Below are 105,908 nucleotides of genomic sequence, written 5' to 3' on the forward strand. Positions count from 1 at the left end.
ACTTCTGACACTGAAGAGGAACTTCTTGGATGTCGTATCAAAAGAGCAGACAATTTTAAGTGATGTTAGGCAGTAGACGCAGCAGCAGAAACACAGCTCCGAACAACTTCCTGCAACAGTCGATGCTGGGGAGACCAGGCAGAGTGATGCGCTTCCTGTCTGAGGTCTGCAGTGGTGGGTTTCCTGAGCTGCAGGCAGAAATGTTTGAAGCACATGCAGCACGTAAACCCAGGAAGGTCGGGTCAGGTCGAGAGCGGCTGAAAGAGCCATGTGGTCGGATAACGTTCGAGGGTTAGACAGACGTGGGACCTCATCGCCACTGATAGATACTGGACTGAAGAAGACGCCAGAGCCTCACTGACCAAATCTTTATTTATAAATCAACATATTTACACAGGCCTGGCAGGGACAGAAGCACTGACATGCTTTGAGAAGGGTTTGACTTGGGGTGCGGGGTCCAGTCGGAGCTTCAGAAGCCGCGGCGTCTCATATGAGGTGGAGGCTTGTCCTCCCAGTCTTCATGGACCAAGACCTGCCAGGGTTTTCCGTCTCAGCGAGCATTTCTAAAATGAAAGGCCCTTTCTTCACACGAGGCATGAAGCTTTGTCCTCCCCGAGCGGACGGAGGGCACGGCTCTCCTCTGGCCCCACTGCCGTCTCCCGTTCACATTTCTGCAGCGAAGGAGAGAAGCAAGATGAGAGAAGGAAGCGAGGGCTGTCACCTAGAGTCTGGCACCACGGCCATTAAAGCAGGAGGAAAAGGGTCATTTTTCAATTGGCCAGCTGTTACAAGTCAGGGAGGGCAAGTCACCGTCGCTGGGCCAGTGTGGGGCGTTCCATCCTCCGAGTCAGGGAACAGCCTTGGCCCAGCCACAGCCGTCAGAGCAGTTGAGCTGAATATAGGAGCCATGGCTCCTGCATCACTGGAACATGGGGGCGAGGCTAATATTTGGTTGGAAGGACCACAGCAGGACATCACCAGCCTCCTCTGCTGCCGGGACACCAGCTGATCTACACTCATAAGTCGCCACTGCATGGCCCCAGGGCCGAACATGGCTACTATTGTTTCTGACTGTGATGTAGTCAGATGACATCATGTTTCTCAAACTACAATCTCTGATGCTAATGTTTCCCATCACGTGGTTCGTCCTTGCCCCAAAATATTTGGGATCACATGACTTGCGGTTCATAGACTGCACATTTGTTCGGAGGCTGTCTTGGAGTTGTCAGGGTCCAACACGGAATACTGCGCCCCACCGTGTCAACACAGTTGCTTGATGAGTTTGTGCTTCGATGACTGGGAACTAGACTCCACCAAACTACGAACTAAGCAAGATGGATCTTAATCTCAGTTCTCCATGCTGACGCTTCTGTCAATTGAGCATTGTCGTTTCATTCTACCAGAAAATTAAATAAATAAATAAAATATAAATATCAGCAAACAACTAGAAATATTAAAACATGAATATGTCGTTTAAGCAACTTGTGCTTCTTCAGACCTTCCAAAGAAAACATAATATAGTCCAGCAATGTTTGGACTACGAGTCGCTACTTTTCTCTCGTGGTCTGAACCCTGCTGCTCCTACATTGACGCGGCTAACATATGGATGTTTCCAGGCTAAAGATGCGGCCTGATCACATCAGAGCGATGACATCACAGGCGTGTCATTGACCCTAAAGCTCCGCTCACAGAACGAAGACAAGAAGCAGCAGCTGAGAGCGGCTGTGGAGTCAGAACTGAATGGATTTAACTCCCTAAAGGTCCCAAAGCTGCTGCCGTACTCTGGTCACAGACTGTTATTATTATGTCATGGGGTCCTGCATGCTCCTCCACTCTCTCAAGCCTACACAGCACTAAGCTTCACCTCCATCGCCAGCAGAGCATCTTTGGAGAGATGGAGAGCAGATTAGCGCGCAACACTGTTTGTGTCAGGCGAGCTGATAGCAGCGGCTGCATTTGTTGTTCTCTGTGGTTTGGGCGCGAAGCATGCGGTCTCGAGACATGGCTGATAACAGCATCATGACGCTCGCCATGATCATTAAAGGCCGCGGAGATAGTCCACCCGAGTTCCCTGGCGGAGATAAAGCAGCGGGGAGAGGCAGGTGCGGGCAGAAGACAGACAGCAGGCATGGTTCCCCTGCATACACACCAGCAAGTTCCCGGTCCAACATGTCAATGAAGCTCTCCAGCTCTCTGGTGTCGCCCAGCTTGGCTGCAACAAGAATGACAGACGGCGTCAGGAGAGCAGAGAGGAAAGCCAAGCAGGAGACGTGGACAGGAGTGTGGACACAGAGAATTAGGACGCAGCTTCCTCACACGTCCCGCTGAGTTCCTCTGGCCACGCAACTTTCCCATCTGAGAGCTCCTCACTCACTGGTTTTAGCTGGAAAAATCCACTTTCTCTGGACATATCTAAAAGATCACAGGCCACCACAACCGTGGTCCTGAGGGAAATTGAATTTCTACATGGGAGTGAACCACATCCTGGACACCTGCTCTGAAGCCACCTGCAGCTCCTGCAACAGCTTGACCGCAGTTAACCAGACTGAACGCAGCTCAAACTGCACTCATGTCAAAGTGTTCTTTACATTTGGCTGCAGCGACTCCTGAACAAGTTGACTCTCGATTTAGTTTCATTTTAAACAATAGAATCTTGAGATTCAGAACATTTTAGACTGGTTTTGTATATGGGTAACTTTTTTAGTGTTGTCAAAGTGTTTTCTGTTGTCTGTTGTTTTTGTTGGATGTATGTCATTATTTGTTAGTCACATATTGATTTTATTGTTTTTTATCTCTTTTTTTTAATCTTCAAAACATGAAGAAGATTAATAAATCAGACAAAAAACTCTACTTTCATGATGGTTGAATTTATGGATTGAGAATTATTAGACAAACTTTAAAAAAGGAACCACTGATTCAAATGACTATTTAGAGGATTTTCATCAGTAATATTTTTCATATTTCAAACAGGTGGGTCTAGAAATTTAGGTCTAGAAATAGATGATTCTGAACACAAAATGAGAAGGGAATGAGTCATGTGTTTCAAAATGATTCAAAAGCATAAACATCACAAAAAAACATTTATGGGGAGGAAAGTTGAGAAAAAAAGGTGGATGCTTGTTTTCATTGTTTTTTCTCTCCACCTGTGGCTGTTACTGTACATTTATAAGCACCATATTGAAACGTGGTTTCATTTCTATTCTTACAGCAGTGATGTACTTTGCCATGTTTTTCTGAGAAAAAATTGTTGTTGATTAACGGTGCATCTGAGAACAAGTTGTTGGGTTTTTAATGGAGCAAAATTTGTTTATATTTTAAATGTGCCACTTTTCACTTTTTTTTAGCTTCACAAAGCAGGAAGTTCCAGACCACATTTGTGGGTCAATGTGTGTGAGAAAACAAGCTGATTAGCCTCAGCATGTCAACGTGTGATGCTCTGGCAGCGGAACTTCCACAGCCTCCCCCTTAGCTCTCAAGCGAACAACAAGAACGGGAGTGGCTGCTGATAAAGCGGCTCCAGAGTCACAGCGACTGTGTGAAAACAAAAGAGGCTGCGCCCGAATGTGGCGGCCTGGTGTGTCACATGATCAGCTGATAGTGAGGAACTGCACCTCTGGAGGCCTGCGCCAGGCCGGCCGTGTGGAGCTCCTCCTCGCTGGCATTCAGGCTGCTGCCCATGGAAGCTCCGCTGCCTGGCAGGAGGAGAGGATAAACATCAGACGGCAGCTAAGCAAATGCACAGCAATAGTAATGACAATCCAGCACAGACAGCTCAGACAGGCGCATCATATTAAAGCAGTAAAATGGAGCTACAGGGTGATGCGGCTCCCAGGCCAGACACCATCAAAGCAAGTCGTTGGCTCCAACACTAGGGGGCCAGAACACTTCCAATAGTGATGCCGTGTGGGAAAAGAGAACATGCTTCCTTCTTTCATGTTTGAACTATTTGAAACTGTAAAGGACTTCAAGGACTAGCGTCCTCCTGGTTCCAACCCCGCTGAAACCCGTGATGCAAGTCCGACACCAGTCGTCCGCAACTGCATCCTGACCTTTTGCCAGCAGCGCTGCGAGAACCACCGTCCTCCCTATTTGTCTTCTTACTGTAATCGGAATCCTCCAGGCCGCAGTCGTCGCCCGGCGCTGCTCGGCTCTTGGCCTCCTTCAGCACGTGCTGGTACACATGTGCTTTGCCTCGTGTGGGGACCTTCAGCTCCTCCACCACATCCTGGAACTCTTGCAGCAGCTCGCTCAACTCCAGCTCCAAGTCTGTGGAAAAAGTGACTCGGCTTTAGAGCGCTGCACCAGTGGAAAGAAGGAGTCGCTGTCTACGGCTCGCCGTCCAGTTCAGGAGGACCAACCGCACTGAGCTTCAGCTTCACTCATCTGATCAGACGGTCAGTTCGTGCAAGTTCAACACAAATGGGAGCAAACCACATCATTACATACAAACTATAGTTTGGCTGAGGGAACAAAGTTGTGTTTTTTTTTAAGTCATGGTGATTCATCCAGTTTCCAAAATTGATGAGTGAAAGGTTTGTATATATATATATATATATATATATATAATCTGTTATTTTTACTATGAAAAAAGTCAGTTGTAGCTTAATTTCCTAAGCTCTTCATCGTTTGTCACCTCTTAGCAGTTTGATCCAAACTCAGTATTGTTCTAAGGTGCGGCAGTCGAAGAATGAAACTAAAATATGAGCTTTTTTAAGATGAGGTTAAAACGTACTTCACAGTTGATGTTCACGCCTCAGTCAGTTCAAACATTTCCTGTTATGTTTCATCGACATCAAACAAAAGAGTAGCAATAATGAGGAAGGAAATATCGCGACGTGGCAAGTAACATCACGCTTCATATCATCCAGCTGAGCTCACCTGCTGTGGCGGCTGAAGACATGCTGATGTGTGGAACTCCTCTGACTTCAGCGTTGACTCTGAAGCTCACGCTCCTCAGCGCAGGAAAGTTTATTATGAATCCCATCCTGCTGTAGCTGGTGGGAGGAGCCCACCAATGAGGTGGCAGCCGGGCCTCACGTTTGCTGTAAATGGAAAGAAAGAGGCGGAAATGTGAAGATGCAGCAGACGGACTGAGTGAGTCGTTGCGTAACTCAGACTTTTCCCATCATTACAAAAACAGGAAAATGAGTTTTGCCTCCATCTACATTAGTGACGTGAGAAGAGAGGAGCACATTCCAGTGGCAACACGCCGAGCCAGCAACAAGTTTCCAGCAGACTCAGAGCTCTGGTTCTTTTCTCACACAAATCAAGATCATGCATTTATTCAGGTGTTTTGCTGAGGGAGGCCTGAGCTGGAGGGGTGTCGTCCTTTACATATTCATGTGGCAAAGCAGGAGTCCAGCTGCTGAATTACAGAATATGCAAACAATGGCTTTTATTTTTAACCAACAGAGCGAGTAGGGCGAACCAGCAGGTGGCATGGCAGTGGTCCCTCTGCAGCCTAGGGGGCGCTGGCAGTCGGGGATGAGCTGCCCTAATACTGGGACCTCGCTGTTTCTACTGTTTACACTCCACAGTTTCACTGTTTTCAGATACTCAGATACAAGAAAACTGCACACCTTTTGTAACAAAACAACAGCAAACAACAGGAACATTGGAGCAGAATGAGATGTTAAAGGTCGGTGGGAGCTTTGTGTCTGGACCTAAGTCATTAGATACATTCACACCTGTCTGACCATCAAACTCAAGAGCCATTTGTCCCCGACACGGACTGAGCGATGCTGCGCTCCTCTGCAGCTGTGGCCTGAAGGAAAGATCTGGCTCCCTCACGCCCAGCAAGAACTGCAGACATTATTTGAGGTGATAAACCATGGACAACGCCAGACACATATTGCTATAAGAGAGAAAACATCCCAAAGCAGAAAAAACATTCATGTCTGAAGAGAATTCCTGTCAGCAGTTTGGGGGCCCGTTTATCCAGAAACATTTTGATGAAATGAAAAGCAGTGTTTGTCATGTAGCTCTGTGTTTGCTCATGAAAATGTTTGCACAACCCTCACTTGAACTTTTCTCAACATTTTTCTGAACTCTTTTTTATTAATTTATTAAAGGATGACGCTTGAAAGTTTGAAGGAAGTGAAGCCACTGTGGGTACACAGCAGCCACAGGTCCTGGAGCTTGTTCAAGGTCCAGCATCAGCAGGTATTTAGGAGGACGCTGCCTTCAGCACACAGACTGAGAAGCCGCGTGGTGAAGTCCAGAGCAACTAGCCAGCAGCGAGTTTTCATGTGGGATTGCATGCTAGTGAAAGTTCATCTTCAGGACCAAGAGTTGGGTTGAGGAACTGAAAAGAACAAACTGGATTCTGACACCAGAGGAAGAAGAACCCTGCTGCTGTAGTCCAAGTTCTGCTTCTCCTGCTTATGCTCCACTTGAATTGAACTGGGTTTTTCATAACTTAAGCAGATAAACAATATTGCTGGCCTCACTTATGAAAATATTGAAAAAATAATGAATAAAAACAATCCTAAAGAGGTGAGGGAAGAAATGAGAATGAAATGATGACATGGATTTGGTTAAATGTATAGAACAAAACAAAATTATAATTATATTGAATATTATTAGGTGGCAAGTCCGACAAAAATGAAGGCAAAAATCTGAATTGTGTTTAATCAGGCAAACAAATTTCGTTTGGAGCTTTGACATTACTGAGGAGCTTGAACTGTCGCCGTGCATTATGGGACTTGTCCTATGACTAATGGGTGCGGCTTCAACAGACGAACCATTAATAATTGACACTATGAAACTGATGACACTGACAGATAACAAACAGCTGATAAATCCCCCCAAAATTAATTCAAATTCAACACTGAAAAAATAAAGAACCAAAAAAAGCATCTATGAAGGTACTACAAAGCTACAGTCAGCTGTACTGGATTATGCAATGCAAACAGAAAGAAAATAAATCTGTTAAAACTGCAGAAAGTCAAAGGAAGACGATGCAAGTGACAGCCAAGCAAGTCTCCCTGCAGGAGCCCTTCTGATCCGTCGCCACTTCTCAGAGGTTGTTTTATTCGTGCAGCTGTCAAGGCTCGCCTCCACGTAACAGAGAGCCAAGTCCGTGCTGAGACGCCGACGTGGGAACCTGAGGCCTGGCGGAGCACGGAGTTGCGAGGCCCAGCCTGTGTTTTTTCAGGGGCTGCGGTGGGAAACGTGCACGGAGAGGAGACTAATCTGAGCCGGGAACCTGAGGCCGTCATCACATGAATGATTCAAGTAAACAGCCTACAGGTGTAGGTACAAATGAACGCGGTAAGCACTCTGGACGTTGACGCGTGACGCCTGTCCCACATCGTTCAGAGGCAGCAAACAAGGGCCATGTGCTGAGTCATCCTTTCATCACGCCGGTCCCGCGCTCCTCCTGTGTCAGAGAGACGGGCAGGTGAGGGCCGTGGAGGGGAGGAGCTTGGGAGGAATTAGGTTGCCGCTGCTCTCCCAGGTTCTCATTCACTGCAGGGACACTGGGCTGCCAGCTGCGGGGGGCCACTGGCCATGGGACAAGATGGAGCGGGCTCCAGCTCTCCAGGTCAGTAAGTCCAGAGAATGTTTCACCCTGCCAGCACCAGGAGGGCTTGCTGGTCTAAACCTGCTGTGAAGTCTGTTGTTCTGCGCGCACGCCACCAGCTAGGATGGGAGCAGTGCCTCTTTATCGTCCTCCGTCATCTCCATGTTTAGTGGTTCGCTCGTCTCAACCTAAATGAAAGCCCTGATCTGGAACAGTCTTTCAACAGGACTTCTTCAAGTCAAACGCAGTTTAAAGACATGAAAGTATTTTCTCTCCGTCTGAGCACTGAGCAGATTGTGATCATGTTTGTGTTTGCGCAGATGGGGATCTGTGATAGGCGATGAATATTTCCTTTCATGTAGAGCTGGTGGAGGCGTGATGGTGAAACCTGCTCTGGCTGTGTGGGTTTACCCTCTTCCCTCTGGTGTCTCCCAGCAGAGTCTGCTGCTCGTGCTCCAACTGAGGATGGTGGTTTGCGCTTCTCTGCGCTTTTCCGTCAAAGAGGAGCAGGAGCCTGGCACTTTAGCAGGATCGCTGAGTCTGCGCTTCCCGCCGCCGTACCAGCTGCTGAACCAGGACTACCTGTGGATGGACCGCAGCACGGGCAGTCTCTACACCACTGAGCGCGTCCTGGACCGGGAGGCGCTGTGCCCGGAGGAGACGGGAGCGCAGGAATGCATTCTTCTACACAATGCCATTGTGGGGCCCCACGAGGACCTCATACAGTTTCCTGTGATCATTGAGGACATCAACGATAATGGGCCTGTTTTTGAGAACAATGACATTCACCTGAATGTGTCTGAGGACGCTCCCCTAGGGGCCGCTCTGTTTTTGGACGTTCAGGCCCGCGACCGTGACGCTGGTCACAACGGGAAGCTGCGGTACGACCTGCCATCTGCGGCTGGTGTCTTCAGCCTAGCCGTGGACGAGGAGGATTTCATGACGCTTGTCGTGCAGGCGCCTCTGGACAGAGAGACAAAGGATGAGTATCGAATGGCACTGGTGGTCAGCGACTGCGGCTTGCAGCCATTAAGCGCCACTGCAACTCTAATAGTCACCGTGATAGATGTCAACGACAACTGTCCGCGCTTCAGCTCAGACAGCCCTCGCCAAGTGACGGTGTCCAGAGACTCAGCGAGGAACGCAGTGGTGGCTCGGGTCAGAGCCACGGACCCCGACTCGGGGCCAAATGCTGCCATCATTTACTCCCTGCACAGCACGGTCTCGGAGCGAGCAAAAGGGCTCTTCAGCATCGACCGGCAGACGGGAGACATCCGACTGCAGGGAAGTTTCCATGACTCGGAGCAGGAGGTTGTGTTGAAAGCGTCAGCCAGCGGCCCTCAATGTGCCCCCCGTCACACTCAGGTCGTCATCCTTGTGCTCCCCAAAACCAAGGCGGAGTCCAAGACAAGGATAAAGGTGAGGTTCATCGCAGAGCATCGAAACCAAACCGTCGTCATCCCAGAAAACCAGCCCCCGACGGTCCTGGCGCTGTTGGAAGTGGAGGGTGACGGCCGGGTGAAGGGCTCCTCTCTTGCCATCCGGGGCCACGTACCCTTCACACTCAGTCCTCAGAACGGCAAATATCTGCTCTCCACATCACAGCCTCTGGACTTTGAGACGCAGAGCAAGCATCATATCTCCGTAGTGGCGGAAGGACCCGACGTGGTTCCTGCGCTGCATGTGATCGATGTGTTGGTGTCGGATGTCAACGATAATGTTCCGCGTTTCCTACAGACTCACTACCAGCTGGAGGTGGAGGAAAACAAGCCGCCTGCAGCAGCGCTGATAACACTCTCCGCCTCAGATGCAGATAGTGGAAACAATGGCAGAGTGTCCTACAGGCTGGAAGAAACAGGTGCCTTCAGCATCGACCCAGCCAGCGGAGTCTTGTCTGCCTCAGCCTCACTGGACAGAGAGCAGCAGGCTTCCTACCAACTCACCGTGTTTGCCAAAGACTGCGGGTCACCGGAGCTGGAGTCTCATGCCGCCATATTGGTGCGTGTCTTGGACCAGAATGACAACCCACCGCTTTTTCTGAGCCAGCATTTCATCTTCTTTATCTCGGAGAACGATCCGCAGTTTGCACTGGTGGGGAAAGTTGGGGTGACGGATCCAGATGAGGGGGTGAACGGGGACACAGAGATGTATGTCGCCAACCACAGCGGGCCCTTTGTCGTGGATAACCTCCGGGGGGCGCTGCACACCACAGCTAGCTTAGACAGAGAGGCGTGCGACCACTATGAACTGCATCTGCTGGCCAGAGACAATGGGCACCCCACTTCTCTGACGTCCTCTGCTAAGGTCACAATCTTCGTGGAGGACATCAATGACAACCGGCCGAAAGTGCTGCGTCCCAACAACAACTTCACCTGCCTGGCTGTGTCTCCGGCAACCGCCACAGGAACCATGGTGACGAAGATCTACGCGACAGATGAAGACTCCGGCCTTAACTCAGAGATTACATACACAGTTGTGGACCAAGACCTGAAGCGCCGCAGCACCCCTTTCCACGTGGAGCCGACGTCAGGGAACATCACTCTAGCTCGCCGTCTGCTGGTCGGGGACCTGGGCATGCATCACCTGCTGGTCATGGTCAGCGATGCAGGGAAGCCAGCCCCTCTTCACGCCACCGTGTGGGTCAATCTTCTGGTCAACGAGAGCGCGGCTCCTTGTCAGCTGGACCGACCTCCTTCGTGGTCCGGCCCACCTGACCGTATCTATCAAACGCCATCACGGTCCCGCATCTGCGAGGTCAGCGCCGGCAGGTCTGCGCAGCTGACTCTCATGCTTGGTGCTGGGATGATGGTGGCGTCCCTCTTCCTGCTACTGGTGACCATGGCGGTGTATCTAAAACACAGAAGAAACCAAAAGCAGAAGAAGAAGTGTCAAGATGCAGAGAATAAAATTCCACTGAGGATCAAAGACAAATGTGAAAACAACTGAACCCCAGGTCTGTAACAACCAACTGGAAATGATTGTGGAAAACATTTATCTCTGGCAATGAGATTATGGGATTCTTAGTTGTCTGTTGACAAAACAACAAAAAAAATTCAATGAAATTTTTGCTGGTGGAACAACCATCTGGGTCTCCAAATTTGAGGAACAATCTGTGACTAGAGCTGGAGCACAAGCCACAGTTTTCTCTGTGTTGCGCAACACTACTGCCACCTGCAGTCCAAATCAACTCATTTGATTTTTTAACATTTAACATTTCAAACGCTAAAAAGTAGGAGTGATGTAAATAGCTGCTAGGTGGAGTTCTGCGCTCTCTGAGTGCTTCAAAATCTGTTTTCTATTGGTTATTCGATGTACTTCCATGAAAAGATCGAACATTCTCACGTGTCAAATGCTCTGATTTTGAAGTTAGATTTCAGTTTTTGCAGTCGTTTTGACTGAAGAGAGTTTGACAGTTTATATTCGGGGCGTCATGATGAACTTTGGTCAGTTATATTTTTTAATCACATTCTAAAAAAATCAGCAAAAAAATCATACAAGCAATATTGCAACCTTGAGCCTAAGCTTCATATTTATCCAACGTGTGAACACAAACTGAAGAGAAAGAGACCATCCTCACTCAGGTCACAGGTTTGCTGGGTGTGTCTCAGCACTCCGCCTAAAACTGAAAGGGACCCAGGACCAGACCGCTCGCTACACGCTTGGAAGTTTCTCAGCCCAAAGACTGGAGCTTGTCCCGCTCCACTTGTTGATTTGTTGCTGTTGTGCGCGTCCTCTTCTCAGGACCGTATGGAAACACGTATTACACAAAGTGTTCCGTGTGAAGTCCATCGGGCCGCAATTAATTTTAACAATCCTCTTCGTGCATTATCCAATGATCTTGACTCAAATAAAAACATGTTTTACATGCTATTCAGCAACATCCTGATGGATATTTGTGTATTATTCACTCTCGTTGTGTGATTATGTTGTTCATACACAAAGATTCCACACTGAAATATAAGGTCATTGAACTGAAATCTTCACATTTAGTATTGTTTTTAAATCATCCAAATATCAAGTGAAACGTGTCTCTAAGAGGGTGTGAACAAACTGTCATGTGCAGACAATGGAGGCATGAAACTCTTCGACCAAAGTGGGGAAAGAGCTTCTATAAACACTGAGGCTTCCTTCAGTAAAGAGACCTGTGTTTGGCTTCAAGGTTAACAGCAGAGAAATGGCCTCTGCTTCTTGCAGAGTTCCGAGCTTGAAAGAAGATACGTTTGTGAAGGCACCAGCATCGAGGCGCATGACACAGACCCTGCAGCAGGAGCAGCAATGATCTACTTGGTCGAGTGGTCCTTTCTCAGGTTTCCAACTTTGACTTTGAAGGTGAGTCTAAAGCACGTGAGGCTCGGCGCTTTTGTGGAGGGGAGGCACGCCATGATCTCACACCTGTCACCTGACACTCGGGGCGCAGCCATCGCTACTGTCCTCCAGCTAAAAAAAAAAAAAAAGATGTGGAGCACGTGGTTTCCACGGCAGCAGGGAAGCCATGCAGCTCTCAGCAGCTCTGTGGAGTCTTCAAAGGACGATAACTGACGCACAAAGAATCAGCGAGGGAACGCACACAATCAGGAAAATGACCTGGGGAGTTGTGTTTCTCAACAGATGAATCACCTGCTGGAGCAGAGTGGGGACAGTATGGGCCGGGAAACCCAAGTACAGCAGCCTGATTACAAGAGAGCAAGGCTCGGAGAGAAGAGCAGCCCAGTCTCTGGGGCTTTCTGAACCAGCAGCTCAAAAATATATAATAAGCTTTGGAGCAAGTAGTTGAGAAAAGATGGAGGATTAAAAGACTCAGCGAGTGGGAAATGACTGTCTGTCCTTCAGAGACAACTGGTAACAGATTGAACCAGTGTGTTGCAGCTGCTTTCATGGAGGTTTAACTGAGTAGTGCGAGTTTGATGCTCCGCCCCGCTCTGCACAGCCAACGTCGCGTCACTCCATTGACAATGGTCGGTCATTTAAAAGGCCTTTTGTTATCAGGCTACATGAGAAGGTGTCTATATATATATATATATATATATATATATATATGGACGACTACTACAACACATTTCAATAAATCATAGTAGCAATGAAATACAACTTTAACCAAAAAGTTAAGGGGGCGGAGGGGTTTGTTACAAAGGGATAATTTGTAAATATGTTATTTAGATTATGTCAAATAAATCTGGAAAATTAATTTCGATTGTTTTTATTAATTATTGAATATCTTACATTTAAAAACAAACATGACATACATCAAATATTTCTTTATGATTACTACATTTAGATAAAATCCCATAGATAGAATAAAATAGATATAAATTGACATTCAAATGAGCAGTTAGTGTTTGTTCACCAAAGTACAGCATATTAAAATAATATTTTAGTCATATGTTTACCTTTTACCCCCTCTGTAAGTGAGGAATAAAAATAATAATTTTCGGATGGCAGAAACATATAAGACATATCAATTAAATAAATGATAATAACGAGATTGGTATGACAAAACAGAAAACTCATTATTGTGCAGGATATTTTTTTTCATGTAACAGAGGTCGAAATACTCCACATATTCTCGGCGCTGTCTTTCTTCGACTGCACCCAGGAACAGTATGTCGATTTAAATGGAAGGAAGGCGCTGCAGCAGGTGAAAGCTGCCACCTACTGGACACTCACGGATCCACACGGGAGGCGAGTCACTGAAAGAAGCGTTTCAGTTCTGCTTCACCGCCGCCTGAGATCAGTGGAGTCTCGATGCTGCACCATATTACAACTGGCTCAAGGTCGAATTAACAATCCCAGCCATAGATGACATTCTTCAAAGAGATGCCATCATTTCTTCACGACAGAAAAGGTGAAGAAAACATTGGATTTCACAAAGAAAAGGTTCTGAAGAGAAAAAAGGTCAGGGATTATGGTGCATTCCAAGATTGTGACGATCGACCTGGGTGGGTGTTGTGAAAGAATATGAGCCGTGAGATTTTGTTTTGTTTTTCATATTGCATTTTTTAAATAGATACTCGGTTCCATCACGAAATCTGATGGAGTAACAGCAGATGCAGCCCAGGCCAAACGTTTCTCCTTCATGTCCTCACACTGAGGATTCTCACTGAAGGCATCGAAACATATGGAAAGATGTGGTAAACAAAGAAGCGACTCTTCAAAACACTGCTCAGCTCAGTCTTGAGATCCTGGCCATGAGCTCCATGATGTGGTCTCCTGATCAGGTTTTCTTTTCAGTAGGCTCCATCATGAAGCTCATGAAGAAGGTGGAGGGTTCGCAGCTGCTAAAGGTGGCTGCTCCAAGTCGTCTAAAATATGAAACATATTTAGAGTTATATCTATTTCTTTGCTACATAATTCGATATATCCTGCTTCATGTACGTCACGTCTTCACCAGAGACCTTGCACTGAACTTCATCTCTCCCATGTTCTCAAAAGAAAAACGTGCAGCTGTTTGGACAGCTATAGTCTGTGGCCTGCTGGAATGATGTGGACAATGCACTGCGGTCTTCATGCGTCAACATGTCGGGCCACATGAAATGATGCTGTGGGATGGATTTCGCCCCCAGGCCGGGAGTTTGACTCCCTTGCTTTGAAGCAGGGGTGCTCAGCTCCAATAGACAAGAGGTCAAAACAGTGAACCCAGTTGTTGGACGGACATGAATATGCATCGGAATGTAAAATGATTATTTGAATTCTTTCACACCAAACAGAGTCAATGCTACAAAAACAAAAAGCAAGAGATTTAAGTCACTGAAGGGGTGAGTCTGTGCATCATTCAGTCATTCAGTGGTCGTGTGCCTTTGGCAGCGCTACAAAATATTCCTTCAGTTTTGTTGGTTTTTTGAGGAGGATGTGAAATGCAAGAGAAGGTCATCGTGGCGGATGATAGCCTCCTCGTGGCTCTGAGCTAATGGCGCATCCGATAGAAACAAAGATGGTGGTGCTCCTTTCTGGCTATTCATAAACGGCTGCGATCCGCAATGTTGCCCATTCACTGCTGCAATTGTTAACCTTGCAAACTTTAGCGTGACAAGAGATGCGGTTTTCACCAACCCTGGACGGTGTGGTGGCGCCACTTTACTTCCTGTACGACACATCATCACATTCCACTGTGGCTTTAAATGTTTAGCTTGATTTAAATCTTGCAGGCCACATAAACAAATCTGGCGGGTGGATATCGGCCCCCGGGCCTGGTGTTTAACACCCGCTCTGGAACCCCAGTGGCCCCCTCTCAGAGCTGACATCTTGCTGTATCCAGTCATTGCGATCAGCTTAGAGTTTTTGTTGGACAACACCGTGAAGTTATTTGCATGAAAAAATGTCAACCTCGTTTGGAAAATGCCAATAACCAAAATGCCGACTGGTTTCCGCTGAGTCATGGAAAGAAAAACGCCAGTCAGATTTAAATGCGTGTTCAGGAGGTTTTCTCCTCGGAGGAAAGTTGTTCTGGTGCCGGGAAGAAGAAGATGATGATGATGATGAAGAAGAAGGCACTTCAAACAATAGTCGCTGCTGTGTAACGCTCTATGACGTCACGCGGCGTCTCCGAAGCGCGGCCTCTTGGTGTTTCTCCGCCTGGAAGTGCATCACTGAAAGCCTCATTGTTTGGTTCAGGTCTGGCAGTGAGCAGCAGCAGCAGCAGCAGCAGCAGGGCTCTTGACTGTTGGGCCCCGGGGACAGTGCGCGCAGCTTCACCCACCACGCAGGCCGAGTCACGCACCTCAGGACCGGAGCCGAGATGGGTAAGAGACTCCGTCCTCAGTTGGCTTCGTGTTGGCGCGCGCAGTTGCGAGTCGGAGTCGGTGTCGAGTCAGAGCCGAGGGCGGCCACTCACCGGCTGATGCGCCGCCGATATCACGAGATTGATTTCACGCTCCAGAGGCCGCCGCAGCCTTGTCGCCTTCGCTTCCACTCGCAATCTGTCTCACTTTGGGAATAAAAGTGGCCACGCGTTTGCATTGGACACACGGCAACTGCTTTCCAAGTTCTGCTGGAGCCGCGGCAGGCGGTGACGTCATAACGAGAGGCAGCTGCGTCGAGGAACCTGTTGTTTGTGAGAAAGTCATCCGGCATGTTTAATAAGCGAACCGTTGATAAATATATAAATGTTGATGGTGAATCATAAGAGTGGACTAACTGTGAAGGTGCGATTTACAGTGAAATGCTCTCAATTCTGCCAACTTTTTGGATTAAACTAGGACTAAAATCGGTTTCAACAACCCACAATATCATTTTGCATTCTTATCCTTTATTAGATCTTCAGTTGATTTCTGCCTTTTTGAGTGTGAATTGTATGTTGATGATGACGATCAGGTGCTGTAACCAAAAGCATCATATTTCCCGAGCACTGACTGACTAAACTAGTTTCAGGATGGTGCTCCTGAACTCCTGCTTCATATCTCCCCTTTAGTTTCTAATATGTAAACAGTTATTTATCTGACATGAGTTGGTAAAGTGCGGTTGAAAAGTCCATTTAAAGTTCTGTTTTTAACGCTGTTTATTGTGGTAGTTTTTGTAAGAACTACCATGTAATTTTCACATAGCATCACACTTGGATCCCAATTCATTTGAGACATAAAAAAACCTGGCATGTTTCCCACATCGACGAGGAATGAAACATCGGCCTCTCTGCCAGTGTAGTCTGCAGAACGACCGACACGTTTCCTCTTGTACAAAACACGCAGCACTTCAAAGTCCTCGGAGAAGAGGCGTTTATTTCCAGCCTGATATTGTCGGTGAGGAGTGAATCGTGGTGCAGCCGCAGTTCAAGGGAATTTCAATCATTTCCATTGCTTCATTGAATCATGGCTTCCTCATTGAGAGGTCACCGACAAGCTAAATAGCTGTTAGCACTTTCACCCCAGAGTTATTTTATTAGCATCACAAAGTTGGACAGATGTTGGCATCACAGCTCTAGATCTTGACCCTGGCTAATAAGGGAAAGGCCGGCAGCCATCTCTACAATGAGTGTATTTAAAAAGAGCTGCATGGATCATTCCTGTTGACAAATGGTAGCTGGGCCTTTCTGTTCAGACTGTCAAACTCGAGTGTTAGTCTGGACAACCTCTGGTTTCACCATCAGATCCCAAAGCTGATGATTCATTCATGGAGACGCTGGTTATTCTCTCCATCTCTCTCGTGTGAAGAAAAGCCTGAGCCTGAATGAGTTCCACGGTGAGGCAGAAGGATGCCGTGTGTCTGGGTCCACTGTGCAGAGCTGCGGGGCCAACACACTGTCAACATTGTGCGCTGGTCCATCCTCCCCACTGTCACCGGCTCGTCCCACTGTCTCTGCAGAGGCGAGCCTGTGAGTGGGCACAGAGGGCTCGGGCACAGAGGTGCCTCTGGCCTTTGTCTCCCTGACATTGGTGGCCCTTGTAGCCCCATGATGCTGCTGGACAAAGACTTTTGTCTCTCTCCGACAAGATCTCTTCCCCCGAGCCCCCGAGTTTTTTCTCACACTCTTCATGCTGAGCTGTGTGCGAATGGAGCCCGGGTCACAGCAGGGACCCCGCCCTGTGACCATGACCTCTGGCTTCTATTCAACCAACTCTGAAGCGTCTGGGGCCTTGGAAGTCCCAGGAAGGTGCTGCCAAGTAAATGGAAGGCATGCAACTGGTCTGAGGGCTCGGGCAGCCAAGGACAACCTGCTGATGCCAGGACACGACTCTACTTCTGTGTGGGACAGACCTTCGGTCCACAAGGATCCAGGGTTTTCACTCGCTGGGTCTGGTCCTTTGGGAGAGTGCAGGGTGAATAGATGTTCCATCAGGAGGACTTGTGCTCATTCTGAAACAGTACCAAGTCCTGTGCTGCTCTGTCACCACAACGAGCAGTAAAGGATGGTCGTGAACACAGACGTGTTGCGGACGGTCCGGAAGCTTCGCTGAAGTTTTGCCAGTGAGTGTTTATATCCTCATACGAGATCTTGTAGGACTGAAAGCAGTTCATATCATGGCCATCACTCGCTCCTTTGTCAGTGCTCAACATGGTGAGATGACTCGTGTTGACAGCTCAACCTCAGCTACACCGTCAAGCCCAGTCAAATAGCAGGCGCATGTTTAGCTCTAGAGGAGACCGTGTGACCGCGTGATGTGTGACCCCGTGTCCTGACCTCCGGTGATGGACAGGTTGCCAGGAGTGCTGTGCGCGTTGCCTGGGAAGAGTTCCGTACTGCTCCCTCCTGGCCACGCTGCTCTGCTTCTCGGGCATCGCTCTATTCTGCGGCTGTGGACACCAAGCTCTGACGGAGACGGAGAGACTCATCGAGACCTACTTCGCACGGAACCTCCAGGACTACGTGACTCTGGCTTACATGTGGGTACCAAGCTGCATGGTGGCGTCCCACAGTTGGCAGGACGTAATCACTTCCTTCCCCGCAGCATCCAGTACTTCCAGTACTTCATCTACGGCCTGGCTTCCTTCTTCTTCCTCTACTGCATCATGCTGCTGGCCGAGGGCTTCTACACCTCCAGCGCCGTCAAGCAGACCTTCGGAGAGTTCCGCAGCACCATGTGTGGCCGCTGTCTCAGCTCCACGGTAAGCATGACAGAGGAAGGGCTGGACTCCTCGCATGGTGGAGAGCAGCAGCAGATGAGGTGGCTGCAGCACAGCTTCCTTCTGTGTCATGTGTTCCTCTGCTCCCTCAGTTCATCGTGATGACCTATGCACTGGCCACGCTCTGGCTGCTGATGTTTGCCTTGTCTGCGCTGCCCGTCTACTTCTTTTACAACATGGACGCCACTTGTCGCACCATTGAGGTTCTGACGGAGACGCCGGCGAGCATCAACCAGCTGTGTGTGGACGCAAGACAATACGGTAAGGTGCTCCTCAAGGAGGCTTTCTTTGGAGGTCCGCTACACTGCTGCTGCCTGCTGGAGTGAGAGGTCACTTGAGAGGGTGGCTGTGGCGCTCTGGCCATGTCCCTGCCAAGACAGACTCCAGCAGATCTGCTCCACTTCCACTCCTCGCTCAGTAAACTACACAGACCAGCTGTTCCTGTGCTTCTAAACTGAAGGTTTCTGAACTCAAATTTTCATTTCATCTAGTCCCCTCCTTCATGGATGTTTTGGTTGTGACATCACAGAGTACAACGACAGTATAACCTTCCAGATTTCTTTATGACTCGTGCCTCCTGCCACATGTTTTGCTGAAGCTTTACTGCATGTCACTTTACATTACGTTTCCAACACATCAGATGTGGACCTGAATAAGTGTACGTCACATGATCGTAGGCTTCTCTCACAGGCCGCGCCTGTTGGCAAAGCCAGTTTAGCCATGTGAGGTGCTACATGTGCCGTCTGAAATGAAGTGAGCGCTCACAGCCGTCACCTCGCTTCAGGTGCGGAGCTCAGACTTCATGTTAACCTGTGATTGTTTGCAAAGGTCTCCTCCCGTGGAACGCGGTGCCTGGAAAAGCCTGTGGTATAACGTTGTCCACCATTTGCAAGACCAGAGAGGTAACCAGCGCAACATGAGACTCTTCGGCTGAAACATTGTTTCTGCTAACGCAAATCCTCTCTCTCTCTCGGCGCAGTACCGAGTGACCTATGACCTCTACATCGCAGCTTTTGTGGGAGCGGGCATCACTCTCTTGGCTCTGGTGAGTGCTTATCCGTCAGCCAGGAGGCGCCTGGCTGCACCGGCGCTCTGGCTCATGTGACACAGTCTCGCCCAGAGTGTAGGTGGCGCGGCATCTGGGGCCTCGCTGACTGATGGCTTTTGTTGCGTGGCCCTCAGCTGACGCCGGCATTATGATGCTGTAATGTCCGGGGCTGGAGAATAATGCTGCTGTGCAGCTGTGTGGCAGAACCACATCCATGTCAGAGACTTTTCTCTCGTGGGTTAAATGGACCCCTTGTCAACGCGCTCAACATCTGCAAACTAGAAGGGCTGCTGTCGTTTGAGTCCTGAATAGGAAGCGTCTCGCGCTGGAGCTTTTGAGGTTTGCTGACTCTGACTTGGTGATAGCGTTTCATTTCATCGGATGTGAATGAATTGCATCAGGCTGCGTCACCTCAGAGAGAGAGAGAGCTTGTTCTCTTCGTTCCAGCAACACACACCTCCAATGTCAGAGCTTTTTGGCAGGATACAGTACAACTGGCAGAAAATCAAATAAGCTCAAGTTGAAAGGGGTCAAACGGTACATCAGCGGCAGAACGGAGTGTGAAATCGCCAATGTGACGCCCACAACGCTGCGAGGAATTTCTAGCGATCTAGACTTGCACTCTGATGGTCCACGGGAGATGACGCTCGTGACTTCAGTCTGACTCCGTCTTCAGCACTATTCCTAAAAGGCCGCCCACAGCCGAGGTCTGCTGCCTTCCCAGCAGAAGATCTGGGCTTGAAGGTAGCGAAAATAAGCAAATCGTGTCTGACATGAATCTTGAAGGTCAGAAGATGGTGCTAGCAAGCCAGAATGCAAATCAGCGTCCTGAGATCCTACTCTGGCTGCGTCCACCCGAGAGAGCAGGGAGAAGAGTTTGCTGCTAACAATATGACGGCAGAAGAAAGTTAGCGTAAGCGCTAATGTTTCGAGGCCAAAATGCTGGCAATGGAAGCGCTGTTTGAGAAGCCCTGCAATATGAAGCCACACTCTCACACCGCAAGCATCGCCAAGCGTCTCCATCTAGTTGGTCCGAGTGCGACCAAGTCATATGCACATGGCGTCGGCACCAGTTGGCCATGTCGATGAAGCATTTACGGTCCGACCCCCTGTCAGTTGGTCCGATCCGTCCCTCCATCCGTTCGTCCGATCAGAAAGGAAATCCCGTCTACTGTGGACGCAAGCAGTCGTCGAATGCCTCACCATGTTTTCTTTTCCACATCCAGTTGAATCTCACTTCTCTCCTCTCACCTCCTCCAGCTGACCTACACGGTGTCCACCACCTATAACTTCGCAGTTCTGCGATATCTGGGGAGGCGGGGCCTTGGTTCACGCTGCTAGGTCCTCCTGCTTCTTCTCTGCTCTCCCATCAGCACAACTGGGACCTCGACTATTCCCTCTCACTGTGGTTTGTTCTGTCAACTCTCTGGATGTTGTTCTGCTGTACTTGCTTTCTCCATGTTTGTCCAGTGTACAAATCTGCTTCTCATCCATATTACTAGCTCGCTACTAAAAAAAAAAAAAAAGCCAAAAAACATGCAGCCTCCATCAGGGATTGAAGGTTGCTATAGCAACTTCACCCCACATCTGGTTGCCACAGTGACAGACTTGCAGTCCTTCACTGACCTTCGAACTTTTCTCACGGGCAGCAGAAAAGCCCGAACAATACACTCAGGGCCACTTTGACACGCCGGCCAATCAGAGGCCAGCTGCTCCAGGAGTCACGGCCCAGCGGAGACAAAGAGCGGGAGACTCCTGTCCACCAGCATCAGCCCATACATTTGCATGGACACAAAGAACGTTTGGATCTAGACGGGTCCGGGATTGCTTCTCACAGTCTGCAGAATTAATTTTGCTGTAGTTATTATATAACGCCGTTAACCGATAGTCGACTTTTGAGCCTTGTTAATAATTAACCTGTGGCAGAAAACGCGAGAGAAATAGTGTAGTGTCGCTTCCAAGTTCAGTTTGCATTAAAAACACCAGCTTCTTGGAGAATTCTCACCCTTTCATGTGAGAACAGCGTGATTATTGCACCGACAAACCAGCTCTGTTTAACTGAAATGATTTTTTTATGGCAAACTTCCTGGTGTTACATTCACTTGTCTCTCAGAATTTTATACTTCCATGTGTTTTGAGATGAGGTTTATCTTAATGAAAGTTTAAAAGTAAAGTGCTCACAGATTAGTATTATGTATCTCAAATGTGCTTGGCTCAACACCAACTTTTAGTCCGAGCTTCTGAGCCACGCTCTATTCTCTCATCCTTTCCTGAAGCCATGGAGAGGCACACATATTGCTGCATCCAGTTATTTCAGAGACTGGAGTCAGCTGTGAGACACGAGCCCTGGCTCCTAGTTCCGACCAGGGGGCAGGACAAAGTGAAAGCAATGTCAACTGGACTTGGACCCTGAGCACAATGAAACTACCCTTTCATATGAACATGCGTAGAGGCAAACATCTGGAAGCCCAAATTGGATTTGATGGTGTGAAAAGGACTTGAGGGAAGTGGAAGCGTAACAGGTTCATCCAGATGAAGCTGGAGACCTTGGTGGCCACCTGTCCCGGAACACATCTGTGCAATAACCACGCTGTTGAGACATCATCTTTGGATGTATAGCACCTGTCAGGCTGATGAATTAGCTCCTGCAAAGTCCCCCTGCTCAGCCAAGCCTTTTGTTGTCGCAGAGGAAATCATACACCTCAATGCTTTGTGTTGAAGAGAAGCGTTCGTACATTCTGGAGGGTGTTTAAATGGCATCGGGGCCGTTTGGAGATTGTTTTTCTTGTGGAATTTGATAATAAAGTCAGAATTGTGTGGGGGTGGAGCGTTTCCTTTGGCTGCGCAGGTGGTGTCCGGAGGGACTGGCGTGTCTTTTGTCTGCAGGTTCACTGTGCCCTTGTGCTGGCTGTGAGCCTGGTCTACCTGCGGTGGCTGCACAGCTGGGCCAAGCACAACAGACGGGGCTACGAGCTGTACGCTCAGCTCCTGCGAGACAGAGGGGGGACCCTCAGCTCACCGCACCCCTCCAACGTGTGGGACACCCCTTGAGCTCCAGCCAGCGCCACCATTCTTTAGAGAAGCTCAGTATTTTTGTTTTATTTCAGCCAGCGTCCTCCGCTGAGGCAGGCAAATGTGCTCAGTGTTATTCTTCATTTGACTTCAGTTCGCCATATATTGTGCCTGCTAGACAAGAGAAATAAAAATGCAACACTTGAGTTACACAATTTTCCTACTAAAGAAAACACCTAATAGCGGGAAAAAAAACTTACACCAGACTGCATCTTGGTTTGGGATGTCGCATATTTATTCGTATTCAAGCGTTGGACAGTAATAACTGCTGCGCCAGCAAAAAAAGGCACAACCAGTCGTCTGTAGTGCAAAAAAGGGGGCGGGGTTTGACAATGAATCAGCAAAACAAAGCTCACAGTCAAACAAGTTGAAACAGTGTTGCTTTTACATGAGAGAAATGCCCTTTGTAATTTGCCCCGAGGGCAGCATGTACATCCATGACAGTGTTACAGTGATGCGTGTGGAGTACCAGCTCAGCAGGACTCTTAGTGTCAGGTAACCAACATAAGTCATGGTTTATTTGACAGACATTTAACCCGTATGTGGCTTTAAGACGAACAATGCAGCCAAGAGAGTTAGCAGAGTTAAATCATCCTTCGAATTATTCCCTTCTAGTCATCTAATAAGGAACATTTAAAAAGGCTCTGACGTACCTGAACGCCACACTGGGGCTACATGGAGGCCTTAAATAATGGATCAAAGTTGAGTCCTCCAGTGAGACTTGCATTGCTCTAGGTTTGATCTCTGTGTCATGCGCTGCGCGGCATCAACAGCAGCTCCTGCATCTGGAACAGAACTGCTGAAACACTGAAGTGCAACCACACAACAGGCATCCATATTTATAAGCCTGCGTTCGTACAGAGAACAATGCGGCGTGACCTCGCCTGGATGGATTTGCTTCACCTTCAACGTACCGGTTTTCATGTTGGAACACACGTGAACGCAATGATGCAACTGTGGGCCTCGACGAGAAACGCCTGGACATCGGTCTGAGAGCACCAGCAGCTCCAGAGAGTAAACACAGCATGAAGCAAAAGTGAGTCAACACTGAAGCTTCCATAAAAAAAACACCATGAATAGTAGTGGGAAAACAAAGGAATACTGGACGGTTAAACAATTGGCTGTGAGCTGAACTGAGTCCGTCACGTAATACTTGTGAAAATACTGCGGCGCAGTAGCAGTTGCCTCATCTGTGAGCTCATCTCACATTCAGTCCAGACCTGCACCGCGCAGCGACGCTCGCAAGCCTCTTCAAGGTTAAACAGCACGCAACTGGACCCGAATGTTAAACCTTTCCTCGCAATCAACAAAGCAGACGGGGAAACTGTAAACACGCCTTAATTACCACAATTATTGGTAACGGTTCTAATTATGAGGCGTCGAGAAAACAGTGCAATCAGTGCCACACTGGAAGCTCATTTAAATATCAGACAGGACGGAGCCACAGCAGATCAAACTCTGCTTCACGACAGGGTTCAGGTGAGGACAAAACCTTTGGTGACGCCTCCAGTGATGCAGCAGCACTGACGCGGTCACGCCCATCCCGGACTGCTTTTTCCTGTGCTTCTTTAAGAGAGTTGTTATCTCGGGGGGGGGGAGGATGTCGGGTCGTATAAACTCCAAACAGCTGAAGGCCGGCAACTTGTGCAACCTTCAGAGCTCAAGTGTCTGAAGTTCAAGAGATATCGGAGCCAACCTAGAGCACACCCTGATGAAATGTCATGGGAAGCGTAAATATGAAGGTCCAAGCTGGGATTCATCCAACAATGAGAACCGTGAAGTAAACGCCTCACCAGTGTCAACAGCCGAGCTTGTACCGTAGTTAAGAAATAATGTGAAGCTTCTGAAAAGTACCATCTCTGCCACGTGTTGGTCACGTGCACCTAAGAACCACAAGTGGACGGATCCACGGGTTTGATTTGGTCTCAGCTAAAACAAACTTTCATACCCGACCACTTAGCAGCATGACGCACGAGATGCTTTGCGGTTGCCGTGGAGATCAATAGTACCGCTAAGTAGCGAGTGGTCCACGTGGTCCTCTGCGGTGAGGACCTCCCTCACTGCCGCCTCAAATGCAGCTGTGACGTTGGTGTCATCCTTGGCGCTGGTCTCAAAGTAGGGACAGCAGCCATTCTCCTCGCACCAGGCTCTTGCTTCTTCCTCCCCGACTTCCCTCTCGTCCATGTCAACTTTGTTGCCCAGAACCACAAAAGGAAACCTCTCCGGGTCCTTGACGTCAGAGTAATACATGAACTCCTTCTTCCAGCCACAGAGGTTCTGGAAGCTCTGCAGGTCATTCACTGCGAAGGTGAGCAGGCAGCAGTCGGCACCTCTGTAGAAGGGCGTGCGCAGCGACTTGAAGCGCTCCTGGCCCGCGGTGTCCCAGATCTGCAGCGTCACCAGGCGCCCGTCCACCTCCAGGTCCCTGTTGAGGAACTCCACACCGATGGTGTGAAACGACTGGGAGTCAAAGCGGTCTGTGACGTAGCGGTTCATCAAGGAGGACTTGCCCACCCCTCCGTCTCCGAGCAGGATCACCTTCAGTAAAAGGCTCTTCCCGCTCATTATTCTGCCGCCACCGACCTCCACAACAAGTGTTGTGGAACCCGGGTCTACTTGACCTGCACAGGAGAAAAAGACCAGACTGTAAAGTCACTGTACACATCCGGAGTCTAAGTTGCATCTGTCAAAAAAAGCATCAAAAAGAAGAGAAAAAAAAAATACATATGTCGCACTTTGGGGGAGAAATTTCTTCGACAAAATCTGCAGCATGAAGCGAAAAGAGGAAAAAAAACTCCCTCGTTGTATTCATGTGAGGTGGTGCACAGTCAACTGAGAAACAAGGAAGGAAGGTTGTTTATTTATTGGACTGATGACAGTAGAAAATACTAGCTTTCTATAGTGAGTAGTAGATAGATATGAATCATCTGCAGCCTCTGGCACTCCGTCCCTTCAGCTGCCCAGCTGCATACGTGTAACTTTGGTTCCACGGTGCACAGCCACGTCCCAGATCATTTCTTTGATGCTGTTTCTCACTGGATTTCAGTCATTGTGACCACTTCTACGATACGTGCTGTGCTTTCCTGTTGTTGTGACGCTGAACCATTCATCATCACTGGATGTTTCCAGCTTGGAGAACAAGCTTCTCCATCTGAGGTGAGATCATCAGGACCCACCATGGTAGCAATGTGGTGTTCACTCCCTCAGTGTGAAGTAACGTTTTACAACAGATATGTTTTAACACAGCACACCTGACACTTGGGGAGGGGAAAAAAAGCTTGAATCCTTTACCTTGACCTGTGACCACGTCACTGATACGTGGCACAGGTCAACAACCGAAAATGCGGTCAGCGCAAAGGGGACCAATATTATCAGTGGTTAATGATAAATGGACCGTGAACTAACGCTCCACGACTCGGGCTCAACTCAACACACTACTCTCACTGTTATCGGTGCTATATAAAGTAACAGTCCTTTAAATCGCGGGTAACAAGGACGTGTTGACCAGAGATCAACAACAACAACAACAAGCGCGAGTCGAGATGAGCCTCTGCACCTGCGCAAACGTGTCCAAGCCTCTTTCTTGCCTGCTACTAGGGATTTGCTGCGCTTGTTTTGATTAGGAAAGTGAATCATAGGCGTCACCAGAGCACAGCACACATGAGAATGTATCGGTTTCTGGACACAAAGACACCGACTCGAGGGTTGTTCAAGCACTAAAGAGATTAGCGGTCAGATGCGCGAGCTAGCTAGCAGCTAGCTACCCGGCTACTGTGTTGACAGCTCGTGCTAGCTCTTAGCTTCAGAGCACAAGCCACTGCCGTGGCTTTACTTTGATGGGGAAAGCAGTAACTTGGCCACAAAGTGACGGCGTCTTCATGGTATTTGGTATGTAAGGAGTGTTGTTCCCTACTCACCCGGTCCGACGCTGGGGACGTCACTGTCCACATCTGACTGAGATTGGATGTCGTGACGTGTACAGTGCGCCTGGGACAGGACTCCTCTGTGTCCTAAAGCCCGACATGTTTGGTCATTTTGAATAGCAGCAAAACATTTTAGTAATCGATTTCCTTGTTGGAACATGAATGATGCCACTCACTTCAGTTTTTTGTTTTACACTTGTCATTCATCTATTATATTCAAAAGTTTTATTTGGCATTATTTGATGCCACAACGCTGAATAGAATAAACAATGAATATCACTGACATGAAACATTTTGTTTATATAAACAAAAGAACTGCAAAAAAAAATCGTGCGTTGCCTTAAAGATAAAAGAAACAATAATGCATGTAAATTAAAAAAAAAACTGAAAATGAAAAAAAAATGAAATGAGATTGCACGGCTTTACATTATGGTGAATTTTCATTTGACAATGTTTGCTTAAGTCGCTGACATTATCTGAATAAAAAAGTATTTTTTTCTGTCTCGTAGAGTTTTGATGTTATTATTATATTATTATCATTATGATTATGCTTAGAAAGTATGGGGATGTTGCATCAAGGATGAAAACTTCCAAATGTGAAACAATCCTAAATAATGGCACAAAAATCCACAGCGACTTTTCATCATCTCCAATTTTCAGCACTATTGCCTGCAACAGGTCGCTGCCACCTTCATCCGGCGGAGGTCATTCACTGAGGAAGCGTGACTTTTATTCCAAATATCAAGCGGATCGTGTTATGAGCGCGTGCACTCGCGTTACTACCTCCTGCGGTCGGGTGGCGCTGTGGAGCCCTGTGTGACGTGGCGGAGTTTCTGAAGAAGACACGCCACATAGGAGACGGGAGGTTTGTTTACGTTACGTGCAGCTGCGCAGCTCGCTGGACTCGGTGCTTTAGATGCGGGTTTCTCGGTAGCTGTGCGCGTGGCCTGGATGTTCCCCGCGCAGTGACCAAGGTAAAGGTTGTGTGGCAACTCGGCTGCTCGGTTACGGAGTGTGATTCTCTCCTCTGTTCTGCTCAGATGAGGCGCTGCCTGGCTCCGGGGCTGCTGGCCGTCCTGGCCCGGGCCTGGCTCTCCCTCGCCTCCTTCCCTGACGGCCGCCTGGACGCGGCCGACCGAGGCGCTTTCCAGCCACAGAGCGCCTTGGCGGACATGGACTTCGCCTCCGTCGGCTCCTACCGAGGCCCGGGGAACAGCGACCAGCGCAGCAACAGAGAGCTGCCCATCCTGCTGTGGTGGAGCGGGGGATTGTTCCCACATTTCCCGGGTGACACGGAGCGAATCGACTGTGCCAAGTCCTCCTGTCTGGCCACCAGCAACCGCAAGGTGAGCCTGACTGTGTGCGATGGACGTGAGAGGGCGTGTGACTCGCTCACGCCCCCTGCTGTCTCTCCCCAGGTGCAGCGCTACAGGCGCACTGCCTCCATCATCTTCTATGGAACAGACTTCCGGGCCTATGAGGCGCCGCTGCCGCGTCTGCGTCACCAGACGTGGGCGCTGTTTCACGAAGAGTCTCCCATGAACAACTTTGTCCTGTCGCACGCGCCCGGCATCCGGCTGTTCAACTACACGGCCACCTTCCGCCGGGAGTCGGACTATCCACTGAGCCTGCAGTGGCTGCCGTCGCTCAGCTACCTGCTGCAGCCCGCCGCCCTGTCGCTGCAGCACAAGAACCAGCTGCGCAGGGAGGGTCTGGCGCCGGTGCTGTACCTGCAGTCGCACTGCGACGTCCCCTCCGACCGAGACCGATACGTCCGGGAGCTCATGAAGCACATCCAGGTACAGACACCATCAGCAGCGATGTTTTTACACACACACACACACACACACACACACACACACACACACACACACACACACACACACACACACACACACACACACACACACATTTATATTTGTATCCTTGAAATGACACTCCGACACTGCTGTGTTCTTCAGTGCCATCTGTAGTTTAGAAGAAGGAAAAAGGCTAACCCGGGTTCCTCTCCAGGTGGATTCTTATGGGAAGTGTTTGAACAACCGACCTCTCCCTGCTCACCTGGAGGACACGTCCACAGCCACGGGCGAGGAGCAGAGCTTCATGAGCTTTGTCGCGCGCTACAAGTTCCACCTGGCGCTGGAGAACGCTGTGTGTCCGGACTACATGACGGAGAAGCTGTGGCGCCCGCTGCACCAGGGCTGCGTGCCCGTGTATCGGGGCTCCCCGTCCGTGGCCGACTGGATGCCCAATGACCACTCCGTCATCGTCATCGACGACTTTGCATCGCCGAAAGCTCTGGCCGATTTCCTGACCTTCCTGGATCAGAACGATGTGGAATACTCCAGATATTTGGAGTTCAAAAACCCAGAGTTGGTCACCAACACGCGGCTGCTGGAGGCCCTGCACAGCCGCGAGTGGGGCGTCAACGACATGAGCAAACCCAACTACTTGAATGGATTCGAGTGTTTTGTTTGCGACCAGGAGAACGAACGACTGGCCAAGGAGCGGCGCCCTCCTCAGGCCAGGATGGCTAACAACGCTCACATGGGATGCCCTCTGCCCACGCCAGGCTTCGGAGACGTGCAGGACTTGCCATCAGATGACCCGTGAGTAGCTCCTTAGCCATGTGTGTGCGTGTATGCGCCGCCTCCTTCATGTGATTTTGTGGTTGTTTTAGACGAGTCAGAAGTGGCGGCTGAACTGAGCTCATCCGCTCCTCTCTGATCTGTCGCCGTATCTGCTCGCAGATGGCTCCACATTTGGCCGCAGGATTACTGGCAGAGCCTGGACCAAGCAGAGGGCCTGGATTCCCTGATAAGACACAACGAGTCGGACCCTTCGCTCCTGTGGAGACACATGCAGAAGATGGCGGTGGCCAGAGCCAGAAGGAAGCCGTGACGCAGGTCCTAGAGGATGGACAGCGCTGGCGATGAGGAGGCAGCGACCCAAGCAACAGACGGGAAGACGCTCAGGTTCAGTGTGGCGAACGATGAGAACAGAAGGACATCATTGAACGTCTAAATGAAATTCTTGTCAGAAGTAATGCTAAAACATTTTCACATGATTTGTCCTTTGTTGCAACAAGAGCAAAGTCCTGCAGATCATTGGAGCATGTTGAGTCAGAGCAACTGGATTGAGCCGAGGATTCTAATGCACTTTGCTGCGCGGTGCTAACATTATGCATGTGGTGCAGCGGAGCCCGGTCCTCTTCGCTGATCTGCCTCTCTAGCTGTGCGAGAGCAGCAGGACAGGAGCCACTTCCTTCCTGTGGCTCTGCACGGAGCTGATGATAATCGCTGAAGACAAATCTCTCTTGATGACTGATTGACACCAAACTAAATTGTGATCTGAATTTGAATTGTGTCTCTTGAAAAGCCAGAGACTCTCAGCACTGCGCCTTGGACCTGCTGCACAGATCCTAATGTTCTGTTCTAAACTGTGTGCAGTTTTTCAAGACTCTTTCTACAGAGTTTGTATGCTTTTATTTTGTCAAATCTGAAGAAGAGTTGTGTAAAAAGTCATTTTGTAACCAAAGTATTAAAAGCTTTTGCTGTCATCCCTCCTCCATGTGCTGAAGCGTCGAGAAAGAAAAGCTCTCTATTGTAACGTGAACATGAAGGGTCATGTCAGTATTGCAGTGCGGCGAGTCCCCCGAAACCACAGAAGGAGTTGAGAAGTGGGCCACTGGAGAAGGAGGGGGTCAGTCCAGAGCCTCAGAGTAGCAGCGCTCACAGTGAACCTTCCCTCCGTGCAGGAACATGCTGAAGAGCAGGTCTCCCATGGGCTTCCCACACACCGCACACTGGAGGAGAGAGCGAGATACCATCGTGAAGGATTGTGGGTGAAAGGTCACGGCGGCGGGTTGAGACACAGGAGGGAGGCGTAGATGGAACTGTGAAGTGAATCCACGGACGAGCCATGACGGCGGTTACCTGGAAGCAGGACGGATGGCAGTTGATGCCAAGGTGCTCGATGGTGATCTTGGCGTCGTTGCCCACCAGCTGCCCGCAGTACGTGCATGTGGAGGAGTGAGAGTTGCTGGCACAGAGAAGCTGAGCGTTAGTACGAACCGCAAAAGCAAAGCAGCATGAAAAGTGAATTGAGCTGCCACAGTCCTGAAAATATCCGCCCCTTCTCAGACCCCCAGACCAGCAGCAGCTTGGAAGGACCTGGATTCCGGTGGAGTTCGCTGGCTATACCAGGGTTTGCCAGTGTGTTGTCATTGGCTCTGCAGCTCGTGTTAGTTTCAACACTGTCACCACAGTTCAGCGTCGGATACAGTGTTCCTTCACACACAGCCACATCTGAATCAACGTTGGACACAGAATCCAATCATGATCAGAGTCCTCCAGAGGCCACCACAGCACAGCTCTGGCTCCTGTGGTGCGAGACAGGTGTGGCTCAGTGAGCCCTCCTCTGACACTCCAGCGTCCGAGACTACTTCTCGCAAGGTTTCTGAGAGAGGGAACGGTGGATTCCCTCTCACTGAGTGAAGCCATGTGTGTGTCTTGTGATGCTGGCTTTCAGTGATCCCAACGTGCTGAGTCAGCACAAACCAGGGGGAACAGTGTCTACGGAAACGTGCCTCTGAAGACGCCCAACAATGCAGTCAAGTTCTTAAAACCACATGTGCACACGCACACACAGTGTGAAGTCCGTCCACAGCGGACAGGACGCATGGCTTCGAAAGGTTTGGAGCGCTAGGTTCCACTTGAGATCAGAAGGTCAGGCTTCATCCTTCCAACCTTCAAACTCCCTCACACATCTGAAGCAGTCAGGCTGGTGACGGCCTGTTTTCAGCACCATGTCCACCTAACAAAGGGCAGTCACCTGGAGTAAGAGGCAGGGCTGCTGTACGAGTACGTCGCCGAGCTTGATGGCAGATAATCCGAGCCACTGTGGAGAAGGCACAGCAGTTAGTGGAGGAGATGGATGGTTGGAGCGGGACATCAGCGGAGGCGCTCGCACCTGTGGGCGGAGTCTCTGGCGTTGTGCGTTGAAAGCTCTGACGTGTTGACGTACTCCTTCACGTACACAAAGCCCCTGGAAGAGAGAGCCAAGCGTCTCGTCATTGTCGTTTCAGCCTTTCACCTGTGGAGCCACTCACTTCTTGTTCTCTGGCTCCGGCGTTTCCATCACGGTCCTGGTCTCAAGACTGGAGACGAGAGCAGCAGTGTCAGTCACACTTGTTAATGACGCAGCGTTTAACATTTCTGATGCACATCATACATCTGACATCTGCAGGGGGGAGGCTGGGTGGAGGAACTGGGGGCAAATGAAAGGGCAAAGGCAAAGCAGCTCTACGGTAACTGAGTCAGGTGGCGGCTGCTGGCCACATTAGAGGCTCCACACTTGGCCTCTTCCACCTTCCAACTGCTGGGAGAAAACTCGCAGAAGAAGAGCTGGCAAATTGCTTTTTAATATTTAAGATGGGTGATGGTTTATTTACAGCAGCCTCTATTATTCATGGCTCTCAGAAGAACAACAAATATAGTCCATTTCATTGCCCCTCCATAACCACATCAGCATGTCTACTGGATGACAAAGCTAGAAGTCAATTTTACTGTCATCTGAAAAACAATTCAAGCCTCAGTGTGCCAGACACAAGTGGCTCAAAAGCACCTGATGCAAGCCCAGCTGCAGGGTAATGCAGTAATGGAAGTACTGGTAATGCTAATAGTTGTGTCAATAATAATAATAATAGTCATGTTGGGAAAGTAGTGGTCATTGTACTATGGGTAATACCAGTGTCGAATAAGTAGCAATGGAAATAATAGTAATGTATGTATTAATAGGAGTAGAATAAATAGGAGTAATAGTTAGGAAAAAGTAGTACTAGTAGCATAAGCAGTAGTTGAGGTAACAGTAGTATTAAGTAGTAGCAGTAGTAGTAATGGCAGCACTAGTAATATTGTAGTATATGTAATAACAATGAATGCGCCAGTTAAAGTGGCAGAAGGATTATTTATGGCTGTGGGAACATTAGTAGTGTAATAGCATCCATGCTAGCAGTAGTTATAGCAGTAGCATAAATTGTAATAACAGCCATACAAGGAGTATATAATGGGAGTTATAATAGGAGTAGTAGCAGAAAAAAATAGTGATGTAATAGTAGTAGTTTTAGTATAAGTAGTATCGAAGTAGCAGGGATATTAGTTGTGGAAGTAGCGATAGTCGTCGTAGTAATGGCAATAATGTAATGGAAGTAATGGTTGTGGTAATAACAGTAGTAGTTATCTCTATAGCTCCACAAGGAGAGTTAGAAGTGGATGAAACAAATACAAAGGAGAAAAACAGGATCAATTAAAAATAAGGGAAATTACAACAAAGGATAATGAAGCAATGTGTTGTGTGATCAAGGTCTGGACAAGCAAAAGAGTGCCGCTCTCCGTTTGACAGCATGGGCTTCATAAACAAGCCCCGACAGCTCCTTCCCTGAAAAGAAACGGCTTTAACCCTGTGACAAATTCTAAATACATTTGCATACATTCAAACAGAACATGGTTTTATCAGCACAAAAACTCTGCTGTCTGCCTCCTCAGAAGTCATAAGGAGCAGCAGAGCAAACAGCAGAAAATAACACTCAGGAGAAAGTAGCGCTGGATTATGCTGCGTCTGACATTCACCAGATCATGAACTTACCGATCCATAGCCGGCTCTGCTGCACTCTGAGTCTCCCTGGACAGTAAAGAAAGCTGTGTTAGACTCTTACTGGAGGCCGCACCAGTCAATAAGCTCGCCACAATCCGGGGAACAAGAATCCTGCTCTTTTCTGAAGAGCACCACGCTGATCTTGCTGAGCTGCAGACTGGCTGTGCTGACCAGGAGTGTGCGGGTTACTAGACCAACCTGAAGGTGGTAATGGTGGAGACGCTCTCCGTCTGGGACCACTCTGGCCTACTGAACACACAAGAACAAAGCTGTTATAACACAAGAGAACCAGGCTGGCATTTCCTTCAGTTAACAGATGAGAGGGACCTGCAAAGACAAGAAAAAAAGACAGAAAGAAACAGCAAGAACAAGAGTAGAACAAAAACAAGAAGAGTAACAAAAACAGGAAGAAAAAAATGAAGTAAAAAAGAGAAACAAGAAACAGGAAAACAAGGGTGAATGTTATTTCAATCACCTTTAATACAACAGTAGAAGAAAAACAACCACAAAAAGAAGACAGAGAGAGAAGCCAGGAGAGGAAGCTGTCGTTCACGTTCTGGTCAGTGCGGAAGAAGTCGTACCTCTGGTCCTCTTCCTCATCATCGTGGGAAACAGTGTACACGGTGGGAGAAGTCCATCGGTCCCAGGGAGAATCAAACTCTTTGGACCTGACGAGAGTCCAGAATCATCAGCGAGGCAATGTAAACCAAAGGAAACATGCAATTGGATCTGTTGACAAGGTTTCCAGGGGAACTATGTCACAACTGTGTGTCTGACCCATTTTTATCAGCACCACTGCCCAATATCTTCTGCCTCAGTAGCACCATCCCACTTGAGTGGGAGGCGGAGTGTGCAGACATGCAGCTTAGAATCACAAATGCGACTTACTTTCTCTCAAACATGATCACGGTCTGCTGATCCTCTGCTTCTGGACTCTGGTGGCTGTGGGAGGGTCATACATTGAAAGGCTCTCAGCACCTAATGGCCATTGATGGCTGGGTGGAGCATGTGCTGCGTGTCGTCACCTGCGCTGCCAGTCGGCCGACTGACTCGGCTGATCCGGGCTGGTTTCCCACGAGCGAGCCCATGATCGGGTGCTTCTCAGTCTGAAGACAAGCAAAGGGGGAAAAACAAAGTGAGCCACAGAGATGTGTTTCATTGTTGTGACTTGACAAATCCACATCAGTACCTGGTGGCATCTGTGTCTATCGGGATGACATCATCGGCCAGTGACTCCAGCGCGCCGCTGCTCAATCTGCTGAACGCAAACCAATTTTGAACACAGAGGACTGTTGAAATCACACAGCATTGAGCTGCACAGAGAGAATCCAACAGTTGCTTGCATTAAAATGTACGTAACTCAGCTGGCAAAACCATTTCAACATTAGCAAAAGGATGTGAATCAGATGCAATTGAAAGATGTTGGACATGAAAGCTGGTCTCACTTGATCTCTGGAGTGGGGTTTGCCTCCTCCACAACAGTCTGAGACTGGGGGCTAAAAACACAGGGAAATCATTGTTATCACTGAATAGTGTGGCTAAGGAGGCGACTGAGGTGCGCTCACCTCTCCTCGGGGTCGGCCTGCTGACTCGGGCTGGTTTCCCACGAGCGCGTCCATGATCGGCTGGTGCTGATTCTAAACGGCAAACTGTGATTTGTATCTCGTTTCCATCTCATAACTTGCACATCCAGATCAGTACCTGGTGCTGTTGGTGTCAATGGGGACGACATCGTGGGCCAGTGACTGCAGCGCGTCGCTGCTCATTCTGCCAAACATGCACAGAGTGTAAGGATAGCACAATGACCCTACTAGACCCTGAGGTCGCACAGACCAAGAGCAGGTTCATTCACATTCATCATCCAAATGAGCCACTCAAGTAACGCTCAAATAAAAATGACAGAGAACACTGCGTTCATTATAACTGACTGGAGTCTGCCACTTGGACTCTGCTCACACTCAAGTAGCACCTATTAGCCACTAGAGACGTGACTAGGACTCAGGACAAAAGACTTGAGACTCCACTCAGAATCAGGGCACAATGTTCAGTTTTGTACATTGCTGATCTCCAGCCCATCTGACGATACTATTTACAAACATTTAGCACGGCCCCTGATGATGATGTCATCAACACACGTTGATTTGAGATATAACAGCAGTGGTCGGAGTCGGCTGGAAACTGGCTGCAAATCAAAGCTTTTTCCTATTATAGGACTTGAGACTTGACTCGGACTTGTGACCAAAGACTAGACTTGGACTCGTGACCAAAGACTAGACTTGGACTCGTGGCCAAAGACTAGAAACTAGACTTGGACTCGTGACCGAAGACTAGACTTGGCCTCCTGACCAAAGACTAGACTTGGACTCATGGCCAAAGACTAGAGACTAGACTTGGACTCGTGACCAAAGACTAGACTTGGACTCATGGCCAAAGACTAGAAACTAGACTTGGACTCGTGACCAAAGACTAGACTTGGACTCGTGGCCAACCACAAGAGACTAGACTCAGACTTGTGACCAAAGACTAGACTTGGACTCGTGGCATAAGACTTGGACTTGCAAAAAAGTGCGAGAGCATCTCTATTGATTGATAACAGAACAGTACAGAGCGTCTTTCCCCTGACAGCACTTTGATGGATGGGAAAACTTGAGTTCCAGGGTTTGGATGAGGCTTCAAGACGGAGGCACAAAAAGCTTCATCACTGAAGCATTTCCACCCGTGGTTGAACAAAGACTGGACTCACTTGATCTCTGCGGTGGGGCTTTTCTCCTCCGCGACAGTCGACTGGGGGCTGAAAGACAGAGAAATCCTTATTGTGGTGTATGTTCCCAACAGTGAAACAATGAAGGTGACTGAGGTGCGCTCACCTCTCCTCGGGGTCGGCCTGCTGACTCGGGCTGGTTTCCCATGAGCGCGTCCATGATCGGCTGCTGCTGATTCTAAATGGCAACGGCAGAACACAAAGTCAGCAGACTCGGCCTTGTTCCCACTTCCAAACTTCCAAACCCAAATCAGTACCTGGTGGTGTCAGTGTCTATCGGGATGATGTCATCAGCCAGTGACTCCAGCGTGTTGCTGCTCATTCTGACAAACATATCATGTAGTAACTGTCCAGCAGCCGTCAAAGAGGCCTCACTAACACATTGTACATTGAAAAACAAACTGTCGAAAATACACAGTTATGCACTTAAATCTCAGAGATGAAAACAAGATCCTCCAAACATGACAATATGTTCTCACTTGATCTCTGGACTGGGGCTTTTCTCCTCCTCAACAGCAGGTGCGGGGCTTAATGACATTAAAGATGATAAATAATAAAAACCATGATCGTGTCTCTTGCACTGAAGGAGGCGCTACCTATTGATGGAGATGTCAGCGAGGGGCTGCAGCAGGTCAGTGGAGCTGCTGAAGAGCAAAGGGGCTGATGATCAGACAGTGCTGCATTATGCATAGCAAGATGTGATGTGGCTGCCACAGCTCACCACCAATATGATTACCTGTTCTGGGACGTGGTCCCCATCGGATATGGATCAAACAGATCAGCCGAGCTGAAAAAAACAATTTCACACTGATTTCACTCTCAATTGTGTCAGCATGTGTCGGAGGAATTCTGATCACATTGGCTCATAATAGAAAGAATTAATGCAGTTGGAATGGAGAGGAACAAAGATGGACGTGGGAACTCAATCATAACAAGAATATGCAAAAAAACCACACACACTATCTTGCTTTCCAGGAGAAAATCAGCTCAGATTGAGGTTAACGTTTCAAGACGCACAGTCGCTAGCTAGAAAGAAAGTCGCCATCGGGCTGTTGTGCACCGGGTGGTGGTCACGCAGCGGGGTGACGGGATGAGGAGGAAGGAGGCATGGTTGAGTTGACCAAAGACTAGACTTGGACACATGGCCCAAGACTAGACTTGGACTCATGGGCAAAGACTAGAGACTAGACTCAGACTCGTGACCAAAGACTAGACTTGGACTCATGGCCAAAGACTTGTGACTAGGTCAAAACCAGGGGAACCAAGCACGAGACAAGGCCAAGACTCTGAGGGGGTGAGGCACACACACAGCCAAACACACGCTTACACCGCTATCTTTGTGGGGACAGTTCATTGACTGCCACACTTTCCCCAGCCTGGCTAACCATAACCAGGAGCAAAAGCTGCTTAAAGTCATTATAATGAACCAGTTGTTCTGAAGTTTTCACCCGAACAAAATTAGGCTTAAAGTGAGGACCTGCCAAAAATGTCCTCATTCTGTTGGCTCACCCCGGTTCTCACGAAAATAAAAGCACAAGTACACACACAAATAACTATCATAAGTCTAGCAGCTCTGGTCTTGACTGATCTTGATTTAAAATAAATAAAGTTCAAAACCTTGAAAACAAGGTCTTGTGTCCAGCCTTGAGACCAACAACTCTAAAATTAAGAAAAGAACTAGACAACAGGCCCATTAAAGTGTGGAAGCTGGCAACAGCCAAAAGATGTCGGAAATGTTGGAGGCTCTCTTGGAGAAGGTCAGCTCAATCAAGTGGTCAGTGCAGTAGTGGAATGGCGTGACGCTTGCATGTTCTGGGAGCATTCAAAAGCACAACACAAATCTATAGCATAATGTAGTCATATATACAACCTCTCAGCCTCTGCATGGAATAAGCAATACGCTGCTATTAGATCAGAGGAAGGCCAAAGAAGAGAGTTATGGAGGTGGTGAAGGAGGACATGAGGTTTGTAGGTTTGAGAGAAGAGGAAGCAGAGGACAGGGGGAGATCCGCACCCTTGAAGGGAGAAGCCCGAAGAGAAAAAAAGAACAAGATCAGCATCCACTTGACACTACAGACGAGGAACACATGTGAAATAAATACCTGGATTGAGTGACTGTGGTTGTAACTGTTGAGCCCCAGGGATCAAGGTCCTCCTCACTGAGATGAATATCATTGGAAGAAAGACAGAAGAGGGCAAGTTCAGGCGAGTGTGGTCTGCTCATCACTTATTTACCACTAAACAAGCCTGAAGAGGACGGGATTCCTCAGTGTAGCTGTGATGCTCCTCGTACCTTCTGTCAGTGGTGACCAGGGTCTCTGTGGTGACGCTGACGGTCTTGGTGGCACTGTCAGGCACATATATGCACATTTTGCAAGCAAATAAAGAAGGGGAAAAGTGAATGCATTTCTGAGCAGGGGCTGCTTTGCATCGACAGATAATTGTTTAAGAGCAGCCTGTCGTCTCAGTCTACCTTTGTGTTTCCAGTGCTGTCTCATCTGTCTGCTTCTCCTCCTCTGGCTGTGGCGCACTGAGGCTGCCGGAGACAAAACAAAGCAGCAATACTAATCAGTACAGAACATTCTCTTCCACTTCCACCGGTGCATATAAGACGTGACGCCGGGAATCAAAGTGTTTGCTTCAAGAATCAGGGGAGTGTTTGTATCCGACACCGAGTTAGGGAGGGAAGTCGGAAATCAGTGGAGCGACACCTCGAGGTTTTAGCAACTTCCACTGAAAGATGGAGGCAAACGTTCACCTTCTGGCCTCAGTGTTGATTGGAATAAGGTCATCTGCAAGCAAATCCAGGCCTCCACTGGTCTGTACGGTGCTGGAACCACTATGAAACCACACACAGTGTCAGTGAATCTTTAAACATGTTTGGGTTAGGCAAAGTCACTCCTCAGTCTCTAGCAGACTGGAGTGTTGGGGGAGCTTGGGGGTGCTACATACCTATCAAGGGCGCCAAGCAAATCCTGACTCCACCGCCCAGGACTGGGAGGGACAGGTTCAACTGGACTGTGGAGAAAGAAGAAGTTTATTTGAGAGTGAGCCGGTGAAATCCTGGAAGCGCGGCAACGCCCCCATGTGGCGCACTGGCAAAACTGCAACTGCTTCCATCAGACTATTTAGTAAAATGAAACGCACCCATCATCCAGAGCCAGGAGATCGTCTGTAATTGGATCGGAGTTGCTGAGAGCCGGAGTTGGATCCTGCTCAACACTGCAGGCAGAACACATACATCACTGGATCTGGTTTGGCTCACATCAACACATCTGCAGTGTCATGAATGTGTAAGTTGCAGAGATTTTTAAAGGGAAGGGAAATACTGCAATATATTTCTTTTTTTATTGTGAGTGCAAATATATATATATATAAGAATTTCTTGCTTGCCAGGAAGAAAAACTGTTTGCTTAATTTAGTGAATTTAATTTTAGTGAATTACTGAATTACTTGAAAAGACCGATGCTCATATCTGATATAATTATCATTCGGGCATTCGGGCTGTTCATCATTGATACCCATGTGGGATACCCCACTAGAGCACGACCAGCCTGGTGTTTTACGCTGATGCTACCTATTAAAGCTACCGCCGTTGTTTCCAGACCTGAGTTCCTCTGTTTTCACCAGGTTCCCTTGCTCCACTTCCACCTCTGGCTCAGCCCTTGTGTTGAAAGCAAGCAGGGTGTTGGACAAGTCGGTAAGCGTGTCAACTGTGGTGCTGTGAAAACAGATGGAGATCAAACATGTGACGTTCCAGGTCAGCCCTCAATCACGCGTGTGAAGAGTGAGGAGCGAGTGCAAACAAATGAAGAAATGACTGCCGGCAGATTTAAACCAGCCCAAATGTATTTTCACTATCGAAAAAAGAGAGCGCCCTCTTGATCCCCCGCGCTCCCAGTTCTCTTTTGTTGCTGACTGGTATACAGTCATGGTTTTTAATAACCAGGCATGGTGTACTCTTATTTAAAGTGGAATCACAGATGCAATTTGAACACACAATCTTCTTCACCATCCAGACTTCCTATGTGAACGAAAACACGCTGCAGCCGGTCACTTCTGACTGCACACGACCTTCAACATCAGTCCTCACGTTTTGTTTACACAGAATTACGATCCTCTCAGTGTTTATTTGCCCATCAAAATTGCTAAGTCAAGTCGAACTGAACTCCAGTACCTGGGGTCAGCCCCCTCTAGTAGCTCCATGTAGGGAATACAAAGAAGACATAGGTTCCAAAGCCAACGATGTAAGCTGAACTCTTCCAACTACTGGCTGACACTTGTGTTGTAATTCAACACAACTTTGGGACAGATAATGTGACTCTGAGAGCGACAGCAAGCATGTTACTACAGGAGCTCCGCCACCACACATGTAAGACGGTCGAACAGGTTTCACAGAAACGTCCTGGCTGCCAAACGGGGCGCTCTCAAGCATGAGTGGTAGGAGGCACCGGAGTTTATTCTGGGATTTGTTTTGCTTTAAATGATTCAGTAGCTGCAGCAACACAGGTTTTAGAGTGTTAAAATGGGCTGTAGCCCAGTAGAGCGCAGAGAGAAGGGAAAGCAAGAGCTTTAGCCAGTGAACCACAGGATCACCAGTGTGAAGCACCAGGCTCGGGGGCCAAATCAAGTCCTGCAAGTCACTTTATGTGGCCAGCTTGAGCTGTAAATATGTCTGGCAGTGCGGGGATTGTGCAGTTTGACAGGTTGCCTTGTAATAAGTGGAAATTCATGGGGGGAGTCAACAATCAAATGGGAAGCTTCCAATTAAGGGAAGAAATGCTGCAAAGGGAAGACAATATGAGGATTGATTGTTTAGTGGTAGCGTTAAGGTTTCCAGTCGAGGAGATGAATGTATTGATAAGCCACGAAACACAGAGATACTCTGTTTAGACTCCATCTTACAGGTGTTCCAGGTAGAATCTTTGATCTACAGAATTTTTATTTTATCATTTGCTCGGTTCAAAATTGTCGGCCCGTGGTACCTACATGGCACTGTGAAGGTTAAGGCAACAAGGTTAGTGTCATGGACTTGCCTTGGGTGTGAAGCAGGCTCTTGTTTTAGTAGAAGTTCTGGCTCTGGCTCTGGCTCTGACTCCGGGTCCTGCTGTGACTCTAGCTTAGGCTCTGACAATTGCAGAAGCTGTGCCACTGGTTCTGGCTCTGGAAGCAGTTTTGGTCCTGTCAGAGACTGAAGCAGAGGCGCTGGTTCTGGATTTGGTTCTGGTTCTGGCTCTGTCAGTGTCTGAAGCGGAGGCACTGGTTCAGGCTTTGGTTCTGGCTCTGTCGGTGCCTGAAGCGGAGGCACTGGTTCAGGCTTTGGTTCTGGTTCTGGCTCTGTCAGTGTCTGAAGCGGAGGCACTGGTTCGGGCTTTGGTTCTGGTTCTGGCTCTGTCAGTGTCTGAAGCGGAGGCACAGGTTCGGGCTTTGGTTTTGGTTTTGGTTCTGGCTCTGTCAGTGTCTGAAGCGGAGGCACAGGTTCGGGCTTTGGTTTTGGTTCTGGCTCTGTCAGTGTCTGAAGCGGAGGCACTGGTTCGGGCTTTGGTTTTGGTTCTGGCTCTGTCAGTGTCTGAAGCGGAGGCACTGGTTCGGGCTTTGGTTTTGGTTCTGGCTCTGTCAGTGTCTGAAGCGGAGGCACTGGTTCGGGCTTTGGTTCTGGTTCTGGTTCTGGCACTGTCAGTCTCCGAAGCGGAGGCACTGGTTCAGGCTTTGGTTCTGGTTCTGTAACTTGTTCTGATTCCGGCTCTAGTTTGCTTTCAAGGAGCTGCTCAAACTTAGCTATCCTGTCAGTCACCGACGTGACTGTGGGAAGTGTGTTGGCAGACTCTGGTGAAACTGGAGTGGGGGATGTCGGCTCTGCTGCAGGTGAAGCTGGAGCGAACTGAGCCACAAATGTTCCTGAAACATCAGCTTCATCTGGGAGGAGGGCTGGAGGAGGAGTAGCCACCTTGGTGCAGCCAGGCTTCATGCCCTCAAAGGGGTCTTTCTCTGGCAGTGATCCCACTGGTGCAGAGGCTTCAGGCTCCGAGACTTTTGCTGGGGTTTCCTCCGTCTTCACAGTAGCACTGACAGGAGCCTCGACGACCATCTGAACTCTTGGGTCCGGCCTGTCAACACAAGTAAAACAAAAATAAAGTTCATAAACTTTTCCTGTCACAGAATATATCGGTGCACTTGCAATTTCCGGGGTCTGGGCTGCGGTGCAGGGTGTGCTGGGGGAGAGAGAGGCAGGGTTTTGGCAGTAGGCGATGCAGCGGTCTCTCCTTCATCTCCAATCTCAACCCTACAAGACACAAGGAGTGTTTCAGCATGATTCTGACTGAAATATCTTAGGACAATTTACCTCTTGGCCACAAACGCAGTGCTGGTCGGAGATGGGACAGGCTGCTTCTCTTGAGTCCTGTGAATCATCAAAACTTAGTTGCCGGGACAACAAGGTGTTAAAGTTGATCATAATACTTCTGCAATTTCTGTCATTTAATGAAGACTGTTCTGGGTTTGTTTTTGGAAACAAAACCCCGAGAGGTGACAGCCAATAATGACCTAAAACTCAACGTGCCAAGAGCAATTACGATTAAAACCTTTTTGCTTGTAACTGGCGATTGAAAACGTCATCTTTTACCAGACTAGGACCCGCTACTTTCTTCTCCCAATGTGAACCCTGTGTGTTATACAGCGACTCAGCTAATATATGGATGTTAACAGGCTAAAGATGCTGCCTGGTCCCATCAAAGCCATGACATCACAGGCGTGTTATTGACCTTAAAGCTTCGCCACAGAGCGGAGAGCTTGGGACACATTTGGAGCAGTTTAATGTCAATAACAGATGTGAGGAGCTGATGATTCCAGTGTGTTTCATGAGTCCGTCTCCATGTTTTCCAAACTAGTTTACAAGTGATCCTCATGCATTTTGAAGCCTTTCTACAGTGCAGACAGCACCACTGCACCCGCGGCTCAGAGAGCGCTGCGGCTCATGGATGAACATCTGTTTTCCTTCTTCAGTTTAGTGGGCGGGGCTAATATTCTGACACGCTATATGCAGAATATCAATGTTTTCTAATTAATGAATCGGCGATTAATGACATGACAAGTGAAGTCTTTGCTGCATAAACATCACAGAACATTCTCTGTGTTTCAAAAGGGAAGTTAAACTTTCCATCTCACAGATGTGTATGACATCACATTGTACGATGTGGTGGACCTGGAAATGGAGTGCTAAAAACTGCTCTCTATATTTTAACACTTCCAAAATGATGCACAACATGATTCTGATTATTTCGACTTAAAGCCAACAATCATCTCTACACTTTGCTTACTGCATTCCTCCATGAATAGCAACAATTCTAGCCATGAGTGTGATTTATTTCTCTGAACACTTTGACCAGATGTCAGTTGGTGTATACAGGCAGCAAAAGAAGCAATGCCGTGACACGAGCGGTGCATACTCAAATTTCTTGGCGGCAGACAGCACGTAGGAGCGTTGCCTGACCGAGGATTTCTTCAAGACGCCGCTGGCTGCTTCCGTTCTGCAGAAATGAACCATGAATGTCTGGAGCTTCACCTCTGATGGCATTCAGTGGGGAGGAAATCTTACCGTTTGTCCTTCTCCTCACTGCTCAGCTTGAACTCCGCACTGGCCTCTGAAGTGGGTCTCACTGTGTGGGGGGCTCTGAGGAGGCACACACATTCAAACACAGCATCAAGAGATGATCTCACACACACAACGCTTGGATCAGATCCGGCTGCTCACATCAGCTTGTAGCTCTCAGATGGCTTTTTGCTGAAGGGTGTAGATGTAGTGCTGCAGTACAGAGGAAAAGACAGTCATTTGGAAGGTCACTCGAGAGTCACATGTTCATGTAGCGCCGACTCCCACCTGACACCGTTGGTAGCTGTTGGCGTCACAGGCTTCTCCATCTTTGTGAAAACACCGCTGGAAGCAAAACAATGGAGAAGATGTCAACTATGGGAAGAGCTAATGGTTCACAAGGATGTTTGTTTATTTAAATCTCCTCTGATACTAATGGTACTGTTTTGCATTAGATATTGCTATTGATGTGTATTTATCACCGATTATAGTTATGATTAGATTATGTATTGATTATCTGATGCATAAATCTATAGGAGACATTTTGCTGTGATTAAAGTTTTTTAACAAAGACTTTTCACGTTTCTTTTATCTCCATCTTGAACTTATCATGGAATGGATCCACATCATGCAGTGTCAGTCTAAAATAGGCACTTAAACAAAGTGTTCCATAAATATATGTTGCATTTTCCCAACCTAAAATAAAAAAAATCCTTTTGTTACTTAAATAGAAAGCGGGAGCAAAAAGGAAGCGCATGAAGTGACGGCGCTGCCAACGTGTTGACATAACACGCTGCAGCAGAGATAAAGGCTGTCGACCTGTGTCAGCAGCCACCATTCCAATTCCGCCAAATGGATCATTCCCAATGCTGCATTTGTTCATGTGAGTGTTGCAATGGAAGCTCACCGGATCAGATATCCTGATGTCGCAGGCCTGAGATTGAAGAAAGGCAAACATAGTGTCATGCAAGTGTGTTTGTTACATCACCGTGCGACGCATAAGAGCTTTACTTCTCCTGCTCGGTGGTGGGCTGCGGTGCCGTGGTGGGAGTGGGTGACACGGGACTGGCTTCCAGCTCTTCTCCATTCATGCGCCGTGCTCTCACCTCTGCCAGCCTAAACAAGGAGATGTATGAGACAGAAGATAGAAGCAACCAAACCAGTGGTGGGGTGGTGCCCGCACCAGGGCCTCTCCTCCTCAGCCTTGTTATCCTCAGCTCCAGGACGCTGTTGGAGCCAGCTCAGGTCTCCCTTCAGCTTGGTCCGCACTTTAGTGGTCAGGAAAACTGAGGCCTTGTCCCCTATTGGAAAACAAAAGTGTACTGAACATCTTAAATACGTGGCATCTCAAACATGCAGCCACAGAAGTGAAGCTCAGTCTTGGCTGGCTCATTAATAACCTGTGTCAAACTCCAGGGCCGGGAACGAATCTGACCGGGAAAGTCATTTTATATGGCCTACAAATTCTATCTGAAGATAGTGGGCTGTCGTACCAAGTCCAACTCTCCGGTAATGCAGGTCAGTAATATTACCCGAGGAGTTCAAGCTTTTCCCGCTCGTCATATGGCAGGGATGGGTTGGGGTTGACGGAGAGACGCTGCGTGCTTGTGCCCGCTTTATCAGATATGGTGGCTAGCAATCACATTCTTTGTATTTTGACTGTTAACCACGAGGGACACTGAGTGATGACTGTGAGTTCAAGGGAATCACTCAACCTTGTGACTCAGACTCTTTCTCAAATGCATCTGAGTACAGAGAGTTCAAACTACACCTAAGCTTTCACAGTGAATACAAATCAGAACAAAGAGCAGCTTAGGAATCACATTCATCCGTCTGGCACGGTGACACACCCACGAATCTACTCCATCTGTCAAGTCACTCCACATTCAGATACAGTCAGTCAGAAGACTCACCGCTGGCCATGGTACGGTTGAAGGTTTCCACTTCCCTTTTGTGATCAAACACCACACCTGAAAAGAAAGAAAAAATCATTTGTATCAAGGTAAGAGTGACAGCAAGGAGGAAGGTGCTCTGTCAAACATTCCTCAGCTTCATCTGCCAGGTATGTGGCTCACCCTGTTCTGCCACTTTCCAAAAAATACCACTGTAGCCTAAAGCCAATGCCAAATACGTGACAACAGGCAGCGTCGGACGTCTCACCAACGGAGAGGAACGTGGCGCCTGATCGCCCACAGATCCCATTTATTCAAGCCATTTTACACCAGCTGGAAATGAAATATTCGGTTGAAACCCTGACACGTGTTCTTTGTTTGAAATAAGACACTGCTGATGCAAAATTCAAGCCTGCTGCCAAGTTTGGAATGCAAATGGACTAGTGCGAGTCCTGCGGCTGGCTCCGTCTAAGTGGCTCGGCCCAGGCGTCGCTCCAGAAAACACTTAACAGAGCATATTTGCCCTGGGTTTAAGGCCTCAGATCTCACAGGGTCAATGATGAATGAGCAGCGTTCCCAGCCTGGAACTGGACGCCCAGCCTCAGAGGAAACACCCACCAAACCACAGGACAAATATTGACAGTCAGTGATGCCTAGAATTTATACAATTACAAATATATATTTGTGTATAATATAACCATACAAATGTAGGCTCTTACAGACGGTCAAACACTTTATTCTAACAGTGTGTTGTCACATACCTGTGTCGGCGGCCTAATATCCAAGGGAGCGTCCTGCAGCGGACAGACAGCTGGAGAATTGTTCTGGAAAGTGTAGCGAGCGAGAGAGAGAGAGAGGGAGGGAGAGAGCAAGAGAGAGAGAGGGAGTGTGTTTCTCTCCGGCAGGTGTCCCTGAGCTAGTGAGCAGGTACGGGCGTGAGCAATAACAAGACCAGCCAGTCAAGGAGGGTGGAGCTGAGCCAGTCTGTCCATCTCACTGCTTGAAAGTGATTTCAGTGCCATGTGTCCCGGGAGGGGAGCCCAGTCAGAAACTGCACTCAAGAGTGTGGCTCAGGATGATTTGGCAGTGGTGTCCAAATCTCAACAGGCCGACGAAAGACGTGTGTTTGAGGAGACACCCTGCTGGAACACAGATCAGAGCATGAGAAGCAGACGGGACCTTAAATGTTGACATTGTGAAGCGGCATTGATTTTTACACAGACAGAGAGTGAGGGTGGGGGTGGAAATAAACGGGGCAACTCTAGAAACCCTTTCACACTGAAACCAGCCTGACAGCTTCCTCCAGGTTTTGGGCTCCTGCTGTGAATCACTGGGCTGCAGCTGCTGCTGGCACTGCATTACAGAGAGAATGTCAGGTATCTGAGCTTCACCCCCACCTTAATGTCACCACACCAAGATTTGGAATGGGAACTATGTTTCCTTGAAAAAAAAAAATCGACTCTGTGAACGGCACAACTTTTCTGCCAGAGCTTGTGGCAGACTGACACACTTAAAACACCCACTGACTTTCATAACATTTTACGGCCATGTTTAATGTACAGGACAAGGAAGCAACAATCTTAAATATAAATCAATATAATCCATTTATGCAACACCAGCAATGAACTAACTAACTACTGCCCTTCTCTCTAAGCTTATCAGCATCTTTTACTGGGAGCGTGAAGCATCCATGGGTCATAAAGAAGAGATGTACATACCAGTATCCTGAACACCTGCAACTTCTCCGAAGCTTCAGGAGGTTAGCTTGGACCGGCTAAATGCTAACAGCAACTCCAGTCATTATTTAGGAACTACAACCTGGACTTGACCTGCTTATAACCTGCGTCAACCTGTTGGTTTGTAATTAGAATAATTCAGTATATAAGATAAAAACAAACGTACTTTCAGGGCGGTTGGAAAACGTTTCACTTACAAGTGATTCGATTTTAGCTTCCACACTTTTCGTCATTGTTTTCAAAGGGCCGACCAGCTGTTGTAAAATTCAGATATTTTGACTCGATAAAATGCAATAACATGAAATGATTCAACTTCTGTGCGACCATACTGACACAAAACAAGCGAATTTACCAACGCTTGGACGGTATTCGCGTTCATTGCTAGTTGCTGGCGTCACGTCGCTTTTGTGTGCGCTCCTGCCATCTGCTGTCCATTTCAGCGTATTGCACGTGCAACACTGACACGGATTTAGAGGAAACACGTTGAGGACAAAAACAAAGTGAAGTTGAGCTCATTTATCTCATCTTGAACAAGATGCCGATCGATTATAATGAAAAAATATTTATTCATATTCCTTGTTTCCAGGTGAAGTGAAAACTTTCATGACATTCTTTAAAGATTCTTCTTGAGTAAGTCATGAATAATCATTTCATTTTCATGTTGGCTGCAACAATACACATGTTCGTAGATTGTGGTTACAATGGCAGACTGCATGATCAGCATTTATACACACAACCAGTTCAGGGGTGCCACACCCCACCTCTCGCCCCAAATGGCTGGGATCAGCCCCAAACGGCTGGGATCAGCCCCAAACCCTGCAAACCCACCAAGGAAGGTTAGTGCCACAACAATAGCACAGTTTGACACACCTTGTGATCACATGATACAAATGTTCTTCAAAAATTCTGAAGCTTCGGATCAGAATAAAACAGACTATTTCATATGAAACAACTAAAAGAATAGAGTTTATTCCCAAAACAAATATTGATGTGGACAATATCCAATCACAAGTTTCATCGCAACAGCTGCAGGTCAAACAGAACTGGAACTTGTCCCGGGCCCCATTAGGTCTTCATCTGGATCTGGGGAGCTTCCTCATAGCGAGGCCAAATCGAATTCTGAACTTCAGAGTATGTCCAGTGGGACGGGGGCGTCGCTCGGGCCAGGGTGCCCATGCATCACAGAGGGAAGAAGGTCAGGACAGCGGGCCCGGGGCAGAGAATGTTTCGTCCAGCAATGTCCGGATGCTTCCAGTGATTCAGGAGCCTTTTGTCACCTTCCGTCCTCGTTTAAGGGGATAAAGAACTCTAAGCTTGATATGAGGTAAAAGAGAGGTTTACATGGCGAATTTTAAGACACTGAGGATGACACCATCATTGCGGTGTCCACATCCGAGCAGGAATACACGGAGCTCAGGCGCCGCGTCGGAGGTGAGGGTAGCTCTGCAGGGTGCGGGCGAGGCCCTCCTTCAGACTCACCACTGGCTTGTAGCCTAGGTCTTTCTTGGCACGCTCACAGCTGTAGTAGTGGTGAGTGCCAGCCAGGGCCACTCTCATGGGCGTGAAGGTGGGCTTGAAGGCCAGCAGGGGGCGCAGGAGGAGGGCCAGCAGCCATAGCAGCAGAGCCAGCCCATACACAAGGCTGTAGGGGAGGCGCAGGCTCGGAGCTGCGTAGCCCAAACCCACCAGCACCTGAGACATGAAGTCCCAAAACCGGACAGGCTCGTCGTTGGTGATGTGGTACGGCTGGAAGAGACCATGCAATTTAACTCCTGTAAACCAGCGACAGCAGCACACTGTCACACTTTGACCTCTCATCAGCTTTTCTCTTCAGTTATGGATTGGACTTTCTGGTCAAACCAGAGAGAAGAAAATAGTTCCACGCCACAGTCAAGTCAGTGTTTTCAAGTTCAGTGCAGGATTGCATCAACATGGCTACCATACGATCTCATCAGTCCAGAAACAAAGTCATCTCAAGTGGTAAAAACGCATCGTACCCCAAGGCCTACACTTTAACCTGATCACTGATACACACTCTTTTGCCACAACATCAGAGGAAAGGTCTTCTGTAGCGGCCAATGACTGACGGCATCGAGAGGACTTACTTGTCCGCAGATGGGAGAGTCTGCTCTCAAGCTCTCAGCAGCCAGGATGTGTCCATGAACAACATTGTCCACGTACGTGAAGTCCACCAGGTTGGAGCCGTCGCTGGAGTAACACATGGAAGAGGCATTGAAGGCGCATGTCAACGTTCGGAGGGGCGTAAACAGGAGGGACAAACTGGACCAACCCGATGATGAACTTCATCTTGCCCCTCCTGGCCGCGTCCACCAGAATGGGCACTAACTGGGGGTCTCGAGGGCCGAAGATGCCATGAGGTCGGATGGCAACGGTGAGGAAGCCCTTCCGCTGATCACAGGCCTTCAGAACCAACTGAAGAAGGACAGCTACATGACGCGAACCCATGGAGCAGGTGGCCACGGTCCCTCACGCTCACCTTCTCCTGCTGGATCTTGGTCTGTGTGTAATAATCGATGGGCTTCTGAGCGTAGGGCAGATCTTCCACCCCATTCTTCACGTCCGTGCCTTCAAACACCACGCTGGCGCTGCTGGTCAGCACGAGTTTCTGAGACGATGAGGCAACGATGAGACACCGTGATGAGACGTCTCAGACCGAGCCCGCTACTGACCTGGACCCCAGCTGCCTGGCAGGCCTGAATCACGGTGCTGGTGCCCTGAATGTTGACCCGCTCAAACAGCTCTCTGTCCTCGCTGGCAGGAGCTGGAGACGCGCAGTGGAAGACCAGCGTCACGTCCTCCAGGGCAGCCAGCAGAGCCTGGAACACAAGGCGGCACGACCCACCAGGACCACTGAGGGTTTCACATCCGAAATAACAAGAATCGAGAGGGTGAAACTGGTCTCGGCTTTGACCATCAGGTCAAGTCCTCGCACCAGGCTTTGATGGTGGACAGCGATGGTGGCGAGTGAAGATCTTGGGCATCAGATGAGGTCCTCACCTGCTTGTCGCAAAGATCTCCCTGATGGAAAGTGACCCCGGGAAGCTCGTAGCTCTGGCGGAGGTCAAACACGGAGACTGTGTAGCCGCGAGCCAGCAGCTTTTCCACCAGGTGTCTGCCCAAAAACCCGGAGCCTCCGATCACCGCACAGCGCCTGTTGCTCTGCGCCAACACAACTATTGTCGAACAGTGTCGTGAGCGAGGGCAGGAAAGCAACTCACCGGTCGAACACGCGTGGCCATGGTGCGTCCGCTGGTTGCGCGGCGTCAAACAAACTGACACGATGTGTGGAGTTTTACCTGGAGCTGAACTTGACTTGCGCCTGCTCAATCAGCTGAGCATCGGGGCTTCCTGATTGGCTCGCATCCATGCGGCGACATCAATGAGTGACCAATCACAGAAGAGTGACGTCAAAGAACGCCACCATGCAAGCCAATCAGAGACTCGCGTCTCAGCCATCCAATGAGTAGGACCGGAAGAGAAAGGGACTCCAGTCTTACGTAAAGAAATACACGACTAACGTGCGAGAAAATAATGTTCCTTCTGGAAATGTGTTGACTTAATATGCCTCTGTCATTTTTATAAGATTAAACGCAGCGTATTTTATTTGGATAACGCGTGCTGTCCTCGCTGAGCTTTATAACGTTCAAAGGTAGAAATATTTCATCCCAGCAATAATACGAGGCTGAACTGAATAACACTTTATGTGCAATTTAGTAGTTTTTATTTCGGCTGTAGTTAGAGGGGTTTACGCTAGGCCGACCAATAGTGATGAGCAACTGGTGCGCTTGATTTGTTCACCGTTTAGTCTCATGAACACTTCCACTGCGCATGCTTCCGGGAGGCGTGCGCCACTGGGCTGACAGGGAGACAAAACAAACGCACGGGCTACATGGCAGGCGCAGCGCCACTGAAAACACCAGTCCTGCTCCATCCGTCGCGTCTCTGATGTGGTTAGTTCCAAGAAACTGTTCGGCATAACACAATTGGGGAAAGCAATCCTTCCGTAGATGCTCAGCAGGCCGCAGCGACCCAGCGTTCCTCTGAGACCCTGAGCACTGATGGTGAGTGGCGGACGCGCTGCTCTGAGCGCGCATCATCCAAGGTGGCGTCACTTTCTCATCCGTGTCTCCATCAGGCCACCACTGCCAAGAGACCCTCCCTTCAGGGCCCGGTGCCTCCTCCGCGCAAGAAAACCAGCCCCAAACCCGAGCTGACCGAGGAGCAGAAGCAGGAGATCCGGGAGGCCTTCGAGCTGTTCGACACGGATGGATCCGGATTCATTGAGGTGAAGGAGCTCAAGGTAAATCCACTCGCACCGTTCACTCACTGAAAGCATCCGCAGTCGCCTTAACCTCGGGTGTTTTAGGTGGCAATGAGAGCGCTGGGATTCGAACCGAAAAAGGAGGAGATAAAGAAGATGATCGGAGAGGTGGACAAGGATGGAACAGGGAAGATCTCCTTTGCAGACTTCCTCGCTGTCATGACACAGAAAATGGTAATTGGATGTGTCATGCGCCTTTGTTTATCAGTCGGGGTAAAGCTCTTCAGTTGGGTAAAAATGCTGGCCATTCACAGGCCGAGAAGGATTCGAAGGAGGAGATCCTAAAAGCCTTCCGGCTGTTTGACGATGACGAGACAGGACGCATCTCCTTCAAGAACTTGAAACGCGTGGCCAAAGAACTGGGAGAGAACCTCACGGACGAAGAGCTGCAGGTATGAGACCCACCTGTTGGATGGTTGGAGGTTTGCACCGGTGGCAGCGTGAAACTGAGGCGAAGGGAGGATGGAATGCGGCCCTGCTCCAGCAGGTGCTTACATGCTCGCTCTTCAGTCCTAACCTCTCCACCACGGTTCACCCTGATGGGTGAAGAGTCATGCAATATGTGGAAGAGGAATGGATGAATACAAGGAGCGGCTGTAATGCAAGTGTTTTTGTGTGTTTTCCTGAAGGAAATGATTGATGAGGCTGACAGAGACGGCGACGGAGAAGTGAACCAGCAGGAGTTCCTGAGGATCATGAAGAAAACCTGCCTGTACTGATGGTCCGACCCGATACATCCGCCTGTGGATCCCATGCTGCTCAACTGTGTCTCATCGTCTTGCTTCACATTCAAATTCTAAGTGTGCTTCTGTTTTTAAAAGGGTCCTGTTCATAATGCTGCAGATCTGAGGAAACTACGTTTTCTGTATTTTCCCCCGCACAGTTTTTTCCAGGCGAGAAGTTGTTCAAAGATTTGTGCCTGTGAGTCCTGAGGGAGTCGCGGTCTCTTTCACTTTCAGGGAAGCAGTTTGACCTCTGCACACCCACACCTTCTGTCATTTACAGTTGTAGCACCTGTGTGTATGTGTGTTTTCTGGAGAGCTGAGTAACATGGTGCATAGTGAGAAAATATATCGAGTGTTTACGGTGTCTGTATATATATATTGATGTCAAATGTTCTATTCAGAAATAAAGATTTGCAAATTTACTGCCTGGAGAAAATTCCAACACATTATCCAAAGGTTCTGTACGAACATTCACAAACTTTATTAAAGTATTTAAAGCAGAGTGCAGTAATATGCAGTAGACAACAGTTGCCAAAAACAGAACTACAGCTTGAACTATGCCTGGCTGTAGACGCGCTTGAATGTCATGAGAAAGGAAGACACGTAGAAACCATATAAAAGTTCACATCTTAGCGGGAGTTCAGACGCCCCGAGTGGAGCACACCTGGATGCTTGTGATCACCTGGGCTTAGCTCTGACTCAGCCTCGTCTTAGTGGCGAAGTCTGCGCTGAGCTTCCGCATCACCTCGGCGTGAGATTGTCCAGCCATCTCCTGTCGCGTGGTGCCATAGTTCTCCTTCACGAAGTTGGCAAAAGGCGTGGGAGCACGCGGCTTAGAGGGGGTCAGCAAAACCAGCTGACCCATGCAGAGGGCGCACGCAAACTTCTGCGTGTCCAGAGACTTGGAGTGGCGGCCGATCCTGAGAGGAAACACGTGAGATCAAGCGCGCCGCAGCGAGACGGTGAGCCAGAGAGGCGGCACTCACGTGTTCTGGCAGCGGACGCACTGGTACTGGAACTTGTACTTGATGTCGTAGCTGTGACAGCGAGTGACCATGGGGAGCTCCGGGTGTGCCAGAGTGGATTTCCGTGCGTAAAGTTTCCAGAAGTTTCCGTGCCCGTCCCTGACACCGTTTATTAGCCAAGTAGCTGCATGACACATCTCGTGGATCAGCGTGTCCCTGAGGCGGTCTAGAGGAGCAGCACCAACAGAAAGCATGGTCACTTCCACAGCACTTCTCACCCGGGCTTCTCCTCCACCTGAGCTTCTCTCCCTGGCCACACCTATCTTCATCATGTCAACCATCCACCTCACTGGCTGCCTTCCTTCTTTCCGCTCATTCATGTGTCTCCTCTAGACAAAGCGAAGAGAATCATGACTCATGGCTGATGTTCAGAAACATGTCTGCAGGCCATGTGACCACTGAAGAGCACATCCCAAAAGCGTCACCTCCATGACAGCTGCACAGAAAGACTGACTTGTGCTTTATTGAAGCCTGTTTCTTTCCACTGTCTTCGTCTCATCCAAAAGATGCACTGTAATGAGAAAAAGGCCAAATGACTCACCAGCCGAGTCACACACTTTTTCGGAGAGCTCGATGCGGGCGTATCGTCTGCCGCCCCCTCGCTCCTGCCCTGAGACGCAGTAGCCTGCTGTTTTACGCATCTTCTTGTTCCACGTGACGGACATGTCGGCAGGAAGCTGCGGGACGTTGGAAATAGAAAAGAATCGACGCGGCGGTGACAAAGCGCTCGGCGCCATACCTTGCTGTCGAACACGCTGGTGTTGTAAAGCTGGTACAGCTTGGCGGTGAGGTCCTCCCTCTTCTGCTTGAAGCTGCGTTGGAAACTGGAGCCGGGGTCGGACAAGGCCTGCAGGAAGCAGCCAGGGGTTTTGCACGTTAGCCTGGAAACACGACAACATCATCACAAGCTTCTTCAGCAGGCCGAGTTTCGCTGAAACAACGGGAGGGTGAACCTGCTGCTGGAGGGGTTGCGAGGCTCCGACTGACTGAGAGGTTTCACAGATGTGGACCTGACATCTGAGGTCTGAGGTCTTGGAAGCAGGTCTGAAGTCACAACAGCCTTTGGAGGGGGAGCTGCAAACACACATGTTGGCCATTTAAAGAGAGCGCACAGACGGAGTGGCAACTGACAACCTTTGAAGATGTTTGGGCTGCATGAAGCGGAAGGGAGAGCGTTCTTCTTCTTCTTGAGTCTCTCCAGTAATGATGAAAACTCATCTTCTGAGCTGGACGACTCGTCCAGTTTCGTGGGAGCAGACCCTGGTCGTCTGGAAGTGTTTGGAGTGTTGTCGGTGGGAAAGGAGAAGGAGGACAGTGGAGGCAACAACGGTGAAGGCGTCTCCGTCTCCTCAAACGATGGAACCTGACTCCTGCTAGTCTCTGTCGCACACTTGGGCTTGGAGTGACGCGTCCTCCAGGTACTTTTGACAACGATGGCATCGTCGTCGTCGCTATCGCTGACAAACACTGGCGAGTGAAACTGGGCGAGCGGTTTTCGAAAGGTTGGCTGCGACGATGGCGTGTGGATCTTCTTGGGAACTGCGGAACAGAGGACTTGACTCCACTACAGCCTCAGTGAATAAACTGTGTACTGCGGACTTACCTTTCGTGGAAGATTTCGGCATGACAAAGTCGTCATCATCGGACAAGGCGTCTCCCACAATGAAGTTTTTAAGGCTAGGAGGAAGATATGGGTCAGAAAAAAAGGAAACAGTTCAACCAGACTGCTGAAGAGAGTGAGACCAAGTCCAAACCTGTCATCGCTCCCACTTCCTGACTGCTTCCTCCACTTGCTGACAGGCGTCTTGACCTTCTGTAGAACTGCATCAAACAGACAAAACCAATATGAGGTTCACACGTCAGGTCACTGCGTTCATTTGATTATTAATTGTACTTCAGCAATTCAATTTACATTTGACCAGGCAGAACGACGGCAAATTGTAAGTTCATAAAGCTCTAGAATCAGCCGTTTTACTGCTCAAGTAAAAAGCTCAGACAGTCAATCCATACCTTCTGTACGGCTAAGACCTTTCTGGAACGCCGCAAAGAACTTACATTTTTCGAAACCATCATCATCATCGTCGTCAGAGCTCACCACATGAATTACAGGACTGAAAATACATAGACAGTTATTATAAAACACACAAAAGGAGAGGTGCATTTGGGAAAATAGAGGTCTTTTCATACCCAGTTTTCTTTGCAGCACTGCATGGCTTTTTTGTGGAGGACTTTGGAGTAGCCTTTTCTGTAAGAACTAAAGGGGAAAAAGCAGTGTAAGGCCTTATCAATGCTTTAAGCTCGGTCATAATGTGACCCCAAGCTCCACTTCAATCGCTAACATATATATATATGGAAGGAGGCCAGACATGCAATATTTGAATGTGTAAATCCACATGACACAGTTGGTGGCATGTAGTGAAAGAAAGGCAGCAGCTCAATTATGGAGTTCATGTTAAATAAAGAGTGCTCTGGTTAGTTACACTGGTCAAAGTCATCGTCACTGGAGTCAGTCTCCGCAGCGTGTCTGGACAAGACTCCCCCAGAGAAGCGATTCTCCTTGTCCTGAGCATCATCTCGCTCCAGCAGAGAAGACAGGCCATTCAGGGACCCGCCACTGGTGGCAGCATGTCGGCTCTTCCCGATTGTTGTCATCAGCTGTTAAGCCACGCGCAATTTAGAACGATAAAGTCGAGGACAGTCACGTTGACTTGCATCAAATGTTGCGCACACCTTCTTCTCTGAGGAGACCAGTGCATCATCATCGGTCCAGCCCATTTTCTTCGCCACTCGCTCGAACAAATCCGAGGTTTCCTTGTTCATAGTGCTGCCAAAACAACGCACAGGAATGAATGGCGTTTGACTTTTAACTCCGCGAACACAAGTGCGTTTCTCGACATACAAAGTCGAGTATCAAATGGTACTACATTGAGAGAATTTAATGCAGAAACAAAACAAGGCGTGGTAAACCGCTAGCGGAGTGACGTTAGCAATATGCTACATACGGATGGGTTTAACAACCAGTGTACGGGTTATAAATTAGCATCGTGTTGATCGTGTTAAGGTAAAACGACGCATCACACTAAAGAGCCGAAAACCACTCTTTCTTTATAGTGAAAAAATAGACAAACTTAGAGGACTTGAGTCTTCGAATTCAAATCCCGAGCCGAGGCGAGCCAAATGATGTCATGGACGCGTTTGACCAATCAGGTTGCGCTTTAAAGGATGACGTAAAATGTCGCTGTTCATGTGCGACGATCTTCTCGCCGTCATCAGCGCATCACTCAACAGTCTCTTACAATATGTATATGTAGCAGAAATCTCCGTGTATTTTCTGGAAAAAATATATTTTCTGGAAATATTGTTGCTTTTACTGCAAGTCTAATTTTGACATGTCCATCGTTGCAGCGCAGGCGTGTTGGAGGCACAGTTGGCTGCGTTGTCGAGGATTCTCAGTGTCGATGCCACTTGCCGTGGATTATTCTACAACATGACGGGAGTGAGCGAAAGGTCGGAATGATGGCTGCTACTCTTGAAGAGCAGTTTGTTATTTAACAAAAGCTGAAATGAACGTGAAGAGTCAAAAGAGAGGTTGTCGCATCAGGGGTGAAGGTGGTGACCTGCAGGTCAGTGACACATTCCTTGAAGTGGACAGCTGCACCCCAGGACCTTCTTCCACAGAAAAAGATATGGAGAAATGGATGAGCGTGCGTCAAAAATCCTCAGTGTGAGGATCCTCTCAATCCATCATGACTTGAGAGTATATTTAATACTGTTAAGCTGTGTTTTATATTAACACATTTTATTAGACTGTTGCGACTTCAGTAACTCTTGGAGGCCAAGCTTTCAAGCCTGTGGATGAAGCACAGCGAGTTTGGAGAGATGCATTGCTGAGGGTGTGGAACCTCAAATGTTTGTTTTCACATCAAGTTTGTGGCCACAATTCTTTATCATTCAAACCAACTCACTTACAAATTAGACGGACTATACTACTATAGTCCGTCTAATTTCAAACAACCTCAGGGAAAGAAATCATTTGTAGCTCAGCAACCCACACCGAACAACAGCTTTAAGACATGTCAGTTTATTCTGAGCCTTGTGGGCACAATGAGAGCAAGAGTTGACAGACGATACAAAAAAAAAATACTTACCTAGAGCAAACCTTTGACAGAGTGATCAAAGCAAATGAATGTGTGTTTGGTTTTGGTAGCACAATTTGGCCACAGTCCAAAGATCCGCTATCCAGTATTTCTCGACAAACAGTGCAACACTGACGTGGACAGCAGTCAGTGAGAAGGTTCCACAACTGAGAGAATTTACAGGTGGCTACTCTTCTGTATGTACATGGGCATGACTTTAGATCCGGAGTGAAGTGGCGTGACAGGTGCTGGGAGGGGCATGAGTCAGCCACTGTTCAGTTTGGTGAAACACTTTTCAAACACAAGAACAAGTGTATCCATTTCTAAGCAGATGGACAGGGCAGAGTGTTCTCTTCATTAGCCACAATTGGTCCTGCAGACACAGAAGCAGGACAGGAGAAGATCCAAAATCAAGCACTGAAGAACGAGGGCGGTTCAAACCCTCCCATGCTGACAAGTACACTGAAGCCTCAGACAAAGTGGAACGCGACTGCAAGCTTGGGAAATCAAACGTACGATCCACCGGTGACTGAAGTGGGTGTGAGCTTGGGCAGACTCCGTCAAACTGGTTTACGCTAGCGTCTCGAGCCAATGGGGGGGCTCTTCAGGGTGGACAATTTAAAATGGTGAGGACAGGAAGGGAGGCAGGGAAGGAGTCAGTGTGGGTGAGTTCAGGTGCTCTCACTGCTCTCCACTGTTTGCACTTTGAAAATGTGTTCTGGCTTGCTGCCTTTGCTGTGGTGATCCCACATCTGCAGGTAGAGCCGCTCCAGGTCCATTGTGTACTGTTTGGTGTTGAACAGAGGACTGCAGATCCGCTGCTTCCACACCCTCGAGCGAATCATCTTCAGGCTGCAGGAGACACACGTCAGCGTTGGCGCCCACTTTACTCACAAAACAACTTGGGGACCACTTTCACTTACTATTCCATGTCAGAGCCAAGTTTGACCGCGATGTCTTCGTAGTCCTGGCGGCTTTGGGCGATGAGCTCAGGGCAGCCTAAGCAGCTGAGCTGGGAGGCTGCCACGCGGGAGGCCAGAGTTTCACCTGGACACAAGCGTGTGGTCAGAGGAAATCCACACTCCAGTCAAGCAGTCATGGGAGCAGACCTGGCATGGTGACCATCGGGGTTCCTGCCCACAGTACATCCATGCCTGTGGTGTGCCCATTGCACAGAGGGGTGTCCAGGCACACGTCAGCCAGCTGACCCCTCCTCACGTGCTCCTCCTTGGGAGCCACAGGAGAGAAGATGACACGAGAGGCAGGGAGGCCCATGTTCTGAGCGTACTGCTGGATGTTGGGCTCGCCCACTGCCGGGAAGCGCAGAAGCCACAGAACACTATTGGGCACGCGCTTGAGGATCTGGAAGAGCAGCAGACTGTACATGAAAAACTGATGCACTTCACCTTTGCTCCACCAGGAGGCTGGCACTTACATTGGCCCACATCTGCAGGGTTGGAGGGTCGATCTTGTACAGCTGGTTGAAGTTGCAGTAGACTATGGAATCTTCAGGGAGGCCATACTGGGAGCGCGTCGTCACGACGATGGTGCGCGGCACTTCCTCTCCAGTGGCCGCTTTGTTGTTGATCTGAGACAATTGAGATGACAGTCGTTTCAACTTCTCCGACATGACGCGTTAGATCCAAGCTAGACATCCGTTTTAGACAACTCGTGAAAAGCACCAGTGTCTGGCAGAGAAATGCTGACCTGCGTGGTGGCCAAGCCGTTGCTGACGGTGAAGCTGTTGATGGTGACCTGGATTTGTCCCTGGTTGATCATGTTGATGATGGCCTCAGCAGCAGTGTTCATGGGGATGACAGGCATGGAGAGCGCCCCATTGTTTTCGCCAACAGGCTCCTGGTTGTTGTCGCACTTCATCTGTTTGCCAAAGAAGCAACTTGCATTGAGCATCAAGGTTACTTACACACAGGCAACTCCACTTTACCTTCATTACTTTGACGTCCGGCAGGCTGTCCAGGAAAGCTTTCAGATCGATGCCGTTGAGGACGATGCGATTGTCAAAGATGTGTCCATTGGATTTGAAATCAATAACAGCTTTTTTCTGTTTGGTTGGAAGACAAATTCCACGTTGGATTTCTTGTCATAGATACAATGACAGTGTAATGTCAGACAAACCTTCAGGTGAGGAAACATGTTGGCGTGATCACCAATGAAGAAGGTGTTGGGCATGAAGGCAAGTTTCTCAGAATATTGCTCGGCCACTTCAACAGGAGAGGTTTCCTTGTCAGAGATGATGTAGTCCATAAATGGAGCCCCACTGGTTCCGGGGTAGCCCAGCCACATAGCCTTCAGCAGCAGAGACATTAATTAAAAACGGGTGACAATGTCGATTGGACTCAAGAGTGAGACAGCAGATTACCTGGATGGGAGCAGGTCGCAGGGCAAACAACTCATTCCTAGCTCCTTTGGTGTATCCATTCATGTTGATGAGAATGTGGACTCCATCTTGGTGGATACGGTCAGCTGCCTTTCCATTGCAGGGAATCTGGAAAGTTGATGAGGTTTTATTATCGCTTTCATACAAACAACCAACACAGCCTGAAGAGTGAAGCACGTACCTGGGAGAGGTCTGTGAAATGGTGAGCCTCTGCAACGACTTTCACTCTAAAGTTGGTGTTGTCATCAGGACTCAGTGCATAGCAGAAGACCTTGTATTCAAATGAGCACATTAATTCTAGCTCATGCATGATGCCTTTATCAAGGACTAAGGTCTCAAACAGAACAACTCTGCACCAGGCAAGGTCACGAGGGCCTGGATCTAATGAACGACGACAGCCTCAACTCACCTCAAACTTCTCTGGATTATGCATTCCAGGAATGGACTGCATCAAGTGGGAAGTTGGGTGGTTGCCAAAGTCAGAGCTGACATAACCAACCCTCAGACGTCCGTTGCTGGCCTTCAGGTCCTTGGGATGTTCAAAAGGAGGTTTGTGCAGAGCATTGATCTGTTCAATAAGAAATGATGGAACAGTTACTCATCATTCCCCAGATGTTCCTCGAAGGCTATCCTGACAAGAGGAGGGCAAATGATGCCGCAAACTAATCCCAGAGAGCCAAATGTTGAAACACCACGTTTCCCACCCACCACAGCCCTCTACCTACCCACGATCCCTGCAAGGAGCCACAACACCACCAAGCATCCCTCGCAAAATGAAATCAAAGGTTACTTGCTTTGATCTGTGCGTGTACCTTGTCCAGGCAAAGGTTTCCATGGCGTTCAGCAATAGCCTTGCGGAAGCCGTGTGAAAGTGGATACAGCATGCTGTGGTGAGGGTGAACTGAAGGGAGGCGGTTCTTGTCCAACTGGTCGGCCACAATACTGACCAGCTTCTTCATCCGCTCGTCATAGTCCGTCCAGTCACACACAATCTGAAGATGTGGGAGAAGGGGTGGGTGGGTGGGTGGGTGGGTGTCAGTATCCAGCTTATGCTTGTTAGGGCTATTGCAACTGATCTCATGTTTTACCTGAAGGCAGTGGGCCAAGTTACAATATGCATCAGGGAAATCAGGCTTGAGTTTCAAGGCTGTGCGGTAAGATGCAATGGCTTCTGGGATGTTTCCAGAATCCTAGTTAAAAAAAAAAAAAAAAAAAAACATGAAATACCCTTCATAGATCTGTGCACACATACTGCACACACATTTCCCAAAACATCACGCTTACCTTGTGAATTGAGGCCAAGTTACTGTGAGCATCAGCAAAAGCAGGATTGATCTGAATGGCACGGGTGTAACACTGCAGGGCCCCTTGCACGTCTTGCATTTCCTTCAGTGTGTTGCCCATGTTAGAGTAGGCATCAGCAAACGTGGGGCTGATCCTAAAAACAGAATTCAGCATTTTCCACTTGTGAAGATAAAAGCCATCTTTACATTCTCTCTCTCTCTCATCTATATATATATATATATATATATATATATATAGATTCCAACAGCTAACCAGGGCTCAGTATCTTGTATGTATCAGTATGCCAAGATTGCCCTGGTGATCTGGCGGACTGACAAATCAACTTCAGAACAAAACAACCGGTGCAGTCCACAGAGGTGCAGATGTACTGACGCTTACAAACCTGATTGCTTCTTTGTAGTGCATGAGGGCTTCCTGGAGTTTTCCCTGCTGCTGGAGGACGCTAGCAAGGTTAGAATGAGCCGCAGCAAATTCTGGGAACACCTAGAAACACAAGGCACAATGGTCAGCCACAGACCAAACTGCAGAGGAACTGAACAGGAGCTCAAGCTTGAATCTACCTCGAGGGCTTTCCTGTAGAGTTGAACTGCCTCCTCAATGTTGCCCTGTTCCCGCTTGATGTTAGCCAGGTTATTGAGCGAGTCTGCGTGAGTTGGACACAGACGTAAAGCGGTGTTGTAGCACTCCTCAGCTTCAGACACCTGGGAATGACAGAAAGTGTCCAAAACAATTCTTTGAATTGCCCATCAATATAGCAGTAAACACAACCCTTACATTGCCTTTCTCCTTCAAGGCATTGGCCAGATTGCAGTAGGCGTCAGGAAAATGAGGCTGCAGTTCGATTGCTCTGCGGTACGTGTCAATTGCCAGGTCAATGAGCCCCTGCTCGTAGTAGACACATGCCAGGTTTCCATGAACTACTGCATGGTTGGGGCTCAAACTGAGGGCGCGCAGGTATCCCGCCACAGCCCTGCAATCAAGAGACGAAGAATCAAGAGATCAATTTCCTTTTGTCTATAACATAATGCCTTTCATACGAAGAGTAAAACACGTGATGGAAAGGTTTAAACTATCTATAACGTCATTCTGGTTCTGACACACACACACAAAAATCAAACAGAATTGACAACAAAATGTGAGCGTTTTCTTTTTATTATGTTTCGGAGACTGGACTCACCTGTCAAAAATACGAGCCTCTTTCAGAACATTTCCTAAATTAATGTATGCATCAAGGAAATTCGGATCCAGAGTCACCGCCTGTTAAATAAAAAGAAAAGACGGTGTTCCCTTGAGAAAAGCCTTAAATTTGAACAGGATTCAGAAAGAGTGGAAAAAAAACCCACCTTTTCAAAATGGTGTATAGCGAGCCATATCTCTCCCTGGGCGTTAAACACACAACCCAAGTTGCTCCAAGCCACAGCAAAGTTTGGCTGAGTCTCGATGGCTTTCAGGTAACAAGCCTTCAATGTATTGGCAACACAAACAAAACAAAAAAAAAAAAAAAAAAAACAGAAGAGGACAGAAGAGGGGGAGAGGTGGTGTAGGGGAGAGGGAAGGGGATCATAAAATAAAAAAAAGATTGAGAATAAAAGTGAGAAAAAAACAAAACGGGAAGAGAAGACAAAATTAGTGGCCGTTTCCCCTGACAGCAAAAAGTGAGTCTGCAGCATGGGCTCGCCTGCGCATCAGTCTGCCGCGCAAAGCTGCAATGCTTTTTCCTACGCTGCGCGGATCCAACCAACACCCACACGTAGGCCTGAATATTGCAGTTACGACCATGTTCCACATATTAACCACAAATTGGTACAACTGGAAAATTTCTCATGTCAACTGACAAACAATCTGTGGTACCACCAGAAGCAATTGACGATAGGTCACAACCTGGGATGCAGGCCACTAAGTGCAGGTGATGGTCCCTGAAATGCAGGCGCAACAAAACAGGCAGGCGCGCGGGTGTGTTTTGCCATCACCACAACAATGCACAGAGGAACGCTTGCGTGACCTCGCCGCTGGCTCAGGTCTTCATTTCGCTGCTGCGCTTGATAACATCACCAGTAGCAGACCAAACCCCCTGGCTCAACGCCTACGGCCCTGCCACGACACATAAGCCCACAAATTCTCAGAAATGGAGATATTGTGGGGAATTGAGAGGCACAAAACCACAAATATGACTGAGATGGGGATGATTTAAGGACAGATGGCAATTTAAAAGCAAGAAATCATTTCACCAAACTATGCTTTCAGCAACCAAATGTATACTAAATCAATGGGCTTCAGGAGCCAGGCTGCCAGTGAGTGAGGAGTGGTCCACAACCAATATGCTTCAGGGAAGGGGTTTGGGGTTGCATGCCAGCGCTTCGCCTTTTGTCGGTAGCTTGTTGGGTGTCGCTGCGCAGCCCCTGCGCTACTGCAGACCCACAGCGCACAATCTGCATCATCAGAACGCTGCAACTTCAATTAAGGAAGGAAAACAAAACAAAATAGGAAACATAACCAACATGAGAGTTAGAGGGCTCTTACTTGCTGTCAGAATTAAAGCTTCCTTATCCAATTGTCGTCATTACTGAATTTGGTAATTAGTATAAGCATATTTAAGAAATGCTTACTATAACAAGTTACGATTTTTCTTTTCTGTTGCTCTTCAAAGATGCCACAAGACAGAGGAGCTCAAGCATGAAGTGAGGTGGTTTTTCTTTTGTTGGCAGTTACAAACCCGTTACCATATTTTTGGACTTTGTCAGAGTGGTGGCCGCGGCTGGCTGGAAGAAGAGGAGAAGACTGAGGCTGCCCTAGAGTTCCTTTCCACCGGGCACCTACGCAGGAATAGTGTCACCCACCTGAAACCTTCTAAATAACAATATCAGTCGTGGAAAAACCAAAAGAGACAAAATCAGAAAACAAGATCGTTAGTAAGTTATCAAACAATACATTTGCCTTTAAAAATGGACAACAAACATAAAATCACTTCTGAAATTCATCCATGCAATGACCGTTTCCTCTAAAATAAGACAAAAGTAATGGCTTAAAGGAAGCTGTGAGGGAAGAAAGGCATTGATGTCTCAAGGCACTCAATTAGCAATTGAATTGAATTTGCAAACAGAACTCGTGGAGGGCAGTTACTGGCTTGACCTTGCCCACATGAACTGATCCATTCATTGGGAATAATATTACATATTTGAGGAGAGAAGGGAAGTTAATATTCATTGATCTTATACATCAGTTTTGTCTTTAACACTTTCAAAGTATTTAAAATATTTTCTTGCCTTGCTTTCTTGAATCCTGGCCAATGAGGTAGGGAGAAAACTCTGTGGTGTTATTTATTTCAATCTAGAATCCTCCACAGCTCTGGAATAAAGAAGTCATCGCTGTTGCTGCGCAGTCCTGTCTTTCTAAATGAGCATCTGACGCAGGAGGTGGAGTGCAGATTAGGAGTCGTATGTCTGACACTAGATGGCCACTTATATTGGCACTTTGCTCTTTTGAAATTACCAGTACCATTAAGAGGAGTCAAACAATGGTAGCGTTGACTACACTGCCTTTCCCAATTAGTGGGCCAGTCGAGCACAACGTGCACAGGAGAACACACAAAAAAAGAGCATTACAATGTCAGAAAGACAACTCTGAGCGCGCACACTCCACCGATCCTTAGCAAGCGCGCGAGGGCTGGAGCGACAGAGCGGGGAAGTTTGTCGCTTCCCTGATGCTCCTCCCCACTCCACAACCCCCCTCTAGCACAAAATAAGATGACCTTTAACCGTTTGAACAACTCCACAGCTCCAGGTCTCAACAAAATCATGGGGGGAAATGGATCCAATATTCAGGTAGGCTTTTGAGGGGACAAAGGTGGAAGTATTTGATTGAGAAAATTCAAAACATTTGTTTGATTTAATTATTTGACATTATCTTTAAATGGGGGTGACTCTGGAGTATAGTGGCAGGGTTAGAAACCATCTTATCTTATGTACTGCAAAGATAAAACTAGCTTCTCATCAGTTCATAGATCCTTCAGAGGCCGAGCCAGCATTTGCCTCCAAAAATCAATGATGCAAAGGGATCGGCCCCAATTCATGACAGCAATTTGGAAAAAAAGAATGTTAAAATTCAGCCTTTCTTCCTGTGGAGGCAGGGACGGGAGGGTCTAGCAAAAGGTCATGGCAAAGCAAAGGAAATCAAAAATTTAAAAAGGTGGATGGGGACTGGAATGCTGCCAAGTACTTCATTAGAAATAATAAAAAATAAAAGAATCACTCTGATAATAGAATTTGTCCTGTCTATATTTCTCAAAAATCGGACGGTTTCATCAAGGCTTGATGAATCCAGGTTATAGAAGTTTACAAACTAGACAAATGTATAAGAGTCACCAATGGACCTTAACTTAAATGGAGGTCATAGATTCATTAAAAAAAGTTCTCGGGGATAAAAGCTCATTGCTGTACTCTACTAAAATATCTACAGCGGAACCTACATGAATCCATAAAAAAATGTGAAAAAAAGGATATACTATAAAGCAATTAAAAAAAGAAAAGGAAAAGAAAATTGTCAAATAAATAAAAACAAACTTCCACAGTGCCAACTCCCAATGACATACCTTGGCCTCTTCCAAACGCCCAAGGGCTTTAAGCAAGTTGCCCAAGTCACTACGCACACAGTACAGATCCTAGAAAAGCAGAAACAAAAGTTCACTGCTCTGCAACATCTCAAACCAGTTGAACGATCGGTCAGTACTTGCTTCAAATAAAACTGTCATGAATAACAAGACTGTGCACTTACAGGGTTATATTGCAGAGCAGACACGTAGGCCTGCACCGCTCCTTCCATGTCACCGGCTGCCACCAGAGCTGCTGCCAGGTTGATGTACCCATCAATAAAGTCAGGCTTCAGTCGCAAAGCGTGTCTGTAATGCTCTATGGCCTCCTGCAGCTGTCCGCGCTCCTTGTATACATTCCCCAGGTTGGAGTAGGCCTCAGCCAGCATTGGGTTCTGTTTGATGGCCAATGTGCTGAAGTGAGCTGACCTGCATCACCAAAACAATGAAGACTTGATCAAGAGATTTAACGAGAGGAGCGGCAAAGTCTACGTCAGACTCAAATGAACGGAAATGTTCAGGAGCATTTGCAACACAAGTCTGATGACTGAAGCAAGTTAGTTTGGTGATAACAGCACTGTAAATGGATGTTAAAGTCCTAACGGTCACAGCCGCTGCTGCCACGCCACCGGCAAAGTAAAGGAAAGCCACCACCAGAGGTAAAGAAAAGGATAGAAAGGGCAACGTATTATTGCAGGTGTTCCACAGTAGAACATTCTGTTAATTCTCCACCAGGGACTCACACCTCACCTGTCAAGTCTTCGGCATTGAAAGTGAATGGAGGACAAGAGAAGCAACACGCCCGTGTTATCGGGCTCTTGGCGCCACAGCTGCATGCAGTGGCGCTCAGCTGCCTCAAAGTCCCCCGACTGGTACTCCCGATGTGCCAGCTCAGCCAACCCTTGGAAGGAAAGCATACGTTTTGTTGGTTCTGGAGCACCAACACAGGCCAAGGGGGGGGGGGGAAGACAACACGTTAGAGGTGATGGAAGAAAATAACAGACAGATGAACTTTAAATAAAATGATTAAAAGATGTTTCTGAACATGAAGTCAAAATACATGCTTTTACTTAAAACAAAAAGACACTACAATACAAAAATCAACAGGGTGCAAAATTAGTTATGAGGTCTTTAACAACAGGCTCTAGAGAATAAATAAACAGAAATAAAAATAATTTAACTTAACCTGATGACAGTGAAAGTAAAGGTTTGCGGAAAAAAATGCATTTACTACATGTCTGAACAGCTCTCATTTGAGCCAAGTTCATTTTCGAGAATCAATATTGAAACCTCACCAACAAAGCATCCACAAAGAAAAAGTAAATATGTTTCAAGAACATGAAACCGCATGCATGAGATGATGAAAACAAAAAACAGTGAGGGGGGGAGGGCACATATAAAGAGGGGTCATATAAACAAGTTCATTGATTTCCAATCAGAAAGATTGTACTGCGGTATACAACAAATATAAAAATTTATTTATTTTTTTTTAAACTAAGGTTCCGTGCCCTGTAAAAACACACACGGTATATGGCGGTCTTGTGTATTATAAAAGTGCTGTTCATCATTTGAATTGGTACAACCACTTTATGCGGGTGCAAGTCATAACCATAACATTACCACCACCTGACTTAAGACATTTATGACCCACCTGGCAGAGTTACTTTGTATGTTGTTAGTATTCATTTTATTATGATTATTATTACAGTATTCTGTTTGACTAGTTGGTGGGATCCTCACTGTAATTATGTTCAGATTTTCGAGCAGCTCTTTATGACGGTATTGAACAGCATTGTATTAGTAACGTAGATTCGTGATACAGTACTGTACTATACTTTCAGACGTTTTCACGTTTTTAGCTTTGGACCTACTGATGAAAGTCATGACATGAAAGCAGAATAGAGCTTAACACCTGCACAGACACCTGACACATTGTTCTTCAATGATCTATTCATGTCAATTCAGTCATTCATGTGAACTCCGAAGCAACGGGACGCCTTGGATGCACTTACATTACGTCATTACACCCAACACGTGCATTGGGACAGACAATTGATGTGCTTCCGGCCTACAGATATCCGCATTGCTAATGTTTGTCTGTATTGAGCACTCAAACATACACAACTTAAGAACAATGTCCCGTGAACCGGTTTTTTTTATGCTACGGCGTTAGCATTTGTTACACGTTCGTGCACCCCAATTCGGGTTGCGTCATGACATTACAATGAACATTGGACATATTTGATATAGCAGGGCCCAACTATACCGTTCAAGGTGACCTTTATTTTTGCTGTTTAATGAATTTTAAGCTCACAGATGCGCCACTGTCTCGAGCACACTGGTCATGGCTGCCTTGACACCATCCGCCATTTGTGACAAAAACGAATCGAACCAACCTGTGCTGTCCGCCACGTTCCCCACTGAGCTCGCCATCTCCTCGGTCTTCGTGTCTTGCACGGTAGTCGTCAATGTGCCAGTTAGCGGGTTCCGATCTAAGAGAAAAAATGGGCGACCAACAGTCGTCTTTTATCGGAGATGGCGAGGTCGAAGCTAGTCGGCTAGCCCACGCGCTCAATCGACAATGAACGCCACGTCAACATGTAGAATTGGTCAATCTCATGGAAGTAAAGGCTGAATTCGTTAGAACATTACACGCAAATCGAAACGAGACGTGTTGGTTTGAGAGAGCGAGCACACAACGGCAACCTCCCCCAACAATGCAGGTTGGAACCTAAAATGGCGAAATGGGTGGGACTTATTTTTTAACAGAAACTAGTCCCTGTTCATGCTGCAGCGACTGCATACGGTTCTGATCCACATTTGCAATGGATCCTCGCACGAGTCTTTCGATTAATCTACCGGCTTCTGGTTATTTAATGGTGTGTGTGTGTGTTTACTTCGCTGTACATATCAAGTAAACGGTTGCGAACCATACAGGGCGGAAGGACACGCTGGTGCACCGGCACAGAGCGCTATGTGATAAGGCGCCGCAGACGAGTGAGAGCGACGATTATCCTAAAAATAATTTATTTAACCAGGCCAATGTAGATGGAAAAATACTCCCTGGATTAAAAAAAGCACTACATTTATCTAGTGGATGACAGTGCTGGTGGGCATGGGAAGAAATGTTTGGATCTCAACCCAGTAAATAAACCTACAGTTAAAAACACACACACGAGATGTTTGTTGTTGCTGATTCATTATTAATTTATGAACGATTGGTAGTACATTAATTAACAAATCACCTTTAATAATCCCCCAGGTCACTGTGATCATCAGTAAATGGGGTCTAAGACTGGGGTCACATTGGACTATTGTCCAATCAAAGAGAAGAAAAATCACACCAATGGAGAATTCGGTATCACAATTGTATGTGCGTGTCTGCGTGATGGGAAGAAACCGGAGTTTCTCGAGCCCAGGAAGAACAGAGAGACTCCGCCTAAAACCACACATGCGCCTCTACAACAAACCTGCAATATAGTGCAATGAATCTGATGAACACAGCCCAGTGAGGGTGAGTTTAATTATTTTAATGCACTGAATTCTTCACAAACGCTGATAAAGCAAGATACGGTGTCATAGGCAACAATGTATGATAAATTATTTATTATAATGAATCATGGCTTGTCGTCTTGGAAGAATTCATGACTCATTTCTGTTAATGCTGCACTGTACAACATCCCACCGGTTTTCTCAATAATGTTTTGTTTGTTTCAACGACATGTGATATAAAAAAAAACTAACTGAAAATAAATGAAACTGATAAGTGCAATTTCTATGACCACCAGGGGGCAGCATCCACTGCAGAGTAAGATGAGGGAAGGCGCGCTTGACCTCACGTAAACCTGTCTCAGTTAGTTGACGAGCAGATGTATAAAGTATTTGGCATTTAGCACAACGCACGTACTTTGATCTGAGAGGCGAAGTGTTCAATCATTTGAATTAACATTGAAGATGGCATTTTGAAATCACTGAGCTCCATCAAAGTCCTGTACTGAAGTGGTTGGGAGAGGCTTATGAGCCTGCTGCACCCCACTCTCAGAGCCCCTCGATGGGAAATAGTTGACGTCATCGCTCATGTTGGGTTAGTGCTGTGTGCTCGAAGTTGGCTGAGTGTGGGGTTTGTGTCCTCTTTCATGCGGCCTTCCTTTTTATCTCTCATTCTTCACTCAGCCTGCGGTGATGTCATATATGCAGTGTGTACATGGCGATTGCATCCGACATGCTTTATGTTTGTGCACGCCACAACCACTACATCAGGGTCAGGATGAAGATCTAGTCCTGCCCAGAGGGTCACGAACAGACCCTGGCTTTCACAGGCTATTTTAGGAAGCACGTGAGAGCATGAGGTCCACTGACTCCCCGTTTGTTTAGATTGTTTTCCTTCAAACTCTCTGCATCGCCGGGAGACGCCAGGAGGTTGCAGCACTGTTTGATTGTGGGGCCGGAATAGTTCCTGCAATAAACCAGTGGCCTGGATTTCTGCAGCCCATTTATTCTGTCCAATTCAACCTGATGACCCAAATCATTTGAAGCCTCTCTGTCAGTGTTCAGAGACACTTCAACGAGGGTGTTCCTGTTTGTTACTTCCACATTTTGCAACAGTGAATCACACGTTACGACGGTCTTGACATACATATGTTTTATGTATGCTGTAAGTCACACCACACAGCAACACACCTCCATTTGTGGGAAGACACACGATACATTTTGGGGTTCGGAGAAGTCAAGCTCAGTCCAAGTAACTGAGAGCAATGTGATCGTAACATAACTTAAGACTGGTCATGGTTGCATGGGAGACTGTTGAAGTGCATGATGGAACGCATAGAACAGGGGACTCAAACTCAAGTCACACGTGGTGAGAATTCGCAGGTATGGATTTCCATGGTAACTTCAATGTATGAGAAACAAATGAGCAATTCACCCAGCTAAGATAAGCAATGTAAACAGGGTGATGGCTCTGACTCCCTGGCCCCCTGTCACGCCAGAACCGGCTTGATTCTCCAGTCGCAACATTGCACTGCATTTGGTGCACAATGGGCTTTGAAAGATAACAATAAATCAGCAGTGAGGGAATAGTGTGTTCAAATAATTGGACGTCCTCAAGATGTGCTGTGTTCCTACATGTTAGAGAGTAGCATGATGGTCGGCGGAGTGTGACAAAACAGTCTGACCGAGCTCACATCCTTATTCTTTAGTTGTGGCACAGTGCGCCGGGTGGCAGCACAAAACCTTCACTTCAAAATGCAGGAAGTAATGATCCACGGAGCTACGCATACCAGATCCCCCAAGATGTAATAATAACAATAATAATAATGGTTTTGATTGGCATCATGATAGACACTCAAACATATCTTTCTTCATTCATACCGCAGTCATATGGCTCAGTATTTGAGTGATGGAAGCATGACAGCCAGTGTGCGCTGAATGGCCCTTCCGACCAGTCCATGATCATTCATGTACAACTGAATAATGTGTTGTGTTTCACTATAAGCAGTAAAAGCTAGCCGGCCACTTAAAGGTGCATCAAGTGTGTGGAAAGGCCACTACTGTCACACTCACCACATTGCCTGTTCACGATCCAATATTGTCATGGAACACATGTTGGAGTAGAAGTGGTGGGAGTGTTTTGCAACAAGGGCCAGTAATAACATACCAATGCTCGGCAAAAACCTTTGGATATTTCAGGAAAAAGTAATCAACATAGACAACACAAATCTGAATATATCTGCATGTAATTTGTGCATATTTTCTGGGTGATTTTTACATGAAAGAAAAAGAAATACACTCAAAACCTCCTTTCACGGTTCAATGCTCAGTCACTCATAATGACATCCCAACTGGTGTGCGCTCCAATTCTTCAAGAGTGAGTTGTCAGTTTACGAGCTGAAGATCCCAACGCAGACTTGGACGGTCTCTCCCCCAAAGTGTCTCCTACATTGAGCCAAGTTAATAAATGGGTATGAGCACAATGATTCAGTTTGTTTCTGATGTTTTACAGCTGCAGACTTTGTGGTGAGAAGATGTGCCTGAACAAGAACATGCACAGCTGTAAACAGTTGTATTTGTTTGAAGCCACTTAATGATGTTTGCTGTATTTGTCTCAACTGATCATTTCCAGAATTCCCAATTTGATTATGTAAATAAAAGAAAGATGTAAGTGCCACAGTGGAACTAATGATAGGGTTTGAACAATAGCACTCTTCCGTGTCAGAGATGAAGAACTGGACAAGGCAGGGCTGACTTGCAAAGACCTGTCTTCTCTCCATCTTGCTATTCATCACCTGTCGTCCAGATGACTTCCTGACCCCTCTACATTCAGCCTGTCTCTTCCACTTCACCAGTATTTCTCCATCATTTTGTTGTACAGAGAAGAAAGTGGCAGTGATGAAGACATGATGACACCCACCATGACAGCAGCTGTTAGTCATCGCTATCAATTACACTGGCTGATTGACATCCTCTTCGACCCTGGCCCTTGTTTTCATTCACCGTCTAGGAATCTGTGCCAGTCAAGACAGAACCTCCCCGTGGCCCTGTCACCTTTCTAGCACATAGAATTTCTCTACAAGCAGAGCAGTTGTAGATCTGCCTTGGATTTAAAACACGTCTGCTTCCAGACTACTTTCTGGCCGAAGCATTTTCCGCTGCTCGTCTGCCTCGCAGAGCTGCAGTTTTTATGTCAGGACCAGCTGAGAGCAAAACAATGTGTCAATTGTGGTGGTTCCAAAATTGTGGACCAAATTGGATCATGCTTAGTATAACTGACCATGAAAGAAGAAAACCTTTTGTACTTTTACAAGAAATGTTTTTCTTAATTACAAGAGAACACAAGGGATTGACTCTTGAATTTGTTTGCTCGGAACAGACAAGTCGAGGTAAAAACAATTTTAGTAAGACACATTTACAAAAAAAAAAACTGGATACAAAAAAATATATACTTCTGACCCGCCTTCGCTTAAGGAGGTAACGATGTATAACTGAAAAAGTTGTGATTGTATTCCCTAGAAATGATATATATTTGTGAAGGCCTTTCATTTGTCATGTTTAATCTACAGTTTTATCCTCATATTATATCCCACTGTGTTGTTGTTCTTTTTATCTGGTGTTCTTATGCACTCGTGCATGTTGTTGCTTGTATCATTTAGAACTGCTTTTGTGTTGGTGAGTCAAACACAACTTTCCACTGTGGTGGACAATAAAGATTCTATTCTATTTTATTCTATTCTATTCTCAAGTGGAAAAAGTGTCCCCTGAATTGGGTTGACTAGTCCCCCTCCCCAATATTAAAAAGTCCAGCAGTAGCAGGTCAATAATATCTATTAGAAAGGAGCCGGCGGTAAAATGCTCTTCAGTCATTCAACTTCCATGATGCACTACAGCAGTTCCAGTAAATTCTGTGTTTACTAATACTGCCTTCTGGCCCCTTTGACAAATGTTAAAGGTGAATGAGCAGGTAATGGCAAAATGTTTATGCTTCTAATCTCTCGGCTCACGAATATCTTAACTGAATAGGAAAAAGTGACCGAAATGAAAAGTCACAAAACACCACTCTCTGAGCGCATCCTTAACTGTTTGGTTTGTTACTAGTCCTCTGCTGCCTGGACAACGTTCATGTATATTCATGAGTTGAATACAGAGGCAAAACGTCATCTGCCAGTGAAACCTTGATCAAACTCTCTTCTGAAGCCGGCTTTGCCAGAGTGGATATAAATCCACCTGAGGGGGCCATCAGGTGGCGTAGGAAGTGAGAGACAGGCAGTCTGGTGAGGGGAAGGATTAGCTGAGCTCTTCTTGGTTGGCTGAACCATGTGAGAAGATGTGGGCCAGCGCAAGGATGTCTAATACACTTCTCTGACGTTCCCTTCCTCTTTGAACTCATGCAAAGCCTCTGATCAGGCAAATGAGCCAAAGCCTTCCTCTCTTTTCTGACTAATTGCTTTAATTTCGGCCCAAACCGTCGGACTTCGTTTCATTGATTTTATAAGTTCTGCTATTTACTTTCACTTGATGATTAAAACTTAGGTTTGTGACAGTATAGACGCCGCACTGTCAGGTCCTAATGTTTTATTATGTCATCAAACAGAAATTGATAATGACTCAACCGCCAGCAGGCGCCGCTCTCACATGCTCTCGCTCGCTCGCTCACGGTAAACGGAGAACCCATCGTGACTTATCTCTCTTGTGCTTTCAGTCCAACTGGGATAGAGTCAGCGGCGATGACGCCGAGCCCCGGAACGTAATTCCAACTGTACGTGCTCAGCAAACTGACTGGACGCACAAACGTCCTATTGTGACGTAAAAGACACTTTGTGCAACCTTTGATCCAGAAAAATGGATGGAGCATCACAAAAACCCTTCCTGCAGCCCCACAACCCACCGGTTGCATAATTGGCCGTACCTTGCGAGTCAGTCATGGTGAGGGGAACACTTTGTCCAAAAAGAAGGTCAACTCCGGAGAGTGTAAACCGGCCACTCACTGGGCTCAGCGCACAATACAGCAGTGTTCACCCTAAAACCAACGGTCGCCACTTGCCAGCCACGTCTAAGCAGCTTACGGGAAAAGTCGTGCGTTTGAAGTGGCCTAATGGCACCTGCGAGCACGTGAGAGGAGGACGGCCCGGTCCTCACAAACATCTTGTCTTGTCTGTGTGAGAACCGCTCTCTTTTCTGTCTTATTGATGCACATTCAAGTTATGTAACAGCACATTATGCCACAATAAAGGATCAGACCACCTTTGAGAAGTTAAGCTGCATAATAATAATAAGCGTCACTGAACATCAAGGAGCATTTACTTGGTAATCCGGTTTCATTCACAGGCAACAGCTCGGTTTCTTTTGCAATTGTTCTGAGTCCACTGTGTTTATTTGCCTACACTTCCACGAGGTGATTCACTGGCTCCTCTCGTGCAGTAATTGGACAAAGACTTGTTCCTAAAGTTGTTTGAAGAGGTCGGCGACAGCCCGACCCGAGTGTGTTTGTGTATGTGTGCCGGTTCTTTTCCTCCATGGTGTCCTGTTTATGCCACACAAGCCCAAGCACACACACTCAGAGTCAGATACATCATAGAAACCTCGACGACGTGCCTCTAGATGTTACTCACTGTTGGTTCATGTGTACAGAAGAAATACTTGAGCTTGTATGCTGTGCACTAGATGTGTTCAGGGTGGGGTATGTCACGTGTCAGACTATAGAGCATGTCCAAGTGTTTAGATTGAGAAGGGTTGTGTCCATGTGAAAGTGGACCCGCAGGCCTATCTGCACGTTGTTGACTTTTTTATCTGTGCCTCTGTATCTATGTGTGCACAGTCTGAATCGGAAACAGCTCAGGCTGTCGAAGGAGCAGGGAAGGAATCAAGGGGAGGAAAGGCGTATCTATAGTCTGTCGACAACTGCATCCACGAGCTTGGCTCCTGTGTGCGATAAAACTTAGCCGAGAGAAAGTAGCAAGCAGTGCACAAAGAGCTTTGCAGTCTGGACAGTAAAGGAAACCATAGTTTTTCATTAGTTCCTGGAAACAACTGAATCAGTCAATTCAGTCAGACGTTTTATTAAAGAATGCAATGGTATAATTTTGGCTAACGTACAAGAACATCATTCAATTTCTGAGAATACTCAGCTACTTTGCAAGTCTGGCAGTGAACCGCATTTCTGCTACGGGAGAAATGTAACTTGTGAATCTAAACGTTTTAAAAAAAAGGAGCTTTACCCACTACTTGACCTCATTACACTGATGGAGCCAAATGTGATAGATCAATATGAGCACAGCTTTTAACGTCAGCGTGGAGAGTGTGTTGGCTGCTTGCACTGATTGGAGATGTTAAATAATTGTGATTTAAGGAGCATATCTCACGACTTGAATTGTCCTAATATCGTGGTAATATAGGTCTTTCTTTTTCATAAGAAAACAATATTTTGTGTTAAAACTGTGCAAAACTGTAGTTTGGAGCTTCAGTAATTCTCCTACAAAAAATTTATCAATTACTTGATGCATGTAGTTGAACAACCAACAAATCATCCCCTTGCTTGCACGCAAACTGCTGCTATCTGTTTATTTGATTTTGCCATGACTCACTCTTTTCACTCTGACTTTAAGACTTAATGTTAAGTATAGATTTCAGATGATGATCATGGTAAACCAAGCAGGTCATTGGAGTGGTAGACAGATACAGTATATGCCATTATTTGGATTTGGCCGTCCCAGAAAACGACATTCTACCATAATATTTTGAATATTTTTTACTTGTATATTGGCGTTCCAGGTAGTTCAGTGAGACAAACACATGAATGTTTGTTCAGATGGCTAAATAGGTTTCCCAACCTGTGCACTAGAAAAAGAAACATCGCCGAAGACTACAATGTTAGCCAAAGTCTGAACCACAAAGTAGTGACCCAGAGTTTATGTCCTGGAAGCAGTTTGTTTAAACACTGTAATCGAGGTATTGTCTTTTTCAGAATAAGGTCAGTAGATGACTTATCGCAGCCACTGATAGAGATAAGTCGTTTCAGGAAATGGCTCAGTACTATTCCTGTGCCTGTCTTCTATGTACAGAAATACATTTTCCTCAAAGCGCAGACAGCGTGGGACAGTACTGACAAGCAGCTGTTTATTGGTGAAGGTCATCTAAGGTCAGAGAAAACAAGAAAGTCAACGACGATGACAATGAATTTTCCTGCCCTGAATTTACATACTACAACTGCATTTGATTATCAGTGGCAGAGAAGACTTTCTCATTTCCAGTTTTTTGTACATTTCACCAAAATGTCACTTTGATACCAAAAGTTTCTGTCACTGGCTGCATGTGACAGGACTAAATTTTGTATTTCCCAAAGTGAGTGTGTGTAGTGAGAGGATCTCGGCACCTAGTTGACCTATGAACTTCTGTCCAAAATTCTGGGATCCTCTTTGGAGCCAAGCCCCAGGAAACAGGACCATCTTGGGGAATGATGGGGGAAAGGTCACGGACTGCTGATGCAGAAATGAGTGTCTGTAAGGGATTGGATGGGTTGGTGACCTGTGACATCTCAGCCCAGGGGCTGCCTCTGGGTGTTAAAGCAGCCAATCCATCTCAAAAGCTGCATATATGTTGGCGTTAGAACACCTACATCAACTGTTGTTTTATCTTTTGGTTGATGGTTTAATGTCGTAGACAGCAGAAGCGAGAGAGGTTTTGCGAAAGGACTGACAAGTCATGACACAAGCAAAATAACCGATAAACAATTAAAGCCTGGGAGTAAAATGACATCAATCATGCTTTCGGTTGCATAGCCACACCCAAATGAATCAAAAGCACTCAATATTTCAGTCATCATTAAATGTAATTATTGTGCTTAAGGTTCAGATAATTACTGAAAAATATTACATCATAAGTGAATTGATTTGGAACAGAGTCAGTGGCCCAAATAAATAAATAAAACCAGTTTTAACGACTGAAACAGAGCTGGATACAACATACAGTTGTACAATTGTTTTTAGTACATTTAAGGCAAAGGTGTCACATGAGATAAGAAGAAGAGAAGTCGGTAGGTGAGTGTTACAAACCCACCTCAAACCAAAGTAAATTAATATTATATATTACAGTCATATTTATCCAAGGTTTGTTTTCTGTTCAACTGTTTTCAGTTGACATCTCCAGCTGCATAAGATGACGGAGAGGTTGTGACCACTGATGTAAATTGTTGTTCAAGTTTTGAACAAAACCTTGACACACCTTCGTTTACGTCTCTCCCTTTCAAAACAGCTGAAGTGCAGTCCGTCTTGCCCGTTGACCCGATCTGCTTTGTGTTACGAGTCCAATGGTCGACAACAATGGGCATGTAGTGAGCCTGGGTATTTGACTATGTGGGACAAGAGGTTTTCTGACACGCTATGTTCATGGCTAAGAAAGGAGTGTGCAATGAATATATAACAAATCAAAGGAGAGAGAGAGTCTGCTCAGAACTATAGTTGATAATGAAGACACCCGTTGGGCTTTGTGAGTCACTTGTGTGTGCCGTAAACAAAATCTTAACCGTCTCACTTCTCAGTGCCAGGAAGTGTCAGGAGCACCTGAGTCACCATTCAGGTGATGTGTGTCTGTTACATCGAGCTCACGTTTAACCACATTGGGGAAATGTTCCAGCAGACAAATCTGTGCAATCACAAAATGATGTAACAGACTGCTCATCAAATGACCTGGACGGGCGACATTCAAACCCTCAGCCTGCTGGAATATGTTAAGTAATATGCTGGCCCATCCCTGAAGATTATGGCTTTTCAGCTTTGAGGATGAATTTTGAATTAATGATTTTGACTTGTCATTGCAAGACTGGTTTTAGCGTTGCTGTAATGTGTTTTATTTGTTGTGCAATGTGGCGACTGTTCTCTGCTGCATGCGTCAGTTTTCTCTAGGCACTCTGGGTTCCTCCTACCAGGTGGGAGAGTATGGACAAAGAATTTTGGAACGACTACCAAATGATGGGAAACTCTCAACGATGAAAACAGGCTGGTCATGTCACTCAAGGTTGAAAGGACTTCCATATGAAAGTCTGCGGAGCGCCCAGTGCAGCGCCCCTGGACCCTAGTGCCACAAACTGGCACTGGTCCCCACCTTCATGTCCACATTGTGACCAAATACTAAAGAAGCAATCAGTCGTGGCCTGTTTATGTTGGAACAAGGCACGAGCGAAAGCTACTGTGGCCTTGTCCCCCAGCTGGCTAAGCGAGATCGGCCTAAACTACGGCACAAAGAAGAGAACAGTGAACTGATTTGGTCTCCCTGAAAGAGTGCAACGATTTGTCATATTTTGCCATCATACACAGTGACAATCTTCATTTGAATATCAAACTAAACAAATGCATCCACTGGGAATAGATAACAGTCAACCTCCAAATTTGACACGATGACTCCATGATGTCTCGTGTGCATGAAGACGTGATGCTGCTGAAACTATACATGAGCTAACTCAAACAAATCAGCTTGCACAATGGAGCCTGAGAAATGCGCTCGTGGAATGTGTTCCAGAAGGAAATCAAATCTTGCCAAATCATTTTGGAAAAGACTATACCCTGACTCCCCTTCCTTTCTCAGCACCTCCCCAGCCTTTTCCGCCACACTCTCCAGTTTCTGCTCAGACTCGTGACAATTCTTTGGACTCATGACAGGAGCCGCTGTTCTATATATGCCATGCTTTTGGTTGCATTCTTATTTGATTATTATTTAAGCAGCTTGATCCTGAAATTAACTGAAAAAAAGTTTGAAAAAAGTGGGAGACACACGCTCTTGTTAACACTCTTTGGGAACAACAGGCAGGTGTGACCACTGACAACAGGATGACAGGGTTCAACACCTCTGCTCCCCACTGACTTCCTCTCACACCCCAGCGCCACATTCAGCCACACCCTGGCAACAGGCCCCTGCTGTGTAATACACTAAACATGTATCAGCGCAAAAATGCGAGTGTCTCCGACCCGGTCTTAAAAACCCTCCCTCTCTGGGTTAATCTATTAAACTGTAGAAACGCTGGACTGCTAAGACAATAGCCAACTCCAAACAATATTGATAACCCCACAGCTTAACCTGTAACCTCTGACATTAACCCGAGGGCTGTTCAAACGAAAAATTGCCCTCCAGGGATTCAGTGCACAAATCTTAATGGGTTTCTCTTTTCTTTGCCTGTTTTTCTTTCTCCCATTTTAGTGTCTATTCTTCACTTCGCTCAAACCCTCTCTGGTTTACATTTTGGAGCAACACAAGATAATCCTCTGGGTCTGTTTCCTTTTGAGCCCATCCTGGGTTTTCACAACACAGCGCCAGGGGCTGTAGTGCTGTGCACATGGGGAGTCAACATCGCGGGGTAGACCTGTTTATTTAACCTTTTCTAGGCATGATTACACCCCCAATGATGAAAGGGCAACAAACACTCCCAGCTATTCTCTTACAGACCATTAACTAATTCACAGATTAACCTTTTTATTGGATGTAAATCATCCCATGCTTTTATTGTGAAGCAATCTTGCTATTTATAGTACCAATACGTCGGTTTAAGTAAGTATATGAATTTGTAAGTCAGTCAACTGTAAAATGTAATATATAAAAGTGTTCAGCTTGCTGAAAACAAAAGGCTGCAATTTATTTTCTTTTGCTTTGCCCAGGTGAAGCCTCACCTAGTTACATGCCTCTGTCATGATCATCAACATGTCCGAGTTTGGAGCCACAATTCCAGTTCCCTCCCTGATGAGGTTCAGGTTAGATAGGCTTGGTTTTTAAAGAAGATCAAATTTAAACACATGACACTTTTTAAACAGAAAGAAAAACTTAAGGTCAAAGGGAATCAAGGGATTTTCCTCACTCCGAAATTTGACGTTGAGTACCTCAATTAAATCTCCATCCATTTTTGTTGCGATAGATGTCTAAGGTCAATTAGGGAAAAGCTCGGCACCTTATGATCTTACCAAACAATACCTTGATCACATGTCATTGAACATTCAATTAGATAGTTATCTAACTTCAAGAGCAATGTTTTCACCTTAAAACCATTGAAACTCTTTGAGGCCCTCTTTCAGAAAGAAAACATTTTCAACATCTTAATCCCTGCAATTTCACACTTAAATGTGAACCATCAGGAGCAAAATATTATTGTGAAACAATTCACCAAAGTGCAAAGTCCGCCTCTGACAACTTGTCGCAAAGTGGTAACACACCAACAGGTGGTGGGAGATACGATTTGTGTCGACTTGACTAACACGCCGTTGATGGGATCAAGCGAACGGTGTTCTATGAGAATATTTCAACGGTGGAATACAGAGTGAAATCAGTTGAGAATAATTCCAAAACAGCACTAATTGCTTGTTGCTGCAGTCGTCCTAAAATGCTAGATCTGTGTGAGTAAATAGAGGCCGGCCTCTGTTGAATGGGCTCAGCGAGAGTGCTTTCTCTTTCCCACAGCACAGCCTAGCAACAGCCCGGCCTTCCAAACTCACTGGGTTTTGACCAAATAACTCAGCTGGCCATTTCTACTCCACACTGGTCACTCATCCTTTTGTTCCCCCTCTATTCTCCCTCTGCCAAACATGCCAGATCTCCTCGTGTCAGAGAGCGAGAGGGTGGAAGGAAAGGAGAGGTTTGCACGTGATCTCCCAAGAGAAGAATTCACCCCATGCTGTCTCCCCACTTGTATGAGCAAAAAAAAATCCTCCTCCATCTTGTCCTACTGCCTTTGTGAAGTGGTGCGTTAAAGCATGGTGTTAACTTTTGTCAGGATGACAGTTGAGACAAAAGGAGCCGTCAGCTGTACGACATTGGATGACTTCAACATTTTGGAAAATTTGCTTGAATGGATGATCGCTACATGACCAGTGACAGGGAGTTTGGCGACCAGCTATCATTACCTTCCTGTGTTTCTTAATCCTTGACATAAAGGAGACTTAAACAAAATACTTTTACAATGTACCAGGTGGTCAATTGAGATAACATTTGTATACCTGTATTATCCAATGGCTGTAACAAGTGTGTTGACAGAGATAAGCATGAAGCAAGGTAAAACGTCATGAGAAGATGGACGGCTGCTTTAAATCAACACTGCAGATAAGTTTATCTCAGTATTTTCGCCAGCCTGCTTTCCAAGAGTCAATCTCAAGGCCAAGACCAATAATAAACATTCCATCAAACTGTATTATTTTAGGTGAGACGTTTTGCAAAAACAATGGCACCCACAGTCTCCTGAACAATAAATCACAGCCATCCCTGCTCCGAATCAAAAAAGTGTGGTAATACTGATGAACATCAAACAATCCATCCAATACGGGACTTATTTTCAAGCGCAGACAGTTACGTTTTAAGGACAGGAAGGGCACATCATTATCAATCCAAGGTTATCTACCTCCTCCACTCCAATATGCGAGGCTATACCCAAACACTTCAAGGGCTTCTCAACATCTCCTGAAAGTAGGCCTTGAGTTTGGGGGCCTGAGGGCTCCTTGTTTTACCAATGGCCCCTGCACTGCGGAGAGAGGCAGGCGCCATTGTTATGCAACAGTGTGTTCAGAATGAATGGGTTTCAGCACAAGCCAAATGAAAGCCTGTGGAATAGATGGGAAGAGGGGTGCAGCTAGGTTAATCCAAGAGGGAGTCCCCCAGGCCCTATAATTCTACTCTGCTTTACTCTCGGCTTTAACTCTGTTGGCTCATTTGGAGCCGGAGAAGATGGCATGGTTTTGTTGGACCAGCAGCAGAGCATTGGGGTTAAAATCTCTGCAACACAAGCGCCGGCCAAAAGCTCTAGGGTTCTTCTCCTCCGCTTGCTTGTTTTCTCTCCTTTGCAAGCATGGCTGCCCTCGGGCTCCCAGCCAATATTCCCACTGTCTCTCTGCAAGTGACATCACTGGTTGGCACCAAAGAGTGTGGTGAATAACAAGGTTTAGAAGGAAGAAATGGGTGTGTGTGAACTGATGCTGACGGGAATTTGCCATGGTTTCCTCTGCATGAGGCACGTAGACGTCCCAATCGATAATTAAATTATGGTGGAAGTGGACAAAGTTTACAGCCATCTGAATCGTGTTGTCACAAACTAAAGACAATGCAATTCCCGAAAGGTTATGCACTGGTTGCTTTGGTGGTAACGATGAGGGTGGGAAAGATTCTGCTTTAATAACTCACTATGGACTTCCGAACTGAGCACCCTAGGACAGTCCTGCCCTTCGCTGCACTTGCTGCTATATACACAGCCTACTTGGAGAGGAGTCATTGTTTGAACGACGCGCTTTGTCAACTTCTATTTAGGAGCTTCTTTACAACTGCTCTTGGCCCTTTGAATATTAACCGTGTGATCACTCTTGCCACACATGCAGCCACTCCAGAAGCCCAATCAAAACAGCCCAGCGCCCCTGCAGGCTGCTTAACAGCCTTGTCTTCAACAAGGCTTTTTTTTGTTTTCCTTTTTATAGACAATCTTCCTCTCTTATCAGGCGGTAGAGCAGAAATCTGTTTCATCCAAGCTCTTTTTCACACGCATGATGCTTCAGCTTTACAGATGAAATGAAAACATGGACATGACTGAAGTCAGATTAATGCTGGTACTTGTCGGGCTCTGTTCAAGTGCGACTTTTGTCTTGGCTCGTATAGCCGGGGCAGGAAGGCGACAGAGGGTGGGAGAGTAGAAGTTTTTGCAGGCCAATAATCCCATTTATTGAGTCTCAGGAAATCCTAATTGGAGTCGGAAGTGTCTCTTGTGACCAGATGTGTGAAGAAAAACAAAGCTGACATGAATCCAAGGACAAGTGGCCCAAGCCAACTTGGTTCCCGACTACCTAAGACGCTCATTCAGGTGGAAAAGAAACACTAACGTCGCCAGCTGACTATCTTAGTTTTGAGCGTTCAGATGCCTGGTTGACCTTTGATGTTAAAAAGCTGGAGCCTGTTCCCAAACTGTTTCATGGCTTTTTAGCCATGTTCGCAGCACCAGTAGTCAAAAATGAAAATAAATAAATGTACATAAATTAAATGTATCCTTATTTCATTTAAATAAAAACAAAAGTTATTTTTTGAAAACACATTTCATGCACGATTTTGATCAGATTGTTTGTCTGGAGAAGTTGGTTGCGCTTCCCTGCCAGATAAATATTAGCCCGACAGCAAGTTTAGTTTAGATCACAGCGTGACAGACAAAACTAACTGTAAATCATCATCATCAGTACATTTGAAAACTCCATTCCGGACCAGCACGTGGCTCGATCTCATAAAACAAACTGAAAATTTATGTTCTTGTTTGACATTGGTGACACAATGAGTGGGCACGGGATGAGTGGGTCAAAAATGTACTCAAGTGAGGAAAAAGGGAAGTGATAATTACCTGGATGAAAACAAATATGTTTGATTTGTTTATTTATTTTATCTGCAACAAGATCAAATCATTCTTTTTCCTGCCATCAAATTGTTTCTCACTGGCCCTTGTGTGAACTTTGGATTACCAACAGTAGACAGTTTCATTTTCTTCCCGTAGCAACCATTTGTGGGGGTGGATGCACAACGCTTCGTATATGAACTATAAGCCTATGTGAGTCCACTTCCTCCACAGACAGAAGGAGTTGAAAAATATAAAGAAACAAAGACAGAGTGTGCTTGTTTTGCCTGTCTCTTCTTATCAAGCTGGATGTCTGACCAATGCCAGAGATCCTTGTCGGGCTACTCGGGCTCACTGCACGTGATCTGGGTGCAGCTGGGAAGCCAGGAGAGGTCTGAGGGACCTGGTTTTGATTATGAATACCTCCCCGGTCCGAGTGTCACTGTCTGGGATCAGACCCAGGTGTGTGCACATATGCACGCACATTATGTCTATGCATGTGTATTATATTCCTGCTGGGGCTCAGTCACACTGACCTATTTATTTCACTGTGGAAATGGCTAAAATCCTGGCGAGTGACCAGACTCACTTGAGGATCACATCAATAGTTTCACTTTTAATAGCCTTGCATGCTCAATAAAAGCAGCATCTGGATTAACAGCCTGTACGAAGAATAGAATTTCTTCAACATTTCAAATCACTGTAATCGCTGTTTTTCCACTCAGTGTGTGACGGTGTGTATGTTAGGGACAGAAGGAAATAAAAGCCGTCCAATCCTCCCTGACTTCAAAGTGAGATTAAGAGGGAGAGGTGAAGGTCTAAGTTGGTGCAATAACCCCATCAAACTAAGAAGGGTACAGCTTTTCTTGTGACACTTCAGTCTCATTAGCGGTAGGGAAAGAAAGTCAATGGTACAAAATATGGAGGACCTGGCCATCTTTTAGGTATTAAAAGAGTCTCTTGATAAGTATGCAAGGACGATTATGAGCAATGAGAATGGCTCACTAAGACTACAGTTTGGATCTGGTCATGGATTTCTGCTCACTCTGGTGTCCACTGTGATATTATGCCGACACATTATGATCATGAGTGTATTCATGTGTTTCCTATGGATGCACAGGCAAAGCCATTTTAAATAAAGCACGTCTCTCCACGCATGCATACACTTGAAACACATTGAGAAGCAAAAGAAAGGCTCTTCTAAGAACAAGTTCCTGACACAGAATGAGTTTAGTCCTGGCCAGCAAACACATCACAGACTGTTTGGTCCATTCTAGTGTCGTGCTGAAACCAGCCAAGGATGCCAAGTTAACTCCTTCCTATTCATTAGTCATTGTCACACTGCCTGTGCTTGAATGTTGCCCTAGTGTGTTCACTTGGGCAGAGGTTGTTCAGGCACACAATGGGTTATAAAGCAGCCGTCCCTCAACAGCAGAATTTCATTATGCTCTGAGGAAAGCACTGTACTTCGAGAGGCAAGAGTCTGAAAAGAAAATGAAGTTTCCTGAGAGAGTTTTTCCTTGGCACGAGTACATTGCAACGAGCCCAACTGCACGAATCAACAATAGGGGAAACTGCGGGGTCATAACCCTTCTAATTACTGCAGCCCGAGTCGTGATGACAGCTGCCTGTCGACATGACCTGTCAGAGCAGATACCTGAGATGGACCCCGTATCAGCAGGTGACATGGGCCAGGGGCATTCCAGCACCTATGATGAAAGGTCAGTGTTATGGGTATGTTTCCCAGCACTGCAGCCGTATCAGCACCCAGGGGTGACTTCTAGCCCACTGACTTACCCACCCTGATCCCAGATCTGGGAGGAGGAATGGACATCATTTCCCAAGTCTGATAGCCATCTGATGCCTCTCTAAGGTTCTCAGCATGCTACCTGATCAAGGTCGTCCACACCAATTACAGATTAAAGTCCCACCCTGTGCGATCATTTGTTTGAAATAGAGAATTTTCTCTCTGTCAATAGGACTTGTAACAACAGGCAGAGTTTCATAAGCAGGTTTATCAAGACCTGACGTTACTGTAAACCAAAGAAACACTCTAACATTTACAATATTCTATTGACATTATGGTTATTATGGTTGAAACTGTTGAATTGCATGCCACTGGTGAAGACTGTTGACATTGTGTCATCATGATGTTAACAAGATGATTGTTCCATCATCTGCGAGTCAAAATGACACAATTACATGAGCTAACATAGAAAGCTCCGGGGCTTAAGCTCCTTGAACAGTACGCTGCATTTGAACTGTCCTCAGTTTCAGGTGTCTGTCAAAGATGATTCACATACCAGACAAACTATTATCCCTAATCTGCATGTACACATCGCCATGTACAACATGCGTTTTTATGATAAATGAAAAGAACTCATGAAGAAAACTGTCCAGACAAACTATTATCCCTAATCTGCATGTACACATCGCCATGTACACCATGTATTTTTATAATAAATGAAAAGAACTCATGAAGAAAACTGTTGTTTGTTTGAGTAATTCAGTTTTTTTCTCTCCAGATCAATTTAACGTTCATTAATGCTGGATTTTCATCTGACATAAAATACAGAAACACAACTCGTGTGCCCCCCCTCAAGCGCTCCCCCACCCCCAACACATTAACCCTAAATCCGCCCCATGGGAAAACTGGGAGGATACAATAAAGCATATCAGCACGCTGGAATGCGCATGCGCGCTTTGACTGAACTCAGTGGAAGTTCCCTGCAAGTTGGGATGACCGGACCGAGTCACCGGCGTCGAGGAGGGTATCGGAATTCACAAAACTCCGCGGCTGAGGAGATAACAAATCGTGGATTATCTCTGTGGAAACGGTACGTAACATCTTGTTAAAGGATTATTTTGAATTTCATGTGGACTAAACGAAAATGCGAACGTAGTTATGCGTGAAATTGTGAATGCAGTTGGGATAAAATTTACTTTATGGCCAATAAATCTCTCAAACCTTAAGTGAAACGCTGGTAAATGTAACCTATTCTCCAGCTCTTACGTTTTCAGCAGCGCGCTCAAGTCTGGCTATGAAGCTGTGATTCATTCAAACAAAGCCATGTCATGATTCAAGACTTTCCATTAATCCAGGCACCTGAAACTTGTGAGTCACTCCCAACTAATCCTGCTTAAAACTGGCTGTTACGAGTGTGTGCAGACACATGTTTACCTCCCAGCAGGAGAACATTCAGAACGTGTGGAGCGTGTGCTTCTACATAGGTTCTAATTAAAGGTGCATGATGGAGGAGCAGCCAGGTGAGACTGAACAGGATGGGACAGGCCGCTCAAACAGCTCACAGAGCTTCTGCTCAGCTGGTACTTTCCCAAAAACGCCTTGAACCTCCACTGAAAGTTGACCAAGAGGTTACCTGTGCATGGCCGAGAGCCTAGTTGGGCCGTAATGAAAGGAGCAGTGAAGCCAGGTGTCACGCAAACTTTAAAATATTCAGGTGTAGTCATGAGTGATGCTAAAGCCTCCGGAGAAGCTTGACCTCCTGCTGGAGTTTTGAATAAGACTGGATTTTGTTGTTGTTCCAGCACAGATGGGGACTAGAACTGGGAGACCTTGAGTGACATCACTGCACCTCTATGTTCATCTGCCATTAAGGAATCTTTTGCCTTTGATGGCACAGGGGTTGTTGCCCCACCTCTACCCCTGACATCAGGCAAATGACCACCATGGATTCACGTCCGGCTTCCGTCGCCGTGCAGCCGCCTGCATCAGCGCCTCCGCCTCCACCGCCGCCACCTCCGCCGCCTCCTCTTGCACCTCCACCTTTATGCGCCGCGTCATCGCCGTTCAGCCGAGCGGACAGCGCTCGCCGCAGCCGGCTGAGGAAGCTGAATTGGGAGCGTATCCCCAAAGAAAAGGTGGAGGGAAGGAAGAGTGTTTGGAGCGGCGCTGGCCTTGGCGAGGACGACTTTCCTATAGACCTGCACTCTCTGGACGAGTTGTTTGGGCAGAAGGAGAGTAAACCTCAGGAGAGAAGCAGCACTTTGAGACGGCGTTCAACTCTGCTCCGCTACAGAACCCACGAGGAAAACTCGGAGGAGGTCAGATTGTCAGGATACCACACATTCACATTAAACACATTCCCTTGTCTTACTCACAATCCCTTCCCTCCACAGATATCTATTTTGGACTCCAAACGGAGCATGAACATTGGAATCTTCCTGCGGCAGTTTAAGATGTAAGTTAAGGTCACTGTGAATCGTATCTCATTTTTCGTCCTGTAAACAAACAGGGATCACGCCTTTATAATAACCTGTCCATGTAAGCAATTTCTTCTTGCCTTAACAAAGGAAATTAAAACCAGTCATGTCCAAGCCTCCCTTTCTCTTATGTAATAAGTTTTTTAGGGAGGCAAAACTAGTTACAGCGACTTCTCTGATACCTGACACATTGTAATAGAGTTACTACACCCAAGAGTCACATGAGACTGCACAGCTTCTTCAACCTTTAATCTGCCCATACTAAAAATACATTTTTATTCATTCATATTATGTTCTGGATTTAGATCTATTTTTCTCTGCTGTGTCAAAATTCATAGATGTCATTTATGTATGTGAATATTTAAATGAATATGAGAAATATACATCATATTAATAGAGAAATAAAACAAGTAAAACTCATCCAATACCTGATAGTTATTTACCCTGCTGCATTTTAACAGGCTACATTTGGGGGAAAATGTTATTTTGTCTTGTAATTTTCCTTTTTCATTTGATCATAATGGTGTCAAATTCAAGAGAGAACCAGTAGGAGGAGAAAATAGTCCCTTCAAGCTCGTAAACAGAGATCGGCTCATTTGTTTCAAGCAAGACTTCATGTTAAAAGGACGCCTGAAGTGTGAAGCCTCATTACCAGAGAGACTGTTGTCATTACAAGGATATTGCAGGGAAACAGGTGGAGGGGAGGGGACAGCCTTAACAAGGTGACACCTGCTGGTCTTCCTAAAAAGTCTTTAGACTCCAACCAGCCCCCGACAGGGAGAGGCCTCACTGGTGGTCTGTCATATTCATCCGTCCCTTAAAAAGCCTATTTATTTACCCAAACAAAGCTGCAGTGGCTGAATGAAGTTGTTTAACAAAGTCAAACGCATGCATACAGTCTGGTGTGTGAAAGAGACTTTTTGATGTCATGATGTATTCAAGCGTCCCCAGCAGTCGCAGAAAAGAGAGGAAGTGCTCGACTCACTATATTGTTGAGTAAATTGAGACGCCATTGTTGGGCTGTCAACTGAAGAAGCAGCTTATTCTGCAATAGATTTGTCTTGACTTGCAGGGGAAGCCGTTACGGTGAAAGAGACTAGTCTTCGAATAAACATTTGTCTAGTATGGAGCTTATTAGCCTTCATCGATGCAGCTAATCCCACTAGACTGGGAGACACTCTGCCTATGTGCCTTCAAGTTGATTATGAAACTTAACAAGGTCAATTGATGGAACTTAAATATGAAATATAAATGGATCAAATACAATGGACATTGAGAATCAGATTAGGTCTTTCAAAATAGATAGGAAATGGAGAAGATGTTTTTTAAGATGGGAAGGAAATTGAGATTTATCACATATCCATATTATTTAAAAAGAGAAAAGAAAAATGTATGTATGATAATTTGACGCCATAACTTTGCAAAAGGTCTCATTTCTCAATTAAAAGGGAAAAAAGGAGTCAGAAAAAGATTCTTAAAATCTAATTCCACTTTTTATTCCAAACAGAAACATCCCATTTTAGACTTTTTTATGAACTTACATAAGAATACACTCTTTATGTGCAGAATTAAGAATAAGGGAGATACATTACCGTAAATAAACCACATATTCATGTGTGTATTAGCAGCATATTAGCCAGTCGAATTTCCCCACTATGGGACAAATAAAGGCTATTTCAAGTTACTGTCCTGATAACTGTCTTGTTCTGACTATATTTTGCCAAAAGTTCACTCTAAACCACCACAATTAGTCATTATTTGCAGGAAACAATCAAGTAATTGGTCTAGTAATGGTGAATATGTGTTCCGCAATCTAAAGTGCTGTTGCTACATTAAGGCCCACACTGAGCTAAAGGATGTGTTTTGGAATTTTTGGCATGATCACTTGGCTCGAGTGTGGCGAAAGCACTCCGGAGAAAAATAGAGAAATGTTGTTGTTTGGACTGAAGCTTTGAAACGGAGGAGGATAATTGAAAGCTGGTGCAGCAAAAGACAGATGTGTTACAGGTCAGAAAGTCAAGCAGCTCAGCTTCGACTTTTACTTTGACATCATAAATCCCTTCGGACGCCCTGCTATCTGCCTATTTATCTCCTGGATGTAAAAGTAAACGTTGGCTGCGCTGCAACCCCAACATTGTGGGGGATAAGACGTGGAAAACCTGCATTAGGAAAAACAGAAACCGGCATCTTTTCTTCACTCCTGTCTCTCAGTGAAGACGTTTTTTTTTTTTTTCCACAGGCCTGCTAAGGAGATAGTGGAGGATATCAGACATGGTGTTGGGGATCGGTATGGTGCGGAGAAGCTCACAGAACTCCACAAGCTTCTGCCGGACAATGAGGAGGTAACGTTCCCTTTATTGGCACAGCTATTCAACTCTTTCAACACCCCCCTCTCCTCCTTCTGTTACTCATCATCTGGCTTGGGTTAGGATGATCAAAAGTTTGCCATTACCCCATATTGTATGATGTGGTCTGTCTCCGGAGAGAGAAGGGGGAGACGCGGGGGGAGGGGATATTGGATCTGACTGTTAACAGCTTGTTGTTCTAAGTATTCAACATAGCTTTCCAGACTCTTTTAGCATCTGTTCTTTCTCAGGAGTCCAGGCTGAGGAGGTTCAACGGGGACCGCAATTGGCTTGGAGAGCCCGACCTATTTATGCTGCTCCTAGTGGAAGTCCCCAGGTAGATTCAAGATATAAAACACTCACTATTCAATGGGTCATGAGGTGTATTTGTTTCAATCATTTTTATTGTGTTTACTTCATAAATCATCACACAACATGATTTGTTGTCCTTCTCCTTTCATCGTCAATTAGCTATCGCTTACGTTTGGATGCCATGATCCTGCAACAGGAGTTTGACCCTGCTGTGACCTCTCTGTGTGTGGCAGCCACATGTCTGCGGGAGGCGGCACGAGGTAATGTTTGAAAAAAAAAAGAACAGCAGGGAGTGGGAAGCAGTAGATGAGTATCTCTTGCCTTTAAAATTCTGAAACGTCCTTAGTACTTTATTGGCCCCGTGTTTCTGGTCAGGCTGAATTTCAGGCCCCCATTTCAATGTATTGCTGTCACACAGTGAAATTGACTAACAAGATAAATGTATTGATGTCTGTATCAGCCTCACACTTATCCAGATAACAGAATATATAGCAGCTGTTGCAACTCTTTTATGTTTGGTTTTCATGCACTAGCCACTAAAGCTAAACATCTAAAATCTCTTCAAGAAATTTGAGGTTGTAACAGGATACATTTTGTGTTATTCTTTCTCTTAGAAGAGTAAAACGGCATTGTTGCCTGTAAAAAATGATCGGTTACACGTCACCTCCTTGATGTCTTGCATCTTTTTCTCTTAAGAATTGTTGAGCTGTCCTGAACTGCACTCCATCCTGCGCTTGGTGCTCAAAGCTGGGAACTATATGAATGCTGTGAGTGTTTTTCATCGTTCAAATCAAATGGGCATGAAATATGTCCTCGGCGCACGTGACTCTTGTGTTTGAGCCGCGCTGACCTTGTGTGTTATCTTAGGGAGGATATTCAGGGAATGCTGCCGGCTTCAGAATTTCATCACTGCTCAAACTGGCTGACACCAAAGCCAACAAGCCAGGCATGAATCTGCTGCATTTTGTTGCGATGGTAAGACAACCTTTCTCCTCATACGGTGGAAAAATCTAATGTATAAGAAAAAGGAGCAGTGGAGGAGGGTTGTGTCTATTTAGTGACTAAATGTTACGGCTGGCTTGACACTTTCACCAGTTTCAATTTGGGGCATGATTTTGTCAACATTCAAAAATCATGTTTCCGTCTGAACAATGGCTGAATAGTGATTTTTGTTTATCTCCACAGGAAGCTGTGAAAAAGGACTCAAGCTTACTGTCATTTCCTAGCCAACTAGGCCATGTTGGCCCCGCCTCTAGGTCAGTCTCCTTACTAAACATGAACCACACAATATCAGACGGTGATTAGGTTTGATGGGGAACACAAATTGGGCTTAGTTGCCCGCTACACAAAAGAAGGTCATTAGAAACAAATGTGGGATAAAAGCTCTTTGGGTTCACAACTTGTTTCCTGTTAGAGTGTGGGTGACGCTGTTGAACTGGAGTGAGGAACAAGTCAGGTAGCGCAGGTGACTTTAGCATTTAGCATAGAGACTGTTTACACAAATAAATAATGTAATGTCGTTTTATATCATTATATAATGCTTATTTTTTGTCTTCTTCTTTGTATCCAGGTTGAGTGAGGAATCTCTCTTGGAAGACTTATCCAAGCTCAAAGGCAGATTATCGGCACTGAAGGCAAGCAAACAGTCAGAAACTGAGATTCAGCAACACGTACAATCTTTTTTGGAGGTATGGCGTGAATAATCACGCGCTCATATCAACAAGTAGTTGCAGCCTGAACATTGCTTTTTGTGAAAACAGGTGACGGAGGAGAGACTGAAGGAGGCAGAGGACAAAGTGGAAGGCATGAGGATGTCAAGTCAGGCTTTGGTGGAGTTTTTCTGCGAGGACGACAGCATGTTCAAACTGGAGGAAGCTTGTAAAGTCTTCCATATATTTTGTCTCCGCTTCCAAAAAGCTGTCCAGGTGAGACACCTTGTATAAAAACGATGAACTGAAAGCATCTGAACTGAAAGAGCTGATTAAATGACCATGCCCTTTCACAGGAGAATGCGGAGCGGGAGCTGAAGGAGCGGAAACGTCTGGAGCGTCAGCAGCAAGTGAAAGAGAAGCGTCGCTCTTTGGCAGTCTGTACAGGACTGGACTTGAGTCTCAGTCTGGCCAGAGAGTCGCCATGCGAAGAAAACCAGGACGATTTGGAGAAGGTTTTGGAGAAGAACTTAAGCCACACGTGGAATCGCCGAAGCCTGAGAAGCTCTGACTCTCGCAGATACTCGCACCACATCCAAAGTGAAAGCCCGTTTCACAGTATATCGGCGCTCAAGAGCTTCCCAGAGTTGGGAAGTAGCCCCACATCAACTAGTTGTCACTCTAACAGCTCGTCAGACTACGACACCAGTGCTGTGCTCTGTAGTTCTCCGGAGGCTGATGGTGCTTTTTCCCCTGTGGACCCGGGCAACCTCTTGGTGAAAGCCAACAGAGCACGGTGCAACAACTACCCAGTTACCAAACACAGTGTAAAGAGCACTCAGGACACTCAAGCGACTCCATTCAGCCATCCACAAAACTGCTTTACAGTGGAGCAGCATGGTCCTGGGAGCATCTCGTTTTCACTTCGAGGTCATTCAAGTGCAAGAGAATCAGGTGGATTTATGAAACTGGATGAAGTCTCAAACGAACCCAGGATGACCACAAACTCAGACTTAACTTCACCGTGCGTTACGAGTCATGGCCCTACGAAAGCTTTTGAGGCCCCAAGACATTCCAGTGATAAATCCCAGCCAATAAATAAGACTGGAGTGACCCTTCATAATGAAAGCAAAGCAGGACATTTTGGAAGTCCAAGGCGACAATTACATCTGTTCCTGAACGGCCCAGCTGAATTGGAAGCAAACGCACCGGAGAAGTGGACGGCTGTCGAGGCAAACGATGAATTGCATTCACCAGATTACAGTCTGAGAAAGATATCAGAAGCAGAGCGGTGTTCAGTGCCTGGCAGGGACGACTGGAAGAGCCCGAGTCTGCCAGAGGTCGTCCAGAGTCAGCCTGAAGAGGCTCCTGAGTTATCCTGTCCTGACAGAGAAGCCACAAAGACGTTTAACCGTGTTGCAGAAACTGTGGAGTGCCACACTTTGGTGAAAGGTCTTCGATCTTATGACACGCTGTCACCTCCAACATCACCTCTCCCACGGCCTACACCCAGTCTCTGTTCCAAATGGAGGAAGGAGAGAGAGGTGGGCTTTCAAGAAGGGAAATCAAGTGTGGATGGGATATCAAAGGAGGAGACCAGAACGGTAAAGGCTCCCGTGCGTAGTGGGATTGGGGCCAAAAGAGGACTTGGGTCAAGACCATCCAGCAGCACAGGTATTCCCAGAGTTCGTTCCAAAACCGAGCAGTCAAACAGTGTCCGAACTCCAACGACGTCATCACCTTCCAGTCGGATGTCAAGCCGCAGCACGTCCATGCGAACGCCACTTGTTACTCCGCCACCTGCTGCAAAGTCAGACGTGAAGAGAAGCAGCAGCTCCAGAGATAGGACTCACTCGGTAATGGAGCCACCGGCGGCAGGAAAGCTCCACCTCAATCGCAGGACCACTGAAAGGTCTGCACTGGAGAAAGTCTCAGGTAGTTCTCAGTCAACATTCGTCAGAGGAAGCCCTCTTCGAGTATCCAAACGGGTTGCGCCCAAATCGGAGACTCAAATTCCCTCCCAAGCTCAGACTTCCCACAGTCCGTCCTCGGCGACGGCGAAGACCATACGCACAGCTGTCATATCTGCAGCACGAAATAAAACCACCAAAACAACGAGCACGGGTGTGTCCCCGCCAAACTCTAAATCTGCCGCAGCTTCGCGAATCCCGGGTCCCAAAGTGTCTCAAAGTGTCACTGCCCATAAAATGTGGAGATGATAGAGAGCTGAATGTTTATTCGCTGTTTTGGAATTTGTGCTGGGATGTGGCGATCGTGAGTATTTATTACTGCAGCGCCACGTGTTACTTGTATGCAAGCAAGTACGCAGTTGTTTTAATCTGCCCCAACCAACCCTCTGAATCTACCTCAAATGTTAAACACCATGTCCAGCACATATAATGTTATACAGCGAAGTTCACATGTGAAAAATACATCTCTAAAAAGTGTTATTTAAAAAAAACATTTTTAAAAAGTGGATTGTTTGACATGCCTTGACAAGAGCAGAAAAAGTCTTAAACTTTTATTCTGTTGACAATATGCCTTATGCTCTGATGCACTTTACACACTGAAGAAGACACTACAAGATAATGTACTGTTTCAGTAACTTGTGTTCATGTTAAGATGTTTATCCCTCTGTAACATTTTGGCTGTGTACTGCATTTGTTATAAAGAGTTGTAAATAGTGAAACTAAAATAAAATTTGCCTTCATGTCAACGTCTGGAGGAAAAAACATTTATACAGTTGTGATTCGGTGACTTTAATTCTTTTGACCCTTATTCGACGATTCCACGACTTCCATCTTTTTTTCCCCTTTCAATTGCTCTTCCCCTGCGTCTCTTGACACAGTCACCATCCACCCTGTCATTGGCTGTTGTCATGACAGTGCAGCGGGCATTCCTTGAATTTTCCAAGCAGAATAGTGGCGTGCAAAAGTCGACGTGTTGGGTGACTGTGGCTGTACGGTCCCAGTGGGAACTCTTTTTATAGGGCACACTGACGCCAGAACCTCTTGGGAAAGGCAATAAACTGGTGCCTCTTTGTGTTTTAGAGTGTCCGGCCATCGGTCAGCTGTGGCCCCTCGGCCTGACCAAGAGTAAAGAAGTGACATCATCAGTGGGTCGAATGGAGTATGAGGCTGCTTTGAAAAGTCACTCCTCTTTGTTGTGATTTAGTTTCGGGTATTTATTTGGTGAAATGTAATCAACAGCATGGTTTCGTTTCTCTTCCTACCTTTCGTCATTATCGTAGAGTAGTTTTCATTGGAAGGCCATGGTCTTCTGTTCCTCATTGATCAGGGATTATTTTCTCATTTGGGTTCGATGCAAGTTCTGAACCTGTCCACAGCAGCATCTCTTGGTTACTAAGGCTGACATATACATAGCCTCCAACAGGACTTCATAATGTCTGTTTCTCAGGGCCCACTTATGAAAAGCACTGTTTTATCCCATCATGCATTGCAAATGTTGAAGCTCTCAGCAGTTGGTTAAACTCACATGGAGGACACAAACAGCTTAAATTGGTGTATTAAATTGGTATTAATCAATAAATACGAGTGAATGTTTGTTTGTAAAACACTGTCATAAAAGAATGTTCTTACTCACACGTACGCACTTTAGTGGGGTGTCAAGGTGGTCGAAGCGAGCAGAACGTTAACACTAACCTTTTAACAACTTTCCATTGTTAAACGTTTCATTATTAAATGGTGTCGCTGCATGAGCTCAGTTTTTTTATTTCGCTCGCTCGAAGATTAGTTTGCGAAACAATACGATATCGCCATCTTGTGTCGAATGTCAAACGTTGCAGTGTAAGAACCACAACTCCCAGCATGCTTTGTTGCTGCGCGACGCACGTAATGTCTGGTTTCCCGGATGTCACTGTGATTGACTAAACCAGACGAAAAGAGATCGAAAGCCTAGTGGCGGTAAGTTCTAGAATTATTTAAATTTGTGTGCTTTTGCCGACTGTTACAGCCAACCGAATATTCACAACAGACTCGAGTTCAAGTTACTTTGTTATACGCCTTAACATTTCGCAGGAGCTAGTTTGAAATGGCTGCTTTTAAATTTACTTTCAACTTGTTTGCTAACTGATTAGCATGTTAGCTCCTTGACCCGCTAGTTCCTTAGCCTTATGCGAGGCAGCGGGGAACGCCTAGTAACATACGCGCTCATCGATAACGTACGTCTGGCTGCTAGTTAAGTAGTTAAATGTGGTTTTTGTTTGACTGCTAAGAGTACGCGGATTGAATGTCGCAGCGGCGTCAAGTGTTTACTTTGATTACTGGTTTAACCAACTGATGTTGATAAACACCGACGAGCCAGTGTGTTGGCGGCAGATAGCATATTCGCTAACTACAGTTTAAAATGTGGTTTTCATGATATGCAGCATCGCAAATGATTTAGGCAAGTCAGCACGCCTTCACTTGTTTCTTCGCGGTTACTCCTACTACTGCACAAACTTTTTGCAAGTGCATGTTAAGTGTTTCCGTCTAATTTATGTCTTGCGTTCTGTGATGTTATCGAGTGGAGTTAACACAGTGCTGTTTGTTTGAACTGTCTTGTCACCCGTAACTCCCCGGTATTGGCAGTGTGAGGAAGTATTTAACCCAAAATATAATGAGGAAGTTACTGTCCTTTGCTGTCTTCACCTAAAAAGGGCTTAAAGGGGAAGTTGAGGACATTTTGTGAGCTTCCTTTGATGACTGAAAATAACAGCCATTCAAAGCCCACCACCTACATTCATTAGCAGCGTTGTCGTGACTGTATAAATATACGTTTCTTGGGTTTTAATCCACAAAACTGGTCAACTAGGCTTGAAAGGAATATTGTGTGTGTGTGTGTGTCTTAGTTAAGCAATGTTTTCGTTGCTTTCAGGTGCTGCAGCCCCAGCGGTCGTCAGCAGGATGCAGACCATAAAGTGTGTGGTGGTGGGAGATGGAGCCGTGGGCAAAACCTGTCTGCTCATCTCCTATACCACCAATGCCTTTCCTGAAGAATACATTCCAACAGTGTTTGACAATTACAGTGCACAGATGAGCGTGGATGGCCGCACAGTCAGCCTTAACTTGTGGGACACAGCCGGCCAGGAAGAGTATGACCGCCTTCGCACGCTCTCCTACCCCCAGACCAACGTCTTCATCATCTGCTTTTCGATCGGCAGTCCCTCTTCCCATGCCAACGTTAGGCACAAATGGCACCCTGAGGTGTCTCACCACTGCCCCAATGTGCCAATCCTGTTGGTGGGCACCAAGAGGGACCTCAGGGGCGACGCGGAAACGGTTAAAAAGCTGAAGGAGCAAAGCTTGGCGCCTACCACCCAGCAGCAAGGCAATGCCCTTGCCAAGCAAATCGGGGCGGTTAAATATATGGAGTGTTCTGCTCTGCTGCAGGAAGGCGTGAGAGAGGTGTTTGCTGAAGCTGTGAGGGCCGTGTTGTATCCAGTCACCAAAAAGAACGCCAAGAAGTGTGTCCTGTTGTAATGCCCGTTTTTCACATGTGGACTGGAGAGAGATGAATCCACAAACGGAAGTGAAGACTGAGGAACACCGGCCTTCGTCTTGCTGCCTCGATGCCACCCGCAGCAGTTTGGACTTTGTTTCCCCTCAGTTCTTGTTCTCCTGTGAGGATTTCTCAGCGATGTCATCACCACCAAAGTGACTCTGCCAATATCTGGGCACACAGACCGGATCTTTGCTATTTTTCTTCCATTTTAACCTTTGATATTTACATTTCTCATATTTTTACAATGGTTCTAGATTTATAGCGTCTCTGCTTTGCCTAACTCTGATCATGGTTGTCACAAGCCATAACACCGTCTAAAGCAATTTACCCTGTTTGACTGGAGAGAAGAGGTCTACCTTTGTTTCAGGTGGAGAAATAATGACTACCTCACACTTCTCACCTGTGTTGCATCTCACCACAAATCTCAAAAAGACAAATAGTCACCTGCTATCAAAATGACGTACACGACCAGGAATAGGGTGAGCAAGTTCCCAGCAGAGCTTGAGTGTAGACCAGGTGTGGTGGCTTCCAGACAAATGTCAGCTCTCTTAAACCTGAGTTTTGGCTTCACCGCTCCAGTCTCTGCTGTGTTCAGTCGGGCATGTGAGAGTGGCCTGTCACCGCCATGCATCATCCTCACTGTGTTATTAAAGAGAGCTGGACCCATCACCTGAGCCCTCTGATGATAGAGAGGTGTCACAGTCATCCACAAGTTTAGTGCTCACTTAAGAGATAGGGAGACACTTCATGTTGTGTCATTAACGGTTTCTATTTCTCCTTGCCAAGTGCTGTTATGGCCAAAGTATATTTTTTAGTTGTGACATTGTCCAGAAACTCCAAAAAGAGAGTATTTGTCAGTCAAACTACTTCACCCATGTTTGGCATGCAATTTATTCTCGTTGGTTTCAAATCCAAGACTTATTTTTCTACGTTTCCTGCCGTTTTTGTGCCACAGCTGCCTTCACATTTGTTTTTCATCTTCCAATCTCAGGATGTCATTATACGGCCTTATATTTGGTTTCTTTTTTTAATACCAAATACAATATCAGTGCTTTTTTTAGGGACAAAAAAAACGGCCAAGATTCTTTTTGTTTTGTTTTACGTGATTATCACACTCCTCAGGTCACTTGAGTGACATATACAGTCTTGTAAGTCGGGTGTTAAGCTACAATTCTTGAGTCGTGTGCCTTGTCATCTAGATGTTTTTAGTATTTTTATAATCTGTTAATCACTTGGGTCCCATGGCCCTCAATATGTGGCTTTAGTAGATCTGCACACCAGCAGAGAGGATGTGTGAAATGATGTGTGTGGAGGGTTGAATGTAAAACTGTCAGCTGTGGTCAGATTCTTATTTTTGTAATCTCTTCCCCCCCCGTGTCCTGATTTCACTGCTATTGAAGTGGAGCGTGCACCCGCGGCCCCTCCACGCCTGCGTCCCAGAGCTGTATGCTGCCGTGTGCGTGGTACTACGCTTATACACTGGGAACTTGATTTGTAGAAAACTTTGTTTTATATATAACAAACATATTTGTATAAATGAACTAACAGTGAAATGACTTTAAATTATGCCAAATAAAATGGTGCTTTAAGCCAGCTTTATTCTCTGTGGTTTTATGTAAGCAGTTTCAGTTCCCACACGTGAACACTAGAGGGACACCTCGCTCGGCTGCACCCTGACGACAGCCGTTCTTCCATACTCTGGTCTATAGAATCGTGCAGTTGGGGCTGATGATCTACACGAGCTGTTGTCGAAACCGTCTTCCTCTGTACCAAGACAGAGTTGCTGAGCAGCTGCAGCCTCGAAAACACACCACGCCTGCTCTATAAAACCCCCCGATCTTTGCGGGTGGAGTCCCTTGCGGATGACATCTTTCTTAACTCCACCAAAATAGCAATTGCATCATCAGTGCAGCTCAGACCCTTTCCTGTGTGAAAACCGACAGTTCATGGGCTGTGTGCAGTGAAAGGCCTGAGGAGCGGCCTGAGGGGAGACTCACCTGTCCCAGGCTTATGCGTGTATTTAGATGACACGAGCACGAAGCCTGAGCTGTTACTTTTGACATGCAGACCCGCTACTTTCTTGGTCCTCGTCTCTCATTGATCCCGTCCGTGTTATTCATCTAGCTACCGTCATCTGTCGGGCTTTATCATGAATCCAGATGTGAATTCAACTGTCATGAAAACAGTCATACAAATGTGACCGGCCTTTGAGGGAAAGGTCTCACCCCTCACAAAGCTTCACTAGTGGAGGTAAAGAAAGGAAAGATGACCTGGGTTTGCCCGAGGCTTCTGCCAGTTGCAGAAATCCATGGACAACAGAAGCTGGGGGCCATTATAGGCACTTGAGAACAAGGTCGAGGGACGGCTGAATAACCAAGCCGGACAAACAGTGACTGGAGTGAAGGAGTGGGAGCAGCGCCTTGGTCAGGGCCCTGATCTCAGCTCTGTCTACCTAAATACATCCCCACTTCCTTCTCCCTGTTGTTCCTGAACGCTTTGAGGATGTGCTGAGTCAAACTCCCGATGTGCAGTGGAGATAAAGAATCAGCGATGTTCCGCTTTTCCCTTTGTCTGGAGATGCACGAGACCAAGAGCCCCGGATGAACCCAGAGTGTGCTCCAGCTCTGGATCCAAATGACTCGCTGAAGTAACATTTCAAACCAATACACCTCGACAAGGAGAGGAGCCGCGACATAAAACCATCAGGTGAGCCACCGTTCAAAGGAGACGCTCAACAATTGCATTTGAGAAAGGAACTTCTTTATTGCAGCCTTTCAAATCTTTGGAGAAAAAAAATGACTCATCTTTCTTAGTGGTGATAAAATCTTAGCGCCAAACACGCCGTGCTGATTATAAGTCTTAGAATAGCAGCTGCGAGAGAAAAGAGGAAGAAAGTGTTACTTCTCCTTTTCATCTGACGTGGATTTGCAGATGCTGTTGAATATGTTTGACCCTGGAGTTTCATCTTTCTCGAGTCTGCTTCAAACATAAATGGGGTGAAAAGAGGCCTGCAGGTTTGGCCCCAAGGGCAAAGCGGATGTGCTCCCTGGTTTCCTGTCATGGAGCGTCCGCCTCACGTTTCTCACTGCTCTGATAAAACAAAGCGGCAGAGGCTTAGTCGGCGTCCTGTGAAACCATTGTGCTGGTGAATCCCTCTCCAAATCCACCAGAGGCTGTTCACACGCTGTCTCTGGCTGATGTCTGTGTCAGCCAGATGGCACGGCGCTCCAGAGCAAGTCCAGCGTCTGCACACGCTCAGAGCTGTTGTGAGGAGTTAGGACACTCAGGACTCCTTAGCCTCTCGCTCATCTAGCGCTTGATGAGCCTCACCCCTGAGCGCTGCAGCCAATTACCAGCGCCCCCTGCTGTTCTGCTGTCCGTCACGATCCATCAACTGTGCTGGAACTTCATTCGTGGAATGAAGTCAGAGGATAACGTTCAAATTATGGTGCCAAACTGATTTCCTCTGAGGGGGTTCAGTCATATCTGGGCCATCTGCAGGGCACCTCGTCCCAGTCGCTTGTCTGTGCTCCGCTTCATAGCAACATGCCTGAGCTCACCACGTTCCTATCTGGCCAACATCTGCTGCCTGTGAGCTGCTACAAGACTAAATGAGAGGAAAGGAGTTTGGAACCTACACAGCTATCACACCATGTCACCGGGGAGGAATCAAGTTCACAATACGGTTCCATACAATGAAATTATAATTCACTTTTCACTGGATTTTTTGTACCTTAAAATTCATTCAATTATATAAAAAAAACAGTAAATAAATAAACAGTTTGCTGACATCTGATAAGTTGATATAGTGCAAAAGCTCCCAAACAATTTCCACTCCTGTCGTGAGACAGTGCTGATATGCCAAGCATCTCCCAGAATCAGTTCCAGGCCACTTCACATTCTGGCTGAACAGTTGTTCCTCACGGCACGGTTTGATGAGGTCATCATTTGCATCAGAAAAACCAGAGTGCACAACTGCATCTATGACTGGCATAATTCAGACGACAAAAGAAATAAATAATTAGAGGCTTTGCCATGATAAACTAGTTTTTAGTTGCATTTCAATACTGAAATATGATACAGATTTGATTTATTATATCAGAGATGATATGACATTAGTTTGACATGGTGCGTCCAAAACATTCTGTCTTGTTGCATAGTGGTACCAATTCAGTCAGATTCAATTTGAGCATCTAAACTACAGAATTTGCTTTTTAGTTGAACCAATTGCCGCTTACTAAATGCAAAAATAAAACCTAATGTAAGTGGTGAACTTCTCTCTTCTGTATTTTAGCAAATATCATAAGTCATTGTCCCCATATGGAACACCGTTTTCCCTCCGAACTGTTGAGCTGTGAGCTGCTGTTGAACGCCAATGCTGTGAAGTGACATTTGTGGGACAGTGACTTCCCTAAGATTCCAAAGCTCCAGTGCTTCTCTGCTGCTGCAATGACATGCCGGCTCGGATCTGCAGCCACTTAGCAGCAAAACTGGAGGGACACGCATTGTTCCGTGGCTTTGTTTGGTCCAGGCGTATTCATCAGAGCTCTGTTGTCATCGCACATCCAGGTGCAACCAAGCTGTGAAGGGAAGGCTGCGGACACCTCACGCGCTAATCCAGTCGTCCCATTGGAGGAAAAGGGGATTATGCTCTCTGTGTGTGCGTCTGAGATGTTTATGGATTTGCTGAGAGGTCGAGACACTCCTGGGCCCAGCACGTCACCAGTGGGAGGAATGTTGCACTTGGCACTCACCACACCAGCGTCAGGGCTCCCTCCTGCCGAAGACAAGCAAAACACGGGGCTTCAGTTCCAGTGAGCAGGCTGGAGCCACCACAGCCACCAGCTGAATATCTGTCGCAAGCACTTGCAGCTGGCTCTGTTGGGGCCTGTTTCTCATGTCCCCATTCTCCTGGGAAGCCCAGAGGATCCAACATTTTCATCTTCTTTGGTGTAACTGACATTCTTGCAGTGAGGTGTTAGGAAGAAAAAAGCAAGGACTGAAGTCAGTCAGTGGAGCCACAGTATAAACTCCATGTCACGGCGCAGCGCTTTATCTGGACATGGATTGTAAGATTGTAAGTTGTAAGTATTTATTCACAATATTACAAAACAATACAACGAAGAGGGACGAGTGGAAGGAACCAAGGGCATCAGCAGACCTTGAGAGAAAACACCAACAACCAAGGAGAAAAATCAGAAACAAACAAGCAAACTGGAAGTTGGTGACAACACGACAGGGAGAAGAGAAACCTCAGCGGAATAAAACACACTGGTGGAAATAAACCCAGAGAACACAGAGGCTAATGTGGCGTCACCAATTACACACAAGACAAAGAACAGAAGAAGAAGAAGAAACAGGAGGAGGTCAAGAGAAGTCAGCCTGACCAGCACAGGAGCATCTGACACCAGGCTGGAGCCAGGAAGCTTTTAAAGGTGCTGAGGAGGCGATTGGTTCCAGCTGGGTGTCATTGCCTCTCAGGGAGAACCAACAGGAAACACAACAACAAAATCTAAAACATTTCACAGCCAAGAAACCGTCTCTCAATGAGCCATGTGTTGTTCAGTGGTCGCAAGGAAACGGGCCTGAGGAGAACAAGCGGCGTGTTGCTGCTGCTTTATCCAACATTGGCCTGAGGGTCCAGCTTGAGTCGCAGTGGGGTTTCTATTTTTAATCCTGGAGGAGTTGAGAAAGGAAGAAATCTAGACCCTCTGTTCTAAACGTATGGCATCACTTATTCATGAGCCATGCTGCGGGCATGATGTCGGCTCTCTGGCAGTGCTGAGAGTCCTGTCCCCTCCAGGTCGATGTATGTTCTGCCGTCGATGGATGCTTGAGAGCCCAGCTTCTGTGCTGTGGCCATGGAAACGTGAAATCAGCCTTTTCAAGAGCAACGGCCGTCTTCAGGCTGACACATCAGCGGGGGAAGTGGAGGGTGTGTGGGAGGGGAGCCTCGGCTGGTTCAGGACCGGAGCAGACAGACCTGTGAAGTGAATGGCCCTCAGGAGCCCGCCATCATTCCACAGCCAAACAACTCCGGCAGTCTTCAGAAAACCAAGTGTTTCTGATCCCTTCCTTCCTCCAGACTCTGGGAAGCCTGACACATGTGCTGTGCTCAGCTTTGGAGCCGGCTTCCCTGGGGCCCGGGGCCACTCGCTCACAGAATGACCGTCCAATCCACAAATGTCAGCAGCAGATCTGAATAATATGGAGCAGGAGTTGGACACAGTGGCGTGTACCCAGCAGCATGCGGCGCCACGCCTGACTCGGCTGCTTACACGTCCTGCGCTCGGAGCCGACTCACTGACTCCCTTCAGGGTTATTTCCTTCCCTCCACAGTTTTCATTTCACAGCTGAAGAGCGCAGACAACACTGTCTACTTGGCACAAAGCACATTGGTAAATGAACAAGATTTGCACTGCATAAAACATGGACTTGGAATCCCGAATGTCCCGGGTGTTGGATGAAAGCCTGGGAAATCCTGAGGAGGAATTTAATAAGTTGCTTTAATAGCCTTTAATGTGTTTGGGCTGTGACCTTCGTCTTCAGGAACCTGAAGCAGGGCAACCTCCAGAGAGGAGCACGTTCAGGGATTACATTATGACCACCTTTCACCTCAGAAAACATCATCCCAAATCGTATTTGCACAAGTCACTTCCCATTTTTGCTCATGCAGGATGATCATCTGCGTCTGGAGTCTGTGTGTGTGTGTGTGTGTGTGTGTGTGTGTGTGTGTGTGTGTGTGTGTGTGCGTGTGTGTGTGTGTGTGTGTGTGTGTGTGGAGACACTTACCCGCACCACGATGGAGCCCAGGAACCATTTATTACGTGTCATGTTGTTCCTGGTGCCGTTGAATGAGTGGTTTTCACCTCAGAGGGAAGCTAACAGGATAAGTGCTCGCATTGAAGCGTTCGCCCGATGGGAAAAACAGGACGCAACGCTGCGGCTCTGCGCGTGCCACTCTGCTTTGGTTATTATTGTCATCCAACTTCAAAGAGGCAGGGCAGACGAGAGGAGTGGTGTGAGCTGGTCTCCTCACTTCAGTGGCGTCCTCCGCTTCCTCTCTGGTGTGACAGGTTACCATGGTAACGCAACAAACCTATGGAGGTCAGATTTGCCTGGATTTATGTCTCGATTCCTGTAGCTGACCTCACTCCCAGCCATGTCGTATATGACGTGCAATAGAATTAGCATCAGCGAGTCCCGTACTGCACTGCAACAGACGCAGAAGTGTAAATGACACCTGTATTCTGGCTGGACAGTTTGAAACTATTCAGCTCACTCAGCTCAAACTTCCCCTCAGTTTCTCTCTGAGACGGACCTCGCTGCCTGCTGAGAGTCGTGCCAGTGCTATGCTTATGCAACGCCGAGAGTGAGGTGGAGTAGATGGGTTCTGAAGTGTGGAATGCACTTGATGAGGGCGAGTGACCGCCAGAGCAGAACAGCAAACACATGCTGGTTCCCTCAGATGTCATGTGTGGCCTTGAAAACATCATTGCATGAGCAGCATGAGCCGACAGGGAAGGCGTGAACACGTGCGCGCAGGCGCAGCCTGCTGGTCGTGGCCGGTGATGGAAGGCAAGCTTCACATTTACGTAGCTTGATTCATGTTCATGGGAACAGAGAGAGTTCCAAGCTTCTGTGAGATCTGACCTAACTTTACTCATGTATACTCATATGTGAGGACTGCATCCTCCAACACTGGACTGGAACACACTCCACCTCAGTCTCAGCCTATTGAGTGGAAGAACTCCAGTAGATAAGTCAAGAGGTCAGGTCCGCAACAAAGAGGCCCAGACAATCCTCTCCCCCCGGAGATCTCCTCCGGCTCTTCTGGCGGAACACTGAGATGGTCGCCATCCACCCGAGAGACACAGACTCTTGGTCTCCTCCCCACACCTCAGCTGCAGTGGTTCTACTCTCCCTGATGGCTGCACTCCGAGGGAAAGTCCAGCCTTCATGTGCAATGCAATGTTCACGGCCTGAAGTTCATGACCGCAGGTGACCAATGAAGAGTCCACAGGAGTGATCACACCACAGCAGTCTGCACCCCCTACTGAGGACCGGGCCAGACAGCTCAGAATCCAAGGTCAGGGAGGAATCGGGAACACATGACATGTGACCTGAAGCAGTTGGCTGAGCTGAGGCCACAGACGAGAGTGGCCAAAGTATTAGGCTCAGCGGGACACGCTCAGGCTGCTGGGAGTACTATATACTCTATATATCACAATGGAAACATTGTGGTGACAGTATCCAGGCCTGGTTCCTAAAGTCACGTCCTGGAGCTTTAAAGAAAATCCAAATATCAAACTTTTCTCTGTGAGCGTCTGGGGTTGTCGGCAGGCCGCAGGCTGCAGGTGTTGGCAGAGGGAGGATCTCAGTCCTCAGCCTCTGGCCTGGTGCTTGATGACAAAAGGATTCATTCCCTCTGCAGGTATTCAATCAATGAAGAGAGCAGCGTCGGGGCGGGCAGCCTGCTCTCAGCCTCGCCATCAGAGCCTTCACCTTCAGCTCCCTGACAGGGCTTGTTTGTGAGTTTGTGTCTCGTCTAGTTTAGCAAGTAAAGAGGAGTGAAACGCAGCGCCATCACGCCACTCTGACAAAGAACCTGGCTGAGAGTCGTCCTGCTGGGTAGCAGGCTCGACTTCGCCGCCATATTTTGGAGGAGATGCTTCCACCCCAGTGTTGTGGCTCGTGGACAGTGCAGTTGAGGAAGAAGGTCCGCAGCACACAGAGTTGGAAAAGTTGGAAGGCAAGACCACTTGCTTCCTCCACACTCTGCGAGCAAA

General features: G+C 46.9%; 12 protein-coding genes across 26 annotated transcripts; 6 read left to right on the forward strand and 6 right to left on the reverse strand.

Annotated features, from left to right (window-relative positions):
- Positions 1-361: 361 nt before the first annotated feature.
- On the reverse strand, positions 362-5,010 carry si:dkey-27i16.2 (regulator of cell cycle RGCC-like). Its single transcript, XM_053879533.1, has 5 exons — positions 4,879-5,010; positions 4,102-4,266; positions 3,612-3,692; positions 2,150-2,212; positions 362-671 (listed from the first exon to the last, which is right to left on the reverse strand). Exons 1-5 carry the CDS (start codon positions 4,982-4,984, stop codon positions 664-666), a joined length of 423 nt encoding a protein of 140 aa, XP_053735508.1. The 5' UTR covers positions 4,985-5,010; the 3' UTR covers positions 362-663.
- Positions 5,011-7,482: 2,472 nt separating this feature from the next.
- pcdh20 (protocadherin 20) lies at positions 7,483-11,365 on the forward strand. Its single transcript, XM_053879600.1, has 2 exons — positions 7,483-7,546; positions 7,964-11,365. The coding sequence occupies exons 1-2, from the start codon at positions 7,523-7,525 to the stop codon at positions 10,469-10,471; spliced, it is 2,532 nt and encodes an 843-aa protein (XP_053735575.1). The 5' UTR covers positions 7,483-7,522; the 3' UTR covers positions 10,472-11,365.
- Positions 11,366-15,087: 3,722 nt separating this feature from the next.
- Positions 15,088-22,531, forward strand: plp1a (proteolipid protein 1a). Its single transcript, XM_053879536.1, has 7 exons — positions 15,088-15,261; positions 17,650-17,836; positions 17,902-18,058; positions 18,169-18,337; positions 18,905-18,978; positions 19,056-19,121; positions 20,385-22,531. Exons 1-7 carry the CDS (start codon positions 15,258-15,260, stop codon positions 20,463-20,465), a joined length of 738 nt encoding a protein of 245 aa, XP_053735511.1. The 5' UTR covers positions 15,088-15,257; the 3' UTR covers positions 20,466-22,531.
- rab9b (RAB9B, member RAS oncogene family) lies at positions 22,410-26,219 on the reverse strand. Its single transcript, XM_053879538.1, has 2 exons — positions 26,114-26,219; positions 22,410-24,817 (listed from the first exon to the last, which is right to left on the reverse strand). The coding sequence occupies exon 2, from the start codon at positions 24,759-24,761 to the stop codon at positions 24,153-24,155; it is 609 nt and encodes a 202-aa protein (XP_053735513.1). The 5' UTR covers positions 24,762-24,817; positions 26,114-26,219; the 3' UTR covers positions 22,410-24,152.
- A 731-nt stretch (positions 26,220-26,950) lies between these two features.
- On the forward strand, positions 26,951-29,695 carry fut11 (fucosyltransferase 11 (alpha (1,3) fucosyltransferase)). Its single transcript, XM_053879458.1, has 5 exons — positions 26,951-27,093; positions 27,160-27,465; positions 27,538-27,918; positions 28,133-28,728; positions 28,870-29,695. The coding sequence occupies exons 2-5, from the start codon at positions 27,160-27,162 to the stop codon at positions 29,018-29,020; spliced, it is 1,434 nt and encodes a 477-aa protein (XP_053735433.1). The 5' UTR covers positions 26,951-27,093; the 3' UTR covers positions 29,021-29,695.
- Positions 29,182-47,148, reverse strand: znf185 (zinc finger protein 185 with LIM domain). 7 transcript variants are annotated; one of them, XM_053879456.1, is made up of 41 exons: positions 46,948-47,148; positions 46,733-46,864; positions 45,776-46,367; positions 45,036-45,092; positions 44,306-44,423; positions 44,134-44,238; positions 44,030-44,056; positions 43,411-43,467; positions 43,285-43,335; positions 43,129-43,203; positions 42,980-43,060; positions 41,878-41,934; positions 41,713-41,817; positions 40,571-41,641; positions 39,142-39,255; positions 38,682-38,756; positions 38,487-38,552; positions 38,293-38,373; positions 38,008-38,070; positions 37,828-37,881; positions 37,637-37,693; positions 36,271-36,321; positions 36,131-36,178; positions 36,014-36,061; positions 35,792-35,857; positions 35,641-35,712; positions 35,517-35,564; positions 34,475-34,540; positions 34,339-34,410; positions 34,219-34,269; positions 33,963-34,031; positions 33,799-33,879; positions 33,662-33,715; positions 33,355-33,441; positions 32,972-33,019; positions 32,765-32,800; positions 31,230-31,277; positions 31,091-31,165; positions 30,953-31,018; positions 30,055-30,160; positions 29,184-29,924 (listed from the first exon to the last, which is right to left on the reverse strand). In XM_053879456.1, exons 4-41 carry the CDS (start codon positions 45,043-45,045, stop codon positions 29,823-29,825), a joined length of 3,561 nt encoding a protein of 1,186 aa, XP_053735431.1. In that variant the 5' UTR covers positions 45,046-45,092; positions 45,776-46,367; positions 46,733-46,864; positions 46,948-47,148; the 3' UTR covers positions 29,184-29,822. The 7 variants fall into 7 exon arrangements, with proteins under 7 accessions (XP_053735432.1, XP_053735431.1, XP_053735426.1 ...); XM_053879451.1 differs by having other exon boundaries at positions 29,185-29,924; positions 32,972-33,022; positions 45,776-46,153; XM_053879453.1 differs by having other exon boundaries at positions 29,185-29,924; positions 32,972-33,022; positions 45,776-46,156.
- Positions 47,149-47,324: 176 nt separating this feature from the next.
- On the reverse strand, positions 47,325-50,114 carry nsdhl (NAD(P) dependent steroid dehydrogenase-like). The gene is made up of 7 exons (XM_053879467.1): positions 49,990-50,114; positions 49,769-49,930; positions 49,441-49,587; positions 49,248-49,376; positions 49,041-49,183; positions 48,856-48,958; positions 47,325-48,496 (listed from the first exon to the last, which is right to left on the reverse strand). The coding sequence occupies exons 1-7, from the start codon at positions 50,008-50,010 to the stop codon at positions 48,164-48,166; spliced, it is 1,038 nt and encodes a 345-aa protein (XP_053735442.1). The 5' UTR covers positions 50,011-50,114; the 3' UTR covers positions 47,325-48,163.
- A 497-nt stretch (positions 50,115-50,611) lies between these two features.
- Positions 50,612-52,233, forward strand: cetn2 (centrin, EF-hand protein, 2). The gene is made up of 5 exons (XM_053879886.1): positions 50,612-50,832; positions 50,907-51,071; positions 51,138-51,266; positions 51,347-51,484; positions 51,722-52,233. The coding sequence occupies exons 1-5, from the start codon at positions 50,830-50,832 to the stop codon at positions 51,809-51,811; spliced, it is 525 nt and encodes a 174-aa protein (XP_053735861.1). The 5' UTR covers positions 50,612-50,829; the 3' UTR covers positions 51,812-52,233.
- Positions 52,234-52,308: 75 nt separating this feature from the next.
- gcna (germ cell nuclear acidic peptidase) lies at positions 52,309-56,038 on the reverse strand. 4 transcript variants are annotated; one of them, XM_053878879.1, is made up of 14 exons: positions 55,971-56,038; positions 55,573-55,666; positions 55,323-55,497; positions 55,030-55,096; positions 54,898-54,953; positions 54,597-54,663; positions 54,446-54,519; positions 53,977-54,381; positions 53,796-53,916; positions 53,582-53,689; positions 53,384-53,519; positions 53,078-53,171; positions 52,804-53,008; positions 52,309-52,737 (listed from the first exon to the last, which is right to left on the reverse strand). In XM_053878879.1, the coding sequence occupies exons 2-14, from the start codon at positions 55,660-55,662 to the stop codon at positions 52,506-52,508; spliced, it is 1,830 nt and encodes a 609-aa protein (XP_053734854.1). In that variant the 5' UTR covers positions 55,663-55,666; positions 55,971-56,038; the 3' UTR covers positions 52,309-52,505. The 4 variants fall into 4 exon arrangements, with proteins under 4 accessions (XP_053734854.1, XP_053734852.1, XP_053734851.1 ...); XM_053878877.1 differs by having other exon boundaries at positions 53,102-53,171; positions 53,384-53,723; XM_053878876.1 differs by having other exon boundaries at positions 53,384-53,723.
- An 869-nt stretch (positions 56,039-56,907) lies between these two features.
- ogt.1 (O-linked N-acetylglucosamine (GlcNAc) transferase, tandem duplicate 1) lies at positions 56,908-67,998 on the reverse strand. 5 transcript variants are annotated; one of them, XM_053879251.1, is made up of 22 exons: positions 67,663-67,998; positions 66,017-66,167; positions 65,452-65,695; positions 65,270-65,338; positions 62,025-62,141; positions 61,859-61,938; positions 61,456-61,651; positions 61,242-61,382; positions 61,064-61,164; positions 60,661-60,814; positions 60,465-60,566; positions 60,189-60,368; positions 59,786-59,944; positions 59,558-59,647; positions 59,359-59,484; positions 59,115-59,285; positions 58,924-59,040; positions 58,686-58,856; positions 58,414-58,566; positions 58,088-58,340; positions 57,902-58,025; positions 56,908-57,830 (listed from the first exon to the last, which is right to left on the reverse strand). In XM_053879251.1, exons 1-22 carry the CDS (start codon positions 67,697-67,699, stop codon positions 57,650-57,652), a joined length of 3,117 nt encoding a protein of 1,038 aa, XP_053735226.1. In that variant the 5' UTR covers positions 67,700-67,998; the 3' UTR covers positions 56,908-57,649. The 5 variants fall into 5 exon arrangements, with proteins under 5 accessions (XP_053735226.1, XP_053735225.1, XP_053735224.1 ...); XM_053879250.1 differs by having other exon boundaries at positions 60,171-60,368; XM_053879249.1 differs by having other exon boundaries at positions 66,017-66,197.
- Positions 67,999-85,794: 17,796 nt separating this feature from the next.
- Positions 85,795-94,372, forward strand: fhdc2 (FH2 domain containing 2). 2 transcript variants are annotated; one of them, XM_053879181.1, is made up of 12 exons: positions 85,795-85,924; positions 86,642-87,152; positions 87,228-87,289; positions 89,551-89,653; positions 89,908-89,993; positions 90,128-90,228; positions 90,665-90,735; positions 90,836-90,943; positions 91,154-91,224; positions 91,539-91,602; positions 91,729-91,893; positions 91,974-94,372. In XM_053879181.1, the coding sequence occupies exons 2-12, from the start codon at positions 86,769-86,771 to the stop codon at positions 93,834-93,836; spliced, it is 3,078 nt and encodes a 1,025-aa protein (XP_053735156.1). In that variant the 5' UTR covers positions 85,795-85,924; positions 86,642-86,768; the 3' UTR covers positions 93,837-94,372. The 2 variants fall into 2 exon arrangements, with proteins under 2 accessions (XP_053735156.1, XP_053735155.1); XM_053879180.1 differs by having other exon boundaries at positions 91,539-91,656; positions 91,974-94,370.
- Positions 94,373-95,474: 1,102 nt separating this feature from the next.
- On the forward strand, positions 95,475-98,712 carry rhogd (ras homolog gene family, member Gd). The gene is made up of 2 exons (XM_053879183.1): positions 95,475-95,540; positions 96,493-98,712. Exon 2 carries the CDS (start codon positions 96,522-96,524, stop codon positions 97,095-97,097), a length of 576 nt encoding a protein of 191 aa, XP_053735158.1. The 5' UTR covers positions 95,475-95,540; positions 96,493-96,521; the 3' UTR covers positions 97,098-98,712.
- The last annotated feature ends 7,196 nt before the right edge of the window (positions 98,713-105,908 follow it).

This window comes from Synchiropus splendidus, chromosome 11 (assembly GCF_027744825.2).
Source record: "Synchiropus splendidus isolate RoL2022-P1 chromosome 11, RoL_Sspl_1.0, whole genome shotgun sequence".
NCBI lineage: Eukaryota > Metazoa > Chordata > Actinopteri > Syngnathiformes > Callionymidae > Synchiropus > Synchiropus splendidus.

Bases quoted from the DNA above. Each gene is read 5' to 3' on its own strand.
- si:dkey-27i16.2 (XM_053879533.1), bottom strand. From the start codon at position 4,984: ATGGGATTCATAATAAACTTTCCTGCGCTGAGGAGCGTGAGCTTCAGA. The intron at 3,693-4,101 runs GTAAGAAGACAA...TCCTCCTGCCAG, and splicing joins CCTGGAGGATTCCGATTACA to GCAGCGGAGCTTCCATGGGC. The intron at 2,213-3,611 runs GTGCAGTTCCTC...TTCTTGTTGCAG, and splicing joins CCTGGCGCAGGCCTCCAGAG to CCAAGCTGGGCGACACCAGA.
- pcdh20 (XM_053879600.1), top strand. From the start codon at position 7,523: ATGGAGCGGGCTCCAGCTCTCCAG. The intron at 7,547-7,963 runs GTCAGTAAGTCC...GTCTCCCAGCAG, and splicing joins AGCGGGCTCCAGCTCTCCAG to AGTCTGCTGCTCGTGCTCCA.
- plp1a (XM_053879536.1), top strand. The intron at 18,338-18,904 runs GTAAGGTGCTCC...TTGTTTGCAAAG, and splicing joins TGTGGACGCAAGACAATACG to GTCTCCTCCCGTGGAACGCG. The intron at 18,979-19,055 runs GTAACCAGCGCA...CTCTCGGCGCAG, and splicing joins CCATTTGCAAGACCAGAGAG to TACCGAGTGACCTATGACCT.
- rab9b (XM_053879538.1), bottom strand. From the start codon at position 24,761: ATGAGCGGGAAGAGCCTTTTACTGAAGGTGATCCTGCTCGGAGACGGA.
- fut11 (XM_053879458.1), top strand. From the start codon at position 27,160: ATGAGGCGCTGCCTGGCTCCGGGGCTGCTGGCCGTCCTGGCCCGGGCC. The intron at 27,466-27,537 runs GTGAGCCTGACT...GTCTCTCCCCAG, and splicing joins TGGCCACCAGCAACCGCAAG to GTGCAGCGCTACAGGCGCAC. The intron at 27,919-28,132 runs GTACAGACACCA...GTTCCTCTCCAG, and splicing joins AGCTCATGAAGCACATCCAG to GTGGATTCTTATGGGAAGTG.
- znf185 (XM_053879451.1), bottom strand. The intron at 43,204-43,284 runs GTGAGCAGCCGG...GTGCCTCCTCAG, and splicing joins TCTGAGAGCTACAAGCTGAT to AGCCCCCCACACAGTGAGAC. The intron at 34,032-34,218 runs GTGAGACCAGCT...GTTTGCGTTCAG, and splicing joins AACCCCACTCCAGAGATCAA to CAGATTGAGCAGCGGCGCGC.
- nsdhl (XM_053879467.1), bottom strand. From the start codon at position 50,010: ATGGCCACGCGTGTTCGACCG. The intron at 49,184-49,247 runs GTGAGCGTGAGG...GTCCTTCTTCAG, and splicing joins CCAAGATCCAGCAGGAGAAG to TTGGTTCTGAAGGCCTGTGA. The intron at 48,959-49,040 runs GTTGGTCCAGTT...GTGTTACTCCAG, and splicing joins AAGATGAAGTTCATCATCGG to CGACGGCTCCAACCTGGTGG.
- cetn2 (XM_053879886.1), top strand. The intron at 51,072-51,137 runs GTAAATCCACTC...CGGGTGTTTTAG, and splicing joins TTGAGGTGAAGGAGCTCAAG to GTGGCAATGAGAGCGCTGGG. The intron at 51,485-51,721 runs GTATGAGACCCA...GTTTTCCTGAAG, and splicing joins TCACGGACGAAGAGCTGCAG to GAAATGATTGATGAGGCTGA.
- gcna (XM_053878876.1), bottom strand. From the start codon at position 55,662: ATGAACAAGGAAACCTCGGATTTGTTCGAGCGAGTGGCGAAGAAAATG. The intron at 54,954-55,029 runs GTATGAAAAGAC...ATGTATTTTCAG, and splicing joins AGTGCTGCAAAGAAAACTGG to TCCTGTAATTCATGTGGTGA. The intron at 54,382-54,445 runs GTAAGTCCGCAG...TCTGTTCCGCAG, and splicing joins GCCGAAATCTTCCACGAAAG to TTCCCAAGAAGATCCACACG.
- ogt.1 (XM_053879248.1), bottom strand. From the start codon at position 67,699: ATGGCGAGCTCAGTGGGGAACGTGGCGGACAGCACAG. The intron at 59,041-59,114 runs GTTTGTCTGACA...CCAACCAAACAG, and splicing joins ACATGTTTCCTCACCTGAAG to AAAAAAGCTGTTATTGATTT. The intron at 58,857-58,923 runs GTAAAGTGGAGT...TTTGGCAAACAG, and splicing joins CGGACGTCAAAGTAATGAAG to ATGAAGTGCGACAACAACCA.
- fhdc2 (XM_053879180.1), top strand. From the start codon at position 86,769: ATGACCACCATGGATTCACGTCCGGCTTCCGTCGCCGTGCAGCCGCCT. The intron at 90,736-90,835 runs GTGAGTGTTTTT...GTGTTATCTTAG, and splicing joins CTGGGAACTATATGAATGCT to GGAGGATATTCAGGGAATGC. The intron at 90,944-91,153 runs GTAAGACAACCT...TTATCTCCACAG, and splicing joins TGCTGCATTTTGTTGCGATG to GAAGCTGTGAAAAAGGACTC.
- rhogd (XM_053879183.1), top strand. From the start codon at position 96,522: ATGCAGACCATAAAGTGTGTGGTGGTGGGAGATGGAGCCGTGGGCAAA.